The sequence below is a fragment of the Trachypithecus francoisi genome, unplaced genomic scaffold (genome assembly GCF_009764315.1).
Source record: "Trachypithecus francoisi isolate TF-2019V2 unplaced genomic scaffold, Tfra_2.0 Lachesis_group8, whole genome shotgun sequence".
Classification (NCBI taxonomy): Eukaryota; Metazoa; Chordata; class Mammalia; order Primates; family Cercopithecidae; genus Trachypithecus; species Trachypithecus francoisi.
This window is the reverse complement of record NW_022681473.1, coordinates 42004392-42126287: the sequence shown is the minus strand read 5'-3', so window position 1 is coordinate 42126287 and position 121896 is coordinate 42004392. Positions and strand designations below refer to the sequence as shown.

Sequence of the window (121896 nt, the reverse complement as noted above, 5' to 3'; positions counted from 1 at the left end):
ACAGTGGCTGAACTGAGTGACTTACATTCCCACCAATGGTGTATTAGCATTCCCTTTTCACCACAGCCTCGGCAGCATCTGTCGTTTTCTCAAGTTTTTAATACTAGCCATTTTGACTGGCGTGAAATGTATCCAACTGTGGTTTTGATTTGCATATCTGATTAGTGATGATGAGCATGTTTTCACATTTATTGGCCACTTGTATGTCTTCTTTTGAGATGTGTCTGTTCATGTATTTTGCCCATTTTTCAATGGGGTTATTTTTTACTTGTTGAACTGTTTAAGTTCCTTATAGATTCTGCATACTAGACCTTTATCAGGTGCACAGTTTGTGATTATTTTCTCCCGTTCTGTGGATTGTCTGTTTACTCTGTTGATAGTTTGCTTGTAGAAACTATTTAAGTCTCACTTGCCAATTTTTGTTTTTGTTGTAGTTGCTTTTGAGGACTTAGGCATAAATGTTTTCCCAAGGCAGATATCCAGAATAGTGTTTTCTAGGTTTTCTTCTAGGATTCTTACAGTCTGAGATCTTACAATTAAATCTTTAATCCATCTTGAGTTTCATTCTTCTGCTTATGGCGAGCCAGCTATTCCAGTAGCACTTATTGACTATTGAGTGCTTTCTCCATTGCCAATTTTCATCAGCGTTGTCAAAGACCAGATGGCTCTAGTTGTGCAGCTTTATTTCTGAATTCTCTATTCTGTGCCATTCTGTGAAAAAATGACATTAGTAGCTTGATAGGAATAGCACTGAATTTAGATTGCTTTGGGCAGTATGTCCATTTTAATGATATTGATTCTTCCAATCCATAAGCATGGAACATTTTTCTATTTCTTTCAGTGTGTATTGTAATTCACCTTTTAGAGATATTTCACCTCTTCGGTTACATGCATTCCTAGGTAGTTACTGTGTGTGTGGCTATTGTAAATTGGGTTGCATTCTTGATTTGGCTCTCAACTTGAATATTATTGATGTATAGAAATACTACTGATTTTTGCACATTTATTTTGTATCCTGAAGCTTTACTGAAGTTGTTTATCTCTTTTAAAGCCTTTTGGCAGAGATATTAGGGTTGTCTAGGTATAGCATCATGTTGTCAGCAAAGAGAGGTAGTTTGACAACTTTTTTTCCTATATGGATGCTTTGTATTTTTTTCTCTTGCCTGATTGCTTTGGCTAGTACTTCCCTACTTTGTTTTTTCAAAATTGTTTTGGTTTTTCTAAGTCTTGCATTTCCATATAAATTCAAGGATCATCTTATTAAGATGATTCTTAATAAGAATTCTTAATTCTCTAGAAAAGTTTGCTGGGATTTTGCACTGAATTTACTGACCCATTTGAGAATTACCATCTTCCAATCCAAAACATACAGTGTTTCTTCATGTAGATCTTAATTTCTTGGCAATGTTTGTCATTTTTAATGTCTACAGTTTTCTTTTTCCCTAAATATTTGTTGATATTGTAATTTAAATTTTCCTACTTTCAATTATAGATTGTTCATTGCTTGCATATAAACATAGAATTGACTTTCATATATTTTTCATTCTGCAAGATTGCTAAAGTCATTTATTAGTTCCATAAGTTTTTGTGGAACTTATGAGAATTTTCTACCTATGAGATACTTGGTATTAACCTACTTTAAATATGTCTGTTACTTATAATGTAACTATGTCTAAGAAATGCAGACAGAGAAAAGGACATTTTAGGAGTTAGATAGGAAAAGGAGTTTAGCGTAACTCCTTGACATCTGATTTATATGACAAGATAAATTTCAGAGAAATAGCCTAGATAGCACCAATCTGTATGCAAAACTAATTAGTTCCACTTGAGATAAGTTTGAGGTGCTTGAAAAGAATGGATCAAACCTGTTTTTATAACTAGAAGACATTAACCCAAAACTCAACACAAATTTGGTACTACAAAAATAGCCAATGCAGGCATGGCACGGTGGCTCATGCCTGTAATCCCAGCACTTTGGGAGGCCAGGGAGGGCGGATCACCTAAGGTCAGGAGTTCCAGATCAGCCTAACATGGAGCAACCCCGTCTCTACCAAAAACACAAAATTAGCCAGGCGTGGTGTCACATGCCTGTAATCCCAGCTACTAGGGAGGCTGAGGCAGGAGAATCATTTGAACCTGGGAGGTGGAGGTTGTGGTGAGCCGAGATCGCCGCCATTGCACTCCAGCCTGGGCAACAAGAGTGAAACTCCGTCTCAAAAAAAAAAAAAAAACTATACAATTCAGGATATAACAAAAAAGTATGATATCCACGGGAGTAATGTAGGCAATAGTAATCACATTTCAAGTTTATATTTGCAAGATGAAGCATAACTGGAAGAGGGAGAATAGGACAATAAAAAGCAATGTCAAATGGGAAACTTAGTGTTTGAGTTACTGGAACCAAAACTTCATCAAAGTCTGTTATACATACAAATGCCTTGTGTCTGTAGCTTTCGAGAAAATTGAAGAAAAAAGCCATAATACTATATTTGAATTAGCTTAGAGCATGTATAGTAGTTAAGAGAATTTGAAATGCTTGCTTGGGTATGTTAAAGAAATATACCTTATGTCTCAACACATATAGGCAGCCATGGCTACTTACCTCTTACTGGTCTATTTATGCAGAAAGTATTCAAAACTGGCAAGAGTTGCTTTTGTCTTCTAAAGACATCACATAATACTTATCAGTGAAAACAAAAAAACATTTGGAGAAAGGGAAAATTCAAAGTTCATGTCCATTTTCCTGGGGTACAGAGGATAGAATTTTTATTATAGTATTATTTCTTTAGAAAAAAAACAGGATACTAATTACATCATTTTTCCTTTCTAGAAAATCCACCTATAAATCCAGGGATTGTATGAACACACCAAAAAACGTTTGGTTCTGTTGCTATTCTGAATCCCAATGTGATTAAAATGTTCCTGAGGTTTCCCTAACCACCAACTCAGGTTCTAAGTATTAAGGATGTAGTAAAGACAAAATTTTGTTAGACAGCTAAAGCTAATTTTTACATAGAAAAAAATGTATATTTATATCCCTAAAAGGCAATACAGAATTTATAACCAAACCATGTGTGGGAACTGTTAAAATTACATTCCAAATACCAGCAGTGGAACACACACACACATAGAGATGTTTCAAAAAACATGCAGCACATTACAAAGGGGACATGTAATAATTCACAACTTTTGTTAGCAGCCGTAAGTTTGATTAGTATTACGCAGCAATGGTTTAAGCAATTTTTAAATCATGATATGATAGTAACATATATGCATTTTACTGTTCCAATTATAGTTTAGTAATAAGTTAGGGGTTTTGAGCAACATTTTAAGCATTATAATTTTCTCCTAAATTATTTACTATGGGAAATTGGCTTCCACTTAAGGTTTTCATAGGAACTGATGGTTATTTTATGAGGGAGATGTCTGGACTATGTGTGTGTGTGTGCGTATACACACACACATATAAATTAGAATTTGCAGATATTGTGTAGATACACACACATAATTATATATTATATAATTTTTTAGTCATGTTTTTAGTCATTTACTGGTTTTTTTTAGTCATTTACTGGTTTCTTATCAGACACCAAGTCACCTCTTTTTCCTTCCCCTTTCCTAACACTGTGCCTAACATTTGGGTACCACCCTTTAGCCACTGCAACCCATGTGGTTTTGGAGAAAGCTGATCACACTCATGGTGACAGGCCATGGTTGGAAGTAACATGTTCCATTTTTCCTGAAAAGTAATATATCTGAGTATCATTCATGGTTCACAATAGACAAACATGACATTTGGGTATGAACTGCTGGTAGAAATAGGGCATGATTCCTGGAAGGAAGTCATTTACACCAACCCAAGTACTAATTCTTTAAGATCCAGTAAAGAGAAAATTGTTCTTGCTATATTAAAACAGGAGAAAGGATTTGCAGAGTTGAAGGATGATATGCTCTTGCTGTATATGCACTGAGCTATTGATCATTCCTTTTCCTTTTTGCCTTGAAAAAATCATTTTAATAAAATCAAAAATTTTCATTCGTGATTTCACTATCCTTTATGAACAAAAACAGCATGAATCCTCTACAGAATAAAGAAAACTGAGTCAAATTTTATGTTTTCCTATTCACAGAATATTTCACACCATAATAGAAAAAATAATTTTTCCATGAAAAGTCAAGAGACCTGTATAATAGTTCAAACTTTTTAAAATTAACATGTACAAAACACCGCAGTATAAGTTTTGTGGGAGGGATAGATGAAGATAGTGGTTCAGTTTCCTTTGCGTAAAGCAAGTGAACTTGGTTGATTTAACTTAAAATTTCTATTGGCACTTAATATCTGCAAATTCTAATTTAGGGCTCAACATGTGGCCTTGCCATTTAAAAGTGCTATCAGCCTTAATAGCTAACACCAATTCTTTTATTTCAGTGTATTATATAGGAGAAACAAAAAATGCTATAAAATTCATGTTTCTAATAAACAACGTTAAGGTTTATGACTATGCATTGTACAGAATTACCTCCTAATATTTTTACATCTGAAGTAGACCTTTTGTAAGTACACTACCTACTACATGTTTTTTTTATACATTCATACTTGCCTTGGCAGTTTCACATCTGTATAAATCTTACGATGAAGCTCTAGTACACAAGATTAACACTACTTATGAAATATGGACAAATATATTACTACTCATTATAACCCATCCAGATTATTAAACTCAATTACTACAAAGATCTTTACAGAGCTGAATTTAATATACACTAGAACATCACTGCCCTCTGATGGTATCACTAATATATAATTTTAAATTCAGCAAACAAAATAAAACCCTTTATCATAATATAAAACATGGTATGTTAATTTTACAAGCTACATAAATAAAAATGAATTAGAAAAAATTTAACATCTGCCTAAGAATATTCATTACTTAGTAAGTTATAAAACTTTACAGTGCTCCTTCACATCAGCCCTTCAAATGATTTTTTCAAGATTCTCCCTGATGATCAGTTTAAAGGCACTAAGTCCATAAGTTTAATCAAACGTCTTCATACATAGTGAAATAAAAACAGATGTAAGGCGACACAGCACAAATATAAGTAGTTAGATCATATTACAAAGGATGAAAAGACAACTGCAAATTTTAATCTTAGAGGTATATGCAGAATTTTTACATGCAATGTATGTATATTCACTATTTAGTTCCATTTTTTAATTACTAAGAAAAATAGCAAATCACCCACTAACTGCAGAAGAGCAAATGTAGGAAAATTAGTATTTAATGAAAAGTCTAGCCATTTTCTAAGCTTGAAAATCAAAATTTTTTTTAGCATTGCACTTAAGGGCAATAATATTACAAAATCTGAATCTTCATTTATTCAAAGAGAAGAAATTAAATTGATGAAGTCCACTTGATTGCAGATAATAAACAGTTACTGGCAGTAGATTCTTCTACTCATGTTATGCTTTATGAAACTGTCCACTAGAAAAGATAAAAAAGAGACAGAAAAGTACATTTTACTTAAAGTTACATAACAATATTTTATTGAACAAACAAGTAAAAAGAGGAATATGGGACACAGAAATGCAAAATGATTTTTCTGAATAGCAGCTATTCATAAAATTTTACATTACAGTCCAAAGCCTGAAATAAGGTGATAGTTTAAAAGTATAAAGAAGACAAAATTTTTGGTCAGATTGGTGGGTAGCTGCAGGATAGCTCTCTCCCACTGTCTTGCCTGTAGTTTTCAGGAACAACTGTAAAATGTGCTGGGAATGTAACATCCTGGGATAGCAAGTGAATGGCCAGAATAGCTCAAGCTCTGTTCCAGTCCCTCCCTAAAAACAGGAGGTCCTTCAATGCTTTAGCCCAAGGAGTCATGTAGTACCTCCCCTTCTAACCCCCAGGTCATAAAACCCAGGGCACTCATCTGAGGTTCAAGTGGGGCACACACAGATGCCATCAACCCCAGGCAGTTTTCCTTGGGAGACAAGCTTATAATGAATCCTAGGCTTCTGTTGTCCCTTATTGCCAATCTGTAAGTAATAAACTCACTCCACGTTAAATGTTTTTGGGTTTGTTTTGGGGTTTTGTTGTTGGTTTTTTTTTTTTTTTTTTGAGACAGGGTCTCACTCTATCGCCCAGGCTGGGGTGAGGTGGGAATGGCTCACTGCAACCTCAACCTCCCAGGCTCAAGTCATTCTCCCACCTCAGCCTCCTGAGTAGCTAGGACCACAGGCACAGGCACATGCCACCACACCTAATTTATTTTTTATTTTTGTAGAGACAGGGTCTTGCTATGTTGCCCAGGCTAGTCTCTTAACTCCTGGCGTCAAGTGATCATCCCATCTTCTCAGCCTCCCAAAGCCTCCCCCTCTCAGCTGAGATTACAGGTGTGAGTGACTATGCTTGGCCTCTTCATGTAAATGTTACATGCATGTGTATTCTGTCCATTGGACTCTGAATTTGGTAACCACTGCACAGTGAACCTGCTATTCAGTAGCAAGACCCTAAATATGCAATATTCAGTAAAGGAACACAAAATAAAACACCACAAAACAAAAATTTAAAAATCCTGTTTGAGCCAGGGAGTCAAGAAATGGTAGAAACCATTAAAAAATGGTTTGGCAAGGTCTTTTCCTTGCTTGAGTTGAGAAAATATTCCATTGCTCCTTTGTTTAATCAAGTCTATTAAATCTGTGATAGGTCCTGAAGAGCTACTGGGATAGAAACAGAGATATTTAGCAATCTCTTGATAGTGTTTTCCAAGTACATCCAAGGAATATTATTGGGTGTTATACATATATATAAAATCTATGTTTAAATAAATTTTCAACATTAAAGATTAATCCAAGTAAACTTTCCTTCATTATACAATTTCTTAGAGGCCATAATTCTGTGCCTTTTTTAATCTCTAAGAAGGGGACATAGTCTACAATATACAATTTAGCATTTTAAACATTTATTCATGAGACTCTATCTTCCAAAACATCTTTCTTAGGACAAGTGTTATAAATGCTAGGATAGTGATTCTCAATCTGGGTTCACAGTAGATTTTCTTGGGAAGCTTAAAACACTCCTGATGGCTAAACCCCACTCTCGGAGTCTCTGACTGGTGTGAAGTGGAGCTCAATGAACAATCCTTTCTGAAAGCTGCCTATGAGACTCCAACATGCAGCTAAAGTTGAAAGCAATTGTCCTAGAGGTCTTCCCTTACTCCTGTGCTGCTATATCCTTTACTGATAGTACTTTGTATCCTAATGCCATCATCACATTGACTTCTTCAGGTAAGAAGTCAGAAGACAGCATTACCCATGCTAATTACCCTGGAAGGATGCAGCACTCTACCTAAGGAAGAGTCTTCCTAACCTTCCTACCTTAGGAATACTCTACCTATACTTCAGGCCAGCCCATGAAACGAGTCAGTGGTTACCAACTTCAGAGTCCAATGGACAGAATACCCATGCATGTAACATTTATATGAAGAGGCCAAGCATAGTCACTCACACCTGTAATCTCAGCTGAGAGGGGGAGGCTTTGGGAGGCTGAGAAGATGGGATGATCACTTGACGCCAGGAGTTAAGAGACCAGCCTGGGCAACATAGCAAGACCCTGTCTCTACAAAAATAAAAAATAAATTAGGTGTGGTGGCATGTGCCTGTGCCTGTGGTCCTAGCTACTCAGGAGGCTGAGGTGGGAGAATGACTTGAGCCTGGGAGGTTGAGACTGCAGTGAGCCATTTCCATCTCACCCCAGCCTGGGCGATAGAGTGAGCCCTTAAAGGACCACAGGACAAGAGTTTTGAGGGTTAAGTACTTCTGCCTTGTACTTTTCCCTTGTTATCCTTGAGCCTTCCAGAATTTTGATTTTCGCTTGATGCTCTCGACATGTTGTGCATGTGTCAAGCAGAATGAAGCATGCCCCTTGAAGCCAGTGTGTTAGTGATAGGTGATGAGGAATATTCCAAGGAAAAATTATTCACAGTGGACAACAGCAGTGGCTAATGACAGTGAGCCATTGGAGAAAATCCTCCTGCCACTATCTAGTTTCATGGTCCTGAACGTAATTTTTACTAAGGGAGTTTGAGAGACTTCTTCCAAGAACAGTACACAAAGAAAAACAGGAACTAAATTTAACATTGGGTATGTTTTACATTTTACATTTTGAGCACTTCTGAAGGGATAATATAAGGGCTATTTTTTTTTAATCTATAGACTTCAGAGTGTGCAAGCTTCAAGTTTAAGAAAGCCTCTTTCTTACAGTTTAAAAGCTGATGTTAATTTCATTAGGTTAGAACTTGTGAAATAAGTGTCTTCTCAATTATGGTTAAGTGTTGATTAAAGTATCGTTTTCCTATAACATTATATATGACTTTAACTTAATACCTTCACGACTTCTACTGTGAAGTAGTGGATCTCAACATTATTTCCAGTCCTACACTTTAATTTTTGTAATTTTGTGTTTGTTTTTGAGAACCCTATATGAAGTACACCTAGTGAAACAGCACTTTATCTCAACAGAATATTGAAAGAATCTATATTTCTGATAAAGAATTGACCTTGTTATCACCCAACTGTTTTACTTTACACTAGACCTATTCTGTTCTATTATGGAATTATAAAAAGCATAAGCAAAATGGTCAGACTTATTTATCTTATATTGAAACTAATTACCTTATACATTGCTAAAAGTTCACCATGAAAAAACAAACTTTATTAAAAAAATTTCATTCATTAAATGGTATTAGATGAAGTAACTTACAATAGTAAAATACACAGACACACATTCTTATTTCTGTGATATTCTTGAGCCAAAATAAACTGCTCAGGGTGTTCATAAGCAGCCTGACCCACAAGTTAGGAGAGTATCTACATGTAGGCAACTATACGTGTGTATGTACATGTGTAGGTATGTGCGTGTGTAGTTTAGAGAAAAAAAACAATGAATCTGTTGAAAAGTACAAATACTTGACAAGTTAAATACAAATGACTGAAATTAAAGACATTTTCACAAATATACTAACTTCTATATTTACTTTAAAAAATGGACCAAGAATAAATTCTTAATATCTGAACCATTATTTTCCTGAGCTTTATGTAATTTTAAAGGATTTTAAAAATAAATCCTTTAAAGTCCTGCTAGACTGTAAAGACTCCAGCATTCACAGACTCTGCTTAACTTGTCCACCATTATATTCCTAATGTCTAGCTCTGTGATCCATACCTTGGGAGGTATGTGTATGATACCCAAACCTGTATACATTCTGTGATCCAAATTAACATTTACGTAACTATAATAAAGGGTGGCAATGGAAAGATCAAAGATTCCAAATCAATGGGTAAAAAGAGCTCAGAATTTATAGTGTAATCCAATTTAATAAGATATGTAAATGAAGGTTAAAAATTATGTCTGTCAAAATGATACTTAGATGACTTTTATAATTCTTTATACTTTTCCATATTGCTTGAATTTTTGGATTATTTAAGATTAGTAGTAAGCATAAGAGTATTAAAATATAGCTTTAAAATAATACATCTATTATTTCATTTTGGGGAAAAAAGCTAATTGATTACAATAAATGTTAAAATAAATTGGTATTACTTCCAATATTTACTACTCATGATTTTAAACTATTTCAAAATTTTCTGATGATACATTTCAGGAGAAAATTACTGAATGGATTGCTACTTAAGTTTTTTAAAATGCCAGTTAAGTTAAGCACAAGAAAATTTTAACACTTACCCTAAGTCCCCCTTGTGGTGGGGGCCCAGATGTTGCAATTTGTTTTTCTATTTTTTCCTTTTTCTTTCTCTTTTCTTGCACAGATTGAACATCCAAAATTCCCCGAGATGCAGCCTTGAAGAAATTTGATAACAAATACAGAAAGACAACAAAAATCTGTCCAGTGTACAAAACATTCTTTTGTCTATCTTTGCTTTCTAGGTTTTTCTTTGGGGGTAGGGAATTGGTTTATTTTTGGTAATGAAGGAGTATTTCTACAACAGCCTTACATAAAACATCATTTCTTCACTGGGTATCTTGTAATTGTACAAATTTTCCCCTAAACTTGCTTCACATCTGTAAGTATTTTACAATGCACAGCCATTTTAAAAGGAAGGATGTTACTAAAAGAGTATCTGAATTTAGAGAAGATATGATAGTTTTCACATATTAAATAATATAAATTAATGCAACTCATACAAACAAGGAAATAATTACCTTTATTTCTTTGAAATATTGAAATTGAAAATAATTACCTTTAAAGGTAAATTTTTGGGATATCAAAGGCCATTTGCGTTAGAGAATTTAGCTATGGACATCTATGAAGAATAAAGAATAAAATTATCTAAGGAGGCAAAACTTGATCTTTAATCTTACCTCTTTTTGTCTTCTCTCTGCAGCCTCTGCAAGCTTTGCTCTTTTCTCTTCCTAAGGAAATGCGTAAAAATATGTATTAAAATAATAAACATTATTGTGAATAAATTATACACATTTATTTCATAGGTACTATAACAGTTTACAAAAATATTCAGTACTGGCCCTAAATGTCCCACAAAGAACGCCGCTACTCAACTTTCTGAATTTCATTCTCCTAATCAATATACCTTCAAATCAGCACATGCTAAAACAGATACAAGGTTTGCCTATATAATCATTTCTTTACTCTCTCTCTCTCTTTTTTCCTCTCTTTTTTTTTTTTTTTTTTTAAATAAAAAGGCCTACAAGCTAGTCAGGGCAATAATGAAACAAATAATGTTTACAAATACAAGAAGGAAAATACATGGTTTGATACTGCCAGTTAAAATGGAGTCTGAAGTAACCTGGTGTTTTTAGGAAAGGTTAATGCATGAAGTGGGCTAATCTCAGTGTGTAGGAGGGAAGGACTGGAGTAATTTCATGACAGGTATTGCTCCATATCAGAAAACAGTGAATGTTATTTTTCTAGACCATGTACTACTTATTATAAAACCCTTTTTCTAGGTGCTGGGATACAGCAGTGTAAAAACACAGGTAAATGTCACCTCCCAAATGAAACAAATTCCAATTGCGGGCACACAGACAAATATAACAAAATAAGTAAATGCCTCTCAGATGGTATCGCAGATAAGTAATGGGAGAATGGGTGGGTGGTATTTTGGGGAATATATTTTGTTTAACGTGGTCAGGAAAAGCTTCACTAATAAAGTGACATCCAAGTAGTGAGCCATGTGGTTATCATGAGGGTATCAAGAGGGTATAGCATGAGGATGGGGGAAGGGCTTAACAAATCTGACATGTTATATTTTATCAACAGCCAGAACAACAAAATCAACATAATTTAAAACAGCAGCAGCAACAAAGAGAAGCTGAACTTTCCCACATCAAATTTATAAGTACTAAATTTTTAGTATCTATAATAGCTGAAGAGTTAAGGTACTTCCCTAAATACTTCATTTTCTTCAACTAATGTTTAGAGAAGAGAAACAGGTTTATGTTAACTCCCTGTAAGCAGTACTAATGTAAAGATACTGTTAACAGAAAGCTACAAAAAGTGTACATGTATTGTACCACACACCTACTAGCTACATTTGAATTTCAGATAAGCAATGAGTAATGTTTTTGTAGAACTAGATCCCTAATATTGCAAGGCACAAAACTATATTATAAATGTATTACTTGTATATCTCAAATTCAAATGTAACTGGGTGTCCAGCATTTTTGTCAAATACAACATTACAAATTGGACACTTTGTACTACATATTCTTTTAAAGGGAGAACGTAAAATAATGAGATAAATACTAAAAAGAAATCATTAAAATAACATATCCGATAAAGCTCAGGCGTATAAGCGACTTTCTGAGCACCTTCTTTTAAAAGATGGTAGACACAGTTGAAAATGCACTTCTCCTAGACGACTAAAGAGCTCCCAGTGAAAGCAATGTCTTTTTGCGCCGAATTCCACCTACCGCATCCCCTAGAATGTCCCACGCGCAACGCCCTCTGCGTGCGCCGGCGCCCTACGAATTCCCGGTGCAGCCCAAGTCAGTGGAAGGTAAAAGACGCCACAGCCGCCTTTGAACAATTTTTTGTTACAAAAGTGGAGATCTACACGGAGGTGGCGGCCGAGGTCGCTCTGACAGGACCCAGCAACCCTCCTGACCCGTCCACCAGTCCTCGCCAGCAGGGTCCCCCCCGCGGGCTCTCGACCTGCGCACCCAGGTCCAACGGCCCGGCCCGCCCCGCAGCCCCAGAACAGGTGCTCGAGGCGCAGCCCGGCGGACGCAGGGACCTGCTTTACTCACCAGGTCCGGGGTGGGAGGTGCGGACTCCCCAGGACAAGGAAAACACAGCCCCATAGGGACAACAACTGGAGAACCCTGACCGGGTCCGCCCCAGGCCAGGAGGCGCTAACTGCGCGGTGGGAAGCGCGTCCCTAGTCCTCCGCGCTTGCCCCGCCCCCACCACCGTCCACTGGCTCGGCTCCACCCCTGCGGCAACGCCCCGCCCCCACCCCCGCGGCTCCGCCCCGTGTCTCTGCGGCAACGCCCCCCTCTTCTCGCGACACCGCCCCCTCTTCTCGCGACACCAACCAGTCCCCACAGCTCAGCTGCGCCCCACTAAGGCATTGCCCCTTCCTCACCCACAGCTCCACCTAGCCCCGCCCCGAGAGCGCAGGGCTTGTGGCCAAAGCCTAGGTTCCAGGAAGCACCTGCTGTGGGTAGCAACGCAGGGAAGGAATGGAAAAGCTTCGCTACGGTTCCAAAGCTCTTCCTGCTAACCTTGCCTTACCATTTACAAATGAGTGAGTGGCACAACTCTGGGTAGTTCATGCTACCTTTTTTATGAGATGGGACTCTGGTGTCCTAGAAATTAAAGCCCAAATTCCAAGTCAACATCAGCACCCTTTGCTCCCTTCTTAGTGACAATGCTATACCAGAACAGAGGGCAGAATATAAAATCCATTATTATGACGATGAATCTAGCGTCATAAATATGGTATTAGTTGAGATTTCCACTAGTTTCTGGTATTTAGGAGTCACTTATCCCTCCGAGAGAAATAATAAAGTTTCATCTATTGAGAAATATTTTAATGACATTCTCTCAAATTTTAATAAGTACGAGAATCACCTGGGCAACTAGTTAAAATTTACATGCTGATTTAGCAAGTATAAGGTGGGACCTGAGATTCAGTTCCAGTAAACCCACAGGTGATACTGAAGTTACTGATCTCGTCTCCACACAAATGCTTTTATTTTATTTTATTTTTGCATTCTATTAGTTATTTCTGCTTATTGGAAAATTTTCAAATATTACAAAAAGGTAGGATGTATAGTGACAGCATCTCAGAAACCATTGTCAACTTTTTGATATATATTCTTACTGGTTAATTTTTTATAGATGTATAATTTATATATAATATTATGTACTTATTTTGATTGTAGAGTTCACTTGGTTTTAACAAACATGTGGTCACCACATTCAAGATATGTAAGTTTTCCATCATCCAAAAATCTTCTATTGTACCCAATCCCATTCAATATTCTATCCTATACCTAGATCCAGGAAACTATTAATTTGTTTAATATCACTTTAGTCTTTAAGTTTTGCATAAATAATATCACTATAGTCTTTTAAGTTTTACATAAATGAAATATACGATATGTTTTGCAAAAGCCATAATGTTTTTTAAATTCTTCCATGTAATTGAAGGAAACGGTGGTTTATTCCTTAAATAATAAGGGATGATGCTTTTTTAAAACTATTATTCGATTGCATGGGCCCTTTCTAAGGGTAAATAAAAATCTGTAAAGAAGAAGTGAAGGTTCTCTGTTGCAAAAAGAGAAAGATAACTACTCACCTCCTCTTTAGCATTGTGTTTAGAAAACTTGAAATTGTAAGCCCTATCTCTGTCTCACTGAAATGTATGGAAAAAAAAAAAAAAAAGCAGGCCAGGCTCGGTGGCTCACGCCTGTACTTTCGGAGGCCAAGGTAGTTGGATCATCTGAGGTCAGGAGTTCAAGACCAGCCTGACCAACTTGGGGAAACCCTTTCTCTACTAAAAATACAAAACTTTGCCAGGCGTGGTGGTGGGCGCCTGTAATCCCAGCTACATAGGAGGCTGAGCAGGGAGAATCGTTTGAACCCGGGAGGCGGAGGTTGCAGTGAGCCGAGCTCAGGCCAGTAGATTCAGTTGAAAGTAAGAGGGAGGGAGGGAAGGAAGGAGGGAAGGAAGGAAGGAGGGAAGGAAGGAAGGAAGGAAGGAAGGAAGGAAGGAAGGAAGGCCGGCCGGCCAGCCAGTAGATTCAGTTGAAAGTAAGAGGGAGGGAGAGAGGAGGGAAGGAAGAAAGGGAAGGAAGGAAGGAAGGAAGGAAGGAAGGAAGGAAGGAAAGAAGGGAGGGAGGGAGGGAGGGAAGAAGGGAGGGAGGGAGGGAGGGAGGGAGGGAGGAAGGAAGGAAGGAAGGAATCTAAATAAATCTCTTGCCAGTTTTGCATCCTCCGAATATCTTTGGAGGCCTATTGGCTTTCTCTTAGAAATGAAAACATCCAGGAGTGGCACCTGTCTCCCCGTCTTCATGGTAGTTTACTGTCTAGGCCTTTGGCTTCAAGATGGAGCTTTCTACTTGTCAAGAGATACAAGTGTTATTATTTCCTTTAGATTTTCTTTAGATAAAGACAATTAACGTGTGTAGTGGATTGTATCTGCCAGGCTATATAAAAACGGTGAAGAATTTTTTCATTGCAAACTCTTTAGTAGATTGCTTCTGATAGAAATCACAATTGGTTTAATGCTTATTCAGTGATAAAACTGTTTCTTTCCTGTGTTTGTGGGGATTTTGGTTTTAATTATTATCAGAACACTTTCCATGACATAATTATTTCCCCAACACTTTCCATGGTTTATTGATTTTTATTTTTAATAAACTTTATGAGATAAAAAATACAATTAACACATCTACTTTAGGTGTACAGTAGTGCCTTCCTTTCCTGGTTTTGATAAAGTTTCAGTTTATTCAACATTAATATCACTATAATCTTTAAGTTTTACATAAATGAAATATACAATATGTGTTTTGCATATATTGTCAACTGCATGGTCAGCTGACGTCCAAAAATATTAAATGGAAAATTCCAGAAATAATTTATAAATTATAAATTGCTTGCCTTCTAAGTATCTCATCAAATCTTAGGCTGTCCTAATCCATCACACCCAGGATGTGAATGGTGTAAATCATCCCTTTGTCCTGCATATCCACAGTGTCTAAGCTACACGCCCATTAGTCACTTAGTAGCTATCTCAGTTGTCACATTAACCATTCTGGTAGTATGGTGCTGGTGTTCCAGTAACCCTTATTTTACATATTAATGACCCAAGTGCAAGATCAGTGATAATGGCATATTGTTATAATTGTTTTATTATTAGTTGTTGTTAATCTCTTCCTGAACCTAATTTATAAATTAAACTTTATCATAGGTATCATGTATACAAAAAAACAGTGCAGATACAGTCACTGACCAAGATGGCCTAATGTTTCCCACTGCCTGACTAACCTTTAGACAGGGTTCTTCCTGATTGTTGGCCTCTGACTTCCCTATTTTTAGACCGTTCACTTTAAAAAAACTTGCAAAGTGTACATTTTCTCTGCTCCTTTAAGATGTAAATCTTCTGGCCTCTTATCGGTTCTACAGTGCAGAACCATCGTTCTCAAAAACCTAGGTGCCATCTCTTTGAAATGCAATAATTAAGAAAGGTAGCACCTTTTCTTATCTCCTAATCTCTGTGGGAGAGTAGGAGCCTGACTTCCCTAAGCACCAATCAGCGAACACAAATGGTCTAACCCTATTGACCAACATACAGTACTTTTCCACTTAGGGACCTCTGTGCTTAAAATCTCTCCTGCTTTTTTTTTTCAGTGGCATTGAGCCCTCTTTCTGTGCCCTATTACAATGGTCTTAAATAAAGTCTTTTGTTCCTGTTTAACTCTGTCAGGTGCAAATTGTCTCTGATATTAGAGTTTTTGACAATTATATGTGCTCTTGTAAACACCATAAGAAGGTATACAACATTTCCTTTACTCTTTAAGGTTACCCTGTGCCACTTTCCAAACACCCACCCGTTGACCTCTAGCCCACGACAAATATTGGTTTGTTTTCTGTCTCTATTAATTAACTACACATTTTCTAAAATTTCATAGAAATGGAAATATATCTTAAGTGCTTCTTTTGTCTGGCTCTGCTCCTTCTACATAAAGTTTCTGAAATTCATTAGTGTTATTGTGTGTCTCTTTCTTAATATTACATTGTTGTAAGTATGCTACATTTAAAAAGTTAATTTACCAGGGGGCACAGTGGCTCTTGCCTGTAGTATCAGCTATTCGGGAGGATGAAGAGGTAGGATCACTTGAGCCCAGGAGGTTGAGACCAGCCTGGGCAACGTGGGGAGACCCCATCTCTACAAAAAATACAAAAAATAGCTGAGTACAGTGGTGTGTGCCTGTAGTCCCAGTGACTGGGGAGGCTGAGGTGGGAGAAACACATGAACCCAAGGAAGTCGAGGTTGGAGTGAACCGTGATCACACCACTGCACTCCAGCCTGGGCAACAGAGTGGGACCCCATCTCAAAACAAACAAACAAACAATAACAACAACCCCCCAAAACGCCCCAAAAGTCAATTTACCTATTCATGGATGTATGGGCTCCTTTGAGCCTTTTCAGTACATTATGAACAAAGCTCCATGAATATTTGTGTGCAGTTATTTGTGTGAAGTTTTTTTGTCTTGACTACCTAAAAATGGAATAACTGATTTATATTTTACATGTATGGAAATGAGGACTAAACTCTGACTTTTTTATCTTGCCCAAATCCCTATCTAAGGGGTCTGGGGAGTCATGCCCTACAAATCATAAATTCTCATCAGATGGATTTTATTTAACCCTATATATCACGATTTACTTTCCAACATAACTCTGGCATAACATTAGAAGACAAAGAAAAAAATCAAAATATGTTACTCAAAAACATGTTTCTTTGCCATATTTTGAAATGACCCTCCAAAGCTTTTCTTTGTGGGGGAAAATGTGCAGCTGTAAAGAATCTTTATTAACATAGCTAGATATGTTTCTTCCAGACCCTCCCAATCCTAAAGAGATTAACTAAGATCTGAATAGGAAACATTGGCCACCTGTTGTCTCTAAGGGCAGCCACTATAAGGCTTCAAAAGAACTTTGGTCTCCACAGTCTTTATCTTAACCGGAACATTCCCTTTCTATCTATTGCAGGTCTTCAGACAAACTCAACCAATTGTCAACCAGAAAATGTTTAAATTTACCTATAGCCCGGAAGCTCTTGCTTTGAGCTGTTCTTCCTTTCTGGACCAAACCAATGTATTTCTTAAACGTATTTGATTGATGTCTCATACCTCTGTAAAATGTATAAAACCAAGCTGCGCCCGAACAACCTTGGGTTTTCAGGACTTCCCGAAGGCTGTGTCACGGGCCATGGTCACTCATATTTGGCTCAGAATAAATCTCTTCAAATAATTTACAGAGTTCGACTCTTTTTGTCGACAATAATATGGCGCCCAAACACATGGGGCCTCAGAGAAGACTCTGGATCCCGAAGGTGTGAGCTAAGGTACCAGCTGGAGCCCACTGAAGCCTCACCAAGTTTGAGCTTCTCCTCCTGTGGAAGTGGTAAGTCCTCCTGAGCCTCAGACCTCCTGTTTTGGTTGATAGTCCTTGATTTATTCTGAGCTGTTTTATTCTCCTAGGAACTTGTTGCTTTAGGATCCCAATTTGAGTTCAGAGATGCATTTCTAAAGGGTCTCCTCAATTGCTTTTCTCTTAGAATTAATCTCAATTTGGCTTGTCTATGCATGTTTGAGTGAGGAACTGAACTGTCATTTTCATCCACGGCTCATCAGTTCCTACTTTAAAAAAAAAAAAAAGTAGGAAATAAATTAACTAAGAATATGGAAATGAACAAGGAGAATGACCCCCTTTTGAGCACTCTGTAGGTTTTGTGGCAACTCTACTTTCCAGAGTTTATGTAAAATAGAAGTAATATGGTCTTTGTGCACATTTTACTTTAAGGAAAAAGGGCCCTAAGGTCGACCTGCAAACTATAGAGTTCTTAAGTTCTCTTTCTCTATTTTCTGCCTGCTTTAAATCTGGTGGACTGAGATAAAACAAACAAACAAACAAACAAAAAAAACCCCACTGTTTGGATCTAACCTTTTTTTGCAAACTGGCGAATTTATATTCATCTCATGGCCAAAGTACTAAAGTAAATCTATAGGATCTTTGTGTGTGTATGTGTATGTATGTATATATGTGTGTATGTATTTGAAGGCCTTTATAAATTCTATAATTTTATGTTTAATTGGCAGATGAATTCATTTTAATTTTCCTTTAGCGTACCAAACTTTTTCTTTCTGTACCTTATTGTGTAAATTTTGCTATCTGATTGTCACCTGAGTTGTTTCCTTTAATATGCAAATTTAGGTCTTTTTAACTGAAAACTACTTAGGTAGTGCAACATGTTATCAAGAATTTGAAAGTCTAAAATTGAAAAAAAAAATGAAAAGGAAGTCTTTATGAATCTATAAATGTACCTCTATTGGCATGCCTAGATATGTCCATGTATTTAGGTCATGCATACAGTGTTTCACTACTAAAATATAGATAAAATAGGTAAAAGTGCTTAATTCAGAGGCTTAAAAAAAAAGAGTAGTAAAATGTTTTTTCGAGTTCTCATGACTTAAGTAAAATCTTTAATAAATAAGGTGGCTTTAAAACTATTGGTAAAATAATATCAGCAATGTTAGCATTTTGTTTGCATTTATTGATCAAGTAGTTTCATGTTTATTCCTGCAGAATACTATCAGATTTGCCATAAGGGTTATAAACTATAAAACCCAGTCCAAGAAAGAATGATCTTTGCTTGTATATGCTTATAAAATATTGTTGGCTGAAAGAAAACAGCTGAATCCTGAGTTTTTGGTATAAATACCCTTAAAATTAATAAGTTTTATTTAAGTAAATACCTGAAATTAAGTTATAAAATTGGTTAATAGGAAAATAACTTTAAATACTGGCTATCACAGTTTTTATAAATAATCTAGGTAAACTATTAATCAGATAAGTGTAATGGAATAAATACTTATGAACAAACGTGTCATAATTTAGGATCTAAGGTTATTTGATATTAACGATCTGGGTAATTTCCAAATTAAAAATATAAAAAAAACTTTTTAAATGTCCTTATTAAAGGTAAAATATCGGCCGGGCGCGGTGACTCAAGCCTGTAATCCCAGCACTTTGGGAGGCTGAGACGGGTGGATCACGAGGTCAGGAGATCGAGACCATCCTGGCTAACACGGTGAAACCCCGTCTCTACTAAAAATACAAAAAAAGAAACTAGCCGGGCGAGGTGGCGGGCGCCTGTAGTCCCAGCTACTCGGGGGGCTGAGGCAGGAGAATGGCTTAAACCCGGGAGGCGGAGCTTGCAGTGAGCTGAGATCCGGCCACTGCACTCCAGTCTGGGCGACAGAGTGAGACTCCGCCTCAAAAAAAAAAAAAAAAGGTAAAATATCTTCATCTAATTCAAAGCTTATTTAAGGGTTATGTATGAAACAAGGTAAAGGAATCAGGAAATAAGAGATATAAAGAAAGTTAAAGATATGAAGAGGTATTTTTGGTAAAGGAGGTAAAAAGGAAAGTAATTTTATATAAGAAAGAATCTTGTGTGGTGAACTTTTGCCCTAAAATAATACAACTGGGTTGTTCAAGAAAGAGAGATATTTAGGGCAAAACAGAAAGTCTAACTACTGTAAATGGTCTGTGTAAGTCGTAATATGGTTAGTAAAAATAATTTTTAAGGGGTTGTATAATTCAGTTGGCTATAATTAAAAAGAAGCTATAATAACATTTCTAGAGATGAGTCTTTAATATTTAAAAATGCACTAATACAAAACTAAATGATTGATTAAAACAATATTTTATTACAAATGTTGACTTATTTTTAATGCAGGAAATTTTTAAGTTTTTTAATTCTATAATCTCCTCTTTAATATTCTTCAGATTGATATCTTAAAAGTGCCACTCTTTCTCTTTTGAAAAGGCCTAAAATGATGGCTCTTTCCTTCATCTTTTGTTGGTTCCTGTAACTTTTACTAATTATCTAAAGTAAGGGAAATAATTTTTTTTGAAAACCGGCAAATAAAGTAACTTTTGAACATGACTTTTATTTTGCATGCCTGTTATATTCCTATATTTATATTTGTCATGTGAAAGTGATATTTCACCACCAAGTTACATAAAAGAGCTCTGATGGAGTAACTTAAAAAATGTAAGTGCTTATCAAATTGGTAGAAGCTAGCTCAGATGCCTTTTAATTCACACAATGTTGATAATCTTTGGTAAAATGACTTCGGTGAGTTTAATCTCAAAACTCTTCAGTAATTTAAAAATCTTAAAGTCATGTTTAAACCCTCAGTTTTTCCCCACTGGAAATTTGGGTTACTAAAAAGTTAAAGTAGTAGAAGCATAAAGTATGCTTTCGTGAAAATTTTATAAACACAAGGATGTCAGTTTTCAAAAAATCTTAAGTTTTTTTGGTTAAGAAGCTATTTAAGAGTTGCTTTGGGCCGGGCGCGGTGGCTCAAGCCTGTAATCCCAGCACTTTGGGAGGCCGAGACGGGCGGATCACTAGGTCAGGAGATCGAGACCATCCTGGATAACACTGTGAAACCCCGTCTCTACTAAAAAATACAAAAAACTAGCCAGGCGAGGTGGCGGGCGCCTGTAGTCCCAGCTACTCGGGAGGCTGAGGCAGGAGAATGGCGTAAACCCGGGAGGCGGAGCTTGCAGTGAGCTGAGATCCGGCCACTGCACTCCAGCCTGGGCCACAGAGCGAGACTCTGTCTCAAAAAAAAAAAAAAAAAAAAAAAAAAAAAAGAGTTGCTTTATAAAAAAAGGAAAACATACAGATAAAACTAAATGAGTTAAAAAAAAAAAAAAAAAAAAAAACAGAGCAACAAAACTGTGAGCCCTGTGGTTACCAAGAAAATGGTCGATATAGGGGAAGGATAAAACCAAGTAACTGTTTAAAACCAAAGGGTGTAACGTAAAGCAATTGTTCCATTTTGTAGATTGGTATCATTCAGCTTCTTCAAAAAAAATCTTTACTATAGTGGATTGCAAAAATAAACACTCTAAGGACAAAAGTATTAATTTTAAATGCTACAGAATTTAAGAGCTTGTTTGGATTAATGTAAGACCCACAGCTCTTTACTGAACAATCACTGAGTATATGTGTTCCAAATGCAAGGGGGGGTTATTCCTAAGAAAGCATTCAGCCTAGTGGGCCAGATAATGCCATTGTAAGGTTTGTTTGCACCGAGAAGGGGATTGCCCCACTCTCCCTATAAAATACCAAATGAAGTACCGCAGATGAGGCAGTTAATATGCTTCATATGCAAGCCATGTTGGACTAGCTTTATGATAACTGGGATATCCTCGTGCCAAATATGCCTATTACCTAGGTCATGGTAAATTTGGCGGTTTAGGGGATTCCTTTTACATGAGTGCCCCTGTGACAGAATGACAGGACTGTTTAAGAAGGCTTATCAAATCTGCGGTCCCTCATAGGTCTTATAGATGTAACTCCCTGCTGGGAAACCAAACCCTTTTCACCAGAAAAAGTAAAATGGTCTGAGGGTAAAAAAGGGTTCCTGAGACCTGAACATAAAAACATGCAGTTTAATAGAATTATAAATTTTAAGATGTTTAAACAAGCTTTATGTAAGGTAGTTGTAACCCCCTTTTACTGAAAAGTCTTATGAAAATGGGTACTATATCTACCTGGGGGATGTTTTCCCTTTTCTAGTACTGTACAGACTGAAGACATATAAATCAGCTCTTTAGGAAATGTTATTTAAACATTTACTAAATTTATTTATTTAAAAATGTTATTTAAACACACTAAATAGGAACTAGTAAAAGCCCACAAATATAGGGTAACGCTTTCCTCTGCTGCATAGCCCTTTATGTGGAGCTTTTATCGGGGCTGATGGAAAAAACTGTGAGTACCTTTCACTGATGATGACCGAACTAGGGAATTTCTACTTGATAGGGCATTTACTGCCTTGCTATGAAATATTAACTGAAGCTACCCCTATGATAATGGAAATAATGTTTCCCCAAAGAGTTCCATGATAAAATAAAAATGGCTTACACAAAATCTTGCTACCTAATAAGCAGAGAGCCTCTTTTCTAGGACTAATTGTGAGGAGCTGCTACATTCTACATTGCCTAATAGTTCTCAGGAGCTGTTTGTTTTGTAAATGGCATTTCCAAGGCAAACAAACATTTGTTTTAAAAGCTGTGGCTCTGGTTAAAAAAAGGTCAAAAAATATTTTAAGTTTTTTGGATAAAGTTTTTTTTTTTTTTAAGCAAATTTACCTTTCTGAGTCCTCCAAAATTCAGATTGAATGTTATGACAATGTAGTTGTCTGCATAAGTTCAATTACAGTTTTTTTTTTTTTTCAAACAATTGGAGACATTGGTTATTTTACCAAGACTGAAACTAAAGTATCCTATTTTTAGGTAAACTTTCAGCAAAACCAACTCAAAAGGAGTCTATATGGCCAATCAATTCTTGCTGCATTTTATGCAGCTATTCAGGCAAGCATAATAAGCTTAAAACTTACCTCGCACGCAAATTGGCCTTGCTATAATTTTTTGTTAAATAAAAAGGGCAGCTAAAAAATGTTTCAAGGATAAGGCATGACACTTAATACTAAAACTTTTTTAGAACAGATTAGATCATTATTTCTTGGCTACAAGAATCCTCTAGAAATCACCAAGTTATAATTTTTCTTCATATTTTTAGTTGGTGCCCTAATGTAATAGGTTCCTTTTTCTATTCTGATATATGAATTACTCTTATAACTGTCAAACTATAAATGTTAATTATTTCTCCTTGTTTTACATCCAAGGAAACCAAAATCATGGTATTTTGAAAACCAGAGGTATGAATCTCCCTCGTTTGGTATCCCACTGGGCCTGGACCTGTTTCACTGCTAATATTCTGCTGCCAAAACTATACAAGCTGCCTGGACTATTGGAGAAAAGGTGGGTGCATAAGATTGTAAGGGCCAGCTTTCAGCGAAAAAATTAGGTTAAGGTCAAATCCTCCAAATCAAGAAGGCGGTATAAAAATGCCTAAACAGCTGGTAAAACAAGTTTAGTTGCCTTCTAAGCTATTATGTGTCACTTTTGCATCCACCCCAACCATAAAAATTTTCTGCTTACTATAGAATTAAAGGAAATTCTTTACTAACAGGATAAAAATAACTTGTAACAAAGCCTCCTGGGTATAACACTACCAATAATCTATCTATCTATCTATCTATCTATCTATCTATCTATCTATCGATTGATGTATCTGTATTTTTCAGAACAATGCTTATGTTTGGTATACAAGGCTAACTGCTATAAGTCTGTAACAAAAACCAAGCTCACAGTAGCTCAACACATAGAAGTTAAAAATAAGTCTGTCTTGTAACTTTTTTTTGTTTTGTTTTGTTGTTGGCTTTTTTACTTAAAATAATAATTTTAAGAAATAACAAATGTCTGTCCACATCCATTCCTATGTGGTTTAGAACAATTAATTAACTATTTGTCTTTTGACTGTTAAGGCCCTTGGCCATAGGGAATTCCACCAAGGGACAAGAAAGAAAAAAAAAAAAAAAAGCACACTGTAGAATTATATGACTTCTCTGGTGACAAACCTTTTCTCTCCCAAATACAAGTATACGGTGCAATACAAAAGTGGTAGGAAAAATAGATTTGTCTACTGTTAACAAGTTTATAACAATTTAGACACTGAGGACCAGGCATTCCTTGCATTTGATTTATACCCTTCCCAGGATGTTATACCCATGGAGATATATTGGCCAGAAGAGGGATTATTTATTGGATTATGATTTAATGTTCATAAAATCTTCAAATAAGATTTATCATAAGGTTCAAATGACCCTGGATAAGGAGGGTAAACACATTGTGAGTCTGATCAAAGAATATGATGATGCATGCAGTGACGTTTTTGGCTGCTTAGGTTGTTTACTGTCCTCTGACTCTACCTATAACATTTTTGGATGCCTACTTTCACTATCTTATGATATTTTATGTTATGAAGTCAGCTCCTTTCCTTAAACCTCATGTATCATCATCCTCTACTACTTTTAAACTTTTCTTTCACAGCTACCTCACCTCTCTTAGCTTTCTTAGAATTGATGACGTAGGACCTTGCTTTGGATAGGCTTTGGTGTAAAGGAATATTGTGGCTTGTTTGACCTTCTATCCAGACCACTAAAACCTTTTCTGTATCAGCAATAAGACTGATTCACTTTCTTATAATTTGTGTCTTCACTGAAGTAGCACTTTTAATTTCCTTTAAAACATTTGCCTTCACAACTTGGCTTACTCTTTGGTGCAAGAGGCATAGCGTTTGACCTTTGTAATCTTTCACAATGCCTTCCTCACTAAGATTAATAATTTTTTTAATTTTTGATTTAAAATGAGAGACATGTAGCCTTTTATTTCATGTGAATACTCAGAAACCATTGTAGGGATATTAACTGGCCTAATTTCAATATTGTTTTGTCTCAGTTAATAGGAAGATTATGAAAAGTGGGAGTGAGATTGAGGAATGACTGTTCAGTAGGGCAGTCAACACATACATTTATTGATTAAATTCATCATCTCATATGGGTGTGGTTCATGGCACCTGAAAACATTTATAACAGTATTATGAAAGATCATTGATTGCAGGTCACCATAACTAATATAATAATAATGAAAAAGTTTGAAATATTGTGAGAATTATCAAAATGTGACACAGAGACAAGAGGTGAGCACATGCTCTTGGGAAAATGGTGTTGATAGACTTACTTGATGCAAGATTCCCACAGACCTTCAATTTGTAACAAAAACAATATCTGCCAGGCACAATAAAGTGAAGCACAATAAATGAGGTATACCTGTATGAACAATTATAGGTTAAAAATAAAAGGACAGAATAATACTGTGCAAACATAAATCTTTAAAAATGTGAAATGGCTATATTAACAGAACATATAATAGTCCAGAATAAGTCGTATTATCAGGTATACAGATGAACACTTACAATAAAAAGGTCAATTTATCACAAAGGCATAATAATCATAAATATATACACCCAATAACAAAGCAAAATATATCCAGCAAAATCTTCCAGAACTCAAAGAGCAAATAGACAGATTTACATTATAGTTGGAAAATAAACATTCCTCTCATAAGCTGACATGATGAAAAGAAAATAAGTAAAAATACAGAAGACTTAACATTATCATAAAATTTGACCTAATTGACATTTGTAAAATATTTCAGTCAATGTCAACAGAACACATATTCTCTCAAGCACCTTGCAACACAAAAACAGACCGTCTACTGAGCCATAAAGTAAGTTTTAGTAAATTTCACAAGATTAAAGTTATACAGAATATGTTCTTTGACCAAAATGAAATTAATGAAATTAATCAATCACACAGATATATCTGGAAAGTTGCTAACATTTGGAAATTAAACAAGGATGTGAATAATACATGGGTCAAAGAAGAACTTGCAATGGACATTAGAAAATACTTTGTAATGAATAAAAATTCAGTATAAAATGCACTTTATATTTGTGAATACAGCTAAAATGTGCTTAAAAGAACATGTATAGCTCTTCTCGATGAGAAAAAAACATATAAAATTGAACTTGTGTTATGTATTCTGAAAACAGGAAAAGAAGAGTAAATTAAGCCAAGTTAAGTAGAAGGAAGGAACTATGAAAATATGACTAGAAATAATGAACTGGAAACAACAGAAGAAATAAATGAAACTCTAAATTTGATATATATATATTTTGTGTATATATACACATATATATTTATATACATTTGTGTGTGTGTGTGTATATATATAATATATATTTTTTGAGATGGAGTTTCACTCTGTCACCAGGCTACAGTGCAGTGGCACAATCTCAGTTCACTGCAACCTCTGACTCCCTGGTTCAAGCGATTCTCCTGCCTCAGCCTTCCAAGTATCTGGGATTATAGGCACGTGCCACCATGCCCAGGTAATTTTTGTATTTTTAGTAGAGACGAGGTTTCACCATGTTGGCCGGGATGGTCTCCATCTCCTGACCTCGTGATCTGCCTGCCTCGACCTCCCAAAGTGCTGGGATTATAGGCGTGAGTCAACATGCCGAGCTTTAAATTATATTTTTAAAGATCAATACAATTAATAAAGTCTAGATGGAGTGATCAAAAAGAAAAGAAAAGACACAACCATTAGCAGAAATGTTGGAACTGATCAAAATTGAAAATCAGAACACATATATATTTGAAATATATATATTTACATATATAATTTGAAATGTATATATTATTTATATATATAGATGAATTTATAATTAAAAATCTTTCTATAAGCAATTCTCCAGTCCCAGATGGGTACACTGGTGTTTTCTACCAAACATTTAAGAAATCAAACTGATCTCATACAAATATTTTCAGAAAACAGAGGCAGAAGGAATATGCCCCAATTCATCTTATGAAGCATTTTTAAGATGTACCTGGGATTTTGTTTAATCAGGTATGGTAAGACATACAGACATGAAAATGTTTGTCATGAAGGAAAATGTTTTTATTATAGTCACATCACAGTCGCCAAGAACTAGTAGACATGTCATGCTGTTAAGGGCCACTGAGGGAAGCACAGAGACAAAATGAGCAGGCAGAGAGAGGACTATTGTGGTTCTACTGGGAAAAAAATAATCGGAGAAGAAAAGTAAGCAAGTTAAACAAGTTGAGTGTTAAATAGTTTGAATAACTTGTATAATTTCAGTGAGGTCTCAGTTATAGGTTGGCCCCTAGTTGTTAGTCCCTGACCCTGAGGTGACTAGACTGGAGGGACAGTGTCCCAGATTGCAGGAGCTTGATAAAAGGAGGTGGGTGAGAGTGTGGACTCAGGATTGGTTGAATATCAAAGCTTACTCACAAGCAAATTGTTTACTGCCTCTAAGAAGTAACCCTGTAAAAGGTAATCCCTCCCCAACTCTACAAAGTCCTGGGTGACACAGAATCAAGAATATGGAAAATACATATTTTGCACATGTATCAAAATACCACTCCGTATTCTATAAATATGTACGATTATGTGTCAACTAGAAATAAAAGGAAAAACCAAAAAATACGGGCCCTACCCGTACTTCAGCTTTCTCACTTCCAATAAGACTCAAGTAGTTGCAGCTGCTGGTATGGTAACTCATGTTCTGTCCACCTGTAAGGCTGAGATCTATGAGACAGTAATGGACAGAGCCACATCAGTGTCTGCAGGGCACATCATGGAGTCCAGTCCATTTCCATGGACAAGCTCCCCAGTCTGGAAGGACACCTCCTCCGAGGACGTCAGTGCAAAAGACATCAGCCATGATTCATGGGCAGCCAGAGAGGAATTCATATCTTACCACTTTCTTTCTTAGCATTTAAGGTGGCCCCTCCCCTGCTGCTTTCTTTTCTCTTTTCAATGTTTTTGAGCAATTTTATGACAAGGTAATTTGAGCAGGTTAATTCTTTGTTTTGCTTAGTGTTTTCTGCAGCATTTTGGATCTATGGGTTTCATTTTCATCAAATTTGGAAATGTTTTAGAAATGTGATATGTTTTGGCTATGTCTTCACCCAAATCTCATCTTAAACTGTAGCTCCTATAATTCCCACGTGTTGTGGACGGAATCTGGTGGGAGATAATTGAGTCATGGGGGCAGGTCTTTCCCATGCTGTTCTCATGGTAGTGAATAAGTCTCAGGAGATCTGATGGTTTTACAAATGGGAGTTCCCCTGCGCAAGCTATCTCTTGCCTGCAACCATGTAAGAAGTCCCTTTGTAGGACCAGGCATGGTGGCTTATGCTTGTCACCCCAGCACTTTGGGAGGCCGAGGCGGGCAGATTACTTGAGGTCAGGTGTTCGAGACCAGTCTTGCCAATATGGTAAAACCCTGTCTCTACTTAAAAAAAAACAAAAACAAAAACAAAAATTAGGCAGGCGTGGTGGCACACACCTGTAGTCCCAGCTACTTGGGAGGCTGAGGCACGAGAATTACTTGAACCCAGAAGGCAGATTGCAGCTGAGATGGTGACATTGTACTCCATCCTGGGCAACGCAGCAAGACTATCTCAAAAAAGAAAAAAAGAAGTTCCTTTTATTGTCCTTCATCTCTGCCGTGATTGTGAGGCCTTTCCAGCCATGTGAAACTGTGAGTCCATTAAACCTCTTTTCTCTATAAATTACCCAGTCTCAGGTATGTCTTTATTAGCAATGTGAGAACAGACTAATACAGTAAATTGGTACTGGCTGAGTGGAGTACTGCTGTACAAGTACCTGAAAATGTAAAAGTGACTTTGGATCTAGATAACAGGCAGAAGTTGGAACAGTTGGAGAGCTCAGAAGAAGACAGGAAGATGTGGGAAGTTTGGAACTTCCTAGAGACTTGTGGAATGGCTTTGACCAAAATGCTGATGTTGATGTGGACAATAAGGTCTAGGCTGAGGTGGTCTCAGATGGAAATGAGGAACTTGTTGAGAACTAGAGTAAAGCTCACTCTTGCTATGCAGAGAGACTTGTGGCATTGTGCCCCTGCCCTAGAGATCTGTGGAAATTTGAATTTGAGAGAGATGATTTAGAATATTGAGTAGAAGAAATTTCTAAGTAACAAAACATTCAAGAAGAAGTGGAGGATAAGAGTTTGGAAAATTTGCAGCCTGACAATGAGATAGAAAAGAAAATACCATTTTCTGAGGGGAAATTCAGGCCAGCTGAATAAATTTCTGTAAATAATGAGGAGCCAAATGTTAATTGCCAAAACAGTGGGAAACATGTCTGCAGGATATGTTAGAGGTCTTCACAGCAGCCCTACCTATCACAAGACAGGAGGTCTAGGAGGAAAAAATGGTTTTGTGGGCCAGGTCCAGGGCCTTGCTGCTTCGTGCAGTCTCAGGAGTTGGTGCTTCGTGTTCCAGATGTGGCTTAAAAGGGCCAACATAGAGTTCAAGTCATTGCTTCAGGGAGTGCAAGTCCCAAGCCTTGGTGGGTTTACATGTGGTTTTGGGCCTGTGGGTTCACAGAAGTCAAGAATTCAGGTTTGGGAACCTCTGCCTAGATTTCAGAAAATGTTTGGAAATGCCTGGAGGTCCAGACAGAGGGGCGCTGCAGGAATGGAACCCTCATGGAGAACCTCTGCTAGGGCAGTGAGGAAGGGAAATGTGGGGTGCAAGAACCCACAGAGTCCCCACTGGGGTACTACCTAGTGGAGCTGTTAGAAGAGGGCCACCATCCTGCAAGCCCCAGAATGGTAGATCCATCGACAGCTTTCACCATGTGCCTGAAAAAGCTGCAGACGATGCCAGCTCATGAAAGCAGCCAGGAGGGGGCTGTATCCTGCAAAGCCACAGGGGTGGAGCTGCCTAAGACCATTGGAACCTACCGCTTGCATCAGCATGACCTGGATGTGAGACATGGAGTCAATGAAGATCATTTTGGAGCTTTAAGATTTGACTTCTGCTCTGGATTTCGGACTTGCATTGAACCTTTAGCCTCTTGTTTTGTCCAATTTCTTCTATTTGGCATGGGTGTACTTTCCCAATGCCTATACCCTCATTGTATCTAGAAACAAACTAAATTGCTTTTGATTTTACAGGCTCCTAGGCAGAAGGGATTTTGTCTAAGATGGAACTTTGGACTGTGGACTTTTAAGTTAATAGTGAAATGAGTTAAGACTTTGGGGGACTGTTAGGAAGGTATAGTTGGTTTTGAAATGTGAGGACATAAGATTTGGGAGGGACCAGGGGCAGAATGATATAGTTTGTGACCCCACCCAAATCTCATCTTGAATTGTAGCTCCCGTAATTCCCACATGTTATGGGAGGGACCCAGTGAGAGATAATTGAACCATGGAGGCGGGTCTTTCCTGTGCTGTTCTCAGTATAGTGAATAAGTCTCATGAGACCTGATGGTTTTATAGATGGGAGTTCCTCTGCACAAGCTCTCCCTTGCCTGCCACCGTATTAGAAGTCCCTTTACTCTTTCTTTCTTCATCTTCCACCATGATTTTGAGGCCTCCCCAGCCATGTGGAACTGTGAGTCCATTAAACCTCTTTTCTTTATAAATTACCCATACTCAGCTATATCTTTATTAGCAGTGTGAGAACAGACTAACACAAAATGGTTTTAAAATTCTCATCCCAACTCATTCTGACATACCCAGTTATTTATATGTTAGACCAGTTGATATAGTCTCACAAGTCAGTGAAGAACTAGTCATTTTCCCACTCTTTTTTATCTTTGCTTCAGCTTGGATTTTTCTTGCTATATTTATTATATCTTCAATTTTAGTGACTTATTTGTATTTAATATAGTGTTAATTTAATTTAGTGAATTTTTGAATTTTTGGTATTTTAAAAAGTCACATTTACTTATTTTTTAAATATTTCATTCCTCTCTTTTTGTTCATGTTTTTTTTTCAATTACTGAGCATAGTTAACGTACTTGTAATATATGTTTAAATTAATTTTTTCTAATTCTATTTTTTTCATTTCGATGTCTGTTTCTATTGATTTTATCTTCCCCCAATCATGTGTTTTGTTTTCTTGCTTTTTGGCATGCCTAGAAATTTATTATTGTATACTAGACATCGTGTATGTTAAATACCCGGATTTTGTAGTCTTTGTGCCGGTGGGCAGTTACTTGCAGATAAGTCTGATTTTTTTCAAACAAGTTTTTAAGCCTTAGGCTAGGCCTAGAGTCATCTTTATGCTACAGGTAATTTACCACTACTACTAATACATGACTCTTGTGGTCTCTCTACTAAATGCCCTGTTTGAACAACAAGGACTCTCCATGCTAACTGGCCAAAATTCAAACATCTACCTCTGAAGGTGTGAATGCTGAGGATTGTTTAGCTTATCACTAACCAGTTCTTTACTACCTGGCATTGTGGAGAACAGAAAGAATGAAATGATATGACCTTTTTCAGTTTCATTCTGTGCACATGCAGCTTACCAATGAGCAAAGACTCAACATGAGCAATATGAACATCTGCAAAGTTCTTCTCATAGTTCTTACTGTGGAACCCTTCCCTACAACTTCCAGCTTCTTCAGACTCCCTGAATTTTTATTTCTGTTTATCAACTCACCTTCAACTCAGGATTACTACTGTGCTCTACTTATAATCCTATTCCCTGGACGATGATCTGGAATGCTCCTCCAGGCAGTAAATGGATAATTATAGATTCCTCTCATTTATTTCTCTTGTCACAGAAATCACAGTCCTTCTCACTTTTGTTCCATTTCTGGGAAACCATTGTCTTCAGTCTTTTGTCCTATTTTCTAGTTGCTTATTTTAGAAGCATAATTACAGTACTTTCATCATTTCCAATAGTAGAATTCCCTGTACCTCACTTTAAATTGCATTTTAGAGATTGCAAGTTGGTTACCAAATATAATGTTCATGTGAATCCAATAGTCTGTAATCTTTTAATTTATAAAATAATTGTGATAATTCAATCTACATATTATAAATTACTTAAGTACTATAATTAAGAAAGAATTTTAGAGAGACAGAGATAATTATCATTTATTTCATACATAAAAGTAAAATTTTAATTCAATATTCAAATTTTACCTTAAATGGAAATTTTAATTACACTATGGCTTATCTGCAATAGCAACACATAATATAGGAGTTAGTTATAATAACAGTCTCCTAGGACTGTTTAAAGTATTTAAACATTTTGTTTAAACGTAAGCCATTATAAATATGCATCAGAGGAAATCTGGTGTTCTATTACTAAACCATACTTCTAAACATCTAAATATGTCATAAAACATTTGCAAAAATTTAAACATGATAATATTTTTCAAAAGCCTACCTACACATATCATTATTATTTGTTGAAAAGCAGCAAATTTCAAGTTTACCACAGGGGAAAAAAAACATGTTAATGAGATATGGTATTTAATAAAATTCTAGAGCATTTAGCTTGGATATTATATACTTGTACTGCGTTTATTTTCCTGAAATGGTGGAGTATTACATTTGTTTTTCAGATAATCAATTCATGATATGTCACTTGATGTTCACAATCCACACATTTTGATCTGGAGCATGGTTTCCTTCAAATAGCCTCCTGCTTTCTCAAGATGACCACTAGACAAGATTTAAAATACACAAAGAATAAGGAATGTAATTAAAATTTATATAAGGAAAGATTATATATATTATAAATGATTTGGAAATGATCTCAGGGAAAAACTATTTCATACAAGAAGTATTGTAAAAAATAATCCTTAATAGCTAGGAATGCTATTTTAAACTAAAGTAAGGTCACATTCAGATAGAAGCCAGATACAAAAAACATTAACATCAAATAAATCATATCTGAAGATGGATATGATATAGAACAATCCTCTGTAATTCATACAACAAATACTGCAAGCAGAAAGAATTTGTAGAAACCGAGGATATCAGTTATGAGAAAGGTCAAAGTCATTTCTATACATAATAGATGTGATAGAGATGTTAATATAAAGCTTTTATTTTCCAAGTCTTATGTTCTGTGAGTCACTAACGCAGCATATCTTAGGCATCTGTTGAGTGTGTTTATGTTTTAAAATGACCCAGAATAAAGTCAGCAACAGGGACAAATAAAAGACAAGAAAAATGAAAAAATTGTCTACATCAGTATTGGCAGAAGTTTAACCTTAAAATAATATTTAAGGATAATTTTAACATTCATAAGTACTTAACAATATAATTTTTAAAAGGTTTTATTATGTAAACATTGTCCAGGCGTGGTGGCTTACACCTGTAATCCCCACACTTTGGGAGGCTGAGACAGGTAGATTACTTGAGGTCAGGAGTTTGAGACCAGCCCGGCCAACATGGTGAAATCCCATCTCCACTAAAAATACAAAAATTAGCTGGGCATGGTGGCACGCGCCTGTAATCCCAGCTACTCGGGAGGCTGAGGCAGGAGAATTGCTTGAGCCCGGGAGGTGGAAGTTGTAGTGAGCAGAGGTTGTGCCACTACATTCCAGCTTGGCCAACAGAGCAAGACTTTGTCTCAAAAGAAAAAAAAAAAAGAAGTTTAGCAGATAAAACTAAAAACAAAAATATTTTTTCAAACTTCTTTTAACAACTGTGTTCTAACTTCATTACATATCCTCTGTTCTACTGGGAGGCACAACTTATTTGCCAAATAAAGTACTTATTTTTAGGAATTCAGGCCTTTATTTTGTCCCAAAACATTTAAATTGTACAAAAACTATTATCACATTTTTTCTTAAAGATCGATTTAAGCAGAAAAAAATGAGAAGAGGGCAATAGTAGGGATACTGCTTATAACAAAGCAAACTGCAAAATGTATACGATGAAAAGATAAAATGAGAAGAATCAACAAAGATTAAAGCAGTGTTACTCTGCAGTATGGTTTCTGGTGTGTCATATTCATTATCACTTTGAGACAAGATAAATCGAGAAATTGAGAGTAAACATTTATATTCATTTGTAACAATTTGATACTATGATTACATTATGAGTGATTGTATATGTTAAAAATTATCAATCCACAATGATTTGAAAATTAAAATGAAATTAAGCAAAGCAAAATTAAACTGTTTTTGACCACATTTGAGAAGCACTGAATGCCTGAGCTTAAATAGGAGATACTATACATCTTGGTCCATATATAGAAGAAAAACTAGAATAGGGTTTTCACAGTAACTTCTTGTTATTACCATTCTGTGAAAAGTGAAGAGAAGCCTGTTAGCATAGTGTGTATTTTGGACCTTTGAGCTCCTCAGTGTTCTTTCTTGGAAGGAAGGTGTACTTTCTCTTTTATGAGTTGTCAGAACTTTTATAAATGCCCAATACCATCAGTAAAAAGTATCTGGATGTTCTGAAGACAATTCCAGAATTTTTGTATTAATAGAGATGAAAACATAAGTACCAGAGTGAACTTAGGATTTTCATATTTAATATATCTTATTTCGTATATTCTTATTTGTTTGTGAAACATTTTAGTTGTCTCTGAAATCTCAAATGAGTTGGTGGGATGGATGGTATAGAACAGTTTTGTGGACATTTCTTTAAAAAGCATCTGGCACTTCAAGAAAAAAAGGGAGAGCTTTCTTTCAGTTTATAGCAACTTATTTCAATTTTTGGGGGGGAACAGGTGGTTTTGGTTATATTCATAAGAGTTTTAGTGGTGATTTCTGAGATTTTGCTGTACTCATCAACAGACCAATATACACGATATTGGTTTATATAAAGACTATACATTGGGTATAGTCTTTTAGCCCTCACTTTCCTCCCTTCCTTCCCCATGTGTCCCTAAAGTCCATTATATCATTCTTATGCCTTCGTGACCTCATGGCTTAGCTCCCACTTGTAGGTGAGAATGAGGCAGCTACGTTGTCTGGGGTAAATACCCAGGGTTCACTGTCTCGTGCCAAGAAAATTTAGGACATGGACACACATGAGGAATTTAGGAGTGGAGGTTTAATAGGAGGAAGAAAGAGACCAGAAAATAGCTCTCTCTCTAGTGAGAGAGAGGAGATTCCTGAGAGGAAAGACTGGCCGGTGGTAGAAGCCACAGATTTTATAGTCAGGTTTGAGGAGGCATCTGATTTATATAGGGCTCACAGATTGGTTCAATCAGATATGATGTTTACACAGCATACAGGGAAGGCTGGCTACCTCACCCTAATCTTATTAGGCAGATGAATTTTCCCCTTGACCATTGACATCTTCTCTGCTTCTTACTATACATGTAGCTGGCAGAGAAGGGAAGATGGAGCTATCATTTTGAATATGATTGGCACAATGGCCAGCATCTATGTCTGCAGCTCGATTTTATAGCCTGCCCTTTGTTAGAAGGAAAATGATTTGGGGCTGCTTTTCATTAAAAGGAAAACCTTAACAAGGACTTCCATACCCTCACTATCTGCCTAAGTAATTTCTTCTTAACTCCTATATCAAGAATACATAATATTTTATTTTCCATTCCTGAATTTCTTCACTTAGAATAATGGTCTGCAACTTCATCCAGGTTGCTGCAAATGCCATTATTTTGTTCCATTTTATGGCTGTTCCATTTTATCTATATACCAGATTTTCTTTATCCACTGGTTGTTTGATGTGCATTTAGGCTTGTTCCACATTTTTGCAATTGCAAACTGCACTTCTATAAACACGCCTGTGTAAGTGCCTTTTTGATATAAAGACATATTTTCCTCTGGGTAGATACCCAGTAGTGGGATTGCTGGATCAAATGGTAGTTCTAATTTTAGTTAAAAACGGGAGCTTTTGAAATTAAAAACCTTAGATGGTTTGTTAAGGGCCAAGTCATGGAAGAAAAAATGATTGATGATATTAGATACTGAAATGACAAAGGGATAGAAAGAGTGACCAATAACTGTATGTAAATGAATCAAGAGGTACTTGGTTCAGAAATGGTGGCAATTGTCTTGCACTTTAGAAAGGTAGATTCAAGAATAATTCTCTTTTCTTTCCCATATCTCAAATTATTATACTTTATACTAAGAGATAACTTGGAAGATGAAAATATATGTTGCATAGGCATATTTTAATGCTTAAAAGAGAGACACAGATTATGGAGTTGGGGTTATAAACACTGGTGTATCAGCAAGGAAAGAGATTTGTTGATATTTAAGGCAAAACACTAACTGTGTATAGTTGATGGTCCTGGGTTTCTGTATGGCAATGTATAAGTTCCATTCATTATGCAAAAACAAATGGAAAACAAAGCCAATGGGTTGAACTTTTACTCATAGTATGCATTTTCTCCAAAATCTCAGAGAGGAGGAAATTACAGAAAGAGAATCCTCACAGTCTAAAAAAGGAAGGAAAGTACTTTCTTCCATGCTAATGGTACCTCTGTTCTCTTCAGGGCAGCAAGGAAGTCAGTTTAATTTTTCACGTCTCTAAATTTATTTGCAGCTAGGGGTGGCCAGTAAACCAATTTTCATCAAAGAGATTTAAGTGGAGCTTTCATAAAGAGCTTGTTCCTTCCATCCTTACAATAAGAAAAAGGCAGAACAAACTGAAAAGCAATTAATCTTGTTATATTCAGCAGAGAAGTGAGGCCACAGGGCAAACTACTGCCCTGAAAACCAGAGAGACAGACAAGTGGATGTGGAGAATCAGAGCTTGCCAGGAACAGAAGCCTTCTGCTAAGGCCAATACCAGTGGGAACATGTCAACTTTATTTAATGAATGGCTGGAGGTTCAGTATGCATGAGCTTAAATTCAAAGCTCTGGGTGTAGACAGGACAGTCTTAAGGAAGCTTCCATAGTTTCCTAAATTTTACCTCCAGGAGCCTCACTAGATCTCACTGTAAAGATCAGAGAACAATCTTTTTTTGCTTCTAGTAGTGAAAGGGGAAAAGTAATCATTTAAAAATACCTCAGAGCTCTCCGTTCTCTTTACCAGAGCATGCTCTCAAGAGAAACTATTTTAGCAGAGCCTAAATAAATTGGGTTTTACCAAATTCTAAGTGACTTAGGGGAAAGGAAATATACAACTCCTGTTCCCTATAGCTTTCCTATCTCACCTAATGGAGAAAATAGCAAAGAAGAAGTTGTGAAATTTACATCCGAGGGATAGGAAACTGCTCTTGCAGTGAAAAATTATGACAGTAAAGACTTCTGGGCCGGGCGCGGTGGCTCAAGCCTGTAATCCCAGCACTTTGGGAGGCCGAGACGGGCGGATCACGAGGTCAGGAGATCGAGACCATCCTGGCGAACACGGTGAAACCCCGTCTCTACTAAAAAAATACAAAAAACTAGCCGGGCGAGGTGGCGGGCGCCTGTAGTCCCAGCTACTCGGGAGGCTGAGGCAGGAGAATGGCGTAAACTCGGGAGGCGGAGCTTGCAGTGAGCTGAGATCCGGCCACTGCACTCCAGCCCGGGCGACAGAGCGAGACTCCGTCTCAAAAAAAAAAAAAAAAGACTTCTGATCTAACCAACTCCATCTTGCCTTTCACCTCCCAACTGCCCTTGGTTATTCCAGGGCATGGACAAAGCTAACTATAGGAGAAATTTAGTTTACAGTTTCATAATAGCCCTTCCCCAAAACTAAACCACCTTTGTAAAACTAATGAAAGGCCACAAGGTTAGAAGGATGAGAGTGGCCTGAATTCTGCTAAGATGCAGGCATAGTCAAATGATTACCACCCATTATTCTGGAGGTCACAAGATTTGCAACTTCCCCTATTCACTATTGTAGAAACTAGGATTGACCTTTTGACATGTCTTTTTAGGCTTTTGCATTTCTGATGACTAGGCAGCCTGATATGGACCCAAGACTCTTAGCTCAACTAGTCTTGTGGTCCCCACCCAGAAGTGGATTCATCTCATGAGGGGGCATTTTCTATACCCCTGTGATTTCATTCCCAACCAACCAAGAGCCCGTTCCCATAGGCCCCTGCCCATAAAACTATCCTTGAAAAAGCTTAGCCTCCAAATTTTCAGAGAGGCTGATTTGAGTAATAGTAAAGCTCTAGTTTCCTGTTTAGCTGGTTCCATGTGTATTAAACACTTTCTCTATTGCAATTCCCCTGTCTTGATAAACTGACTCTATCTGGGTAGTTTGCAAAATGAGCCCATTGGGCAATTATAGATACAGACTCACTTAAAGACTGAATCCTAATCATAAACTATGGAACTCTTCTTCACCTACAACTTACCAACACATCAATTAGTCTTCTATATATATCAGAGGATTCCAGCTTTAAAAAATTACAAGCTTCAGATATTATTTAAGAAAGAGCCCCTAGCAAGACCAGAAATAAGGAGGAAGACAAAACTGAATCAGGAGAAATTTTACCCTCTGATATCACAGCTGCCAGTAAACAGAAAATGCAGCCTAAATATTAGTCAGATAAGCATAAAACCTGCACTACAGGCTTATCTTTCTTAGTTTCTGTTACCCAATACATCGTGTCCAAATTTCAATAAAAATGATGGGACACACTAAAGGGCAGAAACAATCTGAAGTGAAAAAGTAAGCATCAATCAGATCCAGACTCAGATAATAGCAGATATTTTAGAATTATCAGACTAGGAATGTACAATAATTATGACAAATATGCTAAGTTCTAATAGAAAAGTGGACATGATGCAAGAAAAGATGGGCGATATAAGGCAAAATGGAAAATCTAAGAAGAAATCAAACTAACACTAAAAGTCTAAAATATTTTAGTGGAGATGAAGCATGACATTGATAGGCTCATTAATAGGCTGAACTCAGAGGAAAAAAAAAAATTAGCTTAAAGATATGTAAACAGAAACGTTCCAAACTAACAATAAAGAGAAAAAAGTATAAAAAAAGAATACATTATTTAAAAACTGAGCAAAAATTACAAAAAGTATAAATATACATAATTGGAGGAAAAGAAGGAAGAAGGAGAGGAAGAGGAAGAAGAAGAAACAAGAAGGAAGAAGAAAGGAAGGAAGGAAGAGAAGGAGGAGAAACAATAAATATTGACATAAAAATAGATGAGAACCTTCTAAAGTTAATGATAGACAACAAACCACAGATCCAGAAAATTCAGAAGACACAAAGCAGGATAAACACCAGATAAATGTCTACATCTAGAGACATATGATATTTAAACTGCAAAAAAATCAGACAAAAATGAAATCTTGAAAGAAGCTGGGGAAAAGTGGTAGGATAACTTACATAAATAGGAACATGAATAACAACAATTATATAGGATTTCTTTACAGAAATCATACAAGTAATAAGACAATGGAGTAAGATATTTAAAGTGTTCAAAGAAAAAGAGCAGAAACCCAGGATTCCGTATCATGTGCAAGTATCCTTCCAAAGTGAAAGAGAACTAAAGACTTCCTCAGACAAACAAAAATGGAAGGAATATTTGTTACTAGTAGACTTGCCCACACAGAGATAGTTAAGAAATTTTCAGAGAAAAGGAAAATGTTGTAAGTCAGAAACTTGGACGTACATAAAGAAAGGAAGAGCATTAGAAATGAAATTAAAAAAAGAAGGTAAAATAAAATATTTTATCTGTCTTATTCTAACTGATCTAGGTAATAATTTGTTCAAAATAATAATTGCAACAATGTATGTGTTTTTTATATTTTATGGAGAAGTGAATGACAATAATGTTATGAAGAATAAGAAAAGGGGAATGGGAATACTGTGTCATAAGGTAACTGCATTACCCATAAAGTAGAATAGTGTTATCTGAAAGTGAACTTGAACAAATTATAAATGTATAGTTCAAATGCAAAGGAAACTACAGAAAAAGGTAAAAAATAGCTGGGCGCAGTGGCTGAAACCTGTAATCCCAGCACTTTGGGAGGCCGAGACGGGTGGATCACGAGGTTAGGAGATCAAGACCATCCTGGCTAATACGGTGAAACCCCGTCTCTACTAAAAAAATACAAAAAACTAGCCGGGCGTGGTGGCGGGCCCCTGTAGTCCCAGCTACTAGGGAGGCTGAGGCAGGAGAATGGCGTAAACCCGGGGGGCGGAGCTTGCAGTGAGCTGAGATCCGGCCACTGCACTCCAGCCTGGGCGACAGAGCGAGACTCTGTCTCAAAATAAATAAATAAATAAATAAATAAATAATAATAAAAAAATAAAATAAAACAAGTATAATTGAGATGCTAAGACAGGAGAGAATATTGAATAATATAAATTGCTCAAAACTAGAGAATGCAGAAGAAGAATGGAAAAATAAAAGACATAAATGAAAGAAAAAACATCCACAACTAAAAGACAGTAACAGATAAGGCACATACTAACTCAACTATATCAATAATCACTTCAGATGTCAATGATCTTAAAGACAAACACTGTCAGGGTAAATAAAAATACAATACACAACTGTATGTTGTTTACAAGAAACTTTAAGTATAAGGGCAGATAGAGTCAAAGGGATGGAGAAAGATATACCTTGCTAACAATAATCAAAAGAAAGCTGAAGTAGCATTATTAATTTCAGACAAACCAGACTTCAGAGCAAGAAAATTGTCAATGATAAAGAGGGGCATTACATAGTAATAACGAGGTAAAATTACATAGTAATCCTTAATGTGTTTGTGCCTAACAACAGAACATCAAAATATGTGAGGCAAAAACTGATAAAAGTGCACGAAGAAATAAACAAATCTGCTATTATAGCTGGAAATGTCAATTCCTTCTAACAGTAATTGACAGATCTAGCAGGCAGAAAATCTGTAAGAATATATTTGAACTGAACAGCACCATCAGTCAGTTGGATTTAATTGACATTAATAGTTACTTTATTTAGTAACAGCAGAAGACACATTTTTCTCAAGATACATGGAACATTCACCAAGACAGATCACATTCAATGTTACTAAAACATACATTAACAAATTTAAAAGGATAGAAATCATACAAAGCGTGTTCTCAGACCACAATGGAGTTAAACTAGAAACCAATAGCAAGAAAGATAACTGGAAAATCCTCAAATATTTGGAAATTAAGAATATACTTATAACTAACACATGGATCAACGAAGAGGTTTCAAAAGAAATTTAGACTATTCTGAACAAAATGAAAATGAAAATATGATTTATTAAAATTTATGGGATATAGTGAAAGTGATGCTTAGAGAAATTTTATAGCATTAATATATTAGAAAAGAAGTAGATCTATACTCAATAGTCTAAGATTTCACCTTAGGAAACCAGAAGAAGAAGAACAAATTAAACCCAAAGTAAGCAGTAGAAAAGACGTAAAAACTAGAGCAGAAATCTATGAAATTGAAAACAGAATAAAATAGAGAAAATTAATGAAACCAAAATATAATTCTTTGAAAATATTAGTAAAATTGATAAACTTTTGCCAGACTAACCAAAGAAGACACAAATTACTAACATTATAAATAAAAGAGAGCCCATAACTGCCAATCCCATGAACATTAAAAGAATAATAAGGGGGCGGAGCAAGATGGCCGAATAGGAACAGCTCCAGTCTCCAACTCCCAGCGCGAGTAACACAGAAGACCGGTGATTTCTGCATTTTCAACTGAGGTACTGGGGTCATCTCTCTAGGGAGTGCCGGACAATCGGTGCTGGTCAGCTGCTGCAGCCTGACCAGCGTGAGCTGAAGCAGGGCGAGGCATCGCCTCACCTGGAAGCGCAAGGGGGAAGGAAATCCGTTTTCCTAGCCAGGGGAACTGAGACACATAACACCTGGAAAATCGCGTAACTCCCACCCCAATACTGCGCTTTAAGGAAACAGGCACACCAGGAGAATATATCCCACACCTGGCCGGGAGGGTCCCACGCCCACGGAGCCTCCCTCACTGCTAACACAGCCGTCTGCGGCGATCTATCCGCAAGGCAGCAGCGAGGCTGGGGGAGGGGCGCCCGCCATTGCTGAGGCTTAAGTAGGTAAACAAAGCCGCTGGGAAGCTCGAACTGGGTGGAGCTCACAGCAGCTCAAGGAAACCTGCCTGTCTCTGTAGACTCCACCTCTGGGGACAGCCCACAGCTGAGGTCCAATAGGGAAAGCAGCGGGGGCGGTGCAGAGGCGAACGACTCTGTCTGACAGCTTTGGGGAGAGCCGTGGATCTCCCAACGCGGAGGTTGAGATCCGAGAACGGACAGACTGCCTGCTCAGGTGGGTCCCTGACCCCTGAGTAGCCTAGCTGGGAGACATCCCCCACTAGGGGCAGTCTGACACCCCACACCTCACAGGGTGGGGTCATCCCTGAGAGGAAACTTCCAAAGGAAGAATCAGACAGGTACACTCGCTGCTCAGCAATATTCTATCTTTGGCAACCTCTGCTGCTGATACCCAGGCAAACAGGGTCTGGAGTGGACCTCAAGCAATCTCCAACAGACCAACAGACAGTCCTTCTGACTGTCAGACGGAAAACTATCAAACAGGAAGGACACCTATACCAAAACCCCATCAGTACGTCACCATCATCAAAGACCAGAGACAGATAAAACCACAAAGATGGGGAAAAAGCAGGGCAGAAAAGCTGGAAATTCAAAAAATAAGAGCGCATCTCCCCCTGCAAAGGAGCGCAGCCCATCGCCAGCAACGGATCAAAGCTGGTCAGAGAATGACTTTGACGAGATGAGAGAAGAAGGCTTCAGTCCATCAAACTTCTCAGAGCTAAAGGAGGAATTACGTACCCAGCGCAAAGAAACTAAAAATCTTGAAAAAAAAGTGGAAGAATTGACAGCTAGACTAATTAATGCAGAGAAGATCATAAACGAAATGACAGAGATGAAAACCATGACACGAGAAATACGTGACAAATGCACAAGCTTCAGAACCGACTCGATCAACTGGAAGAAAGAGTATCAGCGATTGAGGATCAAATGAATGAAATGAAGCGAGAAGAGAAACCAAAAGAAAAAAGAAGAAAAAGAAATGAACAAAGCCTGCAAGAAGTATGGGATTATGTAAAAAGACCAAATCTACGTCTGATTGGGGTGCCTGAAAGTGAGGGGGAAAATGGAACCAAGTTGGAAAACACTCTTCAGGATATCATCCAGGAGAACTTCCCCAACCTAGTAGGGCAGGCCAACATTCAAATTCAGGAAATACAGAGAACGCCACAAAGATACTCCTCCAGAAGAGCAACTCCAAGACACATAATTGCCAGATTCACCAAAGTTGAAATGAAGGAAAAAATCTTAAGGGCAGCCAGAGAGAAAGGTCGGGTTACCCACAAAGGGAAGCCCATCAGACTAACAGCAGATCTCTCGGCAGAAACTCTACAAGCCAGAAGAGAGTGGGGGCCAATATTCAACGTTCTTAAAGAAAAGAATTTTCAACCCAGAATTTCATATCCAGCCAAACTAAGTTTCATCAGTGAAGGAGAAATAAAATGCTTTACAGATAAGCAAATGCTTAGAGATTTTGTCACCACCAGGCCTGCCTTACAAGAGACCCTGAAGGAAGCCCTAAACATGGAAAGGAACAACCGTACCAGCCATTGCAAAAACATGCCAAAATGTAAAGACCATCGAGGCTAGGAAGAAACTGCATCAACTAATGAGCAAAATAACCAGTTAATATCATAATGACAGGATCAAGTTCACACATAACAATATTAACCTTAAATGTAAATGGACTAAATGCTCCAATTAAAAGACACAGACTGGCAAACTGGATAAAGAGTCAAGACCCATCAGTCTGCTGTATTCAGGAGACCCATCTCACATGCAGAGACATACATAGGCTCAAAATAAAGGGATGGAGGAAGATCTACCAAGCAAATGGAGAACAAAAAAAAGCAGGGGTTGCAATCCTAGTCTCTGATAAAACAGACTTTAAACCATCAAAGATCAAAAGAGACAAAGAAGGCCATTACATAATGGTAAAGGGATCAATTCAACAGGAAGAGCTAACTCTCCTAAATATATATGCACCAATACAGGAGCACCCAGATTCATAAAGCAAGTCCTTAGAGACCTACAAAGAGACTTAGACTCCCATACAATAATAATGGGAGATTTCAACACTCCACTGTCAACATTAGACAGATCAACGAGACAGAAAGTTAACAAGGATATCCAGGAATTGAACTCATCTCTGCACCAAGCGGACCTAATAGACATCTATAGAACTCTCCACCCCAAATCAACAGAATATACATTCTTCTCAGCACCACATCGCACTTATTCCAAAATTGACCACATAATTGGAAGTAAAGCACTCCTCAGCAAATGTACAAGAACAGAAATTATAACAAACTGTCTCTCAGACCACAGTGCAATCAAACTAGAACTCAGGACTAAGAAACTCAATCAAAACCGCTCAACTACATGGAAACTGAATAACCTGCTCCTGAATGACTACTGGGTACATAACGAAATGAAAGCAGAAATAAAGATGTTCTTTGAAACCAACGAGAACAAAGATACAACATACCAGAATCTCTGGGACACATTTAAAGCAGTGTGTAGAGGGAATTTATAGCACTAAATGCCCACAAGAGAAAGCAGGAAAGATCTAAAATTGACACTCTAACATCACAATTAAAAGAACTAGAGAGGCAAGAGCAAACACATTCAAAAGCTAGCAGAAGGCAAGAAATAACTAAGATCAGAGCAGAACTGAAGGAGATAGAGTCACAAAAAACCCTCCAAAAAATCAATGAATCCAGGAGTTGGTTTTTTGAAAAGATCAACAAAATTGACAGACCGCTAGCAAGACTAATAAAGAAGAAAAGAGAGAGGAATCAAATAGACGCAATAAAAAATGATAAAGGGGATATCACCACCGACCCCACAGAAATACAAACAACCATCAGAGAATACTATAATGCCTCTACGCAAATCGACTAGAAAATCTAAAAGAAATGGATAATTTCCTGGACACTTACACTCTCCCAAGACTGAACCAGGAAGAAGTTGAATCCCTGAATAGACCATAACAGGCTCTGAAATTGAGGCAACAATTAATAGCCTACCCACGAAAAAAAGTCCAGGACCAGATGGATTCACAGCTGAATTCTACCAGAGGTACAAGGAGGAGCTGGTACCATTCCTTCTGAAACTATTCCAATCAATAGAAAAAGAGGGAATCCTCCCTAACTCATTTTATGAGGCCAACATCATCCTGATACCAAAGCCTGGCAGAGACACAACAAAAAAAGAGAATTTTAGACCAATATCCCTGATGAACATCGATGCAAAAATTCTCAATAAAATACTGGCAAACCGAATTCAGCAGCACATCAAAAAGCTTATCCACCATGATCAAGTGGGCTTCATCCCTGGGATGCAAGGCTGGTTCAACATTCGCAAATCAATAAACGTAATCCAGCATATAAACAGAACCAAAGACAAGAACCACATGATTATCTCAATAGATGCAGAAAAGGCTTTTGACAAAATTCAACAGCCCTTTATGCTAAAAACGCTCAATAAATTCGGTATTGATGGAACGTACCTCAAAATAATAAGAGCTATTTACGACAAACCCACAGCTAATATCATACTGAATGGGCAAAAACTGGAAAAATTCCCTTTGAAAACTGGCACAAGACAGGGATGCCCTCTCTCACCACTCCTATTCAACATAGTGTTGGAAGTTCTGGCTAGGGCAATCAGGCAAGAGAAAGAAATCAAGGGTATCCAGTTAGGAAAAGAAGAAGTCAAATTGTCCCTGTTTGCAGATGACATGATTGTATATTTAGAAAAACCCATCGTCTCAGCCCAAAATCTCCTTAAGCTGATAAGCAACTTCAGCAAAGTCTCAGGATACAAAATTAATGTGCAAAAATCACAAGCATTCTTATACACCAGTAACACACAAGCAGAGAGCCAAGTCAGGAATGAACTTCCATTCACAATTGCTTCAAAGAGAATAAAATACCTAGGAATCCAGCTTACAAGGGATGTAAAGGACCTCTTCAAGGAGAACTACAAACCACTGCTCAGTGAAATCAAAGAGGACACAAACAAATGGAAGAACATACCATGCTCATGGATAGGAAGAATCAATATCGTGAAAATGGCCATACTGCCCAAGGTTATTTATAGATTCAATGCCATCCCCATCAAGCTACCAATGAGTTTCTTCACAGAATTGGAAAAAACTGCTTTAAAGTTCATATGGAACCAAAAAAGAGCCCGCATTGCCAAGACAATCCTAGGTCAAAAGGACAAAGCTGGAGGCGTCACGCTACCTGACTTCAAACTATACTACAAGGCTACAGTAACCAAAACAGCATGGTACTGGTACCACAACAGAGAAATAGACCAGTGGAACAGAACAGAGTCCTCAGAAATAATACCACACATCTACAGCCATCTGATCTTTGACAAACCTGACAAAAACAAGAAATGGGGAAAGGATTCCCTATTTAATAAATGGTGCTGGGAAAATTGGCTAGCCACAAGTAGAAAGCTGAAACTGGATCCTTTCCTTACCCCTTATACGAAAATTAATTCAAGATGGATTAGAGACTTAAATGTTAGACCTAATACCATAAAAACCCTAGAAGAAAATCTAGGTAGTACCATTCAGGACATAGGCATGGGCAAGGACTTCATGTCTAAAACACCAAAAGCAACGGCAGCAAAAGCCAAAATTGACAAATGGGATCTCATTAAACTAAAGAGCTTTTGCACAGCAAAAGAAACTACCATCAGAGTGAACAGGCAACCTACAGAATGGGAGAAAATTTTTGCAACCTACTCATCTGACAAAGGGCTAATATCCAGAATCTACAAAGAACTCAAACAAATATACAAGAAAAAAACAAACAACCCCATCAAAAAGTGGGGAAAGGATATGAACAGACATTTCTCAAAAGAAGACATCCATACAGCCAACAGACACATGAAAAAATGCTCGTCATCACTCGCCATCAGAGAAATGCAAATCAAAACCACAATGAGATACCATCTCACACCAGTTAGAATGGCAATCATTAAGAAGTCAGGAAACAATAGATGTTGGAGAGGATGTGGAGAAATAGGAACACTTTTACACTGTTGGTGGGATTGTAAACTAGTTCAACCATTATGGAAAACAGTATGGCGATTCCTCAAGGATCTAGAACTAGATGTACCATATGACCCAGCCATCCCACTACTGAGTATATACCCAAAGGATTATAAATTACTCTACTACAAAGACACATGCACACGTATGTTATTGCGGCACTATTCACAATAGCAAAGACTTGGAATCAACCCAAATGTCCATCTGTGACAGACTGGATTAAGAAAATGTGGCACATATACACCATGGAATACTATGCAGCCATCAAAAAGGATGAGTTTGCGTCCTTTGTAGGGACATGGATGCAGCTGGAAACCATCATTCTTAGCAAACTATCACAAGAAGAGAAACCAAACACCGCATGTTCTCACTCATAGGTGGGAACTGAATAATGAGATCACTTGGACTCGGGAAGGGGAACATCACACACTGGGGCCTATCATGGGGAGGGGGGAGGAGGGAGGGATTGCATTGGGGAGTTATACATGATATAAACATTATGCACATGTACCCTAGAACTTAAAGTATAATAAAAAGTAAAAAAAGAAAAAAAAAAAAAAAAAAAAAGAATAATAAAAGAATATAACCAACAGCTCTATGCTCATAAACTTGAAAACTTAGGTAAAACTGACTAAATCTAAAAAGGATTCAATCTACTAAAATTCACACGAGACACAGATAATCTAGATAGGATTATGATATATTTAAAAAAATTAATAATTACCAATCTTTCAAAATAGAAAATACTAGACCCAGATGGTTTCACTGATTAATTCTGCCAAATATATAAAACAGACACTTTACTAATTCTTTGCAATATCTTGCAGAAAATAGAAGCAGAGGTAATACATCTTGACTCATTCTGTGAGGCTAGCATTATCCTAATACCAAAACCAGAAAAATATATTAAAAGAAAGGAAAATGACAGACAAATATCTCTCATGAACATAGATGTAAAAATTCTCAACAGAATGTTAGCAAATTGATCCAAACATGTGTAAAAATAACTATACACAATCTGAGACTTATCCCAAGAATGTAAGGCTGTTTCAGCATCTAAAAATTATGTAATGAAAATCATCATATCAAAAGTCTAAAGGAGAAAAGTCATATGATCATATCAACAATGCATAATGAGAATTTGACAAAATCCAATACCAATTTATGATAAAAGTTCTCAGTAGTAGGTGTAGAGAGGGATGTCTTTCACTTAATAAGGAACATCTCTAAAATACCTACACCTAACATTATAGTTACTGGCAAGAAACCAGATATTTTTTCAGTTAACATTAGGAAAAAGGCAAAACTGTACCTTCTCACTTCTGTTCAACATCATAATGGAAGACATAGCTAATACAGTAAGACAAGAAAAGGAAATAAATGTTATACCATTTGAGAAGAAAGAAAGAAATTGTTCCGTGTCTTCCTTCACAGATGACCTGTCTAAGTAGAAAATCCCAAAGAATCAACAATAGCAATAAAAAACAACCAAAAAAACTCTTGGAAGTAATAAACAATTATAGTAAGGTTACAGGATGTAAGTTTAATACAGAAAATTCAATTGATTTCCTTTATGCCAACAATGAACAGTTTGAATGCAAAGTGAAAAACAGCCTGCCATTTAAATTAGCAACAAAAAATGAAATACTTAGGCATAAATCCAAGAAAATATGTATAAAATCTGGATCAGGAAAATTATAAAACTCAGGTAAAAAAATGATCTAAATAAATAGGAGAAATTCTATGTTAATTTATAGGAAGACTGAATATTGTTTAAGATATCAGTTATTTCCAAACTGATCCTTTGGATCCAGCACAATCCCAATAAAAATTCTAGCAAGTTACTTTGTAGGTTTCACCAAACTGATTCTAAATTTTATATTGAAAGGGAAAAGTTCCAGAATAGTCAACACAACATTGAGGGAGAAGAACAGAAGAGGACTGACACTACCTGATTTCTAGACTTACTGTAAATCTATAGTTTTCAAGACAGTATGGTATTGGTGAAAAGCAGGATTCAATGAAACAGAATAGGGGACTCAGAAATAAACCCACACAAATATATAGTCAATAAACCTTTGATATGGAAGCAAAGGCAATACAATAGAGAAAAGATAGTCTTTTCAACAAATGGTACTAGAACTTGATATCTACATGAAAATGATAATGATAATAATCTGGGCACTGACACCTTTCATTAACATTAACTCGCTATGGATCATAGACCTAAATTTAACGTATACAACTGCAAAACTTCTAGGAGATAATACATAAGAGAACTAATGTGACCTTAAATTTGGCAATAAATTTTCAGATATATAGCCAAAAGATATAAGTGATTAACTTTATGTAGTCATCTAACATATGGCAAAACAAGAACTGGAGTCCAAAATAACCTGGTTTCAAAGATAATCCTCTTTTCATTAAACCATATCACCTCCAGGAGATGACTACAAAGGATATTTAAATAATAGATGAAAATTATAAGACTTTTAAGACTGAAATTACAAATTTCTCAAAGAGAAAGGGAAAAACAAAATTTATAGTGAATATTACATGAATTAAAATGAGGATGTCAGTTGCATTTAATGATCTGTTTTAGTGAAATTTTAGTGAAACCTCTATAGTGAATTTTAGTGAAACCTCTATACTTACTAGGAGTCCTGGTTCTGGAATAGGAGAAGGCTTTGCAAACCTTTTATTCAATCTTCTCTTCTCTTTTTTTAGGTTTTGCATATTCTGAATACGTTTATTTGCAAGCTTTAAAAAAATTAAAATGAAAGAAAAATCATACTTTTTTGTAACATATAAAGATAACATGCTGATTATATTTTTGGTTTGTGTCAATAAAAAAGGTAAACGCCACCACTGCAAACGGTTTACGTAACTACATAGAAATAGGGGGAAAAATCCCTTTTGTTCAAATGTGTGGTTCATAGGTGAAGAAAACCACATTGGAGCATCAGTAGAGTTTTCAAATAGACTATTCTTGATTCTCATCTTACCACTGTGTACATTTAAATAGATCCAGACACATAGATTAGTGTGTTTACTTTTACTTTAAACACAATGTTATTAAAGACACCTAGGGAATTTTCTCTATGGAAGCAAGAAAACAATTATTCACTCCTTTGAAATGTTGCATGACACACATAGATTGTTATGCCACCATTATATGGTATCTACAGTAGCAGAGACCTAGGAGATCAAACTAGAATTCTTTGAAGATAATGAAATACAGTAATAGAATAAAAAGGATATGAATAACAATAACTTTTTTATCCACTTCCAATGAAGTATAAATTGGTACAATTGCTTTGAAAACAAACTTTTAAAAAAATCCACTGCTAATGGAGTATAAACTTGAACAATTGCTTTGAAAACAATGTGACACTACTCACTAACAATAGAACATTTGCTTTCCCTATGATTTAACCATTGCATTCCTGCCTAAATAATCAAATGGCATTCTTGTGCATGGGGAAAGAAGCCGTGTACTAGAATGTTTGCAGTAGTACTATTCATTTTAGGAAAATGTAAAAATAACACAATGTCCATAAACAAGAGAAAGGATTAATGAACTGTGATATGTTCCATGACAAAATATTGAACAGCAGTGAAAGTAAAGAAACTATATACAGCAATATAGATAAATCTTAGGAAATAATATTGAGAAGAAAGAGTAAATCATACACTAAATTTTGTGTGATCTTATGTTTATAAAGTTCAAAACCAAGCAAAAGCAAATAATGCACTCATAGAGGCACGTATGTAACAAACTATGAAAGAAAAGGAAGAGATTGATGTAACTAAAATTCCAGATGGTGGTTACCTCTGGGAGAGTTCTTAGGAGGTGGAATAGAAAAGCATTCCCTAGGCCGGGCGCGGTGGCTCAAGCCTGTAATCCCAGCACTTTGGGAGGCCGAGATGGGCGGATCACGAGGTCAGGAGATCGAGACCATCCTGGCTAACATGGAGAAACCCCGTCTCTACTAAAAAAATACAAAAATCTAGCCGGGCGAGGTGGCGGGCGCCTGTAGTCCCAGCTACTCGGGAGGCTGAGGCAGGAGAATGGCGTAAACCTGGGAGGCGGAGCTTGCAGTGAGCTGAGATCAGGCCACTGCACTCCAGCCCCGGCTACAGAGCGAGACTCCGTCTCAAAAAAAAAAAAAAAAAAAAAAAAAAAAAAAAAAAAAAAAAAAAAAAAGCATTCCCTAGTTGGATTCAGAAATACCGAATATCTTAATCCTTAAATGGGAGACATATTATAGTTTATAATTGTATCTGCCACATATGTTTTTGTATATGTATCAAATGTTACATTAGAAAATAACATAAGTCATTTACTTTACTCTAGTTAAGACCCATTCCAATAGTAGTCGTGAGATCCCAGAGTCCCAAGAAATATACCGAAGTGTCTACTTAATACAAGTTCTATTATGTTAGGGACAACTACATAAAGGAACAAGTTACATGCACAATGTTTAAACAACCAGAACCTAGTTCTTTATTTAAACATTACCTGCCGCTCAGTGACTTCTGAAGGATGATGTTGTCTTGGTCCTTCCTATATAATATGCAAAATTAAAACACATTGACACATAAAAAAGTCATTAAAAAATAGTAAATTAGTTATTATAATAGTAAGCCTATGCTACTTTTACATTTATGTATTATATGAATCATTTCGACTATAAGAGGCAGGTTAAAAAAAAAAGAAAAAAGAAAAAAAGGCAGGTTCAGAATTAAAACATCTAAGATAAAAATTGTGGTGGAAGATGGAGGCAGTATTATGATAAAAAGAACCAACTATGAGCCACCTTACAGATAAAAGGCAGAATATGAGAAATAAGAAAACAGTTATTTAGGAGGGAAAGAATGTACGAGAAATAGAAAAATGCATGTTTCTGCTTGTACAGGGCTTCAGCGGTGCCATTGAACAATCTAGTCTTCAATCTGGTTTCAAAGCCTAGGAATAATTGGTGATGTATTGAGATCGTGTGGTTTTCTGAAGCACAGGGAGGTTGGCTGTTAGTGAGATTCTCATCACTTCCTCTTTTCTTGATTGTACCTTAAATACCTCTTCCTTCACTCATTTTCATCCAATCTTTTAACCAGAAGACCCAAGAGAAATCTGTTCCACATCTGACAATTGAGAACTTTATCCTGCTCCCTACTTCTGTAATTTCCACTCCATCTCCTAGGGCAGGTCAATGGGTCAGTCAACATACAGTTGATGCACCTGACCTCTAAGCACACAGTAGGTGGAGCTTTTTCTTGTTTCAGGGGGGTCCAGCAGTCAGGACGTAGTCTGTCTACATCACCTGGAATTTCCCAACCCCAACCACCAAACCACATTTGCAAGAGCTAGAAGTACCATGGCCAAGGCCACAGTGGCCTGGAGCTCAAGGCACAGGACAGAGTAGCAGAGGTGAGGTTATAGACCCCAGCAGACTCACAGGGCTGACTTGGGAAGGCTCGATGTCCCAGCAGTACAGGCACATGCCGTGGAGCCTTAGGGCGCCCCCTGACGCCTACTGCCTGTCCTGGACCAAGTGATTATGGGGTCCAACACTCACAGCCTTCAAACCCTGCCCCCACCCAGTTCCATCACAATTCTCTTTATTCTCCTCTCTGCTATGGGCCCCGCCCTTTCCCCAGTTATATTCCAGTCCAGTGCAGGGAAGGCAAGGCCTCAAGTTGTCTGCAGTGTCTTTAAATTATGGAAGTCAGTTTACCATAATTCCCTATATTCTATCCATCTTCCTCAGAAAATTGAAGAATACCAATTTCCCACCTTTTCTACCGTTCATTTCTCTAGTCTCTCTCTTTATAAAGCCCCTTTTATTTGTTAACATACCTAACTTAGTCTCCATGTTCTGTTACTTCAGACTATCTATTGTTAGGGTTCTCTCAATTCCACCACCTCATTGTTGTTCCTTCACAGCGTCTAGTTGGGTTGACGCAACTGTCTGCCTTCATCCCATCCATCTATACCAGGTGAAGCGAGGAGAAGCTTGAAGATGGTTGGAATACATATTTGTGACCCTTAATTTATTTATTGTTTATTTAATTTTTCTCTTTTTTTTTTTTTTTTGCCGAGTCTCTCTCTGTCGCCCAGGCTGGAGTGCAGTGCCAGGATCTTAGCTCACCTCCGCCTCCAGGGTTCAAGCAATTCTCCCATTTCAGCCTCCCGAGTAGCTGGGACTACAGGCGCACGCCACAATGCCTGGCTAATTTTTTTTTTTTTTTTTTTTTGTATTTTTAGTAGAGACAGGGTTTTACCATATTGGTCAGGCTGTTCTCAAACTCCTGACCTCAGGTGATCTGCCCGTCTCAGCCTCCCAAAGTGCTGAAATTACTACCACGCCCGGCCGTGACCCCCGGTTTAAACTGGGTCCTCGATGCTGCTTAACACTTTTATGTTGCACCAGGTCTTTTTGCGCTCTGCGTTATTCCCTTCAAATAGTCTTCTATTAAAATCTCTGAATCTGTCATCACTCAGGCACTTCCAGCGGAAGTGGGACAATCCGTGCTTCACACTCTGATGCTGGTGAACACATATAGAGCTTACTATGCACAGCACTGTTATATGAATTTATATGTGTTAACTGATCAATTCTTTAGACCCCTCAAGGAGGGTAAGTGCATGATTATAATCACTGGGAAACAAGGCACTAGCATGTTAAATTGCTTTCTCAAGGTTATGCTGTTAGTTAAGAGGGTGAACTGCAATGTAAATCCAGGGTTGGCCCTTAGACCATGTGCTCCTAATTGTGTGCTGTGCTACCATTGCTTTTGAAGCCCTCACTGGGGTTACATCAATACTACCTAAAAGCATATAACCTTGTCAATATGCACATTATCCTTTTCCATGTAACCTTGTTGAAATGGGAAAAAAAAAATGGCATCCCTTCTCTTGTCTCAAATAAATCCATCCATTTGCATTTCCATGCCGTTTCCCTCCTAGGAGCCTCCTCAGATCTAGCTCTGCAGATTGTTTCTTTCCTTGTTAACTTCTCTATATTGCCTCTTTCCTTTAAACATTTCATTACTATATGTTCAAATCTCCCCCTCTCCAAATTAATAAAGGAAACTCCTTAGAACAACAACCAATTGTATCTATTGCCCATCCCCTCTATATAAAGTAAATATTCATGAGAGTGGTCTGTACCTCTGCCTCTTCTTTATGTTCAGTGTAATGTTTGGCTCACTGTTTCAACTCCCACTGTTCCACTGGGGCTTGTCTCAAAAGGGTTAATCAAATGATCTTTCTCCTGAATTCAATGGACACTTTCTGCCATATGACTTTTGTATCATGTTAGAAACTGCTGAAAAGTCTCTCTGATGAGCTAGCCTTAGAAAAATTAAACAGTTTTGCGCAACTGTAATGTTCAAAACCATTACCCATGCCCTTCTTGAAACGCTCCCCTCTGGGAGCAATAAGTTGTAGAAAAATTGTATAAACTTCCCCATTATCACAAACCAGGAAATTGACTTGACACACTATTTAAAATGTTTTGAATGCTACTATTACTTATTTTGTCAGGTCCTATGCATACAAAATGAAAAAATTATTGCCCTCAAAGGCAGTCAGATAGATTAGCAAAAACAAAAAGGTAGAACAATGTACAGTGAGCTTCAATAATAACACATGTTGTGTTGCACAGACATTTGGGAGCCCCTAATGCTCTCTGAAGATGGGCCCAAATAGCCTTCTCAGTGGAGTAGAGTAGCCAGAGTTTGCCAGGTAGCTAAAGAAAGAGCATTTCTGACAGAGGTGCAGCATGTCCAAATGGCAGTGGGTACAGATAAGTAACGAGTTTGATGAATATGTAACTCTTGTCATCAAGTTTTACTCGTGATGTCTCACTGCTTTTCCTCCTAACATATTTTGTATGGAAAAAAATCAAAAGGGTTAGCAGGAATCAGGAACTGTAAGACTGAATGAAGAATATTCCAGAGTCACATGTCTGAGACTTATTAGGAAGTTGGTAGTGTAACCCATAAGAGCCCAAATCCTATTGTAACTACTTGAAAACTCTTGTGACCCTGGCCAATTCATTATCATGCATGATCCTCAATTACTTTCTCTATATCTATAAAATGAGAGTGGTCATATCCAACAATATAGAGTTGTTATAATCATTATAAATAATATAAATAAGGCATTGGATCCAATACTTGTTAGGTAGTGGTTATTGATCACATTAGTTATGATTATATTTTACTATGGATTACATTGTAAGATCATCCAAATGAAAAGAACCTTAGATATCATTCAGCCCAGTCTCCCGCTGAATTGCCATTAAATGATGATATTGTCAAGGGAGTTGCCACTAAATGAAGATACTGCCTTCCCTTGGCAATATCTGCATTTAGTGGCAATTCAGCTTGTTTTGATTAAATCAATGATCAAAAATTCAATCCAACCCATTCAATTTTTTGACACCTCTAATTACTGAAACCTTCTCACCTACATTGATTTGAAATATGTTACTCTATTATCCTAGTTATATTCTCAAAGTCCTCACTCAATAAATTCATTTTTTTCTACGTGATGACAGGGCTAGGGAAGAGGCTGGGATGGTCAGAGTTCTAAAGTTTGGAGGAGCAGTCCGGTAAACTAGGAACCAGACCTCTGACGAGGGGAACACTGCCAATCTGAGCGAGTATCACAAGAAGTTGGATGGAGGGTAGTGGCGGAGGGAGGTGTGGGGAGGTCCTTCCCAGCTGGGGATTGGAGAGTTTTTAGAAGGGGGCAGTATCTGGCAGGTGTTTGTATGATTAAGGAAGAATGATAAAACCAATTCTGGGAATGTGGAAAGATCTTGGAAACTGGAAAGAACTGCTGCTAGAAACATTTGCTACTGCAAAGTCTAGTGTTATTGCTAGGATGACACTGCAAGCCAAATAAATAAATAAATAAACAAACAAACAATATCCTACCCCTCCACCTGCCTTCCAGTCTCCTTCCAGTGTCACTTATTGGATACACCTTCCAGGACTCCAGCTGGTTAAATTTTCAGCTCTTTATTTCCAAAGAGAAATAAAATATGAACAGTTCCAACCCTGCCTTCACAAAGTAGATTATGAAAGAGTGGACTTACATTTGAAAGACAACAGCTTAATAAGTGGCATCAACAATCAGGTCCTAAACCACAAGCATTCTTTCAATGATACCTCTGTGATATAGTTTGAATATTTGTCCTCTCCAAATCTAGTGTTGAAATGTGACCCTCATTTTCAGCCATGGGAGTGAATTCTTCAGGAATGGTTTGGTGCCCTCCTTGTGGTAATGAATGAGGTCTCATTCTATTAGTTACCGCAAGATCTGATTGTTAAAAAGAGCCTGGCATATCCTCCTCCTCTTCTTCCTCTCTTGCCATGTGACACACCTACTCCTGCCCCCTACTTGTTTATTTATTTATTTTTTTGAGACAGAGCTCGCTCTGTTGCCCAGGCTGGAATGCAGTGGCCCATCTTGGCTCACTGCAACCTCTGCCTCCTGGGTTAAAGTGATTCTCCTGCCTCAGCCTTCCAAGTAGCTGGGACACAGGCGCCCACCACCATACCCAGCTAATTATTTATATTTTTAGTAGAGATGGGGTTTCACCATGTTGGCCAGGATGGTCTCAATCTCTTGACTTCGTGATCTGCCCACCTCAGCCTCCCAAAGTGCTGGGATTACAGAAGTGAGCCACCGCGCCTGGCCACCCTTTTGTTTTATGCCATGATTGTAAGCTGAGGCCCTTGCCAGCAGCAGATACTGGCACAATGCTTCTTGAATATCCTGTAGATATTCAGAACCGTAACCTAAATAAACCTTTTTTCTTTATATATTACTCAGCCTCAGGTATTCCTCTATATCTTTATAAAATGGACTAAGACATTCTTAGAATGGTTTCTATTTTCCCCACCATTGGTTGATAACTTTTATTATACTCTAGTCAGCCAGTGTCCTGCACAGGACAGAAATCTCAAAATTTTGATCAGGCCAAGTATGATCATTAACTTTATGAGTCAGCTTGGCTGGGCCACAGAGTGCCCAGATACTTGGTCAAACATTATTTGGAGTGTGGCTGTGAGGATGTTTTAAAATGTGGTTGATATTTGAATTGGTAGGTTAAAGCAGATTGTCCTCCATATTATGGGGGAGTTTTATCCAATCAGCTGAAGTCCTGAATAGAAAGAAAGGACTACCATCTTCCAATTAAGAGAAAATTCTCCTGCTTGATGACTTCTGAACTGGGACTCCAGCTCTTTCTGATTGTAAAGCAGCCTGCCTGCTTTCAGATTCAAACTGGAGCATAGGCTCTTTTGGACTTACCTCTGTCTCTGATTAGAGACATAAACAAATCTCTTAGGTAATAAATCCCTTTATATATAAAACAGGATACATATATATCTTTTAGTAGAATATATCCTATTGGTTCTATTTCTGTAGACAACTCTGACTAATACATAAAGTAAAAACTGTAAGGGGAAAGAGTATTAATTCCCTGATTCCATACAGTATATTTGCATAAACATTACATTTTCAAAAAATGAGTACAGTTAAACTGTAAAATGAATTGTGAAAAGTTGTGACTATTAAATGTAAGTATAGGCAGTATTCTTGTTTGTACATGCTTGATATAGAATTGTGAGTCAAAGTAAACTCCAGAAAAAACCCCGTCTCAAAATGCCTATAATTTTATGTAAAAGTAAACAGGTAAACAAGCCACGTATTTCCCTACCTTTATTAAGTATTGAATTTAAATAAGTTTGGGAAATTCTAGGTCAAAGTTAAACAAATATTTTTGTGTAGAACTTTTCAGAACTTATAGTATGGTAAAGTGGTTATGAATTTTCAGAAGGGTATATATTGTACAATGTTTCCTCAATTTACTTGCCTGTGGGACTCCCTGGCAGTGTGCCTTATATAGTCTCTAACTTATATGTGGAGGATTCTATATTAAAGATAGCAGTTATGATAGTGACCAGAGGCAGCCAAACGCCTAGGCAGATAGTGGTAGGTACCTGGTGAAGCCCCACCTCCAAGCCAAAGACAGTTTAAAGCCCAAAAGCCAAGCTACAAGTTAACTTCTTGGACCAGATTGAGAACTTGTCTGTAAGTTTGGAATGTTTTCCTGATTGATCCCTACCCTTCACCTATTTTACATATACCTACCCTTTCCTAATTGGTTTTCTTCACTGTCATGCTCACCTTTGAGTGGTGTCTTTGCTTTAACCCTCTTGCATACTCACAAACCAATCAGCAGGCACTCCCCATCCTGTGCCTATAAAGACTCCAGACTCAGTCAAGAGAAGGAGACAGCCTGACTTTAAGGAAGAGATTGCCTGACTTTGGGGAAAAGAGATGGCATGACTTAGGGGAAGAGACAACCTGACTTTGGGGAAGATGACCTGCCCTTCTTATTCCCTCTCCAGCTCCCCTCACTGCTGAGAGCTATTTTCATCTGTCAATCAAATTCTCTACTTTCACCATCCTTCAACCATACATGTGACCTCATTCTTCTTGGATACTGGGCAAGGCCTGGGGCCCACTGAGTGTGGGAAACCAGAAAGGGCTGTCACACTGGCCCTCTGCCCTCACTAGTGGAGGGCAACCATCCCATGCAACAAGGCAAGTGGCCAACTGAGTTGCTAACACACAACCATCTGTGGACAGCAAAACTAAAGGAGCGCTGTACCACCCTTTCTGGAACTTCAGGGTCACAGGCACCCTCACCTGGGCACCACTGCCTTCCCCTAATGGCAACATTCTTGGTCTGGTCATGGGCCTCATACAGAGCTTGTTCCTGTGTTGGTGCCTTGAGCCAGTCAGATCCCACTCAGTTGCTCATGAGCTCCCTCCTGCAAGGGGTTGAGCATGGCAGGCAGAATAGACAGGGTGCCCCTTCTGCGAGTCTGGCAAAGGGACAGAGAAAAATCCTGCATCAGTTATGTCTGAAAATTAAATTTATTTTTATATTTCTTTAAATATTATCTTTTTATGTCATTAACTACACCAAGAATTTGGAATATTAATATTTAAATCAGATTTTCTCACATCTGATTATTTTTCTCATTTTCTGTCTAAGCAATATTTGCTAATTTTTATTTTATATGTGATGTGCTATTTCATAATTCAAGTAAGATTAACTTATTAAGATGTTGCTGTACTTGAGCTGCCATTTTTATTATTTTTCTCTGGGTGCTTGATGCATATATACTGATGAAATTAGTTAAAGTCCCATTGCACTAATAAATGCTGTATCTATGTTCCATAAAACAAGAATTTTCTGAGCTGCCACACACAATTTTTGTTAAATATTAATATTAAATATTGTTTTTTAATTTTTTGTAGATAAAATAATTTGAAGTGTGTGTCTCTTCATTTTTCTTTTCTTTCACTCCCAGTGTTTTAAAACTTGGTTATTTGGCAACCAAATTTATAGAAACATCAAATATTCTACATACATTTTAAGAAAAAATGTCATGTTTGTTTGATGCTTCCATAATTAGATTGTACATTTGTAAATTTATACAAACACAGTGTAAGTTCTTAAAAAGTAATTTGTAAGGCTTTTCACATAAATGAAACAACTTGAGCAGAAATACAAACGGAATATCAACACTGATCTATCTTGTACCATTCACTGATTTTCTGTTTTATTAGTTTGTTTTCTGGGTTTCCAGTGGGCCATGGAATCAATTTGGGAATATTAATAGACTTTCACTTATTTAGTTTGATTTCAATATAACTGTTTATTATACAATCTGAAGCTATTTTTCAAGGTAAATGAGAGAACTGTGAGTAATTCAGATCTGTAGTATTATCCTGTGACTTTCTTCTTGAAAACAAAGATTGAGGGAGGTAAACTGTGTTTATGGTCCTATGATTCTCTAACACTGGAATTTTTTCTTATAATTAAAGTCTATTATCTTTCCATACAAAATGTTATTTGTCCTCTTAGTAACTGGGATGTTGAGAGATTCATGACTCTTTTTGGCCATCCTTTCATTCTGTAATATCTACTGAGAATCCAATGATTCCAAGCTCTATATTTTGTGCTAGAGTTTTAGTACTCAACAAGGCAGATATGATGGCTTATGATTTCTATATAAATGGATCTCATGTAAAATAATACCAGTATGGGGCTGGCTTCATGGTATATGGCCTGTGCAGTCACACAAGGCTTTATACAGAGAAGAGTTAATATGATTTTTCTGCAGCCTTTTGATAAAATTCTTAATTTTTGAACAAGTGGTTCTGCATTTTTATTTGGTGCTAGAACCTGCAAATTATGTAGGTGGTCTTAAATCTACACCACGAAGTTTGTGAGAAATCTATCATCTATCTGTCTGTCTGTCTATCTACCTTCTATCTTCTATCTGCATATCTGTCTTCTATCTACCTATCTATCTCTATCATCTCTTTATCATCTGGCTCATTGTAACATTTAATGTTCTTTTTTACTATCATTGTCTTGTAAGGAATATATGGTGGATTTTTCCTTTTCCATGCCTATACAGTTAACTTGTGAAATCTTGGTTATAGGATTTTTATTTTGTCTATATATTCAGTTGCATCTTTTTAGATTTAACTTATCACTCTGTTGTCGAGAGTCATTTTTATTCATCTCTGCAACATAATGCCTCCATATCATGTCATGTTGTCATCCAGATTTATGATACAAACCTTGCAAAGAACAACACTGAGAAGTATGCTCTGTAGCACAGCACAGAAAGCTTCCTTTCATGTTGATCATTATTGATTTGCCAATACCTTTTGATAGAATTGTTTACTTAGTTCCCAGTCACCCACGTTTGCAATTAACTAGTTCTTTGTCCATTTCATCTGAGTCTGTATCATAAAATCCTTTTTCAAATATATTGCTAAAATATAGACATGTCCATGTTGAAGATTTTTCAGTAATTTCTCCCTAACTCTAGAAACAATTTAGGTGAAATTCTACAGACTTAATATTGAACAAAGAAGTCAATGAAGGAGGCCAGGTGCGGTGGCTCATGCCTGTAATCCCAGCACTTTGAGAGGCTGAGGCGGGCAGATCACTTGAGGTCAGGAGTTCAAGACCAGCCTGGAAAACATGGTGAAACACTGTCAAAAATTAACCAGGCATGGTGACACGCACCTTAAGTCCCAGCTACTTGGGAGGCTGAGGCAGGAAAATTGCTTGAACCCAGGAGGTGGAGGTAGCAGTGAGCGGATCACGCCCCTGCACTCCAGCAGTGGGTGAGAGTGAGACTCTGTCTCAAAAGAAAAAAAAAAGAGAGCGAGAAATCAATGAAAACCAATGAAGGAGTCACACCAGGGTGGAGGGGTAGCATTTTTGTTGGACTTCCCTAAATTTATGTTATGGGTTACTGTATTCGTTTCCTATTGCCACTGTAACAAGTCACCACACATGGTTACTAAAAACAACAGAAATGTATTATCTCACAGTTCTGGAGGTTGAAAGTCTAAGACTAATATACCAGCATGGCTTTGCTCCCTACTGACTCCAGGGTAGCTTGAGGCCATGTCACTCCAGTTTCTGTTTCTATCTTCACATGTTCCCTTCCTCTGTGTGTATCTAATCTCCCTCTTTGCTTCCTTCTTATAGAGACAGTTGTGATAGCATTTAGGGCCCACCCAGATAATCCAGGATAGTCTCCTCATCTCAAAACTCTTAATCACATCTGCAAATACTCGTTTTCCAAATTGGGTAACTTTCATAGGTTCCAGGGATTACAAATAGGATGTGTACACACATTTGGGAGCCATTATCAGCAGATCAGATTTAGTATTACATTTTAGTTTTGAATTATATGCAGAAAGCACATCACATTTTCCTTCTTGAGGGCTATTATTTGTCTTAACTTGTTCCAGGATAGGGGCTAATTTCACCTGCTTCCCTTTTGCCCCATAAAGACCTGCTTACTCTTTCTACTGCCTGGAGGTATAGCTTCTCACAGCTTTGGCACAAAGTTAGCGCCACGCTTAATGTGTCACTAGGTCATTGGGCCATTGCAAGGAAAGCAATTAACCAGGAGCTGCAGTTTGAATATAAAAAATAACAATTGTTGTCCAGGCTGATCTCAAATCACTGGATCACTTGAGCCCAGGAGTTCGAGATCAGGTTGGCCAACAAAGTAAGACCCTCCCATCTCAACAAATATTAGCCAGGCATGGTGGTGCAGGCCTGTATTCCGCTACTTGGGAGACAGAACTGGAAGATCACTGGACCCCCAGGAAGGTTGAGGTTGCAGTGAGCTGTGATCATGCCACTGCACTCCAGCCTGGGTAACAGAGAGACCCTCTGTCAAAAAAAAAAAAAAAAAAAAAAAAGAAAGTAACAAATGGCCCCCTTTGCTATTATTATATATGGGAATTTTTCTTTGACAATTTTTTATGCACTTTAATCACATATCCTTTTTGGTTTGACTGTCATATGTCACCATTTCTGGTCTCTGATTTCCTTTTGGACTAGTGGATAAGTAGAAGGTGGGGATAGGCACAAGCTGGCAGAGGTGAGCTGCTGGCTGATGATGGTGCCTCATAAATTATGGGTCTTGGTAGATGAACAGAAACTAAGGTCAAAAGTCCTCAGTCAGCTGCCAGAAAGGATAAGGCAGAGCAAGTATGTTCAGTAGAGACAGTAAGAGGCCTGGACTAGAGGGATTCCACAAGGTTCAGGAAATTAGAAGTGGGCATTGCCCTTTTCTTAAATTAACTTTATATTAATGCATCGGTTATGAATGTATCAGAGGAGGGATAAGAGGAAAATCAGAATTCACAAGAAATGGTTTTATAGGCCAGGAGGGACCATTTAAGGGCCATCTTTTCATTTGCCTGTAGTCATGAGAGACTGATGGGTGAAATCTAGCAGTTGAAGAGGATAAGGTTAAATGGTTAGAAATGGAGCTAAGAGTTGAGATTAGAAAAGAGAAATAAATCAGCTGAGAGATCCCAAACCCTTGGTGATTGCTGTTTTTCCCACTGCCTCTCTCCTTTCCTTCCTCTACCCATCTCTCCAACTTTGTAAGTTTAAGGAACTATTATGCCCACTCATTTAGATTTTCTCCTGTTATTTTGAAATTGATCTACATTTTCAGCTTCCTTATCTTTGCTGACTCCATATACACATCGTGCCTGATCCAAGATGAGGTCAAGTTATTCCGCTAAGTTATTTCACAGAAGAGAGTTGCTTCATCTCAGGTCCCTTATGAAGTCTATTTCAGGGCTCTTGCTCAATTATTTTATTTTGGAAAATAAAGTTTGGTTTTTTTTTTTTGGAAAACACATTAGTTGGAAATGGAAGTAATGCATGCTAACTTTTAATATTTATTAGTGTCACCTAGCTGAATCAATAAAAACACAAGTCAAAAAAAGTTACTAATTATCTCTTGGGGTAAAACTTCACCTTTTAGAGTTCTGAAAGTAATTATAAGCAAGTCTTTTAAAGATCACTTTCAAAGCTAATAGAATAAATAAATGGCTACACTTTGGAGATCCTAAATACACACCTAAAGGACAGATAAAAATGAACAACTATTCTAATGTAATATGAGAGTGTCGAGGCATTGGATAAATTCCCTGTAACATGAAACGGCATAAAATTAGAACTTAAAAAGTGCTGTGTTTGAAGACACTGAGATGGGAGTGAAATAATAAGGCTTTGAAAATCACTATATGATGCAAAAGCTTGTTGTAGTGATGATGATGATTATTATTTGAGACAGAGTTTCACTCTGTGGCCCAGGCTGGAGTGTGTGGCACCATCTCGGCTCACTGCAACCTCTGCATCCTGGGTTCAAGGGATGCTTGTAATTGGGATTATAGGTGCGTGCCACCAGGCCTGGCTGATTTTTGTATTTTTAGTAGAGATGGGGTTTTGCCATTTTGACCAGACTGGTCTTGAACTCCTGGCCTCAAGTGATCTGCCTGCCTCAACCTCCCAAAGTGCTGGGATTAGAGGTGTGAGCCACTTTGACCAGCCTCCAGTGACAATTATGACAGTAATGTTGAACACACATATGAAGAAGTTGAATACAACTGTTTAAAGAAATGTGGGCATGGCAGGGCGCGGTGGCTCCAGCCTGTAATCCCAGTACTTTGGGAGGCCGAGACGGGCGGATCACGAGGTCAGGAGATCAAGAGCATCCTGGCTAACACGGTGAAACCCCGTCTCTACTAAAAATATACAAAAAAACTAGCCGGGCGAGGTGGCGGGCGCCTGTAGTCCCAGTTACTTGGGAGGCTGAGGCAGGAGAATGGCGTAAACCCAGGAGGCAGAGTTTGCAGTGAGCCGAGATCGCGCCACTGCACTCCAGCCTGGGCGACAGAGCGAGACTCCGTCTCAAAAAAAAAAGAAATGTGGGCATGAAAATAAGTAATATTTCTAAACTTATGTAGGACATTTGTAAATATTATTTATCAAACATGAGTTTAAATATAGATGTGTAATAAATTAATTATTACAAGTAGAAACTTAGCTATTTTAGCTACATCTCTGAAAGTTTAAAGAGTCAAATTGACAACAAACTTTTGTGATATTTGCACCTCAAATAGTTTATTTTTCTCATAGTTGGAATGTTTTAACTTTCTATCAATCCTGTATCAAAGTAAATAAAAATTTTTGGGAAAGACTGAAAACACAACTTCTTTCTAGAAAGGACCCAAGTGTACCATTAGCTCATCAAACACATACAAGAATCCAAAGGCTAATATAAAACATTTTCTCATGCTATCCAGTCTCTACTCTGACTCACCTTCTCCTGCATGCAATCAGTCTAGAGAAACATATTGGAGCCTACACTTCCTGGTTTCTCATTTGTGTTCTGATTTATGGAAGTCAAGGTTACAGAATCCTTTGATCCTGCTTCATAGTGAAAGGAAGATCCTCACACATAAAAGTATCAACACAGGATGGTCTCGATCTCCTGACCTCGTGATCCGCCGGTCTCGGCCTCCCAAAGTGCTGAGGCAGGAGAATGGCGTAAACCCGGGAGGCAGAACTTGCAGTGAGCTGAGATCTGGCCACTGCACTCCAGCCTGGGCGACAGAGCGAGACTCCGTTTCAAAAAAAAAAAAAAAAAAAAAAAAAAGTATCAACACAAAAGTACAAAAGTACCTTTTTTTTTTGCTAATGGTGATTAACTTTCATACTTTCATAGCAAAACAAATGACTCCCTCCTCATGAAGGGTGATCTTCAGAGTGATAGAAAAATTTCTTCTTGCCTAATTTTGATCTGAAGAAATCTTTCAAAAGCGATGATAATGTCATATTTGCTCCTGGAAATGATATAAATCTAAAGAGGAAATACTGGTCGATTATTTAGCTGGAGTGACAATTAACTCCCTACTGAAAAAAATAATCCTGAATTTCAGGACCTAATACTAATTTTTGGACAACCATCAGAGCAAAGCTGAAATGAATGATTAATAGTCACACTTTACAATTGTTGAGTACTTAACTTTTAATCTAGATAAGATGTGGCTAAAAGGATCAATATTGGATGTATCTTTATTAGATAGTATGCCTTTTAAGGAATTGTATATTGAAAGTACCTTGATGTTAGGATCAGTAATACTCAAGACTTAGAGTCTGTATGGCAAGTCATAGCTTCCTGTTACTCTCCATTTTCCTCTAGGTTTATACTGTATGTGTGTGAGCTTACAGGAGAATAAAGGGACTCATTTGAAGTCTCTTGTTATTTTGCAGTCTTCAGCTTATTTAACTATTTAGCTTACACTTATTAGAAAAACACAATGCAATATATTTTTAGAACAAAAATTAATTTTCAGCTAAGTTTTAGTAATGAAGAGAGCTCCTCTTGCAGTACTTATAATTCTTAAAATCTCAAATCAAGGGAAAGCTGGGATGATAACAGGGTGAGTGTACTAAAACTGTCATTGTGTATAATAGCAAATAATTGTATTCAAGTTCACAGAGATAACAAATCTCTTCCTCTGTGCATTCTCTAGTTTTGATTGTCATACAGTTTTCTAGAGTAAGTTGCTATTTTGAGAACTAAAGTGAAAATAGATGATATATAATGGAAGATTGGAAATTTATCCAAAGAGAATACAGAGTTATTTATTAAGCAAAAAAAGTAACCTTATTAAGATATGCTCATTTTTACTGAAGACATTTTTAGAGACATTTGATTTTATCTTATCCTAGGTATTTAATTAAGTAGTCTTTGAAAACTGCATTACATATTTAATATCACAGAAATAAATACAAATTGCTCTTCTGATACTTGCACAATCACAGGAACACTAACAGTTGGATTAGCATCCTAAATAAGATATTTTTTCAGATAGCAAGAACTGAAAAACTTGTGTGAGAAATTATTTCCTCTTATATTGACAGAATTACTTTTTTACAAAGAGAAAAAATGTAAATATACTATTATTTCATACAAAGGATTTTCTTTCAAGCACCTACTATATGACAAATATAGATGTTATTAATCATTATACTGATACTTTAACTTAACTTGCTTTGTCATAACAGTGATTTATAGTTCTGTATGAAATTATAAAACCCTTGGAAAACTCTCCCTTCCTGTCTTTATGTATTAGAACTGACACATGGAAACAGATTACTCTGGCAAACACATTTACCTTTATTGAACATATACCATATTTAAGGAACACTTTCTGGGTGCATGGATTCATTTGTTGAACAACATGGCAGGTTAAATGTCATGATCTTTGATATTTGTATAGCACATTTATAAACCATATTAAATATGAGAAAAGGTAAAGTGTACATGATTACCTTAACTTTCATAATTCAGTAAAGAAATAAAAGAGAATTTAGGAGAATAAGATCATTCCATTCAAAATATGTTAAGTCAATAAATATTTTTGGGGTACTGTATTAGTCAATAAGTACTATAAGTATTAGTACTGTATTCATCAATAAGTATTTTTGGAGTACTGTATTAGCACTCTTTTAGTTGCAAGAGCAGAAACACTTATGAAAGCAGCACACTGGAGGCTTCATCCCTGGGATGCAAGGCTGGTTAAACATACGCAAATCAATAAACATAATCCAGCATATAAACAGAACCAAAGACAAAAACCACATGATTATCTCAATAGATGCAGAAAAGGCCTTTGACAAAATTCAGCAGCCCTTCATGCTAAAAACGCTCAATAAATTCGGTATTGATGGAACGTATCTCAAAATAATAAGAGCTATTTATGACAAACTCACAGCCAATATCATACTGAATGGGCAAAAACTGGAAAAATTCCCTTTGAAAACTGGCACAAGACAGGGATGCCCTCTCTCACCACTCCTATTCAACATAGTGTTGGAAGTCTTGGCTAGGGCAATCAGGCAAGAGAAAGAAATCAAGGGTATTCAGTTAGGAAAAGAAGAAGTCAAATTGTCCCTGTTTGCAGATGACATGATTGTATATTTAGAAAACCCATTTTCTCAGCCCAAAATCTCCTTAAGCTGATAAGCAACTTCAGCAAAGTCTCAGGATACAAAATTAATGTGCAAAAATCACAAGCATTCTTATACACCAGTAACAGACAAACAGAGAGCCAAATCATGAATGAACTTCCATTCACAATTGCTTCAAAGAGAATAAAATACCTAGGAATCCAACTTACAAGGGATGTAAAGGACCTCTTCAAGGAGAACTACAAACCACTGCTCAGTGAAATAAAAGAGGACACAAACAAATGGAAGAACATACCATGCTCATGAATAGGAAGAATCAATATTGTGAAAATGATCATACTGCCCAAGGTAATTTATAGATTCAATACCATCCCCATCAAGCTACCAATGACTTTCTTCACAGAATTGGAAAAAACGGCTTTAAAGTTCATATGGAACCAAAAAAGAGCCCTCATTTCCAAGACAATCCTAAGTTAAAAGAACAAAGCTGGAGGCATCATGCTACCTGACTTCAAACTATACTACAAGGCTACAGTAACCAAAACAGCATGGTACTGGTACCAAAACAGAGATATAGACCAATGGAACAGAACAGAGTCCTCAGAAATAATAACACACATCTACAGCCATCTGATCTTTGATAAACCTGAGGGAAACAAGAAATGGGGAAAGGATTCCCTATTTAATAAATGGTGCTGGGAAAATTGGCTAGCCATAAGTAGAAAGCTGAAACTGGATCCTTTCCTTACCCCTTATATGAAAATTAATTGAAGATGGATTAGAGACTTAAACATTAGACCTAATACCATAAAAACCCTAGAAGAAAACCTAGGCAATACCCTTCAGGACATAGGCTTGGGCAAGGACTTCATGTCTAAAACACCAAAAGCAACGGCAACAAAAGCCAAAATTGACAAATGGGATCTAATTAAATTAAAGAGCTTCTGCACAGCAAAAGAAACTACCATCAGAGTGAACAGGCAACCTACAGAATGGGAGAAAATTTTTGCAATCTACTCATCAGACAAAGGGCTAATATCCAGAACCTACAAAGAACTCAAACAAATTTACAAGAAAAAAACAACCCCATCAAAAAGTGGGCAAAGGATATGAACAGACATTTCTCAAAAGAAGACATTCATACAGCCAACAGACACATGAGAGAATGCTCATCATCACTGGCCATCAGAGAAATGCAAATCAAAACCACAGTGAGATACCATCTCACACCAGTTAGAATGGCAATCATTAAAAAGTCAGGAAACAACAGGTGCTGGAGAGGATGTGGAGAAATATGAACACTTTTACACAGTTGGTGGGATTGTAAACTAGTTCAACTATTATGGAAAACAGTATGGTGATTCCTCAAGGACCTAGAACTAGAAGTACCATATGACCCAGCCATCCCATTACTGGATATATACCCAAAGGATTATAAATCATGCTGCTATAAAGACACATGCACACGTATGTTTATTGTGGCACTATTCACAATAGCAAAGACTTGGAATCAACCCAAATGTCCATCAGTGACAGACTGGATCAAGAAAATGTGGCACATATACACCATGAAATACTATGCAGCCATAAAAAAGGATGAGTTTGTGTCCTTTGTAGGGACATGGATGCAGCTGGAAACCATCATTCTCAGCAAACTATGGCAAGAACAGAAAACCAAACACCGTATGTTCTCACTCATAGGTGGGAACTGAACAATGAGATCACTTGGACTCGGGAAGGGGAAGATCACACACCGGGGCCTATCACGGGGAGGGGGGAGGGGGGAGGGATTGCATAGGGAGTTATACCTGATGTAAATGACGAGTTGATGGGTGCTGACGAGTTGATGGGTGCAGCACACCAACATGGCACAAGTATACATATGTAACAAACCTGCACGTTATGCACATGTACCCTAGAACTTAAAGTATAAAAAAAAAAAAAAAAAAAAAAGCAGCACACTGGAAAGAATATTATTTTGTTTTGATAATAGGTTAAAAACAAAAGGAAATTTTGTTCAAATAATAACTATTTGTCTTAGTATTAGCTTTATTCCCTCTGTATGCTGACCTTGTTCTGTCCTACTACTAATAGGTTTCTCTGCAGATGAGGGAGGCTTCTCACATCCACCTTCATTCTGCTTGGCTGCCATCCTTCTTCATAACTTAACCTAAAAGAGAGTCCTCCTTGCCAGCTGCAATGGAGGATCCTGACTAGCATTTATTAGTAGCTAAAACGCTATTCAAAATGCATTTAAAAGCTCATATTAAGTTCTAGCATTCAATAGTACTGTAAGTAAATTACAATTAACAATTATTTATTGTATAATTCAAAATATTTAGAAGAGAGGAATTGTGATGTTGCCAACACAAAGAAAAGATAAATGTTTGAGGTGATAGATATCCCAGTTACCCTGACTTGATAATTACACATCGTGCAACTATATCGAAATATCACAGGTACCTCCAAATTATGCACAGCTATAATATACCAGTGAAAACACAAAAAGGAAATCCTTTAAAAAGTTTAGATCAAATAAGATTAGTATTAGTAAATTCATGAAGCATCTGTTTTTAATTTGATAGAACTTTTAGCCTCCTAATGTTTATGTAGAATCTAATCAAGATCTTGGAATAATTAACAAGTTATTGTTCCCTCTTTTGTACCTTTCTGCCCAAATGTCAATATTCAAATGTGATTTGAATATTGAATATCATGATTGGTTTTAGAGATAGCTAGGCAGAAAAAAAACCCAGGCAACAAATAGAAAGTGTGGTATGCAGCCTGTGGAAAACTAATAAAGGAAATGGAGTGATCTTGGCTAAGAGTAGTTGTTTACTTCTGACAAAGACCTACTATTAACAGAGATTAGCAAATGTTTTCACAGGCTTAAAAAATCGTATTTAATTACAATCCACATTTTCTCAAACCCCCTTAATTAGCAATGAAAACAGGTAGAGTAGAAAAAGCAAAAAACTCAGTGTAAAAATACCTTAATTCAAATTTTACTGTATTTTAATTTGGTATAAGATACTTTAGATGCAGCTAAACTAAATAAATCTCAGTTTTCTAGTGGGTAAATGGGGGATGAATACTGTCTACTTCTTACAATTATACAATTTAAGGAATAATCTATTTCACTGTCCTCAAATATTAATTTTCCTCAAACTATTTTGGGATAGTTTCTTTTGTGGCTAAAGTTTGCATTGGGACAGCAAAAGAGGAAATAGAAAATGAATTAATAAAGGGATATATAACTTTTTTCATAAGAATCAATATAATTCATAATAATATTTAGAATAATCTAGCTATTTTTCAAATATTATAATTTTTTTTTTCCCAGAGAAATTAGAAGTCATATTTCTGCAGTATAGCAGCTATCTAATTTCCCATTTCTAGGGTATATGTTTGTTTTTAGAAAAACATTCCAGCAGATGGCGCCAACATCATAATATTTAACCTTCATGAAACTATGCCAGGAGTGGGTAGGGAAACAAAAGTTATTGTTTAGCCACAAGGTGGAGCTAGGTGACCAATGTTTAAAATCAGTGTCTGCATTTGAAATAGATAACTTCAATTTTACTGAATCACAGGATTTATAATCTGAGTATTGTGAAGAGCATTGTCTGAATCCTCTCCCTTCCATACCTTGAAATTTCAACTTTAAGTGTATTGTTTTTACAATTAAAGAATTCTGGCCCAGCTCATGAAAGCAAGAAATACTTTTATACTCTAATTTTTGTGATTCATAGTCTTTGCAAAAAAGAGAGCATATTTAAATATTGTTATTGTACTGTTTCTGTATATTTTTGAAGATTATACATTTTTGTAAAGTATGTACTTATCAGACACCACTTAATCCTCTGCTCTTTTCTTTCTATTTCTCCACTGTGATTTTCTTAGGAAGATGAAACACTGAATTAGGAAATCTGGGAAACTGCAAACACACTTTCTAACATGTTCAAATCAGGAAAAAAAAGTTTTGAAATATTTCTTCTGTAATACTTCATGAATTTTTCAAAAATACTGTTTAATTTTAATTTATTTGTTTATTCTGTTGCCAATGTTTAAGTCTTTAATCACTTTAAACAATAGGAAGTAAAAATTAAACAGCTTCATAACTTTGTTTAAGCTTTCATATTAGCAGAAACTATTTTCTAAAAATTGTTGTCAGATCATTGAATTATAAATACTTGCCTATTAAATATCTGTAAAATGAATCCATTTCTCACATACCACATTACTTCCTTCTATCTCCTACCTTCAGCTAGTGGGGCAGTCCAATAGCCTACTAGGAATTGACTTACCTTCCTCTTGCCCCCTCTAATCTGTTTTCTTTCAAGAGATCAAGAGTAATGTTTTATAAATGCAAATTTGATCATTTCATTCCTATTTTTATAAAAGCTTTCAATAACTTTTTACTTGTCTAAGCAGTCAAACTTCAATGTGCCCAAAAGGCACCTCTCCAGGTCTGTCTCTTACCATTCTTTCCAATCGTTTTCTATAACATTTTCTTTCTATACAAACTTTATCACACTGTGCTACCTCCATCTAAATCTGGCCTTACCACTAGTGTAAGTTCATGAGGACAGAAGCATGTGCATCACCCTTCTCACTACTGGATTTGCAGTGAATGAGTGTACCATATCATATCTTGACAGATTGAATGAACAAATAAAAAATCAGAGGCCTCTGGGAAATAAAATTAAATTGAAGGATTCAGAATATTTTTCAGTGGCAAGCTATTCACCCTTAAGAGAAGGTTCAGGATGCAGATGATAACTTTGGTATCTGCAAGGCTGCTCTAAGAGCAAAAGCTTGCCAGAAGAATTAAACCCAAAATAAACAAACAAACAAACAAAACTAAAACTAAAAACAAACCAAAAAACCTGAGTATCTAAAAATAGAACAAATGTCTGTGATTGGTAGAGTTGCCTGTAACTAGAGATATTCAAAAATAAGTTACTGTTCATTTGTATAAACTAGTAGTCTGGTAGAATAATTAGATGAACTTCAAACTCCCTTTGAGTTTTGAGATCCTATGGAGGTATGCTTTGTTAAAAAGATTATCTCTGTATTTGCCATGCTGAATGCATTATAAGGCCAATGATGAGTGCATGGAGGTTCCGCCTGAGAGTTCTTGGAATTAAGTTTTATTGAGTTTAGGACTTTAAAGGATATGTGATTTCCTAACACCATCTATAACTAATTTCAGCTTTAGCTCACATTGCCAGCCTCTTCTTGGGAAACACTTGAAATAAAATATAGATAGATTCTTTTTTTCAGATGAGTTATTTTCTCTGTTAACTGAAATTATCTACTTTACTTTTTTTCTGGTATAATTTTTACTGAATCACTGATGACACTGATATATTTTTGATAATACATTTGTATTTTAGAACAATGAAATGTTTAATTTGCTTTTGTTGGTAGACTAAATTCTCTATTTCAAATATATAAATCTTCTCAAATGTATCCATATACCAAAGTGACTAATAACCTCTTTGTTTCATGAATCTATTTTTGGTCTGCTGCAGGAGAAAGGGTGAAGAAGTTTACACTCAATATACTAATAGCTCCTGACTTTTGCACCTCAACCTAGATTTTATAACTATAATAAAAATATTAATTCATTCTCAGGCTTCATACTATATAAACTACGTAGTTCTTTTTTTTTTTTTTTTTTTTGAGACATGGTCTCACTGTTGCACAGGCTGAAGTGTAGTGATATAATTGTGTGGCTCACTGCACCCTCCAACTCCTGGGCTCAAGCAATCCTGCCTTGGCCTACCAAATTGCTAGGATTACAGGTGTGAACCACTGCACTTGGCCAGTTCTTAACATTGTTTGCTAGGTGGCAAATGAAACCTGCACTTGAAGAGTTTTTTCAAATCAAGTTAATTCACGCATAAACAAAGCTATAGATTGCCTCACTGTTTTTAAGAGTCCAAATCAGGAAACGATCGCTAAGTTGATCAGCAGAATACATGTTAAATAAGCTATATACATAAAGTGGTTGACAGTGCAGCCATTAAAAAAAAAGATAGATTCTACTGTATATTGACATGGAAATATTTTCATGATATATTGCTGAGAGGAAGTATTGAGTAGTAAACAGTATGTACAGTGTGTTTCCATTTTAAAAAGAAAGTAAGGTAATGCAAATGCATCAAAAAAATGTCAGAAAGTCTTTATCCAAACTTGTGTCACTGGTTATCTCTGAGCAATGGAATTCCTTACTTGATGGCTACAGGGATGAAGATTGGAAACTCTCTTCTGATACATTTGACAGTCTAATATGGATCAATTCCCATATGCATTTCCTTAAAAAAAAAAACAACTAAAAAAGACACAAAATAATACAATCTAATGTCATCCTTATTCTATTGGAGTAAAGAAGAGGAAATTAATCATAGTCAAGCAAACAGGTAGATGATTTTAAAGTCCACTGGACACTGTCAAAATTCAGAGTTCTTGTGGGCAAAAAATGATAATGAAAGCATGCATAAAGATTAGATGATATAAATGTACAATTTTAAATCATTCTTGCTCTTGTTCTTACCGTGCCAAAGAGAAATTCTGGACTTTGGCAAAACCTCTTTTTACCCCTGATTTTCCATGGGTTTAGAAGATTCCTCGTATCTCCACTTCACTATCTTTTTGTCCTGCCATATTGGACCCAACAGTTTTCCTGCGGAAACTGCTGTTGCTTTTTTGAGCACAGTGCACATGGTGGGGACAGCCGGAACTCTCTGCTACTGCACTATGTGCTGTGGTTTCTCCCAGTTAAGTCTGAGTAGAGAGGAGGGAGACACAGACAGGAGGAGACACAGATGTATGTGATACATACATTATGACCAGCTAATTTAAATAAGGAATTTGGGTTGGAGGGGAATAAAATGACTTTTTAAGTATGTTTTATTACACTATATATATATATATATATATGTATAATCACAATATAATAAAATATAGGCAAATCAGTAATGTTGAATGCAGAAAACAGAAATTGCTGCAAGTAGAAAGGAATTTAATACGAGATATTAGTTGCTTACAACTTAGCAACTGTTATTGCTTATTGTTGGAAGGGCTGAAAGAACAGGTTCTGTTCCAGACTTTCTGGACTGATTTCCAAAAGAATACCAAGCTGATCCACAGAGGAGCTACTACTGTCCCTGAGGCAGCTGCTAGTACTGCTGCCACAGCTGCCTCTCACAGTGACTGATTTTAGGAAGCCAGAGTAGTATGTCATTCTGCAGTTTCCTACCCGGAGAAATGGTTCACAGACCTGGAATGCAGCTACAGGAAAGTCTCACATTTCTAAAATGCCAGCAGCAAGAGCCAAAAGTTGCAGGAACATGCTATCATCTTTTCTTCATTCTACCTTGCAGACTTTCTCGATTTTCTCAATTTCTCTCAAGTACTAGAAGTAGATAATTTGCATCCAGAATGTTAGCTGCAAGAATACTAGGGGGAATTTAGATTGTAGCTTTCCAAACTCTCCAAATCAAAGAGTGGAAAAGAGATTGAGAGTCAGAGTATATCTCACAAACAGAGAAGCTCCAGGTAGGAAAAAATAATCCCTCATAACATGACCATCCAGATAAAATAGCTGTTAACATGGTCACACATCTACTATATTTTTCTTTCCATGTCTGTCTACCTATCTTCCATCTATCTATCTATCTATCTATCTATCTATCTACCTACCTACCTAATCCATTCAATTTGAAATAATTGTTTTTCTAGTTTGTTTAGTAGCCCTTCCTACCATTCTTTGGGTAAAAACAGGATCCCTTTTTCGTTTGGAAACTACCTCAATCCACATCTATATTTTCCTGACCAACAAACCTTATCCCCTTCAACCCCATTACCCTCAAATCCTAATAATACATTATATGAGCCAAGAATTTCCCTTTTTTTGGCCCTAATCATGTTTGACTATAGTTTCTGACAGTGTCATCTGACAAGTCCTAATGTATATATGTATATACTAAATGTGACTTATAGACTAGGAAATGCTTTGCAGCCTGCTTTTTTCATGGATAAATATATCAATTTTTTTTTCAGGTAATAAATATCTGTCATAATTATTAATGGCTACAAAACATTACAATGTTTGGATTTACCTTAACTTGTTCAATTCATAATTTGTTTCTAACTTTTTTACTTGCATCACATTGAAGTTTAAATGGGTGTGTAAATTAGGACTACTTTTGGTTGCAAGTGACAGAAGCCAAACTTGAAATGCTTAAACAAAAAAGGGTTTTGGAAAGATACTAGGGTTTCTTACAAAATATGAAGAAAAAATACAGAGTTTAGACCCCCATCAAGAACTACCAGGATTAGAACATGAAACTTGATATCATTTGAATTTTCTGTGTTGTCCACATGGAGAAGCTGGAGTGACCAACTCGTCCTGATCTGCCTGGGACTATCCAAGTTTTAAGGCTGAAAGTCCCAGATCCTGGGAACTCCCCTTATCCCAAGAAAACTGGAACTTTAGTCATCCCAGCTCTGGAGTCTTATTTTGTCAGGCAATAGAAAGAAACATGCACTGCATTCCAGCATTACTCTTCAGAAAAGTTTTGTAAATATTTTTATTTGGCTAGGAAATTATCTGTGAAGGGACATATTTGTTCCGCTGCAAATAGCAATGTTGAGTACAAATTCTTTTTTGATATATATGTAGCTCTTCTTTATCATTGACCATAGAAACAATAAATACTAAACAAAGGAGTAATAAATTTAATATTCCCTAGCCTGACATTAGAGCTAACAGTATAAAGGAAGCTATAGTCATTTTTTTATTTATACATTGTCTCCTCTCTCTAACTATGAGACTTTATTACATGTATTTCTTTATATAGCCATTCTGTTTTCCCTGCTCCACTCATTAAACTGTAAGACATTTCAGAACAGGGACTAAATATTTTTGTCTTCGAAAGTTCAGGCTTAGCAAATTGCGTGGCATGGGTTACGTAGTAATAAATATTTAAGCGAATAAATTACTATTTTTTGTGATAATTTGACTGAAACAAAAACCTATTCTATGCAATGATGAGAATTGCTTTATGATTGTTGCCAATGTGAAGATTCAGCATAAAAAAAAATTAGGTGCTATTCAAATTTTCTTACTTTTTCTGCTACTTAGAACAACATTTCTCAACTGTTAGGTGCCATGTTATAAAGATAACTTTTTATCAGTCTTTTAGTCAGTCCTTTGTGTGCTCTTCATAGTACAGGATGGGATTCCTGTCTTTTTTCTGTTTATTTGTTTATTTATTTATTTATTTATTTTTGATAGGGTTTTTGGGGAACAGGTAGTGTTTGGTTACGTGAATAAGTTTGTTATTGGTGATTTCTGAGATTTTTGGTGCACCTGTCACCTGAGCAGTGTAGACTGTACTCAGTGGAATTCGTCTCTTTCTGTAGTCCTTTTTTCCTTTTCTTATACCTGACGTTAGGCATTCTCAGATGACCAGAAGTATAACTGGTTTTACAGCATACACTAGTATATAGCAAACGGCATATACAAAGTATCAAATACAGTCTTTAGAGTCAGATAAACCTGCATTTGAACACCAACTCTATCTCTGTCCAGTCCTGATAAATTACTTTGAGCCACAGTTTAGTTATTCATAAGATAGAATTTTCATAACCATTAGAGATAATTAATAGAAAGTAAGGTGTTTGGCATAGAAGAGATTAACATTCAAAGGACAAATAGTCAAAATTATCATTTTACTCAATCTGATGAATAACACATTAATGACTGTTTTTCCTGAACATTATTTCTACCTCTGTCATTGTCTATGTTTAGAAACCAATTGCTACTAATAGTGATGTGGTCATTCTTTACATAGGGATGTATCAAATGTACTTATTTGAGATGAAATAAGCCTAGTGACTCAGGTTAAAGATTATTTTCTGGAAGAAGTAATGCCAAGAAACTAAAAGTTCCCAAAGAACTTTCTATCCTGTGGGGATTATTTCAGTCCAACCTATTCCATTTGCAGAGGCAATTGCAGAATGTGTTATTTAGGCATGGCTATTGATTGAAGACTTTCTGCACTGTGAAAAATTTGGTTTTAAATGTCTATCCTAAAACCTTCTATTTGAGCAGATATGCCAGCAAGTCAGCAGCATTTTCTGTGGTGCAGTCAGAATAGTTTTCAGCTGAATCTCTCTTTTTTCTTCTTTAGCATTTATCATCATGGGCTACATCTCCATAAGGCATCTCAGGGTTACACAACCCATAGAAAAAAACGGTTTACATCTGCCTTTGGCTCATTTTTCTCCACATGCATGATTTACCCCATAAAGTGCTGTGCTGTGCCCTGGGATCCTTCAGAAGAAAGCACTGATGTGACTCATCTCTATCATGTGGATGTCCTAGCTCTGCTGCTGCTGCCGCCACACCTGCCTTATTGCAGCACAAATATGATGAAGGGAAACAGGAACAGAGTTGTTGATGGTAGTGTCTAATATGATTTCTCATGGGACAGCTACCAAATGGGTCCTTCTGCAAACAGGAGGTTCCAATTTTAGGCTGCATACTAGTAGTAAATGGGTAGTATTAATAACAATAAATACACTGTTTTGAATAAAATTTAGATTGTTTCCAAGCTTCTGACTTTGGAGGCTTGGTTATTTTTGGAGAGAAAGGTAGACAGAACAAGAATAGCACATACACTGCCATGTTTTTCTTTATTCCTGCTCAGTACAGATTGGTGGGCATTTCTGGTTGCACATCCAAAACCATCTCTTCTTTTCTGGATAACAGAATTCCAAACTGTTCAGGAGATATGGTGCACAACCCCAGGATATTCACTAGTGATCATTCTGAGAGTGAGGGGAAATTAGACATATGGAGAGTCTGATGGGAGTATCTGGAAAAGGTTTCCCTTCCTTGTCAGAGAGCCATGTAAGAAGAAACCCATTTGCCCAGGCCCTTTCTTTATGCCTTATGTGGCAGCCATCTTGCAGCCACACTGGGATTCATTGCCAGCAATCTGAGGATAGCTGAGAGAAAAGATGGGAGAAGTCTGGATCTTCGATAAAAATGCTTAATGGCTGCACCAACACCAGCACTTCTTACCTCTAGACTTCTGATTAGGTGAATAGTAATTGCTAGTGTTGATTAAACTGGTTTTAGTTAGAGGATTTCATTCTTCCAGTGGCAGGCCTTCTCACTGATAGATGTGGTGTTTGGTACCGTCTTTGGTTTTTGGAGAAGGCTGAGATTTCATTTCAGTAGACTTGTGTTGAAATGTAGCAAGATAGAACTGAGTCAGGAGGGTGTGAGTATTCTGAAGCATTCAGATGGGGAAAAGGTCTGCAGGTGAGTGCAAGATAATTTCCAGGAAGCTCAGAGATTCAAAGCCAAAGGAAAGCTTACAATCCAAGTATACCTAAGGCTGAGTCTGAAGGGTAAAACACAAAGATCAGAAGACCCCAGATGGGAGAGCAGAGCAAGTGTATGAGGCAAGTGTGATAATTAAGTGTATTTTTATGAAAAGGATAGGGTGCCCAAGGCTGGTAGCATTGGATGCTTTCCTACCCCTGAATGAATGTTTGATCTTGACTTGAAAGCACAACTTCAGAGAAATAAATAAGTCCATTTTTGTGTTTTTCCCTAACATTTCAGCATCTTTTAAATTCTTCTTTCTGTGAGCTCTGCACTGCAGAAGGCCTCTTGTGTTAAGAAGTGGATTTGGGCTGGGTGTGGTGGCTCATGCCTGTAATCCCAATACTTTGAGAGGCCGAGACAGGTGGATCACAAGGTCAGGAGTTTGAGACTAGCCTGGCAAACATAGTGAAACTCTGTCTCTACTAAAAATCCAAAATTAGCTGGGCATGGTGGCACGCACCTGTAATCCCAGTTACTCAGGAGGCTGAAGCAAGAGAATTGCTTGAACCCAGGAGGTGGAGGTTGTGGTGAGCTTAGATTGCACCACTGCACTCCAGCCTGGGCAACAGAGTGAGACTCTGTCTCAAAAAAAAAAAAAAAAAAAAGCCAATATGGCCAATATGTAGGTATGCGAATGAAAAGTTCTGCTATGTGATTTTCTAAGAGTAGCTCCTATTCTGAAATCACCAGCCGAATCAACATTCTGTTTAGAAAATGGAAAAATATGTGTAGGAAATGTTTATATGCTGTGCTGCAAGTAGTCAAGTTAAGAAGCCTTCCCTGAGACCCTTTTATGAACTTGGTACTTGGTCCAGTTACCATTGTTCAGAAATAACAGTGCATATTGTACAGGAACCTTATAAAATTTACACAGAAAATCACAAAGATACACTTTCTTTTTCTATCAAGCTAGTTTTTCTCTCTAGAAGCAATTTTTATTTATCAGATTTGGCACCTGTTCCTCTAATATATCATTATCTATCTATCTATCTATCTATCTATCTATCTATCTATCTAGTTTATCTTACAATGAGTAGATATCAAAAAGGGGCTGGCCAGTCTTTCTAAAGACAAAGACAAGAAGATTGACTTAGAAAAAAAATTAAAAATATCTATCCAAGTCATTTGCTAAAGCCTCCTGGAAGATCTGATTTTATGCATTAGCTACTGTATCAGGCAGGGTTTTTAAGTACATGCAACAGTAATCACTTTACCTAATTTGAGCAGAAAATTTATCGAAAGATTGAGTAGCTCTTAGAATCTCTGAGAAGGGTATAAATGTTAGAAACTAGGTAGCCCATAATAATACCCCAAATCACACTGAAGGACTGGTCTATCCTAGACACCACTGTACTCGCTTGGTCATAGTCACCACAGTATACTCTGCAGATATCATCAGCACTGGTCCATAACACTGCTTTTGAAATTGTGGTGTAGCTTATCCCTTGTGTAGCCTTACTATAAATGATACTTTTTACAGAACAGACTCATTCCTTCTCTAGTTTTTGCTTTACTAACATATGACTCAAAATCTCAAATGGATGTATGCAATTGGAGGAGAACGGATAATGTCCCTGAGCCTCAATTGCAAGAAAGGCCAGAAAAGTGGGAATCTGGAATTTTCCTTTCTTTAGTAGGAAACGAGGTATCTCATTGTATAGAGATTTCTCAAACTGGTGACTTAGGGAGACATTTGGCATTCTCTGTAGACATGTCTTTTTTTAAAATTGCTATGCCTTGGCAGGCGATGGGGGGTCATAAGGTTTGCTACTGACATCTAGTGGGTAGAGGCCAAGGATGCTGCTAAACATCCTATAATATACATGACAGTTTATGACAACAAAGGATTATCTGGTCTGAAATGTCAGTAGTGCCTCTGCTGGGAAACTCTGCTCTTAAAAGGATAAATAGAGCCTCAGATACATGTGGCCAATCACAAGTATTGAAACAGTGGCCAATTTTTTTTCTTCTTTATTTGGTTTGTCTTTTCAGTTTCCATCCTTTGCTGTGATTCTCTTTCTTTATCTTTTGTGAGAAAAGACATACAAAAAGAAGATGTAACAGATCCACTTTTGCATTTCTATAAAGGAATATGTGAGGCTGGGTAATTTATAAAGAAAAGAGGTTTATTATGGATCACGGTTCTGCAGGCTGTACATGCATAGCAGCAGCAGTTGCTCAGCTTCTGGTGAGGCTTCAGGAAGCTTCCAGTCATGGTGGAAGGCAAACAGGGGCAGGTGTATCACATCGTGAGAAAGAGGGAGCAAGATAGAGTGGTAGGGGAGGTCCTGGACTGTTTTTAACAACCACATTTTATGTAAATTCAAGTGAGAACTCACTCATTACCACCAGGATGACCCAAAGCCATTCATGAGGAATCTGTCCCCATCACCCAAACACCTTCCTTCAGGCCCAACCTCTAACATTGGAAACCACATTTCAAGATGAAATTTGGAGGAAACATGTATCCAAACCGTATCAACTATCAGCAAGGAAATTTATTCACCGAAGTCAATAGTTTGCTTAAGATAACAAAAATAATAAATAACAGAATCATTACTAAAACCCACAACCTACCTCAAGGCTCATAATGTTTCCACTCTGCCATGTTGTTCTTCTGTAGCTCTCTGGAACCACAGGAAATATGTTTACAAAATTGTTGTTAGGATCTTTTTAGAAAGTCTAGATGTAGCACACAAGAAATGAGGAATGAGTCCATAATTATATTTTCATCGATCATCCTGAAACCAGCTGAATACATAGTGTAGTCAACCTGCATAATGTCACTCCTCCAGATGAATTAGGAATCTCTTAACCCCCTTCCAGGAGAACTGAAGCTAGTCTCTTACATGGAACCAAGAGTAAAATATGTTGAATTAACTGAATAGCACTTTACTGTCTCTTCAGTCTTGGTATGTAAAAGAGGAGGATGCTAAGGGTGCAGTAGCATTCCTTAATGGTGCTGTAGGGCTACTATTTCCTCTATTCTCCTTTCACTCACTATTGTGCTGTGTCCACTATCTACTGGGTCCCAAGGCAGCACTATTTTCTGCTTGACACATCACTGGGGGTAGAGAGGTAAAGAATGTTCTTTCTCCTGCCTGAAAGATTCTCTACAACTTGGAGAAAACTCCTGTATGTCAACAGTTGCAATGTCCAGAACAGGGAATTCATTTATAATGACACATTTTAGACCTGCCCACAGCAGCAAGCCTAGGATCCTTTTGAAATGTGTCAGTGTCATGGGGTCAATCAGCCTTGGACTTTGACACTAGCTATGATGTATACATAGTATAGGGTATTGCTCTGTAGCAACCAAGTTTGGGAGGCAGAAGCAATTTTAAAATCTCCCAGCCTCCAGGGGGCATATCTGAGCACTGACTTCAGAGACAAGGAGAGAGAACATACATTTTAGACAAGAGTAAGCACTTCATATATGGGGAAGGCTGCAGTGGATTAGAAACACTGGATCCTTTGATAAGCTGATAATATATGAATACAAAGGTTGTGTTTCAGGAAATGTATTGCAGACTATTATTTATATCCTAAATTATATAGCAGGTTGTTTCAGTTCTCATGTGTTGATGCATTTAATTATCTAAAAATCTAATGAGAAGATACTACACTATTTCTATCTCTATTATCCAGAAGACAAGGGTAAGGACTGGATATGTTAAGTAATTATTACAAACTAAGTAGTAGATTTATACTCAGAACCATGTAAACTCAAGTCCTGGGCTCTTAAACATAACATTTTATGTTACTAATCAGTCCATATTTTTCTTATTCTGGTTGAGAGTATCATCAAGTTGCTCATTGTCTTTCTACACTTAGTCATTCCGTGTGTGCATTTCAGAAGGGATTCATAGCACTGGCTTCACAATTTCTCCCTTGGACAACCACAAGAGGCATCCTTAAAACTGTGAGAGAAAACCTAATACAACTGATACAAATAAAGAAAACCCAGCTCCTCACCCCTTGACCTTCCTCACTGTCACCAAAACCAATGTTTTGTTGTTTCTGGGTTTTTTTTTTTTTTGGAATAAAAATAATGTATTGTTTCTTATTATCCTGTGGGTTCAATGGGCTCAACTGGACCCTTTTGCTGGATACCATGAAGGCCAGTTCATGCATAGGGCTGCACTCAGCTGACTGTTCCATCCAAGATGTCCCCTCATGTTCCAGGGTCTTAGTATTTTAAAGTGGTAATCATGACCTTTTAATGGATCTTGAAATCAATTTAATCAACCAATTGTATTAGTCTGTTCTCAGACTGCTAATAAAGACATACCCAAGACTGGGTAATTTATAAAGGAAAGAGGTTTAATTGACTCACAGTTCCACATGACTGGGGAGGCTTCACAATCATGGTAGAAGGAGAATGAGGAGCAAAGTCACATCTTATATGGCAGCAGACAAGAGAGCTTGTGCAGGGAACTCCCATGTATATAACCATCAGATTTGTGAGACTTATTCACTACCATGAGAACAGCATGGAGGAAACTGCCCCCATGATTCAATTATCTCCACCTGGCCCTGCTCTTGACATGTGGGATTATTACAATTCAAGGTGCGATCTGGGTGGGGACACAGCCAAACTATTTCAATCATGACCTGCCTTAACTACAATTTAAAAAGGATTGACTAAACATAGATGTGAGATTATGTCACATTCAGTAATGGTAGTATGATGTGAAAGTTTTTCCATTTCAGCGCTATATAATGTGGATGGATGTAAATGTAAAATAGCCACTGGTAAACTACTGTGAGATCCACTGCAGAACACCACAATTCACCATAATCTTGCCAGAGCTGAGAAGGGCAAGGACAGAAGAATTATCATCTTAGAAAAGCAGGATACAGAGGCTGGATGCAGTGGCTCATGCCTGTAATTCCAGCACTTTGGGAGGCCGAGGTGGGTGGATCACAAGGTCAGGAGATTGAGACCATCCTGGCTAACGGCTAACATGGTGAAACCCTGTCTCTACTAAAAAATACAAAAAAATTAGCCAGGAATGGTGGTGGGTGCCTGTAGTCCCAGCTACTTGGGAGGCTGAGGCAGGAGAATGGCATGAACCCGGGAGGCAGAGCTTGTAGTGAGCCGAGATTGTGCCACTGCATGTGCCACTCTAGTCTGGGCGACAGAGCGAGACTCTATCTCAAAAAAAAAAAAAAAAAAAAAGGATACAGAGAAGGAACTTTGTCATGGAGTCTAATACTGCAAAATACATTAGTTAAGAAAAGTAAAAGACCACACACACACACACACACACACACACACACACACATTCATTCTTTGATTCAGAGCCATCAGTAGCTTATTAGTGATCTCTGACTTGAGGCAAATATTCCCTCACATTCATTCTAATTCTGCACATTTCATATAACCTGCTGAGAAAAGATCTGCCTTCCTGGGTAACTTTCTACTCAGAAGAAGCACCTTGGATCACAGACTCAGACCTTATCATTAAGAATACTTCCCATAACAAATGGGAAAGTGTGGAATCCAGGTTTATCTGTGTCTCTCATTTCATTTCAGTTTTGTTTGTGAAAATTGGCTATCAGAAGAAAATGTTATTTGGGGGAGGAGAAGAAGATTATAGCCTCTAAGTGAAAGCGGATCTCTTTTAGCACTGATTTCACAGTGATCAGCAGAGATTTGCTCCAGAAGCAGGCTTTACCTTCTTCCTCAGCCTCATTAGCTAGCTGCGCCGGGTTGTAAGGCTGCTGAGCTAAATGCTGCAAGACATGGTATGTGACAGAAGTTTAGGAGCATTTCCTAGGAAGAAGCTAACAGAGCGGGAGAAAAATGCCTCCATAAAAATGTGTATTTCTCTATGAAATACAGAATAATAAATGTGAGGGGTAGCAATAGCACAACAAGCAATTTGTAGTACTTGGATATCTACCAACCCCAAGTCAGGGAAGAGTAAACCCACCTGATCCTGACATATGCTGTCAGATCAATACCTGCAGATGATGTTAAAAAATGAAGTTGCCAAAATTATATACTGCTTCCTGTAAACATTTCTGTAAGTGACTATATAACATTCAGAAAAAGTTACATTGTGAACAGTAAAATACTGATGATTCTGACATTATTTGTATAAGTAACTGGGAAATATTACTTGACCTCTAACTTTCATTTACCTCATGTCTTTAACTTTTATTTTCTCTATCTAAAAAAGCAATCATAGGAGAGAAGGGAAAAGTAAAGAAATATTACAAATGCAGAAAATATTGGAAAAATTAAATGAGGTAGTACATGCAAAGTATTTAGACATTATGTCTTTATTAGTAACTTATTAATGAAGGATACATGTAATTACTTTGATTATGATTATGTATACCTTATAAACAATGCAATAAAAACATAACCACAGACATAAACTCCACACCCTCTCAACTAATTCATTCAATAATTTTATTTGACACATACCTTATGAAAATTCTGAATTCTAAAAGTGCAGAGATGAATACAACATGCTTTCTGCATTTGAAGAGCTTGCATTTCATCAGAGGAGAAAGGCATGTAAATTAATAAGTGTAATTAGAATGATGGAAACTATAATAGAGCAATTACAAAATGTTACTTTTTAGGAGGCATACAGTAAAGCTCCAGAAAGAAGAGACAACTTTTTTCTATTTCTACTTTCACCATGGATCACATAATATTTAGGACATGAGTCAAGAGAGGCACAGAGCAAGAAAGGCAAGCTCATTTCCCCTATAAAACACACACAGGCACATGTGTGTGCATGAACACATACATATACCGTTTTATTCTGTCTTCCTGTTCTTTGTCAGCAGCTTCCCAAAACTTGGAGGAAGGGCTGTAGAATTTGAAGAGCCTCACAGTTGTTTAGCATCTGTCGTGTGCCAGTTATTTTACACACATTACTTAACTTACCATTATTATGAGCCAGTGGGGAATGGAATTACCTCACTTTTCGGATAATGGCTTGAGTTTCTGTGGCAACTATGGTTTTGTTACTTGGTGATATTGTCATTATCATCATTCTTCTGATGACAGATCTCATCTGTCTGGAAACAGGAGATGGTCCAGCTGGGGCAATTGGAGTCACTAGCTTGGATTCTGTGCTGGAGCTGCCAGTGAAAACTTTATTTTTGACCACCAATGCTATGTATGTAATCCCAGAGTTGAGGGTAGTCTTGTTGATGCTGCAGGAGGAGGTGAGAGAATGCAAGGAAATAATGTAAGGAGGAGATAAAAAGAAAGTTCTCTTGGTACTGAGTCCTCTGCTCTCATTCTTGAGGTCCCTTGTCTTGACCCTTAGGTTTTCTGAAGCATCCAGTATCTTTTCAATCAATCCTGTAATCCTTATGTCAGTATAAAGTTCAGTTTTTGTCAATTGCCACCTTAAAAGTCCTAATACAGAATATGCAGCTACTGTGAACAGACCTTGAATTTGAACTAGGTCTGTGTGACTTAACAGTTTATGACTTTTCACTGAACTAATTCATAGTATTTTAATGTATGTAGGCCCTGGAATTATTTTTAGCCACCATGTTTGTTCATGTATAGCTGTCTTTTCAGTCCATATCCTGTTTTAGATAATATGGAAGTGAATGATGTAATTGTTTCCTTCAAAATATTAGGGAAAAAGTGGCATTTGAAATCTAAAGGATTTTTAAAAAATATTCCACGAGTCAGTAGAGAGGCTAAATGTATGGGCTCAGGCACTAGTATTCCTGGGTTCAAATCCTAGCCCTTCATCTTATTAGCTGGGTAAACTACATAAAATTAAACAGCTTCTGTGTGCCTCATTTCATTTCTACAAAGTGTACATAATTGTACCTACCACAGGATTTGCTGTGAAAAGTAAATTAATGCACAGGAAGCACTTAGAAAAGTGTCTGAAATATAATGAATATTCAGAGACTGTTGGCTATTTTTATTTTTTAAGTTGTGGTTGTGATATATATATCACATATATATTTCATATATACATCACATATATATTTCATGTATATTATATATATCACACATATATTTCATATATATTATATATATCACATATATATTCACACACACATATACACACACACACACATATATGTATATTGAAAATCTTCTTTAAGTAAAATCTTACCTGAAAACTCAAAATGGAAACTAGAAAATGGCAAAGCTGCTTTGGAAGACAGAATGAGGTTCCTGGATCTCACTCAATTAGTGTCAATTTCCCTTTTAAGGCATCTCTAATAGATAATAGGAAAATTTATTGAACTTTCACACTGTACTACCTCCACTGTGCTCAGTTTACCTGTATTTTTAAAAAAATGTTATCAGTGCAATGATCTTGCAGGGTAGGTATTATTATATTCATATACAGGTTTATTTATTTTACAGATCAAGAAACTGAGGCTTTTTGAAGGTCAGTAAGTTGCCTAGAATCATACAGCCAGTAATTGGAAAAGTTAAGCCTCGAGTTCAGATCTGACTGATGGTCCTAACCCAAAGCCGTATTCTTAACCATCTTATTACACTGCCTGCCCTCAGGTATCTTAAGTACCTCATTTAAAAATTACCATTTTAGATGAATTGGGTTATTCTTGTATCTTGAAATGATGAAGAACTGGCTTTGCTTCTGGATTTTTTCCCAGGAATCAATTTATAGAACACATTTTTTTATGTGAGTTTGGGAATCCCTGTGGTATAAAACTGTGTAAAATGTGAATCCAAAGAAGCTGGGCCCATTGGAATGAGTATAAATAGTAGGCTACAGAAACCAATCAAACAAAATGCATGAATATAAGATATTTAATCAACAAAGAAGCAATAAAGTGCTTAGATTACTTTAAAAGAGTAAAATTTTACTGAATGCTTATTTTCTGTGGGTCAATATTTAGCATCGTAATAATCACATGAAGCTACTGGAAACTCCTTTGTGGAAAGACTTCTACCTTCCCAAAAGTCAGACCATCCATGGTATTTGATGCTTGGCAACCAGTAGAGTAGATAGTTTGCTTTCAGTTCTCTTGATAATCATTTATCTTCTTCTATAATGAATCCTTCAGCAGGAAGAAACTCTTCTGTTCTGCTGACCTCTGGTAATCTTTTTCACATTGATATTTGGAAACATCTCAGAAAATAGGCACTGTCTTCTTTTGTATTCTTCCTTTTCACTGCTACTTAGTCTGAAAGAAAATTTCAGACTTTGAGTGCACCTTAAACATCACAACCTCTGTGACTGTCTCCCATATCCCTGAACCAGGCCTAGAAGCATAATTGGAGGAAATTTTACAGGACCATGAGCAGAATCAACTAAGATGCTAATCTTGATAAAAGAAAGATCTCTGATCAAGAGACCAAATTACTTAAAATGAGACATCTAATGGAATAAATACCATTATTTTACTCTCTTGCTTCTTTTGAGCAACTGCTGAGGCTGCTTATTGGGTAAATCTAAATGGAAGCCAGAGAGTGTTAAAGCTGGTTGATGTAGTCTATACAAGTCAGCCTCTGAAAGCAGAGAGTAAGGAGAGAGGTGGATAGTAGAGTGGATGAAGAAATGAAGGCTACCTAGTGTAGACGGTGTGTGTGCGCGCATATACTTAAGTATATGTATACAGAGACACACATATACTTAATTAAAATCCACTCCTTGCCAGTCATTAGAGCAAACTTCACTCCTTGACTGCAATAAAGGAGTTTTCTATTATCAGTGGAGCTGGCCTGAGTGGAAGGGTTTCTTTTTTATTATTAAAACTTTAGATTCGTTATAGCAATTACTTATAGCTGTAAATCAGCCAAGTAGAAAAACAGAAAAATAAGCTAATTTACTTCTAGAAGCTGGTAAGTAATTATATCAGATTAGATCACAGAACAAAAATCGCAGTGGCTTTCCAGGATACAATTCCTGTAATGACATGATTAGAACTGGCAGTCATAGGGGTTGAGGTACTGGGGCAAATAATCAGAAATAAACAAAATTCCTTTGGTCCTTCAATCATGGATGATTTTCAGAGGAACCTGCACCTGTTTCATAGATTGGATCCATTTCTCTTCCATCTATTAACTTCAGGAATCTATAGTGGGCCTCACTGTATACTGAGCAACTGAATACTAATCATGAGAACTAGTCCAGCTAATTTATAATGCATATGCTTCCAAGTGAATTTGAACATGTCATTCCCAAGTCTAGGAGAAATGTGTTCCTTTCTGGATATCATATATATATATACAGGTGCAGGTTTGCATTAGAGAAGGTATTTCAATGTTTTTGTTAAAGGGAACTAAGTTTTAAAATCACATAGACTGAATTTGACTTCACTGTAACTGGAATTTTTAACATTTTAGAGCTTTGAAAATTGTCATTAACAGATATGCAAATAACTTGCCAAATGGATTATGTAATAAATGTAATAAATGAAATAGCTGACATTCCTCCTCTGTTTGAGGATGTCAGAGACAACTTGGCAGCTTGCTTTTTTGAAGTAGTTGTAATATGTAGGGTATCAACATCCCTGAAAACATGCCCTGGGCTGCTCTTGGAGAGAGACCACCAAAAGGAAAAAAAACTCTTCAGCTCTGCCTCCCAGCCCAGACCCCCAGCTCCCAAGTAATAGGGGAATATCTCCTGACTTCAATCCTTTGGGGACATATGTCAGCTTATTGAAATCAACAGGACTATACTGGTCAGAGGCAGGGAAAAAAATCCTTTGACTTCAAAGGGACTGATATATAAGAGAAGTACAGACAAGAGGCAGCAAAGGCTTTTGGAGAGAAGCTGCTTTTTGAAGACTCTCCTGGCTGTTGTGATCAAATGGCCAGCTTCCATGCTCTTAAAAGTAATGTTCTCCTTACTAAATTTATTCAGTGACTTCCTGTGTCACTGCTTTGGATTCTGCATCTCTGTGATTATCCTTCTATGAGACCCTGCTATCAATCCAATCTCTACTTTGTGACTTGGTGATGACCTGGGCACCTCTGAATTGCACCCTAGTGACTCAGGGGGAGAATCTTAGATGGCATAATCTAATGCCTCTTAGACTTTCCCTGCTACTGTTCCCATTATACTTTTATGGTTTTATTATATTGGGATTCCACTAGTACTATTATTTAATTAATATTTTTTAAATTTACTGTTTTTGTTTCAAATATGCTTATTCATAATTTAATAGTTTTGATTTGCTAGCTATGTTTCTACTCTCATGCATATTAAAATTAATACATCATTATTAAAATAAAAACATATTTTCGGCCGGGCGCGGTGGCTCAAGCCTGTAATCCCAGCACTTTGGGAGGCCGAGACAGGCGGATCACGAGGTCAGGAGATCGAGACCAGCCTGGCTAACACGGTGAAACCCCCTCTCTACTAAAAAAATACAAAAACCTAGCCGGGCGAGGTGGTGGGCACCTGTAGTCCCAGCTACTCTGGAGGCTGAGGCAGGAGAATGTCATAAACCCGGGAGGCGGAGCTTGCAGTGAGCTGAGATCTGGCCACTGCACTCCAGCCTGGGCGACAGAGCGAGACTCTGTCTCAAAAAAAAAAAAATATATATATATATATATTCATGTGCCACTAGTTATATACATGCCATACTTTAGGAAACACTGGTTACTCATAGCCACCTAGTAACAACTTTTAGGAAAGACCCACTAAAAATAAGAGGACCCATTTTTCTACCTTCCAGATGATTTAAAGACTTAGAACCTAATTTTTTAAATCATTTGATGTTCTTCATTTCTGTACGAAGCCCATATACCCCACTGAGTAAATCTTCCTAACAACTAGTAAATTTATTATTTGAGCACTGGCATTTCTTGCTGAGAATATTGAAAACAAATGGAAATAAAGAAAATAATTTCTGGAAGTGGTATGAAAGCAAATAAAAATGGATTCTTGGTTATAAATTGTGATGGGAGGCAATTTCTTCATAATTTTCTTGGCAGATGAAGAAAGCAGAAAAAAGAGAAGAAAATAGCTGAGAACATAGTGGAATTGCTAATGAACTTTTATGAAAAGAAATGTATAATAATTAATTTTAAAGAGTCCACATTTCTTTTTTTTTTTTTTGCAGTTTTTCCCATTGCTTTTATTTTTTTTATTTTTATTTTTTATTATACTTTAAGTTCTAGGGTACATGTGCATAACGTGCAGGTTTGTTACATATGTATACTTGTGCCATGTTGGTGAAGAGTGCACATTTCTGCATGGAAACCTTACAGCTTCTTTCCCAACCTATTAGTAAATTCTATGCAATAAAATACCTGGTGTGAGTGGTGTGTGTATGTATATACGTGTGTGATTATGCACATATATGCCAATCAAGACAAAGGTTAGGATTTATATCTGGACCATAATTGCCCACACCATAGATTTGTTACTCCCAAATTATTCACAATGCCTTTTCATGTTACCTACATATTATACAGGCACAGGGACAAGGCCTGCATGCTAAGGCTGGCAGTATAAATGTAGGAAGAACATAAGGCCTCTAGGAAATCATGGAGATGACACATCAACCCTGAACTTCTGATTTTTGGACTTCTTATGAAGCCATTATGTGAAACCATTATTTGTTGAGGTTTTACTTGCTTACAGTTAAATAAATTATTAACTGAGAGAGTAAGATCATTCATCAGTTAACTATTAAAATATGAGCCAGCCTTAACTCTGAGAATGTGGATTTTCAGAATTGACATAAATATTTTGGAGGTCACTGCATTTTATTTATTTGTAAGTTGACAAGTACAAATTGTATGTATTTATGGTGTACCACATAATGTTTTGATACATGTATATACTGTGGAATGGCTAAATCAAGCTGATTAACAAATGCATTACTTCAAATACTTAATTTTTGTGGTGAGAACGCAAAATCTACCTTCTTAGTAATTTGCAAGTATAAAATGTGTTGTTATTAACCATAGTCATCATGCTGTGAAAGGCGTTAGTTGAATTTATTCCTTCATCTAATTGAAATTTCATATCCTTTGACCAATATTTTCTAACCCTCCCCCTACCTGCACAGCCCCTAGTAACCACCATTCCATTCTCAGTTTCTGTGAGTTCAACCTTTTTAGATTCCACATACAAGTCAGAGCAAGCAGTGTTCGTCTTTCTACGTCTGGCTTATTTCATCTAACATGAGGTCCTCCAAGTTCATCTATGTTGTTGCAAATGACAGGACTTTCTTTTTTTTTACGGCTGAATAAAATCCCATTGTGTATATATACCACATTTTCTTTACCCATTAATTCACTGATGGACACTTAGGTTGATTTCGTATCTTGAGTATTGTGAATAATGCTACCAGGAACGTGGGAGTGCAGAGATCTCTTAGATATACTGACTTCATATCCTTTGAATATATAGCCAGTGGTGGGATTGCTGTAGCTTCTGGTACTTATATTTTTAATTTTTTGAGAAACCTCTGTACTGTTTTCCGTTCTGGCTGTACTAATTTACATTCCTACCAAAGTGTACAAGGGTTCCCTTTTCTTTGCATCATTACCAATCCTTGTTATCTTTCATCTTTTTTATAATGGCCACTCTAATAGTTGTGAGGTGATATCTCATTATGATTTTAATTTGCATTTCTCTGATGATTAGTGATGTTAAACATTTTTTCACATATATGTTGGTCATTTTTTTGCATTTCTTTGAAAGAATGTTCACTCAGAACCTTGGCCTAGCAGGTCACTGTATATTTTTAAGTCAAAAAATTGGGCTAAAGTTAAATCTGATTTTTCTCTTTTGTTGCAGTTTTTAGTCTCTTGTTTTGGTTTCTTGTTATTTTTATAATTTTGAAAATAGTGAAACTGACCCAAAGCTTGGGACTTGGACCTTTTCTTTCTTTTACTCTCTCTCCTGGAGATGTCCTCTTTCATCTTCTGGTTTTAAAGGCCATGTATATGTTGATTATTCACCAATTTATATCTCTATTCTAAACTCTCCCTGAAGCTTAAGCTGAAATAGGCAGCTGGCTATTTGACAAATGCAGTTGGATGTCTAATAAGCATCTCTTTCTCCTGCCCTCCCATGTTTTTCTCCATCTCAATGAGGTGATCCGTTCCTGCTAGTTCCTGAACTAACAAGAGTCATCCTTGACTCTTTTTTGTTGTTATTTATCTAATTCTCACTCCATTTATAAGATATAATAGTTCTTGTCTGAATGTACTTGTGTGTACTTAGGATTCAATCCACCACTTTTCTATTAGCAGCCTAGTCACCACCTCTTGGGTGGACAATTACCATAGCCTCCTAGCTTATCTCACTGCTTTTGCCTTGACTGTCCATAGTTTATTCATCCCACTGCCTCCATGGTAATTACTTCAAAACATACAACCACTTACATACCTCTCTGGCCTTATTGGCAGTATCCACATAAGCCTGTTTACTGTTTACCTTTAAACATGCTAGTTACTCTCAAAGACTTTGCATCAACTGTTTAACCTTTCCACAATTCTCTTGCCCCAGAGATATAGCTGGCTTACTTTCTATTTTCTTTTAGGTTTTTGCCCACCTTGGCAAAGTCTTCCCTGACTCTTAGTTAAAAATGCATTTTCTTTCATGCCCAACACTGGCACTGCTCATTCTTCTCTTTCCATGTTTTTCTTCCTATAATTCATCATCATCTGACATACTATAAATGTTAGCTACTTAGCTACTTAACAAATATCTCCATGCACTGCGATGTAGGCCCCATATTTGTAAGGATTTTGTGTTTTGTTCAGTGTTCATTCCCAGAAGCATTTCTAACAGTGCCCGATGCATGACAGGTGCTCATTTGTATTTGATGAGTTCATTTACAAACTGTCTTGTCATTCTAAACGGCGTGACCTCAACACTAATGCTCTACAAAATAGAAAGTATGATTCATTATCAGCCAGTGTTAGAATCACCTGGGGTATGTATAAAATAAAGATGATAGCCCAAAAGACCTATGTAAGTTTGAATTTCTTGAAATGTGGTACAGGAGTCTGCATATTAAACTACAATTTTTAGTGATTGATATGCCCGCTGGGATGACAATCAGAATAACATATTCAGAAGTGGTTATAGACAGGATTTTGGCAGCCGTGATCTTCTCCCCATTGCGTTACACCTGTGGACGTGTTACATTACATGGTTAAGGGATTAAGGTGGCAGGTGGAATTAAGTTTGCTAATCAGCAGATTTTAACATGGTGAGATTATCCTGTATTATTTGGGTAGACCCATCATAAACATGGTCCTTAAAATAGGAAGTAGAACACAGAATAGGTAGAGATGAGATAAAAGAATGAGAAGTGTTTCAAAGCACAAGAAGAATTTGACCCACTGTTGTTGCTGGCTTTGAAGGTGGAAGGTGGGGTCATAAGCCAAGAGATGTGGGCTGCCTGTAGCAACTGGGAACAGCCATCACCTGGTTCTAGGAAATGGGCCCTCAGTCCTACAACTGCACAGAATCAAATTCTAAATGAGCAGGAAATGAAATGATTTTCTCTTTGAAGCTTCAGAAAAGAACAGTCTTGCTGAATCTTCATTTTAGACAAGTGAGATCTAATATTCTGACCTACAGAACTGAAAAGATAATAAATTTTTATCATTTAAACTACTAAATTTGTTATGATTTGTTTAGCAGTAATTCAGATCTCATATATCAATTATGGAAAGCATATTTCATAGTATTTTATTGATCATTATGGCCTTAATCAGTTGTAGCCTCAGATTTTAGGGGGATTATTCTCTTTTTTGTTTCTCTGCTGAAAATCTAGTGTAGGATCATCAAATATTAAATGACATCTAACATGATCTAATAAGGTGATTGATCCAGTTTTCTTTGGCATTTACTGATTGTGTGGAGAAGGATGAGGTCAATTTGGAAATCAGCATTTTACCTTTGGTTTGTCTCATTAACAATGAAAAAATTTTAAACAGGAGAGTGAAATGATCAGATATTTACAGCTGTGTGAATATTGGCTTACAGGAACCAATCCTGGGATTATTAATACAAATTTATTTAATGTTATTCTTTTAATCATTTGAAACTTCAAAAGCATATCGTCTAATGTGTATATTTATTAAGCTTCCTTGGAGGACAAAAGACAAGAAATAGAGACCACACTTCAAAAAGTTGTAGTTTGCATGTCTTGCAACTCTATGGCGTGTAATCACATTGACTACATTTTTTTTTTTTTTTTTTTTTTTGAGACGGAGTCTCGCTCTGTCGCCCGGGCTGGAGTGCAGTGGCCGGATCTCAGCTCACTGCAAGCTCCGCCTCCCGGGTTTACGCCATTCTCCTGCCTCAGCCTCCCGAGTAGCTGGGACTACAGGCGCCTGCCACCTCGCCCGGCTAGTTTTTTGTATTTTTTTAGTAGAGACGGGGTTTCACAGTGTTAGCCAGGATGGTCTCGATCTCCTGACCTCGTGATCCGCCCGTCTGGGCCTCCCAAAGTGCTGGGATTACAGGCTTGAGCCACCGCGCCCGGCCGACATTGACTACATTTTAAATAAAGTTGTCTGTAGCCGTACAATACACTATGCAGCTGAACATGACAGACCTGGAAGCACCATGTATGATGTGGTGCTTCTATCTTTATTTATGACAGAAAGAAAAGAGATAGCTTGTTGCTGTAGGTTGAATGTCTCCTTCAGAGCTCATGTTGAAATTTAATTGCCAACGTAACAGTATTAAGAGAAGGGCCCTGTAAAAAATGATTAGGTAATGAAACCTACCCTCTCATGAGTAAAATAATGCCATTATTGCATGCTCCCTTGTCCTTCTGCATTGGGATAATGCAGCAAGAAGGCTTTCACCAGATGCTGGTGCTGTGCTCCCAGGCTTCCTAGCCTCCAGACCTGTGGAATATATTTCTTTGTCAGTTACCCAGTCTGTAGTACTCTTTTGTAGCAGCAGAAAGCAGACTAGCCACATGACAAGAAGAATGACCACTAAGGTGGGCCATTTGAGTACTTTTTCAACACTACTAAATTTCTTATTGACTTTGGATAAATCATTTTGTTAGTCACAACCTTAGTCTTTATAAAGCATACTATTGGGTTATATCATCACTAATATTCCTTCTAACTATAAAATTTAATGATAAATGAATGTATATTTTGAGACCTTCTAGTATCTCTTTTCATTAATAACCAATTCTTCATTCTTCCCACTCTGTGTATGTTTGTGGATTTGAATAAGTATATGACTCTTAAATTCTGGTTAAAAAATTTTCTTTATTGATATACATATGATTAATAAAAAGTATATTGCAGAATAAACATTTTTTAGTAACTTTAAATACCATGATAAATTTTTAAAAACTTGATGGCAAAGTCATTTTCTATTTTTAAAGTAATTACAGAACTTATAAAGATGTCATTGTTCCCAATTTTATACATGAAATTATATACATGATGAATGTATGAATATTCATAAAATTTCAAGTACAGTCATGTCTGGCTAGAATAACAAATTATTTTATTTTTCTTATTGTATCTCTAATAAATGCATAATTATTTTACAATCAGAAAAAACATATAGGATTTTAATAAAAATATCCTTAACATTAAAAAGCATCATTATGTCATTATTAACTACCACTCAAAGAAAAATTGCATTCGCAATATTTAGCATGGCAACATCTCACTAAGATGCTCAGAAGAGTAATGGAATGAAAACTTGCAAGTCTAATTTTATACTCCAAACCAAGTTATAAAAGGTAAATTTTATCAGCAATTCAAAAAGGGCCAATGCAGGATTGGTAACAAATCTTTAACTTGCTCTAAGAAAGGTAAAGAAAAAACAGATAGAAAATATAATAGTAAGTAATATATTAGAAAGACATTTATTTTGTGAAATATTAGACAATAATTCTGGCATACCTAAAGATGCTGTACAGCAGCAAACATTGCTAACTCTTGTCTCCCAATTGTTTTATACTTAATTCATCAGAAAGTTATATAAATAAAAAATTATAAAATTAGTGCAATTGTTATGCCCAGACCGTTTATGCCCCGAAGAAGACCACCAGAGTCCAGAGTCAAAGCCAAGCGGCAAGGATCTTTAATGCAAGTTCGAACTTGGTCCCTCCCTTCTACAACATACAAGAGGGCCCCAAACAATGCGTGCGCTTGCTATTTATAGCTCGAGGTAAACAGGACTTGTCAGGTTACAGAGGAACAAGGCATTTCTCTAGGCTACAGCATTACAATTGGTTTACATGTTAATGTTAAGTTATGCTTTTAGCAGCCTTCTTATCGGTTCCTGCGCTTTTACAAACGGTTGTAACCTTATTGGAGCTTCCCCAGGTGTTGTTTTTCTTAATGTGTTTGTGTCGGGCAGGCATATGGGAAGTTGGGACAAAATAGAGGATTGTTTGTACTGGGCCCAGGACTAAGATATGTGGCAGACACTGGTAATTAGAGCAGGACAGAGACTTTCACAACGTTTGTCCTTACAATGTCTGGAGTCTATAGATAACCTTAATCGGTTAGGTCCGGGGTCGATCTTTAACTAGGCTCAGGGCGCCGCCCGGGCTGTTTGCCTGTGGACTTCATTTCTGCCTCTTAGTCTCTTCATTTGATCTCTTTCACAATATAATGGTAAGAGCATTGTTAAAATATAATGTAGTCAAATTCAGAAGTTTTAAGTGTACAATTAATTCAACGAGTTTTGACAAATATTCATAGTTGTACAACCGCTACCGCAATCAAGATATTTAACATTTCCATCACTTGAATTCACCCCTTTGCAACTGATCCCTTCCATGTTCCTTAGTCTAGTAACCACCAATCTGCTTTCTGCCTCTATAATTTTACTGCAATTAATCCATTATCTCTTATAACAACAGTTCGTTCCTCGTTTAAATCATTTTATGATGTTAAATTGGGTGAATAAAGAACATTTTGTATTTTCATTCACAAGATTTTACTAAATAAATCTCATATGAACATTTGAGAACAATTCTTTACATGGATGTGTTTTGCATGACCAAATGTCTAGGCACCCCATGGCCAGAATTTAATTTTTGGGTTTTATTTAACATCAGGAGCAGATTGGGTAATAAAACGAAATGCATATTGAGAATAAGACGGCCTTCTGACCTTTCAGGGTCTAGGGCTGAAAAGCCTCTCAGGGTTGCTGCTAAATGGGCCATGAACTGGGCTGGGTTTTTCATATTTGATGAAAAAGAGCCTAAATGCTAACTAATTTGGGAGAGGTCGGATAAAGAAAAAGGAACATTAACCTTGACTATGCCTTTAGCTCTAGCCACTTTTTTAAGAGGAAATTGCTGGACAGGTTGGGGAGGGCTAGTCGTGGAACAAACTGTTAGCCAGAAACTGTAAGCCAGACCGAGTGTGAGGAGGGGAGGTGATAAAAGGATTATAGGGTGGGGGAGCAGAGACTGAGGAAAAATTGGGACCTAGCTGGCCTTGCGAGGCGGGGAGAGGCCGGATGGGTCTGCAGAACAGGAAGATTAGAAAGACTCAGCCATGCTTGCGGTTGGAACTGAGGGGATAGGCGGGAGGGAAAGAAGGAAGATTTGGGACGAGTTGCATTGGGAACAGAGACTAGAGAGAGACTGATGTGTAAAAGAATGCCTGGACTTCAGGCACCTCAGACCGTTTGCCTATTTTAGGACAAGAATTATTTAGATCTTGTAGGATGGAAAAATCGAAAGTGCCCTTTTCTGGCTATTTGGAACTACTGTCGAGTTTGTATTGGGGTTAAGCGGCATTGTAGAAGAAAATAAGGTATTTAGGTTTTAGATCAGGTGTGAGTTGAAGAGGTTCTAAGTTCTTGAGAACACAGGCTATGGAGAAGAAGGCAGAATGGAGGGTGGAAGCTTGCCCATGGTGAAGGAGTCAAGCCCAGAGAAAAGAGAGAGTAGAGACACAGAGAGGAGTTCGGGGGTTCTTGCCCTCCAGAAAAGCAGGAAAGGGGGCAGGGAGCAGAAATAAGGTATTGGGGTGCAAAAAAGAGATTGGGGCGCAAAAATAAGAGGTTGGGGTTCTTGCCCCTCCCCCAGAAAAGCACAGAAGGGGTAGAGACAAGGAGAGAAGACGTCGGCGTGCTTGCCCCTCCCCCAGAAAAGCAGAGACGGGATAGAGACAGGGAGAGAAGGGATTGGGGTGCTTGCCCTTCCCCCAGAAAGGTGCGGCTTGCCTCCAAAGGTGAAGGACCAAGGCAGGCGTCCCTGCAGCGTGGTCAGACACCTCTGAGACGTGGGTAAGTAATCAGAGAGGCATCCCTGCAATGATTAAACACCAAGGGAAGGCTGCCTTCCCCAGTCCCTGACCGGCGCCGGCATTTTGGGTCCACGGATAAAACGTGTCTCCTTTGTCTCTACTAAAAAATGAAAGGAATTGAAATTAAGAGAAGGGAGAGATTGAAGAGTGGCGCCAAGATAGAAAGGAGAAAGAGATTGAGGGATAGTGAGAGAGGTTGGAGAAGAGAGTAAAAAAGAGGCCGCTTACCTGATTTAAAACTGATGAGATGTTTCTTGGGCTGGTTGGTCTGAGGACTAGAGGTCATAGGTGGATCTTTCTCAGGGAGCAAAGAGCACGAGGACAGGGGATTGATCTTCCAAGGGAGGTCCCCTGATCCGAGTCACGGCACCAAAATGTCATGCGCGTCGGTGTGAAGAGACCACCAAACAGGCTCTTTGTGAGCAACATGGCTGTTTACTTCACCTGGGTGCAGGCGGGCTGAGTCCGAAAAGAGAGTCAGCCAAGGGAGATAAGGGTGGGGCTGTTTTATAGGATTTGGGTAGGTAAAGGAAAATTACAGTCAAAGGGGGGTTGTTCTCTGGCGGGCAGGAGTGGGGGGTGGGTGCTCAGTGGGGGAGCCTTTTGAGCTGGGATGAGCCAGGAAAAGGAATTTCACTAGATAATATCATTGCTTAAGGCAAGGACTGGCCATTTTCACTTCTTTTGTGGTGGAATGTCATCAGTTAAGGTGAGGCAGGGCATTTGCACTTCTTTTGTGATTCTTCAGTTACTTCAGGCCATCTGGGCGTATATACGTGCAAGTCACAGGGGATGCGATGGCTTGGCTTGGGCTCAGAGGCCTGACAATGGGTATACCCAGAAAAGCAAAGAAAAGTTAGGGTTTTTAAAGGCAAAATAAGGAAAGCTATACAAAACATAGGTTGTTTTGAAATAATTATTCTTAGCTGCAAGGATAAACAACAAAGGTGGCATTGGTCCAAGGCTGAATAGGAAGTTGTTGGGCAGAAGTCCCCAGTGTTCATTGTTTAAAGTTCAGGTGGTCCTTCTGCAAGGTTGTGGTTTACAGTGAGTCTTTGTCATTGCATTTATCATAGGTGCATGAAAGTCCCTCTTTTCTGGCCCTGATTACATTTTGCTAGGATTTTGCATAAGTGACTCAATTTTTATTCTCACAACTTTCACACTACCATGTGACAATTGTAAGGTTTAGTTTTACTGATCTCCTCTCTCATTTAGCATTCCTCTCCTTCTGATATGTGCTTTTGTGTGTGTGTGTGTGCACATGTGATTTTCTTGTTGGGGCAAGCAATATTCATGTGTCTCAGTTTGCTATTGCTAAAATGGTGTTGATAACAAACCACCGCAAGACACACTGGTTTAAAACAAAACTGATTTATCTTTATACAAACATGCAGGTCAGTGGGGGCAGCTCTGTTGATCTCAAAGGAGCTCACTCATGGTTTCTGCAGGTCAGCTGATGCAGGGGTGGGATGGTGGGGTGAAGTGAATGGCTTTCTGATCTAGATTAGGTTCAGCTGGGAGGCTTTGCTTCAAGCATCTGACCTGAAGGTAGTCCTCTTATGTCTCTAATACTCTTTTGGACCAGTGGCCAGTGGGGAAGGTTATTATCATGGTAATTGCAGAAGTATAAGACTGCAGGTGGAGACATTCAAGGGTTTTCAGTGCCTACATTCAGAACTAGCACATTGTTTTATCTGCCTTTTTACACTGACTAATACGAGGCACCTGGCCAAGTCCAAAGCTACTAATCATGCAAGTACTCTGTGCCTTTGGTTAGACCTTGGCAAAGGTTTTACTCCGTAACTTCCTTCTCAAATCCACCCCACTACGTCTCACTTTTTGCCAACTATAAAGTGAGAGACAAGCTGGGTGGGCTGAAGAGTCATTTGATTGTTATGATTTTAATTAATCAGATATAAAAGAGCATAATTTAGTTATGCTATTTTACTGATCTGCACTAAAAACAAAAACACTATTTACCAAAGAGTAAATTGGGAAGAAAATAAATTATTAAAATATTTTGATCATCAGTTTATTTCAAACTACTGCTGCAATCTTTCTTTATATTTTTGTTTAATAATTAACAAATAAGAAATGACATACCTGTGCTGCACCTGCCGCGGATGTCTCCATTGTGTGCAGCTGGAACATATTGTTCATTCAGCTGCTCTACGCAACTGCCAGGAATAAAAGGATATACAGGGACAGAAATGATTCTCTTTGACTCTAAGTATGGTTTATGCCTTTTATTTTGCCTTCTATCTCCAAACACGAGTATGTTTCACAGTTGGAATATGATTTTTCTACAGAAAGAATATGTTGAAACCTCTATCCTATGGCTCCTGCTATCTGTACTTCATCCTTCTCTACCAAAGCGTTCTTGTGAGGCTGCCTATTTGGTTTTGCCCAGTTAGAAACTCTGGTATTTCATTCTGGTATTCATAAGTATTCTTTTATTTTATTTTAAAAAATGGTTTTAGTTGTTGATATCTGTGAGTGTTTTGATATGCATCAGGAGAACAAAAACCAAAAATATATATAGAGAGTGAGATGAAAGTGAAACAATTAGGAGGGAGAGAGCCAGTTTTATTCCCTCAGGAGCAAGTAAATCTGGAAAATGTAAGAAACTGATCGTCAATTTCCTTGTAAAAAAATAAATACATAAAATACAAAGGAATATAATACCTACCTCAGAGAGTGGTTGTTCAGGAAAATTGATATGAAAGATGAAAAGGTCACAATGGATGCTCAATAATTATTCATTTCCTTTCTTTTGTGGGGGGGTCATCACTAACACAACTGGACAATACTTGGCCCCATTTAGCTATAGCTTCCGACCTAATGGGTCTCTGGACTAGTGACCTAAAGTGACCCAAGCTCAGACGTCTCACCAGGTAGTATAGAGTCACATGCTAGACTAGGGGTGCTTCTATGTTAGACCTAAAATGGCTCTTAAAGCTTTATGATTTATTGGTTTGTCTGACAAGTACAAGCTCTGGGAATACAAATTACTAAAGCATAATAACTAGAGTCATAAAGATAAACAATTTTATCAGCTACAGGACTAAGAGAGAGAGAGACAGAGAGAGGACATAATAACTGAGTGTAACTGGACATTTAGACAGAATACTGGGTTTTCAGATTCTTTATTCATGAATGTATGCATATATTTAATTGCAGTCTTTTCCATTCTGGATTTTAGTCTTTTTATTTCACAAAGTTTGACTCATCGTTGTATATCAGTTATCACTTTCACATGTATAAGACACTCTTCACAAAGCTCTGGGAATGAATTTTCTTCATTCTTTTTCTTAATTTATAGTATGTTGAGATAGAGCTTGAATAAAAGTAGCTAAAATTGTGTTTTATCCGTTCATTCATTTAGGCTACTTAATATTTCATGGCTTTATTTTGCTGTCAGATGTGCTATCGCATATATATTATCATGGGCAAATATTTCTTTAAGTCAATTTTGTATATAATAAATTGCATTATTTAAATCTACTTACCTTTTCACTAAAAATTTCTGTCTTGTCTGTGGGTCTCCTAAGACACTCTTTGTTAAAGATTTATTTAATGGTAAACTGCTATAGTGATCATAATTATCTTAGTAGAGAATAACCTCCTATGTGCAGGTTTATAAATTATTTACCTATATATATTCTAAACTGAAGTACTTTCTTTTATGATTGAGGAAAGAAATATAGCAAATTGAAGACTACTGCAAAACAGAGAGAAACCCTTTCATAACTTTGCTATCCTAATGACACTAATTTTCACTCACAGATGAAAGTTGATTTCTAATCCACATGCCTATGCATTTGATAGTTGCAGTCATTATTTCCACACCATTTCTGATTTTGAAATCATATTTCTAAATTTGAAGCCATATTATAAGCATCTTGAAAGAGTACATAATTATTCATGCTTATGTTATATTGTATTTTTTGATATAGTTTAGCAAATTCCTTTATTGAACGTATATTTGACTTTCTGGTTTTCCTTCCTTTTTAAGATGGAGTCTTGCTCTGTCACCAGTTTGGAGTGCAGTGGCGTGATCTCAGCTCACTGCAACCTCTGTCTTCCTGATTCAAGCGATTCTCCTGCCTCAGCCTCCTGAGTAGCTTGAACTACAGGCACCTGCCACCATGCCTGGCTAATTTTGTATTTTTAGTAGAGACGGGGTTTCACTATGTTGGCCAGGATGGTCTCGATCTCTTGACATCATGATCTGCCCGCCTCGGCCTCCCCAAGTGCTGGGATCACAGGTGTGAGCCATCATGCCTTACCTAACTTTCTTCATTCATTCTTTCTTTTCTGCTTTCTTCTGTCTTTGTTCTTTTTCTCCTTCCTTCCTTTTATATATTTACAATTTTATATATTTTTATATATTTATAATTCTACTATTATAAGTGATTTGCAAATGAAATACTTTTACTTTTTCTGTTATGCTTCTGTAAATTATTCCCATATGAAGAATTCTTGAGAGTGGAATTATACTTCAAAGAGTTTGCTAAGAGATTAGATCTTAAGTATTTTTACCATCAAATAAATAAATAAATGTAACTGTGAAAGATGAGGGATGTGCTAATTAGCTTAACTGTGGTAATCATTTCACTATATATATATATGTACACACACACATATATATGAATTTCCAATAATCACATAATACATCTTATACACCTTACATAAATACATTTATTTTGCCAGTTACACCTCAATAAAGCTGGGAAGAAAGAGTTTGAATGCCCACATGATGGTTTCTTTATTCTGCCATATTGTTCTCTCACTTGACAATAGTGCTTTAAAAAGTTTTCAATTTGAAGAGGCCAATAAATATACAAAAATACTCTTGAATTTTTTATATAATGTGTAAATCCAACCCACATGTAAATATATGAGAAAGGTACAAAAATGCTTGCCTTCGTATCTGAATATGATTTCAATTTTTGGTGTTATCATTATTGTATTATATTATTGTTAATATTAAGAGTTGGAAAAATATTTAAGCCCTGGAGGCATTTGCAATGGTTATCTCTTTTATTGTTTGTGAATTGATTTACCAATTTGGAAAAAAAATCCTTAGTCTAAAATCGTGCTTTCAATACTCTACTACCTACAAAGAATATATTCTCTTTAAAGATTTTTATTTTCATAGACTATGTTATAATGAAATTGACTTTTTTTTGTGTATAGTTCTATAACGCCTAAGGTTCTTGCCTAGCCACGCCAAAGAATTGGTGTGGCAGCTGACCATGACCACGACGAGTGATAGAGACATGGACAGAGAGCAAGAAAAAGTTGTAGGCTTTATTGAACAGAGTGAAAGTACAAAGCTTCCACAGCGTGGAAGGGGTCCTGAACGGGTAGCCACTGTTGGTTTTGGGTGATTGCCTTTTAAACTCTTTATGTGTGGTGGGAAGATGTTACCAGAGTGAGAAGCAAAGGCAGCAAATTATTTTGTGACATGTCTTAGATTTTGAGGAAAACTGGAATTGCAACTTAGGTTTTATCTACTTTATGACCTTGCAGGGTCATGGCAAAGGAGACAGTATCTTACAGGACTTTACAAAGTATATTTACAAGGAATTGGAATTAGGAACATAGATAAGGTCGACTGGTCACAGAAAAACAGGCAGTTAACATTTCTTTTACTTTAGTTTTGGGGGACGGGGAAGGGAGAGAGGATACAGGGAAACTTACAGTAAAATTTTCACTGTTTATAGCTTTCTTGGGGAAGAAAACACATGCACAAATCCTGGTGTTAGGAATATTTTAAGCATATATCTTCAATATTATTCATCCAGGACTGAAGTAAGTCCTGATGCAGGAAATGAGTGAGTTTCACAGCTTTCTGAGTCCCTACTTGACCTCAGAAGCTCAGCTGGCACCTCCTCTCAGTTCTATGGCTCTCAACACATATATAGATCCAAGTAGCCAACACCACAATTGAAATACAGAAAAATTTCATCGCCTCTCCAAATTTCCTTTTACAATACCTTTCCAAGTACACCCTCCTTCCAATTTTAACTTCTGATAATGACTGAGGGGTTCTCTAACACTATAGTTTTGTTACTGCAGAAAAAATTATATAAATGAAACCATCTATTATCTAATCTTTAAGACCGGCTTCTTTCCATAAACAATATTTTATTTCACTTTGTTTTCTTTTTATTTTATTTTAGAGACAAGGTCTTGCTCTGTTGCCCAGACTGGAGTGCAGTAGCACAATTCTGGCTCATCGTAACCTTGAATTCCTGGGTATAAGCAATTCTCCCGTCTCAGCCTCCTCAGTATAGGACTACAGGCATGCCAGGATGAGGCTGGCTTCTCTTACTCTATTAAGTTTTTTTTTTAGTTTTGTCTGTTCATCATTTGTCTGTTTCCCCTTCCTGTTTTCCTTTAGATCATTTGAACACCTTTAATATTTCATTTAATTTATTATTACTACATTTGACATACATTTTTATACAATTTTACGGCATGTCTGTTGGCAACAGATTCTTCATTTTCTTTCATTTAGCAATGTTTTTATTTCATCTTCATTGTTGATGGATGTTTTCACTGGATGAAGAATTCTGGACTGACAGCTTTTTATTTCAGTGCTTTAAAAACGTTCTTCCACTTCACTCTGATTTCTACGATCTCTTATGAGAAATTCTCAGTCATTTGTATAGTTGTTTTCCTAAAAGCGGGGTTTTTCAGCCTTAGCAGCACTGATACTTGGGGCCAGAAATTCTTGTGGGAGGCTTTCTTGTACATTGCAGGAAACTTAGAGGCCTTCATTGCTTCTGCCCACTAGATGTCAGTAGCACCCATCCCCGGCTGTCACAGTAAAACAGGTCCCTAGACTGTGCCAGTTGTCCCTGGGTTGTTGCAGAAGACAAAATCACACCTGTTGAGAATCACTGCTATAGAGGTACTGTGTCAATTTTCTCTGGCTACTTTAAACATTATTTTTTCTCTTTAGGTTTTAGAAGTTTGTGATGTGTCTATATAGATTCTTTTGATTTCTCTTGTTTGAGGTTGCTGAGCTTTTTAAACATTTTCTTGTTTCCTGCCAAACTTAGAAAATATTCACACATTATTTAAAAGAAAAATATTTTGCACATCGTATTTTCTTTTCTCATTCTGAGACCTCACTGCATGTTAAAACTTGTGTTACTATCTCGTAAGTTCCTGAATCTCTTTTTTTTTTCCTCACTTTATTTTTTCTCTCTGTTGTTCAAATTGGATAATTTCTATTCATCTGTCTTCAAGCTCATAGGTTTTTTGCTCTGAAATCTGCATTCTGCCTTCAAGGCCATTCAGTGAGGTTTTACATTTCACTTATTGTATTTACTGTTTTAAAATTTTCATTTAGTTTTTTTATATCTAAAATTTATTACTGATATTTTTAATGTATCCATTTATTTCAAGGGTTTGAAATCCTTAATTCCATTTATTTATGTATTTATTTATAGATGGAATCTCTCTCTATTGCCCAGGCTGGAGTGCAGTGGTGTGATCTCGGCTCACTGCACCTCCGCCTCCTGGGTTCAAGCAATTCTTCTGCCTCAGCCTCCCGAGTAGCTGGGACTACAGGCATGCACCACCAGGCCTGGCTAATTTTTGTATTTTAAGTAGAGATGGGGTTTCACCGTGTTGACCAGGCTGATCTCAAACTCCTCACCTCAAGTGATATGCCTCCCTCAGCCTCCCAAAGTGCTGGAATTATGGGCATGAGCCACTGCACTTGGCCCTTGAAATCCTTAATTCTTAGAGCATTTTTCTAAAGCAACTTTGAAGTCTTTTTTCTGATAATTCTAACGTTGTTATCACCTAGACATTGGTTTCTGTTAATTACCGTTTTCATGTGAGTTGTGGCTTGTTTCTTGGAAATTTTAAACATGATATGAAACTTGTTTTTTTTTTTGTGATTTGTATGTATTTTTTTTCTTTTTAATTTTTCATAGAAATGGGATCTCCCTATGTTGCCCAGGCTGCTCTCAAACTCCTGGACTCAAGGGATCCTCCTTCCTCAGCCTCTCAAAGTGCTAGTATTATATCCATGAGCCACTGTGCCTGGCTTGGTATTTTTGTTTTAGCATACAATTTACTCAGTTGTATTCAGGTCATACATTTTAACCTGCTTTTTGTGAGTTTTGGTTTCAGTGTCAATTATGTTTTCAAAGCATTTGTAGTGCTACTCCAACGTGTTCCATGTGTGCACCAGTAAATAGCTAGATGGGAATTTGGCACTTATTTATTCTTTAGTTTAGATCTTAATGTCTGATATGCTATTTAGTGTCAGATCTGTGAATGCACAGCTTACTACTTTATGAAGTTGCTTTTCTGAGTTCTTTCCTCTCTGTGATCTCTCCAGCACTTTCTGGTTCCCTTAGGCTCTCTTATCTGTCCTCTGGCCAGAAAGCCAGGTTTTATTTATCTTCCTTTAGCTTCACACTTCCCATGAATATGCCCTCATTCAAGACCAAGCAACAGGAAGACAGAGAACAAAAGGAAATAGGAGCTTGTCTCATGCTCTTGGGACCACAGCTCCTCTAATCAGAAGAGTTTCTCTTTTCTCAGAGATTTAGTCCTGTGAGCCCCATTGTTTCAGGATTGCCTGAGAACTGATACATGAGAAAATAGATAAACAAACAAATACACAAGGGATTCCCTATCCCCCACCCCTGAGCATTGCATTATGAAACCCATTTCTAGCTCCTAGAGCCAGAATCAGAAGGTTCCTTGTGGAGCTCTCTCTATCCACATCCCTATGCAGTTCCAAGTTTAAGGTTGTGTTGAATCCAGGCTGGGATTCCAAACCTGAGGGGACTGGGTGTTATACCAAATAGAAACACGCACGCCGCCACCCACCCCCCACCCACATGCGAGTAAACTCATCTATGATATAGCAGTACTTCAAACACTCATCTTCTTCCTGAGTCTGCCAACTATTGCTTGCTTTTCGCAGTTCTCAAATGGCTGCATCATGCATTCTGTGCACATTTTATAGTTGCAATAAGTATGAAAGATAGAGTGGGATGCATTTACTCCATCGTACTTAAAACAGGAGCATGTGTTATCTCAATAATTTTGATGTAAGCAAACTTTCTAAAAAGGGGTTTTAGAATAGGCTTGTTAACTGAATACATGCCTCCCAGATAAACTGTAACCTCCTGCCAGAGAGTAAAGCCCTTGGTGCTTTATTGTTGTCCTTTATTTTTATTGTGGTGACTTCAGAACATCTAGACCTGTACATTTTTTTTGCAGAGATTTTTGAGATGTAACAAATGAACTTAACAATCTCCCTTATTCACACTACTACCTCATTAACAGCTTGTTCATCTTTATCTACAAAAACAATGGCAAACGAATTTCATCTCAAGTTCTTTCAAGGTCATCTAATTTTGGGTACCTAGAATGTGGGTCTGGGAAGAGTAGAGAGGATCCATAATGTTTATCAGGAAGGCGCACCTGGATTGAATAGTGTGATACATCTTCCATGTTTGATTAGTGTGACACATCTTCTATACAAAAAGGAGAGAGATGCACATTCTATGTACCTGACTACTTAGAGCTACATGTTTTCAGAGTAGTGAAAGTAAGCTAGTGAGCAATAATTAATGAGTTACTGGTACTTTGTAATCCCACTGAGGATAAAGTTTTGCTTGGTTAACACGGAAACCATGTCATAACACTGATTAACAACAGTTTCTTTGTTATACAAAAGTCTTGATAACTGACTCCATCCTTCTTGAAGCTCTAACCCGAATGTAAGTCTCACCAGCTTTTGTTCAAATGAAGCCACATTAACATTAGCATCTAAATTATTACAGTTCTTAGTTCTAATGACTCACCGTAGGTAGTTATTTTCCAATGAGAATTTTATACCCTCCTGACAGTATTTAGAAAATCTGTGAGAATAGTTGCCTAAATGATTGAAAGTGCCACAGGCATTATGTTGGTAGGGTTTAGGAAATCTAGAAGGCCTGCAGTGTGAGAGACAGACACAAACAAAAGAGAATATTATTTTGGCAGAATTCTAATACAATGTTAAAATATACAGATATTCTTAGATTAGGGCAAGAGGTGTTTATGTGTCAGAACTGTTGTAAATAATCCTGTCCAGGTCCCAGGGAAATACTTTTCTGTATATGCTCTTGGAATAAAAGATGATGGCATGTGTACAGTGAAGATACATGGCTTTTGCCACTGCTGATGTTAATAACACATTGTTTTAGAGGGCAAAGATGATTTGACAGGCAGAAATGCTTAAGAGAAAAGACAGATTCATTAAACTGTCAAATTTGTTCTCTAAGACAGTCTGAATGCAAACAATACTTACATACATAATTATGTCTTAACAATAATGCTGTTCGTTACTTTTTTGCTTCTCTTTGTGTTCCAATTTGTAATTACTCACAATCTAGCACACTATTTACATCCATTGTGCATGGAAACTATGGGACATTTTATAACATTAAACAATTCAGATTGCTCTTAAATTTGTATATATGTAGGTATACAAACAATGCTCATGCAGTAATGCATGTATTATTTACACTGACAACAAGACAATGAATGGAACTGTGAATGGTTTTATTTTTAAACAATCTTTTATAAGACGTAGTTTAAATTTTAAAAATTCACCTTTACTCAGATAATTTTTGTGTAAAATTTTCATTCTAGTAATTATAAATGGTATAGTTTTCTAATTTTAATAGTTTAAACATTTTAGAAAAAATAAACTTTTATCCAGTTTAGGCTTCTGTCTTTGTGATTGTCTTCTAAATTACTGGCTTTTCAAGTAACTTATAAAAACTTATTATTTTTATTATTATTATATGTAATGTACTAGTAATTTATATTTGTGATGGGTCCGCCCAAATAAACAGAGATTCTAAGCAAGAACAATGTGCTAGCTGTGATCATGCAACTTCTCCTGTTTCCCCATCTCCCACCACCAACTAGATTGACACCCCAAAGCCTCTCTAACGAACTTCTGAATAGACCCTGAGCTATTCCAGGTTCCTGTAGCTGCTTCGCAAAGTGACAAATTGCCAGTAATATTCTCATTTGAAAGAGCCAGTAAGAAAGGAAAACATTTACATTTAAGATTTCTTTGTGAGCTTTTGTTTGGTGAAAAGTTTAGAAATGGGTTTATGTATTCTTTGGGGCTTTGGGATATTTAAGATGAGAGAATTGAGGAAAGTCCACTATAATAAACAGTTATTGAGTTCAGACACCCCATTGGTCATGGGAACACACAGAGAAATCGGATCAATTTCTTGCTTTTGAAGCTCATATAGTCTAAGACCATGTATCTTAAATATTTTCTTCATATATATATATATATATTTTTTTTTTTTTTTCTGTAGAGAAAAGTAAATGTGTACACGCAAGAGTTCTGGGAGCTGGTGGTTTAGGGAGGCTTAGGGAAACAGTGTAGAGAAAGAGGCAAGAAGATTTTTTTTTCCTTAGATTGAAATGTTATAAAAAATAAATAAAAGTTTTCCAGTTATCTTTAATCTATGATATCTCTTAAAGAGTAGCATTGATTATTTTCATTTTCTCTGGCTGGGGGTGGTAGAAAAAGACATTATAAGAAGATCTCACATCCTGCTTAGCCATTCATCAAGCCCACCATTTTCTGGAAATGTGATCTAACTTGCTTCATCAATGGCACCATAGGCCTTGAAGTCTAGAATTCTGACTGAAAATATGCAGATGTTTTAGTCTACTCTGGCACACACCTTCTTTAACTAGAAGGTTAATTGCTCTGAAATCTTCTAGAAAAAATTATACTCCAAGTATGTTCCACAGTTATTCTGTTGATTCATGCATAGTATATTTTTTGCACTAGCTTGAGAAACTCAAGCAGTGGATACCTGGTAATATGAAGGCTTTTCAATAATATAAATAAATTTGGATTTACCTTTTATTTCTTTATTAAACATATTGAAAAAGATACTTTTACTAAAATCATTTTGATGTAAAAGTACCACAGACTATACTTTTTGTTTTATTAAAAATTGTGGGGTGGGACATGGTGGCTTACGCCTGTAATCACAGTATTTTAGGAGGCCAAGGTGGGCAGATCATGAGGTCAGGAGATCGAGACCATCCTAGCTAACATGGTGAAACCCTGCCTCTACTAAAAATACAAAAAATTAGTAGGGCGTGGTGGTGGGCTCCTGTAGTCCCAGCTACTCGGGAGGCTGAGGCAGGAGAATGGCGTGAACCCGTGAGGCGGAGCTTGCAGTGAGCTGAGATGGTGCCACTGTACTCCAGCCTGGGCAACAGAGCGAGGCTCTGTCTCGAAAAAAAAAAACAAAAAAACAAAAAACTGTGGGCCAGATACAATGGCTCACACCTGTAATCCCAGAACTTTGGGAGATTGAGAAGAGATGATTGCTTGCGCCCAGGAAGTTGAGACCAGCTTGGGCAACATATGGAGACCCCTGTCTCTATAACAATAAATAAATAAATAAATAAATAAATAAATAAATAAATAAATAAAGCTGGGTATCAGCTTGGGCAACATATGGAGACCCCTGTCTCTATAACAATAAATAAATAAATAAATAAATAAGCTGGGTATGGTGGTGCACACATGTAGTCCCAGTCACTTGGGAGGCTGAGGTGGGAGGATAATTGAGCCCAAGGGTTCAAGGTTATAGTGAGCTATGATAATGTCACTGAACTCTAGCCTGAGTGACAGAGAGGGACTATGTATCTGAATAATAATAATGATGATAATAATAATAATGATAATAATTTGATGTAAAGGTAGCACAGAAAGTATTTTTTCTTCAGTGATTTTTATAATTCATATTACACAAAATTTTGATAAAAATTAATAGTACATTATCACTACAGAAAAATATAAATGACCTCACCTTATAGAATTTTACCCATTGTGACAAAAATTTAAACATATTAGTTCATATTCTACCTAGACTAGTGATCTCAGCTATCTGCAACCCACATTTATTTTTAAAAACTAACTTCTAAGGTGTTTTGGAAAAAAATGGAAATGCTGCAAACCCACATGGACATCCACAAACATATTATATCTATTGACTTATGGATATTTCAAAGGATGGAGGCAAAATTTATGCCAAAAATAATTTTATATGAAAACAACTCATAATTTTTTAAATAAGGGAAATTTTCCGATCCTATCAATGAATCTGACCTTTTTTCCACTTAAAGCATACTTACATCGATTTCTTTTTATTGTTGTCATCCCTTCTTGGAAGCTCATGGCTAAGTTTTGTACTTTATATTTTCTCAAAGAGAATAAATTAATATTGATTTTCTTCACATCTTGCCAACTCAAGTTTTATACACCTTATTTTGCTATGTCTATTATTTAGGTCTATCGTAATTGTGCTTTTATTTTGAGCATCAAGCTCATTTGGAATTGGGCGGGATAAAATTATGCTATTGCTAATTAATTCAACTGTACATATTATTTTACATTTTATGCTTATGAAATATGAGCCAGGTACATACAGAAAATCTGGAAAGACAGTAGGCAGCGCTCTATTTTAAAGTTCTCCTTACCAAATCTGTCTGCTCTGGCATTAGAGGTTTAGCAGCAGAATTTAGAAGAATTCTATATGAGCCAAGTAAATACAACAGTTTTTTTCAATTTAGGCTTTACTAATGATTGGCTCAACTCACAATATAGAATGAAGACACTATGCTAGTTACAAGAGAGTTAACTTAGTAATATTCATACATACAAAACTATTACACAAAATAGGTTAATGATTTTAATTTTCAATCACTCTTCTTTCCTGAGAAACTGATGAAATCCATTCACAAAACTGGTTAAGGAAATTATTTCTCTATCAGTTTTCCAGATGTTTTTATCATCTTCTCCATGTCCCTTGTTATTTAATCCTATGCCCTTCTGTGTACTTGCTTAAGATTTTCTTTAGGAAGAGAAACAATCTTTATCAACCGTATTGATAAGGAGGCTTAAGTTCCTTCCCATGTGCAAATAGCTGTTTACTATCGGAGAATGACTTCATTTTCTGTTTACATGGCCCTGAGATTCCCTAAGTCTCTCTTAAGTGCTCGGTGTTTTACAGTCAGCTAGCTAGGTACTCGGTCTCAGAATTATACATTTCGTAAACCCATAAAGTGTGTTTTTATCTCACAATAAGATTTATGATGAACTAGATAAGCATGGACAAAAAATAACATTTTTCATATATGGCTGCTGAGCAGTAAGCTAGGCTCTTCTGCTAGTTAAATAACCACCCACTCCCAACATTTTTTTGATTAAAAGTTCCATCTCATCAAAATTGTATTTTTTTACCAGTCAAAATCTTGCTTATATATAATCAAAATTGTTGCTACACATCTTACTTTCCCTAGCTGGAATGCCATTCTGCCTCATATGCACATGTGCATGCCTGTGGGTTCACATGAGCACATGCACACACACATACAGTCATGCACGCACACACACACTGTCACACACACCTACTGTTGCTTACACAAACTTATTTCTCTAACTATTACTTGATCTTTCTCAATTCAGCTGAGGTGTTCTTTATACCAAAAGTCTTCCAAGATCTTCCTGGTTTGGTTCAGATGCCCCCTTTGTGGTTCTAAGACATTCTTTGCACACATCTATTCTAACTCCTCCTGTGGCTGTTGGTTTATTTGCCTTTCTCCCCTACTAGATCATCATACTGTCTGTGAAGAAAGAGAATGTGTATTTGCTATTGTTCTCTCAGTGCCCAGTACAGTGCCCTCTACTGAGCAGGGATCAACAAGCATTTGTCGAATGAATGCGTAGCTGTATTAAATATGGGGATACTGATAACTGGAGAAAAGAACAAAGAGCTTACTTTTTTAAATGAAGAGTATTGTTTATCTCATAGAACTCTTACCATATTTAAATTATTTAAAATGTTTGAGTAGTACCTGGCACATAGTAAGCTTTATGTAAGTGTCAGCTATTATTAGTAGTAGTAAATTTAGTGATTTGGAATATTAAGAAACATTATAGCACCCATATTTTGATACAAGAATCAGGGAACTGGAGTTGAAGATGCCAGTGGGTGTCAGGGATTGAAATGAAAAAACAGTGTTAACAAAACCTTCTTTCTAGTTCTGTGATCTTTGTGTCAAGCTCAATCCAAGGTTGTTTTTTAATTCACCAGTAGTTCATTAATATATTAGTATTTAAATTCATATTTTTAAAACAATTTAAATGAATAAAAATAGATGTATATACGTTGGGGATACATGTGATAATTTAATGCATTCGTATAAATTGCAAAGGTCCAATCACTATAGTTGGAATATCTATCAGCATTAATGTTTATCTTTTCTTTCTGTTAGAAACATTGGATTATTCCCTTCTAGCTATTTTGAAATATAAAATAGATTATTATAAACTATATTCAACCTACTGATATCTCAAACAGTAGGCCTTATTTCTTCTACCAAACTGTGTATTTATACCAGTGAAGCAACCACTCTTTATCCACCACCTCCCTTGCCGGTCCCTGGTAATTACCAATCTGGCCTTCATCTTTATGAGAATGGCTTTTTTAGGTCCCACGTATGAGTGAGAACATGCTATATTTATCTTTTTGTGCCTGGCTTACCTCACTTAACATAATGTCCACCAGTTCTATCCATGTGGCTGCAAATAACATGATTTTGTTCATTTCATCGTTGAAAAATATATCATTGTATATATATACCACATTTTCTTTATCCCTTCATTCATGTTGAGTACTTAGGTTAATTCCATATTCTGGCTATTGTGAGCAGTGCTGCAATAAACTTGGGGATGCAGATATTTATTTGATATATTGATTTCTTTTATATATGTATACTCTATATGTATTTATATATACTATATATATAGTATGTACATATATAGTATATGTGTATATATAGTATATGTGTATATATGTATATATACATCTATGTCTATATATACACATCTATATCTATATATCTATATCTATATCTGGTAGTAGAATTGCTGGATTATAGAGTAGTTCTATTTTTAGTTTTCTGAGGAACTTCCATATAGTTTCTCACAGCAGCTGTACTAATTTACATTCCCAAAATGTACTAGGATTCCACTTTCTCTAAATTCTCACCCGCATTCATTATTCCATCTTTTGGATAAAAGCCATTTTAAATGGGGTGAGATGATATCTCCTTGTGGTTTTTACTTGCATTTCTCTGATGATTAGTAATGTTGAGCATTTTTTCATATAACTGCTGTCCATTTTATGTCTTCTTTTGAGAAATGTCTATCCAGATCATTTGCCTACTTTTTAATCAAATTATTTAAATTTTTTTGCTACTGAGTTGTTTGTGCTTCTTTTATATTTTGGTTGTCAGATGAATAGTTTGCAAACATTTTTCCATTCTGTGGGTTATCTCTTCAGTTTGTTGATTATTTCCTTTGCTGTGCAGAAGCTTTTTCATTTCATATGATTCCATTTGTCCATTTTTGTTTTTGCTGCCTATGCAAAACATCTCTGCCCAGAGCAATGTCCTGTAACATGTCCCCAGTGTTCTTATATTGGTTTCGTAGTTTCAGGTCTTAACATTTAAATCTTTAAGTCATTTTGATTTTGATATTTGTATATGATAAGAAATAAGGATTTGTATATGATAAGAAATAAAGACAGACTGTCTGACTGTCTTTCCCCATTGCAGGTTCTTGGCACCTTTGTCAAAAAATGAGTTAAGTGTTAATGTGTGGATTTTTATCTGGGTTCTATATTCTGTTCCATTGGTTTATGTATCAGTTTTTATGCTAAGACCATAATGATTTGGTTACTATAGATTTATAGTATATTTAGAAGTCAGGTAGTATGATGCCTCCAGCTTTATTCTTTTTGCTCAGGATTGCTTTGGCTATTTGGGGTCCTTGGTGATTCTACATAAATTTTAGGATTTTAAAAAAATATCCGTGAAGAATTTCATTGATATTTTGATATGGATTACATTGAATATGTAAATTGTTTTGGGCAGTATAGCAGTTTTCCTCATGCTCTTCTCGTGATAGTGAGTTCTCATGAGATCTGGTAGTTTTAAAGTGTATGGTGGTTTCCTACTCACTCTCGCTCTCTTTCTCTCCTGCCACCTTGTGAGGAAAGTGCTTGCTTCTCCTTTGCCTTCTGCCATGATTGTAAGTTTCCTAAGGCCTTCCCAGTCATGTGGATCTGTGAGTCAATTAAACCTCTTTTCTTTATAAATTACCCAGTCTCAGGTAGTTTTTTCTAGCAATGTGAAAACAGACTAATACAGCATGTGTTCCACTGAGTCACACTTGAGAGGTTGTCACTACAGCATTATCTGCACAGTCCATGCCAAGTGTGGGGGTCAGTGAGGCAAGTCAAGTAAGTTATATCTAAATGTTTCAGAGGAACGTGGTCACCAGGAGTTGATTGTATAAGGCAGATATCTGATCAGCCACATTGAGGACCTGGGGTGAGGCAGGGCACTTGAAACTGTGTCGAGGATGACTAAGCTCTGCTTGTGGTATGAGAAAGTGAAACCTGTACTCAAAATAGATATGAAGACAACATAAAACTACTGAAATTCACTGTACATGTGTACCATCATCAGTATGAATTAACTCGATCCCAAAGAAAAGTCAATTGGCCACAGTTAAGGAGGAAAATTCAAAATGTCTTGAATTGTGTTTTTGGACACATTTATTTCCAAAAATAAATTGTTTAGCTACTAAATATCTTTTTAAAGCACATATGGGCCGGGCGCAGTGGCTCAAGCCTGTAATCCCAGCACTTTGGGAGGCCGAGACGGGCGGATCACGAGGTCGGGAGATCGAGACCATCCCGGCTAACACTGTGAAACCCCATCTCTACTAAAAAATACAAAAAACTAGCCGGGCGAGGTGGCGGGCGCCTGTAGTCCCAGCTACTCTGGAGGCTGAGGCAGGAGAATGGCATAAACCTGGGAGGCGGAGCTTGCAGTGAGCTGAGATCCGGCCACTGCACTCCAGCCTGGGCGACAGAGCGAGACTCCGTTTCAAAAATAAATAAATAAATAAAAATAAAAAAAGCACATATGAATTTATTATTATTTCATTTCCAGCTTAAGAGTCTGAATCAGAAAATTCCTCTATATGCTCAAAACTTTGCTTATATAATACTTTGACAAAGGAAAATGAAAAAAAACAAAAAACATGACATTTTTCAACTACTCTTTTCTCCCCAAGACTTCCCCAATGCATTTTAACTATAGCCATTCAAAAGAGCTTATGTCATCCTAACCTGTCAAATTTCACACTGGAACACAGACTTTCCCAATGTTTCCTCAATTAGCATATATCCGCTAACACTTTCAAGAAGTAATCAACAATACTAATTAGTTCCCAACTTGGTTCATTTGGTAAGAAAATATAGTTAGTCAAACCCTTTAGAATTATATCTAAAAAAACAACAGCTTTATAGGAGTTTTTCATTTTTTGAATAGTAGGTCATAATACGATAGAAATAAGAAGGATTTTGGAGAAAATGTGCTAAACTTGTTTTCATTTCCATATGTTTCTTTGGGTGTCACAATGTAATTTTCTCCTTATACCACACATCATTTTCTTTGGCCTTGGCCATTGTTTATTAAAAGAGATATAAAATCAGCTGGGCGCGGTAGCTCAACTCCTGTAATCCCAGCACTTTGGGAGGTCGAGGCAGGAGGATCATAAGGTCAGAAGTTCGACACCAGCCTGACCAACATGTTGAAACCCTGTCTCTACTAAAAAATACAAAAACTAGCTGGGCATGGTGGTACGCACCTGTTATCCTAGCTACTCAGGAGGCTGAGGCAGGAGAATCGCTTGAACCCAGGAGGCAGAGGTTGCAGTGATCCGAGATTATGCCACTGCACTCCAGCTTGGGTGACAAAATGAGACTCCATCTCAAAAAAAAAAAAAAAAATATGTAAAATCTAACTTATGTAAAGATGCAGATTCTGGGGATTGTATAGATAAGATATCAAAATGAGTGATTGCATTATCCTTATATACATATTTTGTTGTTGAGGAAGAGGCAACTTTGTTGATTATCTTCTCGTCCTTCCTCCGTCTCTCTTTCCCTCCCTTCCTTCCTTCCTTCCTATTCTCCTTCCTTCTTTTCTTCCCTCCTTCCTACCTTCTTTCTTTTCTTCCTTCCTTTCTTTTTTTCCCTTCAGTATCAACTGTTGTTTATGTTCATGATCAGAATTTTTTTTAAAGAGTTATTTCTAAAGGATGCATCATAAAATAAATATTATGTGACCCACTACCAAAAGATGAGTGATGAGTCCTTATTGCAAAGACCAAGACTTAGGAAGACAGGTGTCATTCAATATCAGTGCAACCGTCTCTAACTAGACAGGTGAAGTGGACCATGTAATAGCAGAGTGTCCAGAAAAAAGACTACAAGGAGAGAAAAAGCTGAAATCCGACTTAGGTTTCTTGTTTGAGCTCTTCCTATATAATTTGGAACATTTTTAAAGAACTAGATATGACCACACTTCCATTTTACCTTCACAACATAAAAATCTTCCAATAGAAAAGTTATTAAAAATGGTCAGATAGAAAACTTTTTAATGGACTACAAAAAGTTCAGGAACTTTTTCAATAATAGCTTTTTTCCTTTCACAAAGTGTATGGCTTTAATCTACTGGGTTTACTATAAGCATCATTTTTTACTCATGTGTGACTAGGCTTTTCAAAGCCCATTTTTCAAAATGGATATATAATAACACAATAAAAAGATTTTTTTTTTCCTGGAAATTCTATCTCTAAGAAGCGAGGTTGACCTTGTGTATTGTCTTTTCTTCTTTTTTCTTTATGGCTAGTCTTCGTGTAGTTGACTGCTATTTTTCGTATATTCTTGCTAAACTCTTAGCTAATATAGCATTGATTTCTTCTGAAGTTATATGTTATTGCAAATTGGAAGCATTTTTCACTTCAAGTGATATACCATTTCTTTACTGTTTACTGTTGCTAAAATTTTTAAAGAAGATGGATTGCTAACATGGTGGAATATTTATCAAAAGTTCTGGTGCCATCCACAAAAACAGTGTCACAGAAATTTGTAAGAAGGGTATTTGAGTTGCGAGACTGCACAAATAATACTTTGTGAAGCAGTGTGGAAACTTCAAGTTACTCTATTTTCTCAGCTGAAATAAATGTTTAGAAAAGGGGTGGTAGCTTCCGCTATGGCTTGAATGTATGTCTTCCCCCAATATTCATATATAGGAACTTAAGACCCAATGTGATGGTGTTAAAAGGTGAGACCTTTAGGGGTCTTTAAGTCATGAAGATGGAACCCTCATGAATGATATTAGCAACCTTGTAAGGAAGCTGAAGGGAATTAGCTAGACCCCTTTTGCCCTTCTGCCTTCTGCCATGTGAGGATGAAACAACAAGGTGTCATCTTGAAAGACGAGACTGAGTCTTCTCCAGACACTGGGCCTGCAGATGATTGGTTTTTGACTTCTTAGCCTTCATAACTGTGAGAAATAAATTTTGTTCTTTATAAATTACTCAGTCTCAGGTATTTTGTTATAGCAACACAAATGGACTAAGATACCAGCCAAGGGGCAATAAATCTAGAAATCCCTAAGGTGGAGTCCAGGGCCAATTTTCAGGGCCAGGCTGAGGGTGAGATGCCAAGGGAACAACATTTGAGGAAGTGTCTCATCAAACTCGAGACCTTAGTTGTCCCTCAGGCTTTACCCTAGTCCCAGTCCCACTATTGCTGTTCTAGGATCACCATTTTAAAAATTTCTCTGCACCTCATTACTGACTCTTCTGTATGTCTAAATTATAAAGTTCGATAAAAGACAGATAGGATACATTTCAGGGAAGAAAATTTTCATCTTTCCATGGAAATGCTAGAAGCCTTTACTCAGCCATTTTTGTCTTCACATTTTATATCCACATATAAAGATGCAAAATAGCATAAGGATTAGTAATGAGTGTTTTCTAGAATAGATAAATCCAATCCCAACAATTGTAGCATGTAGCCACAGTTCAAATTGAGGTCACATGCCGTATATCTAAATGGGGAAGTATTGCAAATTAAGAAACTAATAAAATACAGGCGAGGCATGGTGGCTCAAGCCTGTAATCCCAGCACTTTGGGAGGCCAAGGCAGGTGAATCACTTGAGGCTATGAGTTTGAGACTGGCCTGGACAATATGGTGAAACTCCATCTCTACTAAAAATCCCCCCCCCACAAAAAAAAATTAGCTGGACATGGTGGTGCACACCTGTAACCCCAGCTACTTGAGAGGCTGAGTCACGAGAAGGTCACTTGAACCCAGGAAGTGATAGTTGCAGTGAACTGAAATCACACCATTACACTCTAACCTGAGCAATAGAGCAAGACTCTGTTAAAAAAAAAAAAAAAGAAGAAGAAGCTACGCACAGTGGCTCACTCCTATCATCCCAGCACTTTGGGAGGCTGAGGTGGGTGGATCACGAGGTCAGGAGTTCAAGACCAGCCTGGCCAATATGGTGAAACCCCATCTCTACTAAAAATACAAAAGTTAGCCAGGTGTAGTGGCATGTGCCTGTAGTCCCAACTGCTCGGGAGGCTGAGGCAGGAGAATCACTTGAACCCAGGACGTGGAGGTTGCAGTGAGCCAAGATTATGCCACTGCACTCCAGCCTGGGTGACAGAGCAAGACTGTCTCAAAAAAAAAAAAAAAAAAAGGAAAGAAACGAATAAATTACATCTTATCTTTTCGCTTGATAAATATTCTTCACAATACCTGGATATTCATATTTACATTTACAATGTTCAAACTCTTTGGAGTTCTGCACTGAAACAGGGAAGCATGAAGAGATGTGGCTGCTGGCCTCTGGACTATGACCCACCTCCATACCTCCCCAACTCTGGATGTGTCTTGAACCATCAGAGTTTTTTATATACACATGTATGGAAGCCCTTAGCATATATGTCCAAGCTCTGTCATACCTGGGGGTCATATCTGATGGTGCAGTCAGTTCTTTGGAGGCATCAGTAAACCTCGAATCAGGGGCAATTCTGGGGGCTAGTTGCTAGCAGTATGGTTCCAAAAGGAAGGCATGAGGTTCAGGTGCATAGAAAGAAGCTTGGTGAGAGGAGGACTCAAAAGAGATCCTCTAAAAACAGGGCCAGGGCAGGGAACCCTTTTCCTTGAGTCTGATGGTGATGCTGCAGATAGACCTTAGTTTAAATCTTACTCATCAATTAAGAGCTGTGTTTTCTCAGACAATTAACTTTACCACTCCAAGTGTTGGTCTGGTGCCAGAATGTTCCAGTTTCAATTCCTGTTCCACCAAGTAGCAGTAAGACCTCGTGCAAAGTAGTTCATCTTTCTGCCCCTCAGTTTCCTCATCTGAAAATTGTAGATAATCATGGTCCTTACCTCAGAGGGTTATTATGATGGTTAAGCAAGTTAATACTTTTAAAATGTTTAGCATGCTTTCCAGCACTAATAAGCACAATGTGTTTGTTTAGAAAAGTAAAATTAATAGTCCTCATTTGTAAAAATGAGGAAAGCAGTGTGTTACCTCGTAGAGTTGTTGCAACCATTAAATAAGGTAATGATTACAAACTACTTATGTAGTATCTGGCACCTGATAATAGGAAGTGTACCAAAGAATTACTCATAAAAAAGTAATGAGAATATAACCCCAGAAATATATTTAAAAATTGAAATTATTTTTAAATTTTCACTGTTATGTATTATATGTGTATATATTGCCTTTTCTTTGGGGATCAACAGTAATTCTAGCAAGTTTTTCTGGTTTTGCTTAAAAGTTTAAAAATATGAGTATTCTCCTTTTCAGGATTTATGTGGTTTTCCATGAATAATTTGAATAATTGTAAAGCCTTATTTTATTTTTGTCATTGGGAACTAATCCATTCACTTAGTCCACGGATACTTGCTGTATGGTCAGTATGCTGCAAAAGTGCCAGATCTTTTGTTTCACAGAGAAACAAAAGTGGGGTTGTAAGTTATCATTAGCCAAATATATGAGCTCAAGCTGTTTCTCTCCAAAGCAGCCTTTTGTTCTATCCATTTATTTTCCTTAAAAATGAAGAAAAAGAATCTAACATTGACTCAGTGTCCAGAAATGACAGATAATGGCAGATGTAATTCCTGATTTTCGATAGTAGAAAATGTCAATCTGTCTTCCTAAAGTTTTCAGCATCGTCCTTATGCTTAACTTGGGCACGGGCATA

General features: G+C 37.0%; 2 protein-coding genes across 2 annotated transcripts; both read right to left on the bottom strand.

Moving 5' to 3' along the window:
- Window positions 1-2808: 2808 nt before the first annotated feature.
- Window positions 2809-12474, bottom strand: SVIP (small VCP interacting protein). The gene is made up of 4 exons (XM_033205368.1): window positions 12285-12474; window positions 10380-10430; window positions 9744-9857; window positions 2809-5483 (listed from the first exon to the last, which is right to left on the bottom strand). The coding sequence occupies exons 1-4, from the start codon at window positions 12336-12338 to the stop codon at window positions 5469-5471; spliced, it is 234 nt and encodes a 77-aa protein (XP_033061259.1). The 5' UTR covers window positions 12339-12474; the 3' UTR covers window positions 2809-5468.
- A 19594-nt stretch (window positions 12475-32068) lies between these two features.
- On the bottom strand, window positions 32069-52204 carry CCDC179 (coiled-coil domain containing 179). Its single transcript, XM_033205252.1, has 4 exons — window positions 52086-52204; window positions 51149-51193; window positions 49282-49386; window positions 32069-32276 (listed from the first exon to the last, which is right to left on the bottom strand). The coding sequence occupies exons 1-4, from the start codon at window positions 52128-52130 to the stop codon at window positions 32265-32267; spliced, it is 207 nt and encodes a 68-aa protein (XP_033061143.1). The 5' UTR covers window positions 52131-52204; the 3' UTR covers window positions 32069-32264.
- Window positions 52205-121896: the final 69692 nt, after the last annotated feature.

Bases quoted from the DNA above. Each gene is read 5' to 3' on its own strand.
- CCDC179 (XM_033205252.1), bottom strand. From the start codon at position 52,130: ATGTGCCTGTACTGCTGGGACATCGAGCCTTCCCAAGTCAGCCCT. The intron at 51,194-52,085 runs GTGAGTCTGCTG...CATATTATATAG, and splicing joins AGCCTTCCCAAGTCAGCCCT to GAAGGACCAAGACAACATCA. The intron at 49,387-51,148 runs GTAATGTTTAAA...ATTTTTTTAAAG, and splicing joins CAGAAGTCACTGAGCGGCAG to CTTGCAAATAAACGTATTCA.
- SVIP (XM_033205368.1), bottom strand. From the start codon at position 12,338: ATGGGGCTGTGTTTTCCTTGTCCTGGGGAGTCCGCACCTCCCACCCCG. The intron at 10,431-12,284 runs GTGAGTAAAGCA...GCATTTCCTTAG, and splicing joins CACCTCCCACCCCGGACCTG to GAAGAGAAAAGAGCAAAGCT. The intron at 9,858-10,379 runs GTAAGATTAAAG...AATTTCTTCAAG, and splicing joins CAGAGAGAAGACAAAAAGAG to GCTGCATCTCGGGGAATTTT.